Source organism: Petromyzon marinus, chromosome 4 (genome assembly GCF_048934315.1).
Source record: "Petromyzon marinus isolate PM22_M1 ecotype Great Lakes invasive population chromosome 4, UKy_Petmar_22M1.pri1.0, whole genome shotgun sequence".
Lineage (NCBI taxonomy): Eukaryota > Metazoa > Chordata > Hyperoartia > Petromyzontiformes > Petromyzontidae > Petromyzon > Petromyzon marinus.
Genome location: NC_133670.1, coordinates 24551142 through 24695320, shown reverse-complemented (window position 1 = coordinate 24695320; position 144179 = coordinate 24551142). Strand labels below are relative to the sequence as shown.

General features: G+C 52.1%; 3 protein-coding genes and 2 long non-coding RNA genes across 13 annotated transcripts in view; 3 read left to right on the top strand and 2 right to left on the bottom strand.

Moving 5' to 3' along the window:
• The window catches only part of LOC116937599 (uncharacterized), a 3673-nt gene extending 1015 nt beyond the window's left edge, over positions 1–2658 (top strand). For both annotated transcript variants that reach the window (XR_012933447.1, XR_004402020.2), the window contains 2 exons: positions 1–1834; positions 2429–2658. The exon at positions 1–1834 is cut by the window's left edge. This is a non-coding gene — a long non-coding RNA (uncharacterized LOC116937599). The remainder of the gene's footprint in view (positions 1835–2428) is intronic.
• Positions 2659–26346: 23688 nt separating this feature from the next.
• Positions 26347–72488, bottom strand: PCGF2 (polycomb group ring finger 2). 4 transcript variants are annotated; one of them, XM_076060307.1, is made up of 11 exons: positions 71298–72488; positions 45242–45423; positions 42269–42454; positions 39135–39231; positions 38848–38903; positions 37820–37870; positions 37225–37339; positions 36724–36760; positions 36305–36403; positions 35708–35788; positions 26347–35115 (listed from the first exon to the last, which is right to left on the bottom strand). In XM_076060307.1, the coding sequence occupies exons 3-11, from the start codon at positions 42378–42380 to the stop codon at positions 34084–34086; spliced, it is 1680 nt and encodes a 559-aa protein (XP_075916422.1). In that variant the 5' UTR covers positions 42381–42454; positions 45242–45423; positions 71298–72488; the 3' UTR covers positions 26347–34083. The 4 variants fall into 4 exon arrangements, with proteins under 4 accessions (XP_075916422.1, XP_075916423.1, XP_075916424.1 ...); XM_076060308.1 differs by lacking the exon at positions 45242–45423 and having other exon boundaries at positions 71298–72487; XM_076060309.1 differs by lacking the exon at positions 71298–72488 and having other exon boundaries at positions 26347–35112; positions 45242–45747.
• Positions 72489–88116: 15628 nt separating this feature from the next.
• PSMB3 (proteasome 20S subunit beta 3) lies at positions 88117–93590 on the top strand. Its single transcript, XM_032944785.2, has 6 exons — positions 88117–88453; positions 90205–90389; positions 90769–90876; positions 91785–91962; positions 92601–92695; positions 93392–93590. The coding sequence occupies exons 1-6, from the start codon at positions 88451–88453 to the stop codon at positions 93438–93440; spliced, it is 618 nt and encodes a 205-aa protein (XP_032800676.1). The 5' UTR covers positions 88117–88450; the 3' UTR covers positions 93441–93590.
• A 465-nt stretch (positions 93591–94055) lies between these two features.
• On the bottom strand, positions 94056–137591 carry LOC116937616 (phosphatidylinositol 5-phosphate 4-kinase type-2 beta). Its single transcript, XM_032944773.2, has 10 exons — positions 137454–137591; positions 133615–133712; positions 115861–115957; positions 106761–106913; positions 105434–105580; positions 101251–101289; positions 99664–99777; positions 97475–97847; positions 96897–97000; positions 94056–95960 (listed from the first exon to the last, which is right to left on the bottom strand). The coding sequence occupies exons 1-10, from the start codon at positions 137589–137591 to the stop codon at positions 95883–95885; spliced, it is 1341 nt and encodes a 446-aa protein (XP_032800664.1). The 3' UTR covers positions 94056–95882.
• Positions 137530–138565, top strand: LOC142911286 (uncharacterized). 5 transcript variants are annotated; one of them, XR_012933400.1, is made up of 6 exons: positions 137530–137652; positions 137803–138023; positions 138070–138196; positions 138261–138323; positions 138384–138406; positions 138487–138565. It is a non-coding gene; the product is annotated as an uncharacterized LOC142911286 (long non-coding RNA). The 5 variants fall into 5 exon arrangements; XR_012933382.1 differs by lacking the exon at positions 138487–138565 and having other exon boundaries at positions 138384–138469; XR_012933388.1 differs by lacking the exons at positions 138261–138323; positions 138384–138406; positions 138487–138565 and having other exon boundaries at positions 137803–137914; positions 137961–138023; positions 138070–138150.
• Positions 138566–144179: the final 5614 nt, after the last annotated feature.

Below are 144179 nucleotides of genomic sequence, written 5' to 3'. Positions count from 1 at the left end.
AGGGCAGGTTAGCGGACAGGTGAGATGACAGGTGAGAGGGTAGATGATGAGAGGGCACGTTAGTGGACAGGTGAGATGACAGGTGAGAGGGTAGATGATGAGAGGGCAGGTTAGCGGACAGGTGAGATGACAGGTGAGAGGGTAGATGATGAGAGGGCACGTTAGCGGACAGGTGAGATGACAGGTGAGAGGGTAGATGATGAGAGGGCAGGTTAGCGGACAGGTGAGATGACAGGTGAGAGGGTAGATGATGAGAGGGCAGGTTAGCGGACAGGTGAGATGACAGGTGAGAGGGTAGATGATGAGAGGGCACGTTAGCGGACAGGTGAGATGACAGGTGAGAGGGTAGATGATGAGAGGGCTGGTTAGCGGACAGGTGAGATGACAGGTGAGAGGGTAGATGATGAGAGGGCTGGTTAGCGGACAGGTGAGATGACAGGTGAGAGGGTAGATGATGAGAGGGCACGTTAGCGGACAGGTGAGATGACAGGTGAGAGGGTAGATGATGAGAGGGCTGGTTAGCGGACAGGTGAGATGACAGGTGAGAGGGTAGATGATGAGAGGGCAGGTTAGCGGACAGGTGAGATGACAGGTGAGAGGGTAGATGATGAGAGGGCACGTTAGCGGACAGGTGAGAGGGTAGATGATGAGAGGGCAGGTTAGCGGACAGGTGAGATGACAGGTGAGATGGTAGATGATGAGAGGGCAGGTTAGCGGACAGGTGAGATGACAGGTGAGAGGGTAGATGATGAGAGGGCGGGTACCATTATCTCCTGGGATTCACAGAGCGGTGTCATGGGTGTCCAGGTCTCCCCCCGCTCCCACAGCTCTTCCCCCCTCCACCTTCCCCCACTGCCCCCCCTCCCCCGCGCCCCCCCCCCCCCCTCCACCTCGCGTGTCGTCGCTGTGGTCCTAGGAGCGGAGTGCGGGAGACAAAGACGACTCAGAGCGCAGAGGGAGTGCGGGGGGGGGGGTGAATTTGGTGCGGGGAGGAGTAGGGGGGGAGGGAGGGATGGAGGTGGGGGAGGGATGAGGCGTGGAGGAAGTGACGATGATGATGATGATGATGACGACGATGATAATGATGCTGATGATGACGACGACGATGGTGGTGCTGATGATGACGATGGTGCTGATGATGACGATGGTGCTGATGATGATGATGACGATGGTGCTGATGACGACAATGGTGCTGATGATGATAATGACGACGATGTGCTGATGATGATGATGACGATGGTGCTGATGATGATGACGACGATGGTGCTGATGATGATGACGATGGTGCTGATGATGATGATGACGATAGTGCTGCTGATGATGATGACGATGGTGCTGATGATGATAATGACGATGGTGCTGATGATGATGGTGCTGATGATAACGATGGTGCTGATGATTATGATGAGAAAGAGGATGAGCGTGGGGAGGAGGAAAACAATTATGGTGATGGGGCTGAAGATGATGAGTGGCGGAATGACGATGCATCGACTGATTATGATTCTGTTGTTGCTGACGATGATGAGGAGGAAGAAGAAGAGTTAACGATGTAACTGAAGATGATGCCTGCAGCTCGAATGGCTTCTGATGATGATGTTGTTGCTGCTGATGCGTAATATGATTATGACGATAATAAACATGCTTATGATTTTGCTGCAGATGCTGCTGATGATGGTGAATAAGTGGATGATGCTGACGACGACGAGGAGGACGAGGACGAGGAACAGGGGGCAGGGAGTGGGGGGCTGGATGGTCGAGGGGGCTCGGTCCCGCTCCGCTGCTCGCGTTGCCGTGGTGACGAGGAGAGCGAGGAGTTTGGGTGGACGAGAAGAGGGTGAGGGGGGGTGGGGTGAGGGGGTAGGGGTGAGGGGGCGAGGGGGTGAGGGTGGGCGAGGGGGAGAGGGGGGAGGGGGGGAGGGAGCAGCTGTTTGGCTGCACGGCGGGTGGCGATGATGGACGGGAGAGGTTAATTTGTGAATACACTTTTTGTCCATTTTCATTTTGCAATGGGTAATGCAATGACCACGTGTGTGTGTGGAAGTGTGTGTGTGTCAGTGTGTATCCGTGTGTGTGTGTGTGTCAGTGTGTGTGTGTCAGTGTGTGTCAGTGTGTGTCAGTGGGGAGCGGTATTGTAGTGGTGAGCGCGCTGCGCTCTGAAACCGGCGAACCAAGTTGGATTTCCGCTCACGGCCAACACCAGTGACGATTATTTGAACCGTTTCTGGGTCTCCCCTAGATCGACTCAGCCTCAAATGAGTACCTGGTACAGTGTGTAAACATCGCCACTGGGGAGACAAAGGCGACCCAGCGTGGTGCTGGCCACCCACCCCCTCGTGTGACGTGCCGGCCTTCATAGATGCTCGCTAACAGCACTTGCCCCAACAGTCTGTTAAGGCTATACGGGGGATCTCTGTGTGTGTGTTTCCAGGTATGTGGGCGAGCGGTGGTACAGTGGTTAGCGCACTGCACTAAAACCCCGGCGACGAGAGTTCAGTTTCCGGCGACCTCTCACGTCAGTGGTGAATGACATCTAAACCTGTTCTGGGCTTCTCTTTGGTCAACTCAGCCTTAAACCGGTACAGGTGTGGTTGGGTTAGGCCTTCAACCAACTGTCCATGAACAAACATTGCTCTGAATAAAATACACAAAAAAAATGTATTAAGCGTCAACGTATCCATCATTATTATCAGCCAAGTCCAATCCACTGCTGGATGAATGCCCTTCCCCCCAAGTGCGCCGTCACGTCTCAAGACCCCTGCGATGTAACAATCCACCCCGGCACCTCGTGCACACGAACAGAGCTGCATGGCTCCATCTCCACGTGCGGACGCGCCTCTCGGAACGCGTTCCGCTCCTCGTCCCGTTCACGGAGTGCTGCTGCAGAGCGACGAGGAGAGGGAGGCGGAGGAGGAGGAGGTTTTGTAGACGTCATCGGAGTCAGTCACGTAGCGATGGGACGGGGGTTTCCCGCATTCGGTAGGCCGGGGATGTCGGTGTGGCTGAAAACTTTTGAACGGGAGCGAGCAATCGACCACAAATTAAAAAAAAAGGAATCGATTTTCACGTCAAAATTATTTAACTTAATATATCTCTTTTTTAATTTATCAGGTAAGGCCCCACTGAGCTGTACAGCTATTTTTCAAAAGCGACCTGGCGAACACAAACGATAGCTCAACAAAGTGGCTTATCATGATGTGGACATTTATCGCAGCCAAATGCTCTAAACGCGTAATGACGTTGATTATAAATGTGGAGGGGAAAACCGAAGGACCCGGAGAAAAATCCACGCGACCACGAAGGCTTGTAATTAGTGCCGAAACGTCGTACCCGAATTGTAAATGTTGCGGGTTTACGCTTCAACACACCGGTGTGCTGTACTCGTAACGAATTGCCACGTTTGGTTTACGTGACAAACCTTACTAACTCGCGTTTTGCCCGTCCAAGGACGGGTGTGTTGCAGTAAATGTGAAACTTGCAAGCGACAAGCAGACCGCGACGTGATATTCATTGCGTACATTCGCGTGTGCAATTTGTAAGGGCGCGGTGACACGGACCTGTTCCATTTACAGGTAATCTAATGCCTTGTTCATCACGACGTCCATAGCGTTACGGAGATCACGTGACGTGAGGGTTCTTTGTAGTGAGGGTTGTGAGTTGACGCCGACGAGGGGGGAGGAGGCGCCTCGCCCCCCCTATGTGGAGTGACGTCAGCCGATAATTATTATTAATGGAGGGGGAGGGTGTCCATGTGGAGGACGTCACCTTATAGTGATTATTAATGAGGGGGGCTGTTCGATGTGGAGTTGTCAGCTGCTCATGATTATTAATTAGGGGGAGGGTGCTCCATGTGGAGTGACGTCACCTGCTCATGATTATTAATTAGGGGAGCTGTTCGATGTGGAGTGACGTCACTTGCTCATGATTATTAGTGAGTGGGGGGGGGGTCCATTTAGAGGACGTCACCTGCTCATGAATATTAATGAGGGGGCTGGTCTATGTGGAGTGACGTCACCTGCTCATGAATATTAATGAGGGGGCTGGTCGATGTGGAGTGACTTCACGAGCGTTAAGGATAGACATTGCTGGGTGATTATAGTACGTATTCGCTGTGTCGGGTGGTGGCGGGTTTCACGACACATTTATATTGACGCCATCTAACCCAAACACACCTCTAGCATGGACGCAAACCCCAAATGTATAACAGAAATCAGGGTAGGGATCGAACCCACGAATCCCCTGTATACCAGGCAAGCTCGTTAACAATGAATACGACGATTATAATTAATCAACTCATCGTTGTCTTAGTTCGAACCAGCGTCCCCAGCCATCCTGGACACCGCGCCCTCCATCGCCGCGCCCCTCGCTTCTTCTTCTTATCTGATCGCGAGACCACAGATGCCTTCATTTATTAAAGGAGCCTCCCCCCGACCGCCACCCGCACCGAACAAGGGCCTCGTGGACCCAGGCCGCCCCCCTCTGTGGAGGGCCTCCCAGGCCACTGGGCCCCCATCCCCCCAACCCCTCCCCCCAGCAATTTGTGGAGCGGGTTTCCATTGCGCGGTGTCGCACTGCCGCGCGCGTTTTGTTCGGCGCGATGTCCGACGTTTCGAGGCATGCAGCACGACCGCCGAAATCCTACGCACGTCGAGTTAGTGTCCTAACCCTGCGCGTGATCGCTGGTTTATTATCAACATCATCATCATCAACAGCAGCAGCAGCCACGGTCAATCCACTGCTGGATGAAGGAACTCCTCCCCAGGAAGAAAACACCGCCGCCTCTCGCGATCCTGGGATGCACCAATCCACGCGGCTGTGAATTCGCGGCTCCATCTCCGCGGGCCACGCGCTCCCTCGGTCGCGATCCGTTGCTCGGTATTCAGAGACACGCCGCGCCGCCTCTCGCCACCCTCTGAAATGGCTGGGTGTAATTAGAGCCTCTTCACGTCTCCCCCAACGATCTCAGTACACCTCCGTGAACACTTCTACCGCGCCCTCTCATCCGTACGACCTGCAGCCCCATCGCAAGCGGTAAACATGCCAAGCCGGGCGTGTGGTTGTGGAACCGTCGCACCAACGTTACACCAACGTTGGTGTAACGTTGGCGAGTGGTTGCTGGGTGCTTTCAACTCTGTCACCTGTTGAGCAGGAAAAAACCAATCGAAAGTTATTTCCCGTTCAAATAAGCGCCGAGGCGGTGGAAATTCCACGTTTCTATGGCGGGGAAGAGTTGACGATGCAGCGATCTTGCTGGGACTGTTCCACCTGAAGACCGAAGCGTGTGTTGTCTCCGAAACGTCGTGATTTAATTGTTTTATCTTATTGTTATTTTACCTACGTGACTTTACCGAAAAAAACAAAGAGTATGAATCCTTGCAGTCACGAAAGCTTCAAATCTCGAAAGAGTTGACGAGTTTATCCCAACGGAAAACCACTGACGACTTTCCTACAAAGTGTTACCTATTTTAGCGACTTCACACTCTTCCCGCTCTGCCCACTCTTCCCACTCTGCCCACTCTGCCCGCTCTGTCCACTCTGTCCGCTCTGCCCGCTCTGTCCACTCTGCCCACTCTGCCCGCCCTACCCACTCTGTCCACTCTGTCCGCCCTGCGTCCCCCCGAGTCGCCCCACGTCGCCGTAGGATCCTCCGCTGCCGTGGTTAAGAGCCCCAATTAAGGCGGCTGCCGCATAAGGAACTCATTGACCTCTTCCTCCCCGTGACCTCTTGACCTGGGACCGAGTTTAGGGGCTGCGGAGCCACGCTCCGGGGTCAGGGAAGCGAGGGACGAGGGCAGCCCCCCCCCCATCCACTCCCCCCCCATCACGCTCCGTGCTGTTTAAGATGATTTTCAATTGCTTTATATTTAAATTGCTTTATATTTTAATTGCTTTATACTTCGACCGTGTTTCTTGGGCGGGGGGGACGGTGGCACAGTGATTAGGACACTGCAACTACAAACCCGTGGTAGAAGTGTTCAGTGCATCATGGAGTCCTCTATGACAATGTGGCTGTGTGTCGCGGGGTGTGGTGTGTAGAGTGGTGTGTAGAGTGGTGTGTAGACTGGTGTTAGTGTGTATATAGGTGTAGACTGGTGTTGTGTGTATATAGTGCGCGGTGTGCTGTTCCTGCTGCTAGCCACGTTAATGAACACACTGCGAGTGGCTCCGTCACGCCACCACCACCACCTCCACCCCACCTCCACCTGCCCCGCGTCCCGAGCGATGGGAACTCGGCCCGTGCGTGCCACGAGGCCGCCCCTCGCTGATTCCCAACGCGGAGACCCCCGGGAGGGTTCGGTCAGTCCGCCCGCAGGTCGCCGCGCCAACGCAAAATCCGTCTGCTCACCCACCCACCCTCTCACTCACCCGCTCGCCACTCACCCACCCACCCTCTCACTCACCCGCTCGCCACTCACCCACCCACCCTCTCACTCACCTCCCTCGCCTCCTCACCCACCCACCCTCTCACCCGCTCGCCTACTCACCCACCCTCTCACTCACCCGCTCGCCACTCACCCACCCTCTCACTCACCCCCTCGCCTCCTCACCCACCCTCTCACTCACCCGCTCGCCTACTCACCCACCCCCCTCTCACTCACCCGCCCTCTCACTCACCTCCTCGCCTCCTCACCCACCCTCTCACTCACCCCCTCGCCTCCTCACCCACCCTCTCACTCACCCGCTCGCCTACTCACCCACCCACTCTCTCACTCACCCAACCTCCTGTTCACGGAACGTCGCTGACGGCACTGCGCTCGGTAAAATTGACATCGCGGTGGTTACACAAAACCTAACCGAGACGACATCGCACAGACGGTGACGGAATGGCAGCCAACGCAGCGATCCGTGCGCCCGAGAGGACGCCCGCCGCGGAGATGGAGCCCACGAGGTTCGGCCTCGCGTGCCATCGCGGGACCTGTCGGTCGGGCGGTCGGGCGGGCGCTGTGCGGGGCGAGGCTTTCATGCAACAGTGGATAGAACCCGGCGGATGAGTTCGATGATGATCATGATGATAGTTGTGGACGTGATCTCCGATCTATCGGCCTGGCTGGAATTTCGGTGACGAACAAGAACGAGAGAGAGTGGGGCCAGCACCACTCCCGACCGCCTTTGTCTTCCCAGTGGGTGCTCACTTTGAGGCTGAGTCGACCTAGCAGAGACACGCACGCACGCGCGCGTGCCGATCGTTGTGCCCGTGAATCGTGGTGCGACCGTGGTCTCAGCTGCGCTGCGAAGCCCACGGAACGGCTGATGAGTGGTATAATGATGTTGATGATCAACAACACTGATGATGATGTGATTATATGATGATGATTGTTATAATGATGTTGATGACCAACAACACTGATGATGATGTGATTATATGATGATGATTGTTATAATGATGTTGATGATCAACAACACTGATGATGATGATGTGATTATATGATGATGAGTGTTATAATGATGTTGAAGATCAACAACACTGATGATGATGTGATTATATGATGATGTTGATGATCAACAACACTGATGATGATGAGTGTTATAATGATGTTGATGATCAACATCACTGATGATGATGATGTGATTATATGATGATGAGTGTTATAATGATGTTGATGATCAACATCACTGATGATGATGATGTGATTATATGATGATGAGTGGTATAATGATGTTGATGATCAACAACACTGATGATGATGATGATGTGATTATATGATGATGAGTGTTATAATGATGTTGATGATCAACATCACTGATGATGATGTGATTATATGATGATGAGTGATATGATGATGATGAGTGTTATAATGATGTTGATGATCAACAACACTGATGATGATGATGTGATTATATGATGATGATGAGTGCTATAATGATGTTGATGATCAACAACACTGATGATGATGTGATTATATGATGATGAGTGTTATAATGATGTTGATGATCAACATCACTGATGATGATGATGTGATTATATGATGATGATGAGTATTATAATGATGTTGATGATCAACAACACTGATGATGATGATGTGATTATATGATGATGAGTGTTATAATGATATTGATGATCAACATCACTGATGATGATGTGATTATATGATGATGTTGATGATCAACAACACTGATGATGATGAGTGTTATAATGATGTTGATGATCAACAACACTGATGATGATGTGATTATATGATGATGAGTGTTATAATGATGTTGATGATCAACTTCACTGATGATGATGATGATGTGATTATATGATGATGATGAGTGTTATAATGATGTTGATGATCAACAACACTGATGATGATGTGATTATATGATGATGAGTGTTATAATGATGTTGATGATCAACAACACTGATGATGATGTGATTATATGATGATGAGTGTTATGATGTTGATGATCAACATCACTGATGATGATGTGATTATATGATGATGATGAGTGTTATAATGATGTTGATGATCAACATCACTGATGATGATGATGTGATTATATGATGATGAGTGTTATAATGATGTTGATGATCAACAACACTGATGATGATGTGATTATATGATGATGAATGTTATAATGATGTTGATGATCAACATCACTGATGATGATGTGATTATATGATGATGAGTGTTATGATGTTGATGATCAACAACACTGATGATGATGTGATTATATGATGATGATGAGTGTTATAATGATGTTGATTATCAACAACACTGATGATGATGTGATTATATGATGATGAGTGATATGATGATGATGAGTGTTATAATGATGTTGATGATCAACAACACTGATGATGATGATGATGTGATTATATGATGATGAGTTTTTGCTTTTCCGCGCTTCAACGTGTTCCGACTTGAGCTATTTCCCCATTGTCACAGAGCCTCGTTACAAACAACAACAACAATAACAACAACAGCAGCAGCAGCAGGTCACCCCGCAAGTCAGCAAGAGTGCACAGCCGGGAGATCAGATTATTTCAGTACCGTGTGTGTTGAACTTCTTTCGCGCCGTACGTAGTCAACCGCGCTCATCGGAACGACATGAAACCGAACAGAATAGGAAGTTAGAACGAGTACCGTGCAGCGGTGTTTGTCGCTATACACCTGATGATGGACGCTGGTGTTGCGCCCGAAACGTCGGGATTCATGTTATTTTCTACCCACGTGACTTTACCGAAAGAACCCAAGAGTATGGATTCCTGCAGTCACGAAAGCTTCAGAGCAAGATATTTACATACCCATTAAGACAAACACGCTTAATTATTGGTAATATATTATATAGCGGCAACGCGATGAGCGTATAAGTTTAATTATTGACGGTATATTACAGAGGAATTAATAATAAATCATTAAATTAAAAAAATAGCAACAAATATCGTGCCTAAGGCATGACATTTGTTTTATATAGTGTGTCTTATATTCGAAAATATATACTGTAATAAACTTACTTAGTACTGTATATCGCCTACATATTAAATAACTGATATAATGTACCCTCAATTATCGATAAGACATGCAATCATAAAATCAAGAGGTATTAAAGATGCTCAACGAAGTAAATGTGTTCTCCGGCTCTAGCCGATTGAGTGGACCGAAAAAAACCCCAAAGAGTATGATTCCTTGCAGTCACGAAAGCTTTAAATCTAGAAAGAGTTGACTCTCCCACCGCGGATTCCACCAAATCCGCCGAGTGGCCCCGCGTGGCGCCTCGACCATTCGCGGTTGACCGCGAGGTTCCTGCCCTGCGCGCATCGTCAATGAGAAACCGCACGGGGCTCCTCGAACTGCACTGCTCGTAACGACGATGATGATGATGATGACGACGATAATAATGATGGTGACGATGGTGATGATGCCACGGACGAGCAACACGCGCTCCGCCTTTGTCTCCACCTGGTCTCCCACGTGGGTCACGGCGTTCGTCCCGTGTCACGTGCTGTTGCTCCCAGACTCCAGTGAGGCCGAGGTTTATATTTCTCTTGTCTCTTTCCATTCTATACATTTCTTTTTTTTTTACCGAACGCGTTATCTATTTAACGCCGTCGGAAAGATGAATCATATAGTTAACGTTCAAACAATACTTCCCTTTCCGTGTTTGTGTTAACGTGCCGTGACGTTAAACACAAGCAGAGGTGGGAGTCGTTTTGACGGAGCGGGAACAAATCCTCGTTTCCCCCATTCCCCGTTCGAGTTTGACGGATCGCCGATTTGCCGACTGCGGTTTATTTTCAAGAACGTGACCCCTCCGCGATGGACAAGGGTCCGGTGTACAATATTTAACAAATGCAGTTATAATTAATCCACGTTCGCTTGTGTTTCGAAAGCGCGTGCCATCGATTGCTCTGGTCTGGCGCGCGCAGACCACGTGCAAGCTGCGCAATGCATCTCGCTGCTGTGTTTGATTAGCTATCTGTGTAATACTATATATTTGGTATCAATTATCGACATTGTTTCTAAAGGTTAATTTATATTTCGCCGACATTTGAGGATGTACCGCGCTAAATACGAGTATTAAAAAAAAATGCATTGTCAAAAGCCTCGTTGTCACTTCTTGGCATAACTTTTGTTGAGCAACAGAGATGTACAAACAAAGCGTATTTCGTCACAAACACGGCACAAGATGTCTTTGAACACGATAGACGCAGGGATCGCGGCATGCTTTGCATGGCAAGATGACATGCCCCGATGAAAATGCAAAGCATCTCTCGAAAGGTCATTTTCTGTCCGAACAAAATGTACGAACGCTCTTCATTCAGAACCGTACGCGTTTTACGATGCTGATCATGACGACGACGACGACGATGATGATACTGTGTGCAGAGGCGTGCCAGGGCGCTTCACATCTGGCATCGCATCTCAATGCATTGGAAAGGGTACCCCCAGTGGCAGCTCTCCCTGTGTGACACCAAGGCGACTCAATTTTGGAATGTAGCAAATTGGGACCCTGGCGGCCGGCACACGATACATCCTGCTCTTGCGAATGCCGTCACTGGATCTTGAACGTCCTCTGTGAAGCAGACGGCGCGCGTGGGATTTGCACGGTTCACACCACGCTACCACCGCAGTATTAATCGGGGCGGCCGCTCGATTTGAACCGTGAAAGTCTGCAACAAGGGACGAATGCCCCACCGCCAGGCCACGTCATTGCCCAATCATCACCATCATTATATAATCACATCATCATAGTGTTGTAGATCACCATCATCATTATCTAATCACATCATCATAGTGTTGTAGATCACCATCATTATTATATAATCACATCATCATCATAGTGTTGTAGAGCATCATCATCATATAATCATATCATTATCGGTGTTGTTGATAATCAACATCATCATTATATAATCACATCATCGTTGTAGAATCACATCATCATCAGTGTTCATCTTCTTGGTTCTTTCGGTGAAGTCACGTAGAAGGGAAATAATAAAATTAAAATAAAACTGTTTTATTTGTATTACGTTATTATTTCCCTTCTACGTGACTTTACCGAGAGAACCAAGAAGATGAATCCCTGCAGTAACGAAAACTTTAAATCGAAAGCAAAAAATCATCAGTGTTGTTGATAATCATCACCATCATAATCATTATATAATCACATCATCACCACCGTCATCATAATCTCTAGCCAGGTGAGTACCCTCGGAATGTCATCTGACTCACTCATGGGATTGTGGGATCCCAGTGGCGAGGTTTGAACTTAGGACCTTGCGGTCCGCAAACCAAACACTCATCTCCTCATCCATTCATCCATCTGGCTGGGTCACAATTAAAAATGTAATCCCTTAATTCAAGGGTCAGGTGAATAATTAACTCCCGAGTTAATCATTGCGGGGGTTTAGAGAAAATGTGGGTCGCTGTCCGAGTCTTTCCGCAACACGCAAAGGCAAAGATCGCCCGTGTAGCCTTAACAGTCTGTTGGGGGCAAGAGCTGTTCGCGAGTTGCAGCACCAATGCAGGCCGGCGCGGCGCACGTGGGGGTGGGTGGCCAGAAGCACCGCCCGACCGCCTTTGTCTCACTCGTGGCAATGTTTATACACCGCACCAGGCACCCATTGAAGGCTGAATCGATATCGTGGGTGTCCGTGACAGGCACGGATATTCACGAATTATTTCATTTTGTTCGTCGTCAGTGCGAATCGAGCTCGGGTCGTCGCCAGGTTCGTCGTGGTGCAGTGCGCTCAGCACTGCGCCACCGCTCCCCACTGCAACGCACAGGCGCGCGACAAGTCATGCGTGCATACGTCTGTGTGTGTGTGAGAGAGAGAGGTGTTCTCGCTAACAGCCCTTTTCCCAACAGGCTGAGAAGGCTATACGCAAAAGGGATCTTTGTCTTTGTATTAAGCGGTCGTTTGGCCGTCAGCGCATTTCCATACGAACCCGGCATTCCCGGTTCGATTCCGGGCTACGGATAACAAAAGTGGAGAGGGGATATATTGACCAGTTCTGGGCTCCTTTTAGTTCGGCTCGGCCTTAAACATTAGCGCTTGTTGCGGTGGATCAGCGTTGCGACGAGAGAGACAAAGGCGGCCCGGCGGGGTGCTGCCCACCCACCCAATCCGTCCCCCCCCCCCCTCGTGCCGCTACTCGCTCGCAGCACTCGCCCCAAAAATAAAGAGTGTTTCAAGGCTATACGGGCGATCTTTGTCTTTGTTGTTTGTACTCAGATGTGCGTGTTGTTCCTGTGTGGTTTACAGCCCTAATGAACTTGTGCTCAATGTAATGGCTCGGGGGGTAAGGGGCCATGTGGTATCACACTTAATGGTGGCAAATGCTGGCAATGTGGTTGTAAATTTGACTTCGGTGGGAAGCTTCGGTTTAGAGGGGGGAGGGTGCGGAGGCGAATGTGTGAGCGTGTGTGGGAGAGTGTGTGTGTGTGTGGGAGAGTGTGTGTGTGTGGGAGAGTGTGTGTATGTGTGGGAGAGTGAGTGTGTGTGTGAGAGTGCGTGTGTGTGTGTGTGTGGGATAGTGTGTGTGTGTGTGGGAGAGTGAGTGTGTGTATCTGTTTGGGAGAGTGCGTGTTTGTGTCTGTGTGGGAGAGTGCGTGTGTGGCAGAGTGTGTGTGTGTGTGGGAGAGTGTGTGTGGGAGAGTGAGTGTGTGTGTGGGAGAGTGTGTGTGTGTGGGAGAGTGAGTGTGTGGGAGAGTGCGTGTGTGTGTGTGGGAGAGTGTGTGTGTGTGTGTGAGAGTGCGTGTGTGTGTGTGGGAGAGTGAGTGTGTGTGGGAGAGTGCGTGTGTGTGGGAGAGTGTGTGTGTGGGAGAGTGTGTGTGTGTGGGAAAGTATGTGTGTGTGTGGGAGAGTGCGTGTGTGTGTGTGGGAGTGTGTGTGTGTGTGTGGGAGAGTGTGTGTGTGTGGGAGAGTATGTGTGTGTGTGTGGGAGAGTGCGTGTGTGTGTCTGTGTGTGTGGGAGAGTGCGTGTGTGTGTGTGTGTGTGGGAGAGTGTATGTGTGTGTGGGAGAGTGTATGTGTGGGAGAGTGTGTGTGTGTGGGAGTGTGTGTGGGAGAGTGAGTGTGGGAGAGTGAGTGTGTGTGTGTGGGAGAGTGCGTGTGTGTGTGTGGGAGAGTGTATGTGTGTGTGGGAGAGTGTATGTGTGGGAGAGTGTGTGTGTGTGGGAGTGTGTGTGTGTGTGTGGAAGAGTGAGTGTATGTGTGTGGGAGAGTGAGTGTGTGTGTGTGGGAGAGTGCGTGTGTGTGTGTGTAAGAGTGTGTGTGGGAGAGTGCGTGTGTGGGAGAGTGAGTGTGTGTGTGTGGGAGAGTGTATGTGTGGGAGAGTGTGTGTGTGTGGGATAGTGTGTGTGAGAGAGCGGTGGTACAGCGGTTAGCGCGCCGCGCCACGTATCTGGCAACCCGAGAACGATTCCTGCTCACGGCCACCAACACCGCCAGTGACGATTGTGAACCGGTCCTGGGCCTCCCCGAGGTCGACTCAGCATCAAATGAGTACCTGGTGCGGTGTGTAAACATCGCCACTGGGCCGACAAAGGCGGCCGGGCGTGGTGCTGGCCACCCACCCCGTCGTGTGCCGTGCCGGCCTTCATAGTTGCTGCTCGCTAACAGCACTTGCACCCACATTCTGTTAAAGGCTACACGGGGAAATCTTTGTCTTTTAGTTTTTTTTTGTGTGCGTGTGTGTCGGTGCACGCGTGCGACAGCGTGCGTCTCCGCGTGGACACAAACCCGGTGCCACGGTGCGCTGTGCAGTGCACGGTGAACTCCCTTCGCGCCCTGCGACCGGCGCAGTCGGATCGCACCGGGCGCCTCTTTGCGGGCAGCTGAGTCGTGCCACGGCATCACGGAAGGGGAGGCCCAAGGCCGCGAGAGCGGCGGTGGCACGCGCGGCACGAGTGGTGCCCAGAGCGCGCTCACGTGGCCGGGAGTGGTTGCCAGAGGGGGTGAGGTGGGGGGGGGTGGGGGCAAACGGGGGTTCAAAGGTCACCTCGGAGTAACCTCACGTGGGCTCACGACCGCTCCGTCGTAACCTCGCGGTGGCCTCGCGGTGACCCCGACGGCGCTGACCGCTCCCCCCCGCCGAATGCCCTGCCCCCATCAAACGACCCCATTTGCCACCTCCAGCTCTGACCCCCGTCTGCTTGATTGACGCCCGACCCCGACGACGCTCGTCAGATCTTCTATTTATAGAGAGGCAGCGGCAGCGGCGATGCCATCCATCACACGCACGGCCTCGGCCCGGGGTGCGAGATGTTAACTACCTCTCCTGGTATACAGGAGGGCGTGGGTTCGATCCCGACCCAGATAACACCTGCTGCTGGCGAATTGCCCGATGATGCTGGATGTATTTACCAGCGAAACGTCGTACTCAAACTGTAAATGTGGATTCACTCTTCAACACACCGGTGGGCTAAAGTAGTGAATTGTCTTTTGTCAACGTGACACTTTTTTGCTGATTGGCCGTGTCGGGTGGTGGAGGGTTACGACACATTTATAAATAAACGCGATCTAACCCAAAAACCTTTATTATGAATGTATATTTGGAGTTTGCGTGGCTCTCTCTCATCATCATCACGGTGGCTAGGAGATGTTAACTGCCTCGCCTGATATACAGGAGGTCGTGGGTTCGATCCCGACCCAGATGACGCCTGCTGCTGTATATTTGGAGTTTGCGTGTCTCTCTCTCATCACCATCACTATGGCTAGGAGATGTTAACTACCTCGCCTGGTATACAGGAGGTCGTGGGTTCGATCTCGACCCTGATGACGCCTGCTGCTGCTGCTGTATATTTGGAGTTTGCGGTGTCTCTCTCACCCCGTGGTCGCGTGGATGTTTTTTCTGGGTCGTGCGGGCTTTTCCCCTTCACATTTAGAATCGTGTGTCCAGAGTATCTGGCTTGCTCTACGTTTCCACACGACGATGATAAGCCACTTCTTTGAGCTATCATTTGTGGCCAGGTCGCTTCTGAAAAAGAGCTACTTAGCTGAGTGGGCCTTACCTAGTAAAATAAACAAATTAGTTTATAGTTCAAATAAAGTGGATGGGATCAGTCATCAACGTCATCGTCGTCGTCGTGATTATTACGAGTGTCCTCGTCATCATCAGAGCGATATTTGCCACTGTGATAATTGTGACGGGCAATTCTTATAATCGTCAGCATTGTCATTGCCATGTGTGCTGATGATGATAATCATGATCATCATCCGCAGCAGCAGCAGCGCTACGTTTCATGTCGTACGCTTTAAGACCAACGTTTCCCATGAGTCAGAGGCTTTATTTGTACGTTTAACTTCTTTCGCACCGTACTAGCTACCCGTGCTCATCGGAGGTGCGTTCAAATGAAGGCCATCTGTGCGTCCTCGTCATAATCATCATTGCCATCGTGATCATCGTCGTCGCAATCAGCACTACTATTACCATCAATGTCATCATTGTCATTGTTTTGGTTTAACACGTAGTATGCTTTCGCGACCAATGTCATCCATACTTCAAGTTTTTTGGGGTTAGATCGCGTAAATATAAATGTGTCGTTAAACCCGCCACCACCCGACACAGCCAATTAGTAAGGGTTGTCACGTAAACAGAACATGACAATTCGTTACTAGTTCAGCACGCCGGTGTGTTGGAGAGAGAATCCTCAGATTGTAAATGTCACGAAGTCGACTTGTGACGCTGCGCCAAAGTCGCACAATGTTCACTCATCACTCTCGGAGAGAGAGGACGACTCGGAGAGAGAGAGGACGACTCGGAGAGAGAGGACGACTCGGAGAGAGAGGACGACTCAGAGAAAGAGAGAGGACGACTCAGAAAGAGAGAGAGGGGACGACTAGGAGAGAGAGAGAGAGGACGACTCAGAGAGAGAGGACGACTAAGAGAGAGAGAGGACGACTCGATGAGAGAGAGAGGACGTCTCGGAGAGAGAGGGCGACTCAGAGAGAGAGGGCGACTCAGAGAGAGAGGACGACTCGGAGAGAGAGAGGACGTCTCGGAGAGAGAGGGCGACTCAGAGAGAGGGCGACTCAGAGAGAGAGGACGACTCAGAGAGAGAGGACGACTCAGAGAGAGAGGACGACTCAGAGAGAGAGGACGACTCAGAGAGAGAGAGGACGACTCAGAGAGAGAGGACGACTCAGAGAGAGAGGACGACTAGGAGAGAGAGGACGACTCAGAGAGAGAGGACGACTCAGAGAGAGAGGACGACTAGGAGAGAGAGAGGACGACTCTGAGAGAGAGGGCGACTAAGAGAGAGAGGACGACTCGGAGAGAGAGAGGACGTCTCGGAGAGAGAGGGCGACTCAGAGAGAGAGGGCGACTCAGAGAGAGAGGACGACTCAGAGAAAGAGGACGACTCAGAGAGAGAGGACGACTCAGAGAAAGAGAGAGGACGACTCAGAGAGAGAGGACGACTCAGAGAGAGTGGACGACTCAGAGAGAGAGGACGACTAGGAGAGAGAGGACGACTCTGAGAGAGAGGGCGACTAAGAGAGAGAGGACGACTCGGAGAGAGAGGACGTCTCGGAGAGAGAGGGCGACTCAGAGAGAGAGAGGGCGACTCAGAGAGAGAGGACGACTCAGAGAGAGAGGACGACTCAGAGAGAGAGAGGACGACTCAGAGAGAGAGGACGACTCAGAGAAAGAGAGAGGACGACTCAGAGAGAGAGGACGACTCAGAGAGAGTGGACGACTCAGAGAGAGAGGACGACTCAGAGAGAAAGGACGACTCAGAGAGAGAGGGCGACCCAGAGAGAGAGGACGACTCAGAGAGAGAGGGGACAACTCAGAGAGAGAGGACGACTCAGAGAGAGAGAGGACGACTCAGAGAGAGAGGACGACTCAGAGAAAGAGGACGACTCAGAGAGAGAGGACGACTCAGAGAGAGTGGACGACTCAGAGAGAGAGGACGACTCAGAGAGAAAGGACGACTCAGAGAGAGAAAGGGCGACTCAGAGAGAGAGGACGACTCAGAGAGAGAGGGGACGACTCAGAGAGAGGGGACGACTCAGAGAGAGAGGACGACTCAGAGAGAGAGGACGACTCGGAGTGAGAGGGGACGACTCACAGAGAGAGGACGACTCAGAGAGAGAGGACGACTCAGAAAGAGATTGAGGACGACTCATAGATAAAGAGAAGACGACTCAGAGATAAAGAGAGAGGACGACTCAGAGAGAGACAGAAGACGACTCTGAGAGAGAGGACGACTCAGAGAGAGAGGACGACTCAGAGAGAGAGGACGACTCAGAGAGAGAGGACAACTCAGAGAGAGAGGGCGACTCAGAGAGAGGACGACTCAGAGAGAGAGAGAGGACGACTCAGAGAGAGAGGGCGACTCAGAGAGAGAGGACGACTCAGAGAGAGAAGGCGACACAGAGAGAGAGAGGACGACTCGGAGTGAGAGGGCGACTCAGAGAGAGAGAGGACGACTCAGAGAGAGAGAACGACTCGGAGTGAGAGGGCGACTCAGAGAGAGAGAGAGAGGACGACTCAGAGAGAGAGGACGACTCGGAGTGAGAGGGCAACTCAGAGAGAGAGGACGACTCGGAGAGAGAGAGGACGACTCAGGGGCGTTAGGAAGCAGAGAGGCAGCCAGAGAAGGGAGTTCTACAACAACATCTGTGTGTGTGCGGTGTTCCACCAACCCTCGCTGCTGCTGCTGCTGGAGAAAGACGAGGCCGAAACGGATCAAACTCGGGGCGTGGGAATCTCGAAGCAACAAATTGCACGATGGTGATCGCCGAGTGGCGCTGCAGGATCGCCTCTCGCGCCGCCTCCAAGGGAATCGTCCGCGCGAGAGGACGACTTTAGTCTCGCGAGAGGACGACTTTAGTCTCGCGTGAGGACGACTTTAGTCTCGCGAGAGGACGACTTTAGTCTCGCGAGAGGACGACTTTAGTCCCTTGCGAACCTTCACAGCGCCCTTCGTGTGTTGCGTGGCCGAGTGGCGTTGTCTGGGACCTGCGTCCTTGCAGCTGCGGTGATTTCAGAATAGGTAGCGAATGAGGCAGAGCTAAGGTGGCGAGTTTTTATTTGGTTTTAATTTTCGCTCTTTAAGTTTGTTTTATTCACAAAAGAGTCCAGCAGCTGATAGCCCCCCCAATCCCCCACATGCCCCCTGTAGCCCCCCGCCCGCCCCATTCCCTCGACCCCCCTTCCCACCCCAGCCCTCTCCACAACCCACACGCCACGTCATTGTCAGCGCTGTCAGGGCACCTCAGTCACCTGCGTACCGTGGGGAGCGGTGGAGCAACGGTTAGCGCGCTGCGCTACGGACCCGGCGACCCGAGTTGCACTCCCGCTCACGAACAATAACAGTGGCGAACATCTGAACCGGTCCTGGACCTCCCCTAGGTCGACTCGGCCTCAAATGAGTGACTGGTGCGGTGTAGTAAACATCGCCACTCGGGAGACAAAGGCGACCGGGCGTGGTGCTGGCCACCCACCCCCTCCTGTGCCCTGCCGGCCTTAACATCAACGGTGATACTCGCTAACAGCACTTGCCCCAATAGCCTGTGGACGGCTATACGGGGGATCTTTGTCTCTGCTTGGTGTCGGCCACAGCACCACGTGGCTGAGTGATGTGGACCCGGGGTCTCGCGCTCAGCTGGGGGGCTGTTTGCGTTGATGAGAATTAAACGGGGGGCTGGCGTATAGGGGATGGGGGGGGGTTACTTTGACCCAAATGCGCGGCTAATCAAGGGAGGCCTCTGCTCTCCGAGAGAGAGAGAGGAGAGAATGCGGGGGGCGACTTTCAGTGGGGTGTGGTGAGTCCCCGCGTCGCGTTGTGGGGAGGAGCGGTGACTGTCGCGGCCAGCGAGCCGCCCTACGAACCCCGATGATCCCCGAGTTCGATTCCCGCTCGCGGCCACCAACAACGACGCTGACGATTATCTGAACCGGCCACCGTCACGAGCGGCGTACGACCCCCGTTGAACATTCGCCACGCGGTGCCGGCACTGAAGTCGACCGCGTCGACTGTCAGCGTCCGCCCGGGATGGACGCCGTCAGTAACCACGCAACGCGGGGAGACGCCACGTGGTCGCCCTGCTGCACGTGGACCTTCTGTCGCCACGTGACCGCCCTGCTGCACGTGGACCTTCTGTCGCCACGTGACCGCCCTGCTGCACGTGGACCTTCTGTCGCCACGTGACCGCCCTGCTGCACGTGGACCTTCTGTCGCCACGTGACCGCCCTGCTGCACGTGGACCTTCTGTCGCCACGTGACCGCCCTGCTGCACGTGGACCTTCTGTCGCCACGTGGTCGCCCTGCTGCACGTGGACCTTCTGTCGCCACGTGACCGCCCTGCTGCACGTGGACCTTCTGTCGCCACGTGACCGCCGAACTGTCACCACTGAAGACGCATCTCCACACCTCGCAAGCATCGTGGATACAGCCTTTATTGACGCTCCTCGACGCGTGTGCGCTGGTCGACGTTCGGCGACGCATCCACGGAGCGTGAAGTGGAGCGCGAAGCGACGACGCATCGACAGAGCGACGACGCATCGACAGAGCGTGAAGTGACGACGCATCGACAGAGCGACGACGCATCGACAGAGCGTGAAGTGACGACGCATCGACATAGCGACGACGCATCGACATAGCAACGACGCATCGACAGAGCGTGAAGTGACGACGCATCGACATAGCGACGACGCACCGACATAGCGACGACGCATCGACAGAGCGTGAAGTGACGACAGAGCGTGAAAGGAGCGTGGCCACGATCGGGCTGTACCCTCTCAGCACGTCCATCTCCGCCGTTTACGTTCTCGCGAGCGGCGGCGGCGGCGGCGGCGGTGACATCCGCCATCAATCATCGTCGCCCGCGTCGCGCGAAGAGCCATCGGAGTCGCGAGAGGCACTCTCCGGGCCATTCGCGGGGCCACTCGCGAGGGGCCCAGGGGCGGAGGCCTCCCGCGCCGCGACGCGCTCCACTCCACCGCTACAAACAACAACGTCCCCCCAACCACCCTGTGCTCATACACTTTGATATTTGTGTTTTGTAAGGCCTATTGGTTGTGGTATATATATAAACTGATTGGATAGAAAGCGTGATCTTTATATTGAAATACTTTGGAAAGTGTTCTTACGGTGTCTCGCACGTGTGTGTGTGTCTCAGCCTCAAATGAGTAGCTGGTGCGATGTGTAACATCGTCACTGGGAAGACAAAGGCGACCGGGCGTGGTGATGGCCACCAACCCCCTCGTGTACCGTGCCGGCCCTCCATAGGTGCTGCTCCGAACCTCCACGGCTATACGTGGGGTATGTTTGTATTTGTGGAGTGATCGTGTAGTGGTGGTTAGCGTGCTACGCTACGAACCCGGCGAGCACCACGCATCGCCATACATCTGGAACTCACAGACAGCTCACCTGCCCGTCCAGATCACTCTCTCTGTCTCTCGCTCTCTCTGTCTCTCGCTCTCTCTGTCTCTCGCACTCTCTGTCTCTCGCTCTCTCTGTCTCTCGCTATCTCTGTCTCTCGCTCTCTCTGTCTCTCGCTCTGTCTCTGTCTCTCGCTCTATCTGTCTCTCGCTCTCTCTGTCTCTCGCTCTCTCTGTCTCTCGCTCTCTCTGTCTCTCGCTCTCTCTGTCTCTCACTCTCTGTCTCTCGCTCTCTCTGTCTTTCGCTCTCTCTGTCTCTTGCTCTCTCTGTCTCTCGCTCTCTCTGTCTCTCTCTGTCTCTCGCTCTCTCTGTCTCTCGCTCTCTCTGTCTCTCGCTCTCTCTGTCTCTCGCTCTCAACATCAACAACAACACCAACAACACTAACACCAACAACAACACCAACAACACTAACAACACCAATAACACTTACAACACCAACAACACCAGCACCAACATCAACAACACCAACAACACCACCACCACAACAACACCAACAACAACAACACTAACACCAACAACACCAACAACAGTAACACCAACAACCGGCCACCACCACCGCCACCACCACCAACCACCTCCGTCCACCTCAAAACCCCGCACCTCGGATTAGCACGGTTGCCTACGTACGGTGCGAAAGAAATTCAACATACATGCACACACATACTTACAACCTCCCACTCCAAATACAATCAGTAACGTCATCAGTATCAGCACCACCAAATTACACCACTCCAGCCACCACTATCGCCACTGCCACCATCACAACGATAATTACAACCATCATCATCACCAGCATCACAACAATTAACCCCATCACAGCCACCACCACAACAATTACCTCCATCACGTCATGGGACCTCCTTTGCCAGTACCAAAATTATTATTTTTTACCTCCATCACAGCCACGACCACAACAATTACCACCATCACAGCCACCACCATCGCAAAAATTACGACCATCACAACAATAATCACAACCATCACCACCATCGCAATCACCACCACCACAACAATCACCACCATCACCACCATCGCCACCCTCGCCACCATCGCAATCAACACCAGAACAATCACCACCATCATCACCATCACCACCATCACCACCATCACCATCACCACCATCACCATCATCACCATCACCACCATCATCACCATCACCACCACCATCGCCACCATCACCACCATCACCATCACCACCATCACCACCATCACCACCATCATCACCATCACCACCATCATCACCATCATCACCATCATCACCATCATCACCACCACCATCACCACCATCATCACCATCACCACCATCATCATCACCATCACCACCATCACCATCACCACCATCATCACCATCATCACCATCACCACCATCAACACCACCACCACCATCATCACCATCACCACCATCATCATCACCATCACCACCACCATCACCACCATCATCACCACCACCATCACCACCATCACCACCACCACCACCATCACCACCACCACCATCACCACCATCACCATCATCACCACCATCACCACCATCACCACCACCATCACCATCACCACCATCACCACCATCACTATCATCACCACCACCACCATCATCACCATCATCACCATCACCACCATCACCACCACCATCACCACCATCACCATCACCACCATCACCATCATCACCACCATCACCACCATCACCACCACCATCACCACCACCATCACCATCAACACCATCATCACCATCATCACCACCACCATCATCATCAACACCACCATCACCATCACCACCATCACCATCACCACCACCATCACCATCACCACCACCATCATCATCAACACCATCATCATCACCATCATCACCACCATCATCACCACCACCATCACCATCATCACCACCATCACCATCACCACCACCATCACCACCATCACCATCACCACCACCATCACCATCACCACCATCACCACCATCATCACCATCAGCATCAACACCATCATCACCATCACCACCACCATCATCACCATCACCACCATCACCACCATCACCACCATCGCCAGTGCCTCCGCTGTGGCCCAGGGGCACCGCCGTCGCTGAGGAATTCAAACGAGGGGGGGGGGTGTGGAATGCGCGGGGGGCCCCGGGGGCGATTCGGTGGAATGGGGGGGGGGGGTGATGGAGGGTAGGGAGAGGATTCAGTGCCGCTAATTGATTAATCAATTAAAACTGAGTATTATACATGAATCGAATGTTGGGGTGCGATAATCGATTGTGTACTGTTTGAGATTTTTTCGTTAAATAACATTTACTAGAATGAGTACAACTATACAAGCAATACAGACAAACGCGAAACAATACAACGAATTTAAAAAATACAAACGATAAACAATAGAAATGAGACGAAATAAAGCATAAACAATGCAAACGATATGTAATACAAACGAAAATTAATACAAAGGATAAACAATACAAACGAGAAACAATACACACGAGAAACAATATAAATGATGAACAAAATACAATATGAACGAGAAACATGGCAAATGAGAAACAATACAAATGAAAACAATAGAAACTAGAAGCAATACAGAAGGAGAAACAATAGAAACGAGAAACAATACAAACGATAAACAATAGAAACGAAAATCAAGACAAACGAGAAACAATGTAAATGAGAAACAATACGAACGAGAAACAATACAAACGAGAAACAATACGAACGAGAAATAACACAAAAGAGAAATGCAAACGAGAAACAGTTCAAGCAATCGTCATCAGATGGTTCTCCCACCTGTTGACGATTGCTTGTGCTGCGATCGAAGCGTAGTGATCTTTTATTATTTATTCTACCCACGTGACTTTACCGAAAGAACCAAAGAGTATGGATTCCTGCAGTCACGAAAGCTTCAAATCAAGATTCGTCAATCTAGATGATGATGATGACGATTGTAAAAATGCGTACCTGCAGTGGCTTCCTAATATCGAAATGAAGAGCGTTCCAGACGGCCGCGGAAGCAGCGTCATCATGGGCCGTTAGCTCAAACAATTTAAAAGTTCCGTGCCCTACGTTGAGCTCGCTCACCGAGCGCCCTCCTCATCGATTCTCGATGATCATTCATTAATGAAGCCGTCTTACGTTCTGTATGCCAATCACTCACAACTGCCCGACATCCTCCACAGCAGCACGTGAGCGAGAGCATTCTGGGTAATTAAGGGCCGCAACCACGCAGCGCTATGAAGGTTAACATTGATAAAGGATAATTCATTCATTATTTTTTTATTGTTGATGTCTATGATAACGAATGGGTGGGAGTGGTGGGGAGGGAGGAGAGTGGTGAGAGAGGGGGGGAGGTAAGGGGGGGTTGGGGAATCACAGCGGGAGTCTCCGCTACTTAACAACTGTTTGGGAAAAATGCAAATAGCCCGGGTCACGTGGCCATTAATCAGGGGATTAGGGGACCCGCGTGGAACCCGATATAGCGACGTAGAGACAAAAGATCCCCGCGTAGCCTTTCGGGGCAAGTGCTGTTAGCGAGTCGCACCACCTATGAAGGCCGGCATGGCACAGGGAGTGGGTGGCCAGAACCACGCCCGGCCGCCTTTGTCTCCCCAGCGCTGATGATCACTGTTACATTGTTTTTATGGCTTTATTTTGGTGATTTTGAAAACGTTTTGGTTTAGCCATGTTTGTTTGTTGTAGTACAGAGTTAGCCTGATAACTTTAATCTACATCGTCTTATGGTTGTTATTGTTTGACTTGCATCCCACCGGGATTTTTGCACGCAGCGTTGAAATGCGGTGGGTTTTTTCAGGAAGACTTTGCTGTTTTTTCCCAGGATTTTTCTGTTGCGTGTAGTCACTTTAAAATGTTTCTGGTTCATGTTTGCACCCGAGTCAAGAGCCGCATGGCTCACAGGGTTATACCTAGTAAATGAAACTGATATTCACACTCCGCCCCAGCTACTAACGTCAGGCTTAGGTGACCCACGCACACACACAGACACACACAGACACACACAGACACACACACAGACACACACCCCCAGATATGTGTACACCCCAGTACGCCCTGGCCGCGTGGACAATGAATTGGGTTGTGCAAGGGGATGGGGGAGGGGTGAAGGGATTAGCGTGGGGGGTGGGTGGGGGTGACAGGGATTCCTTTTCTCGTGAGTGTACACGCGTGTGTGAGTGTACACGTGAGTGTACACGTGTGTGAGTGTACACGCGTGTGTGAGTGTACACGTGTGAGTGTATACGTGCGTGAGATTGGTAGGGAGTGGTAGTGTAGTCGTTAGCGCGCTGCGCTACGAACCCAACGACCCGAGTTCGATTCCTGCTCACCGCCAGCACCAAGGAACGATTATCTGAACCGGTCCTTGGCTTCATCCCCTAGGTCGACTCAGCCTAAAATGAGTACCTGGTGCGGTGTGTAAACATCACTTGGTGAGACAAAGGCGACCGAGCGTGGTGCTGGCCACTCACACCCTCGTGTGCCGTTCCGACCTTCGAAGGTGAAACTCGCTATGACAGCACTTGCCCAGTCTATTTTAGGCTACACGGGTGATCTTTGTCTTTGTATTGTGCGAGTAAATGTAATCACAGCAGCCTTGCCTGCGCTTTCGCCTGGAGGAGGAGCAGCATCAGTCGATTTCAGTCCGGCGAAATGTCAACAACCCCCTCTCGAGCATCGGGGAGCCGCGCGTCTCGACCGCTCTACGACCCGGTGCCAGCGGTGGGAATTCCGCGTTCCAGTGGCAGGGAATGCTCACCTGGTGAATTGATAGTTGAGTTGATGTTGGGTTGAGTTGATGTTGAGTTGATGTTGGGTTGAGTTGATGTTGGGTTGAGTTGATGTTGGGTTGAGTTGATGATGGGTTGAGTTGATGGTTGAGTTGATGTTGGGTTGAGTTGATGGTTGAATTGATCTTGGGTTGAGTTGATGTTGACTTGATGGATTGAATCATCCTGTTCGGTCTCAGCATCCTTCCGAACCTCGAAATATAAACTTTTATATCCCCAGGTAAAACATCTTTAAATATATTGCGGCCCACACGCCCACCCCTCCCCTCGCAAATTTGGGGCGGCCCAAATTTAAAATATTCGGTTTTTTTATAATCAAGCCCCGGCTGTATCTGTGCCTATTCCAGATTCATAGCCACTCTAGAACACTATTCCAATTCATCGACGGGACCTTTTTTGGCAGAATCAAAATGATAATTCAGACTTGATACCTTGCAACAACAAAAAAAGTATAATCCGTTTGGTGTTTGAACATCTTAACACCTACCTGTTTTATTGCCAGAAAGTGTAAAACCTCGATTCTTTATCCGTTTCACGATGCGAATTCACCAAAAGACCGGCACCAACTCCCGCCGCGAAGCCCTCTGCCGTGGCGGCCAGCAAACCCCGACGTTGGCTCTCAGTGGCCCCCTGAGCGTCTTGCCATCATGCGCCGCCAACCAGAAGTACAGTGAGGGAAAAAAAGTATTTTATCCCCTGCTGATTTTGTACGTTTGCCCACTGACAAAGAAATGATCAGTCTATAATTTTAATGGTAGGTTTATTTGAACAGTGAGAGACAGAATAACAACAAATACAATCCAGAAAAACGCATGTCAAAAATGTTATAAATTGATTTGCATTTAAATGAGGGAAATAAGTATTTGACCCCTCTGAAAAACATGACTTAGTACTTGGTGGCAAAACCCTTGTTGGCAATCACAGAGGTCAGACGTTTCTTGTAGTTGGCCACCAGGTTTGCACACATCTCAGGAGGGATTTTGTCCCACTCCTCTTTGCAGATCTTCTCCAAGTCATTACGGTTTCGAGGCTGACGTTTGGCAACTCGAACCTTCAGCTCCCTCCACAGATTTTCTATGGGATTAAGGTCTGGAGACTGGCTAGGCCACTCCAGGACCTTAATGTGCTTCTTCTTGAGCTACTCCTTTGTTTCCTTGCCGTGTGTTTTGGGTTATTGTCATGCTGTAATACCCATCAACGACCCATTTTCAATGCCCTCGCTGAGGGAAGGAGGTTCTCACCCAAGATTTGACGGTACATGGCCCCGTCCATCGTCCCTTCGATGCGGTGAAGTTGTCCTGTCCCCTTAGCAGAAAAACACCCCCAAAGCATAATGTTTCCACCTCCATGTTTGACGGTGGGGATGGTGTTCTTGGGGTCATAGGCAGCATTCCTCCTCCTCCAAACACGGCGAGTTGAGTTGATGCCAAAGAGCTCCATTTTGGTCTCATCTTACCACAACACTTTCACCCAGTTGTCCTCTGAATCATTTAGATGTTCATTGGCAAACTTCAGACGGGCATGTATATGTGCTTTCTTGAGCAGGGGGACCTTGCGGGCGCTGCAGGATTTCAGTCCTTCACGGCGTAGTGTGTTACCAATTGTTTTCTTGATGAATATGGTCCCAGCTGCCTTGAGATCATTGACAAGATCCTCCCGTGTAGTTCTGGGCTGATTCCTCACCGTTCTCATGATCATTGCAACTCCACGAAGTGAGATCTTGCATGGAGCCCCAGGCCGAGGGAGATTGACAGTTCTTTTGTGTTTCTTCCATTTGCGAATAATCGCACCAACTGTTGTCACCTTCTCACCAAGCTGCTTGGCAATGGTCTTGTAGCCCATTCCAACCTTGTGTAGGTCTACAATCTTGTCCCTGACATCCTTGGAGAGCTCTTTGGTCTTGGCAATGGCGGAGAGTTGGGAATCTGATTGTTTCTGTGGACAGGTGTCTTTTATACAGGTAACAAGCTGAGATTAGGAGCACTCCCTTTAAGAGTGTGCTCCTAATCTCAGCTTGTTACCTGTATAAAAGACACCTGGGAGCCAGAAATCTTTCTGATTGAGAGGGGGTCAAATACTTATTTTCCTCATTAAAATGCAAATCAATTTATAACATTGACATGCGTTTTTCTGGATTTTTTTTGTTATTCTGTCTCTCACTGTTCAAATAAACCTAGCATTAAAATTATAGACTGATAATTTCTTTGTCAGTGGGCAAACGTACAAAATCAGCAGGGGATCACATATTTTTTTCCCTCACTGTAGGTAGGGGGCTGACGCCTTCTCGCCTGTAACAAGTCGCATCTTTAGATTTGGGATTCGAGACACTTTGGAATGCCGAAACCGGCCCAGGGGTTTTCCTTACGTGGAACCAACGCGTCCAGAGGACCGCGTGGCTGATGGGATGCGATAAAAAAAAAACTGACGTATTTTGTTTACGTCCGGAGACATTCATGCGAAGGAGGCGAATTGTCCACTTATGTTACCGACAGCACAATAGTCATTCTCGCTTCGTTGTGGAGAATATAAGTAACACAATATATCCGGATGTGTCATTCACATATCCGTCTGTCCCAGAAGGCCGTGTGGGGCCAATGGGTTGCGCAACAACTCCGCTCGTCATCCTCGCAGCAGCGGCGGCTTCCGGCTCAGCCGTCGAGCAAAGACGGCGGCCATCGAATCGTCGCGCGGCGCTTTCAGATGACGCTGCTTCTGCGGCCGTCTGGAACGCGCTCTTCCCTTCCGATATTAGGAAGCCACTGGAGCTATGGCGCTTTTAAATAATCATCTCGATTGAAAATTAATTTATTTAGAACTGCTTGTTGTGCTCAGCTTGTTGTCCCCGCCCCCGCACCTCCAATTAGCACGGTTGGCCACGTACGGTGCGAAAGAAGTTCAACGTACGTACGTCGAACACGACATGATCCATATTTGCTTTCTTTTTGTAGTCTGGCTACGTGGTAGTTTTATGATAAAACATTGTCGTCGACCCTCCACCACCCGACAAGATTGCTATATATAAAACATTTTATATATAAAACATTGTCTGCTTATATATAATATAACATTGTCGTCGACCCTCCACCACCCGACGAGATTGTTATTATATAAAACATGGTCCGCTTCTCTTCTAACGGCCGAGGCCATTCCCTGCATTCTGCTGCCACCTGGCGGCACCACGTGGCACCATATCCGTCGCGCGTCATTGCCGCCCGTGTGACGTCACAGCACACAGTAAAGGTCCCGCCCCCCCTCCGTATAGTCCTTGGACAAAGCTCTTGGGGCAAAGTGCCCTGAGCGAGCGGCACCAATGGGACGCCAGCATGGGTCCAAGAGGCCGCGGTGGACATAAACTCCACCCGTCCGCCTTCGTCTCCCTTACGGTTCCGTTTACACAAGGCAGCAGGTATTTGCTAGGCTGAGTGGACCTAGGGGAGGCCCGGAACTTTGGTTCTGATATTACCTGCCACTGACGTTAGCCGTGGATGGGAACCGAACTCGGGTCACAGAGTTCGTAGTGCAGTACGTGAACCAACTGTAATCGTAAGACAAAGATCCCCCGTATAGCCCCGAGACTGTTGGGGCAAGTGCTTTTAGCGAGCACCTATTAAGGTCCGCACGCCACGTGAGGGGGTGGGCAGCCAGCACTACGCCCGGCCGCCTTTGTCTACCCAGTGGCGAAGTTCCACACCCGGTACCAGGATGTTCATTTGAAGCCGAGTCGACCTAGGCGAGGCCCACGACTGTGGCGGGCGGCGGGGTGAAGTTTCAGACCGTGGGAGCAGCAGAGAGAAGGAGCGCGACCCACCTTTTGGTAGCGTCATCCATATCGCAAGAACCACGGGACCGCTGTGTTATTGACGGCGACGTGGACACCACCTCTCTATGCGTACGGGCAGGGGGGGGGGGGTCTTCATCCAGCAGCGGAGTGGTCAATTTGACCCCAGCATATGAGCCCAATGGCAAGGGGCGGTATAGTGACGCCTGGCGGACAGAGCGGGGTCATTGCACCCAATGGAAGCCGTGGCGTGGGGAAGCGAGCGAGGCGTTTGACGCGTGTGGGCAGGACGTGTCAATGTGAATGCGCCGTTAAACCCGGCCACCACCACCGGGACCTCAGCCGCTAATCGGCACGGGTTTGTCGCGTGACCAAAACGTGTCAATTCGTTGCTAGTTCGACACACCGGGTGTGTTGTAAAGTAAACCCACAATAGAGAACGACGTTTAGCTGGCGTATTACAACCAGCCCCATCGCCTGTATACATAGGGAAAAAAGTGCTTGATCCCCTGCTGATTTTGTACGTTTGCCCACTGACAAAGAAATGATCAGTATATAATTTTAATGGTAGGTTTATTTGAACAATGAGAGACAGAATAACAACAAAATCCAGAAAAACGCATGTCAAAAATGTTATAAATTGATTTGCATTTTAATGAGGGAAATAAGTATTTGATCCCTCTGTAAAACATGACTTAGTACTTGGTGACAAAACCCTTGTTGGCAATCACAAAGGTCAGACGTTTCTTGTAGTAGGCTGACGTTTGGCAACTCGAACCTTCAGCTCCCTCCACAGATTTTCTATGGGATTAAGGTCTGGAGACTGGCTAGGCCACTCCAGGACCTTAATGTGCTTCTTGAGCCACTCCTTTGTTGCCTTGGCCGTGTGTTTTGGGTCATTGTCATGCTGGAATACCCATCCACGACCCATTTTCAATGCCCTGGCTGAGGGAAGGAGGTTCTCACCCATGATTTGACGGTACATGGCCCCGACCATCGTCCCTTTGATGCGGTGAAGTTGTCCTGTCCCCTTAGCAGAAAAACACCCCCAAAGCATAATGTTTCCACCTCCATGTTTGACGGTGGGGATGGTGTTCTTGGGGTCATAGGCAGCATTCCTCCTCCTCCAAACACGGCGAGTTGAGTTGATGCCAAAGAGCTCCATTTTGGTCTCATCTGACCATAACACTTTCACCCAGTTGTCCTCTGAATCATTTAGATGTTCATTGGCAAACTTCGGACGGGCATGTATATGTGCTTTCTTGAGCAGGGGGACCTTGCGGGCGCTGCAGGATTTCAGTCCTTCACGGCGTAGTGTGTTACCAATTGTTTTCTTGGTGAATATGGTCCCAGCTGCCTTGAGATCATTGACAAGATCCTCCCGTGTAGTTCTGGGCTGATCCCTCACCGTTCTCATGATCATTGCAACTCCACAAGGTGAGATCTTGCATGGAGCCCCAGGCCGAGGGAGATTGACAGTTCTTTTGTGTTTCTTCCATTTGCGAATAATCGCACCAACTGTTGTCACCTTCTCACCAAGCTGCTTGGCAATGGTCTTGTAGCCCATTCCAGCCTTGTGTAGGTCTACAGTCTTGTCCCCGACATCTTTGGAGAGCTCTTTGGTCTTGGCCATGGTGGAGAGTTGGGAATCTGATTGTTTCTGTGGACAGGTGTCTTTTATACAGGTAACAAGCTGAGATTAGCACTCCCTTTAAGAGTGTGCTACTAATCTCAGCTCGTTACCTGTATAAAAGACACCTGGGAGCCAGAAATCTTTCCGATTGAGAGGGGGTCAAATACTTATTTCCCTCATTAAAATGCAAATCAATTTATAAATTTTTGACATGCGTTTTTCTGGATTTTTGTTGTTGTTATTCTGTCTCTCACTGTTCAAATAAACCTACCATTAAAATTATAGACTGATCATTTCTTTGTCAGTGGGCAAACGTACAAAATCAGCAGGGGATCAAATACTTTTTTCCCTCACTGTATATGTAAATGCTGTGGGTTTACTCCCCAACAAACTGGTGTGCTGAAAGTGTAACCAATTTGGCACGTTTTGTTTACGTGACAAACCTTACTCATTGGCTGCGGTCGGGTGGTGGTGCCGGGTTCAACGACACACTTTATATTAACGCGATCTAACCCAACACAATAAAAAAAACCTTCGTTACGGACTACGGAGGCGTTCACAACCACTCGCGGAGCGCGGCGGCTTCGACCGATGTCGCCCTGGGAAAAAGGTGCGGCGCCCCGAAGCCACGATAACAATGTCACTCGCAACGGGTCTCAGGAGTAGTTCTGCGATATCTGCTTCCCACCCCCAGGTCGTTCTCGGTCTCGCGCGGGGGGGAGGGGGCGGCGAGTGATGGCACGCAGATTTCAGAATTTTCCGTTTTCCTGCCGTGCCAAAAGCGTCTGTGCAGCAGCAGCGGCACGTGGCTCTGGGTGAAACGCAGCGGACTGCTGTGTGAATCTCGCCACAGTGGGGCTCCGCGGTGGCGAGATGTTAACTACCTCGCCTGGTGTACAGGAGGCTACGTGGGTTCGATCCCCGACGCCTGTTGTATATTTGGAGTTTGCGCGTTCTCACTGTGGCCGCGTGGAGGTTTCCCCGGGTCCTCTGGGTGTTTTACCTCCACATTTATAGTTGGCCATGTCCACGTGATGATAAGCCACTTCGTTGGGCTATCATTCGCGATAGCCAGGTCAAGTCAGAACAAGAGTTCCATAGCTCAGTGGGGGGCCTTACCTTATCCAATTTAAAGTTGATTAATTTAGAATGCAAGCTCACGTCTGCGACTTCTACTTCTATGGACCATACTCTCCCCGTCTGCCGCTCTCATGGGGGTTAAAAAACGGGGGGGGGGGGGGGGGGGTAACATTTTCAAATTGGGAAGAAAAAAAAATCTCGTGTCCAAACACGGAGCGAGCGAAAGAGCAGCGGGAGGGAAGGACGACCACGGGGAGAGCGGCGCGCGGTTCTCTTCGTTCTCTCCCCGCGATTCCGGGGTGCAGGCACGCCGGGACGCCGGGGAATCCGTGGCACCGGGACACTTGGAGACACCCGGACGCCGTGGGCACCGGGGCACCATGGCGCCGAGGTGCCGGGACGCCGTGGGCACCGAGGCGACAGATGCCGGCTCCCGCGCACCACACCGGCCACAAGGGCTGGGGGTCCCTGGACACCGATATGGCGCGCGCCATCGCGTTTGACATTTGCGATTTCCTTCGACTCCGCGACCGTACTTCGCCAGCCAGATGCCGGCGCACCCGGCGATTAGCGCCGGACCCCGGCGCTAGATAAAAACGGTGGCCTGCCACAACAAAAACACCGACGCAGAGCGAGGTCAGGAGACGACTGCCGGGAAGCCGCGTTTGGGAACGCAGTTTGTGTTCCTTTTGTCTTTGCGTGGGGGTTTTTTTTTCTGTTTAATAGCAACGTCAACGAACGAAAGCTTGACAGCGACGGAGCAACCGCTCCACTTAAAGAGACGAGGGGGATGGGGAGAGCCTAAGGCTGATGAACGTGGGGATAGGGAGGCACGGAGGGACAGGGAGAGAGTGGTGGCGGGGGAGGAGGAATGGCGTAAAGGGGGGGGGGGGGCAAGCATGGGAGGAATTGGGGGGAGCCAGGGAGGGAGCCAGGGAGGGAGCCAGGGAGGGAGATGAGAGGAGTGGCGACCGCACACCGTGGGAGCGAGCGACCGCACACCTGCGTTTGCGACAGAGGCGAAGCGGCGGCTATGGGTGCGCAGCGCGGTTCCTTTCCGCGCGAACCCCCCCAAACCCCGCAGACCCCGCAGACCCCAGAGACTACACAAATCCCACAGACCCCACAGACCCCAGAGACCACACATACCACACAAATCCCACAGACCCCAGAGATTCTACAGACCCCAGATACCCCAGAGACCACACATACCACACAAATCCCACAGACCCTACAGACTGCACAAACCACGGCTGTGGTGGCGCTGCCGGTCGTCTCGCTCTGTGTAGATCCCATCACCGTCGCGGGTCCGGTGATGACAATGACGACAATGATAACAATGATAACGACCATGATAACGACCATGATAACGACCATGATAATGACGACGACGACGATGATTGTGTGCTCGCGAAGACGAGCATCGCCCAGCATCGAGTGTGTATAGTCACGTCGTGCTAGTGACTGAGCGAGTGAGTGACTGAGCGAGCGAGCAAGCGACTGAGAAAGCGAGTGACTAAGTGAGGAACCGAGACAGCGACTGAGCGAGTGACTGAGCGAGTGACTGAGTGACTGAGCGAGTGATTGACTGAGTGAGTGAGCGAGCGAGCGTGTCCCGACAACTGAAGAAGCGTGAAGCGATCGCGCCGAAATGCGCTCCTCCGTCGCGACCTTTCGCGACCTCCCGTGACCTGCCGCAACCTCGGAGAAACCGAACACGGCAGTTCGTCGAGAAAGGTAGCGGTCTGCTCCGCGCGAAGCAATGCCCTGGACGCTGTGCACGAGTGTCCACCTTCACCCTCTCCAGCACTGCGTCTTCTCAGTTACACAACTTTTTTTTGTAATAAATCGGACGGAACCTCTCTGGGGTTTCCGACAAAACAGCGTCCCCCGCTCCGCCCCTCCACTTCCCCCCTCCGCTCCCTCCCCCATCCCAAACACCGCCCCCCCCCCCACCCGACCCCTCTCCTTTAATCAGGGGTCACGGAAACTTCACGACGACGCCCCCACGGCCCCCCCTCCTCCTCCACCGCCGCCGCTCCCGCCGCCGCTCCCGCCGCCGCCGGCCGCCTTGGCTTTGTGTCCGGCGAGCGCGGGCGAGCGGGACGTGGGCGAGGAGGCCGAGGACGACGAGGAGGAGGACGACGACGACGACGAGGTCGGAGACGACGAAGACGACGAAGAGGAGGACGAGGACGAGGACGAGGGAGAAGTGGGCGCCGACCCCGGCTGCTTGCGATCCACCAGGCGTGCCGTGATGAGCGCCAGCGGCTGAGACGGCGGCGGCGCCGGCGGCGGCGGCGAGAGGGCGCCGGTGGCCGGAGCCGCGGCCGTGGCGGGAGACGCGTGGTCACGCGTCGTCGACTGGGGGCTCGTGCGGGGGGACGAGGGGGGGCCCACTCGGGGGGACGAGGGGGGGCCCACTCGGGGGGACGAGGGGGGGCCCACTCGGGGGGACGAGGGGGGGCCCACTCGGGGGGACGAGGGGGGGGCGACTCGGGGGGACGAGGGGGGGGCGACTCGGGGGGACGAGGGGGGGGCGACTCGGGGGGACGAGGGGGGGGCGGCACGGGGGTTCATCCGGGAGTCGCTCCCGGAGTTGCCCTCCTCTTCCTCGGCACCCCGCAGGCGATCGCAGCCGCTGCCGTGGTGGCTGTGTCGACGGCGCTGCTGCTGCTGCTGCTGCTGATGTTGGCGACGGTGCTGCTGCTGCTGCTGCTGCTGCTCAGCGCTCCGTCCGAGCTTCTGCCCGTTGGCTTTGCCGTTGCGGCGGGCGCTTCCCGTCGCCGCCTCCGACCCGTTGCGGTGAATAGCAGGGCGCTCGCCGCCGCCGCCGCCGCTGCTGCCCAACGAGCCATTTGATTGGCCGCTGGAGCACGGCTGCTGCTGCTGCTGCTGCTGCCGCTGCGATTGGCCGGTTTCGCGAGGAGCCAATCCCGACGCGTGGGGGGCCATCGCGTGGCTGAGCTTGAGCCTCTTGTAGCACGGGTGCACGCGGTAGCGCAGTGGCAGGGGCCCGCTCTGCTGGGATCGGGGAGCGTGGGGCGGGGGCGGGGGGGTGGACAATCCGGGGGGCGAGTCCGGACGGGAGACGTGAAACGAGTAAGTAAAATTCCCGCGACGGTCGAGCAACACAGCCCACATGGTGGACACTGGCGACGGTGCGGTTGGCTACGTACGGTGCGAAAGTAATTCGACGACAAGAAGAGCAACAGCCGCCATTCACCGCTAAGTGGCGGTGACGTCACCACGGCGCCTGTGCCAGGCTGGGTGCACGTGAAGGCCACACGCCCACTGGCAGTTCACCGGACAGACCCAGATGCCATGGGTTAACGGACCGAAATAACTGGTGGATCCACCACCTGTGCCCACTACATAATACATATTTACACATACAGAGAGGCTGCAGCTGCTGACTGTCATTGTTGAATAAAATGGTTGACAAATGCAATAACTTGGGCACGTGGTGATGGTGGCTGCCAATGATGGTTGATAATGGTTGAATATAAAGGTTGATGACCGTGTGTGTCGACCGTGTGTGTCGACCGTGTGTGTCGACCGTGTGTGTCGACCGTGGTGCATAAGCGCGGTGGTGGACCGTGGGCTGTAGGCGTACCCGTCGCCAGGCGTAGATGTAGGCGATGTCCATGAGGGTGTAGTAATCCTTGAGGCTCTCCTCCTCGTGCAGAACCTCAATCTGTGCAGGAGTGGAGGGATGGAAGCGGGGGGGGGGAAGACCTTAGGTGCTCACTAACAGCCCTCACCCAAACAGTCTGTTCAGGCCATAGGAGAATCTTTGCCCTTCCACGTGTGTATATGTAATCGCATATATGTATGCGTATGTACGTGCACGTATGCATGTGTATGTACGTATATGTACGTACGTACATATATGTACAGTGGTGAGCAGTGGTACAGCGTGCTGCGATACCGAACCCATCGATCCGAGTTCGGTTCCCGCTCACGGCCAACACCAGTGACCATTATCTGAACCGGTCCTGGGTCTCCCCTAGGTCGACTCAACCTCAAATGAGTACCTGGTTTCGGTGTGTAATCGCCGCTACTCAGGCGGCAGGGCGTGGTGTTGGCCACTCACCCCCTTTGTGTGCCGTGCCGGCCTTCGTAGGTCCTACTCGCTAACAGCACTTGCCCCAGCAGTCTGTCAAGGCTACACGGGGGATCCTTGTCTTGTGCGTGTAAAAGCGTTACTCGCCTGGTAGCTGTGTGGGATCTCCATTTTGTTTCGCAGGAACTTCTGCAGGTGCATAACCGTCATGGCTGCCGGGCAGCGCAGGTAGCGCTTGCGGAGTTCCTGCGCAGCGCAAACACACAAACAACACGTGACCACGCACACAGGTGCACATGTAGCACACGAGCAGCACGTCACTTGGATGACAGCTCGTGTGGCACGTGCGCAGCGTTTTGTGAATCTGCTGGATGGAGGCCTGCCGACACTTCGACCATACTTCACCGCACGCTGATCACGAGTTGGCGATCGTGGGTGGGGGAGGGTTTGCCGAGGAGCAGTGCTACGGATGTTACCTGTGGCCGTGGCTAGGAACGGAACTTCGAGCCACAGGGATAAACGTCACGGAACTTTAATTTTAAAAAGAACGAGTGCGACGACGTCACCTCTCCGTTTTGCTTCACTTCGCTTCTGCCCTTGTCGCTGTTGAGAGAATGAAAGGGAGAGAGAGGGAGGAAGAGAGAGGGAGGGAGGGAGGGATAGGACAGAGGGAGAGAGAAGGAGAACGGGGGAGAGAAACGAGTGTCAGCATCTTTTTAATTCTCGTTGTCCCATCTCTCTCTCACCGTTCCCGCTCTCCAACTCTGCGTCGCCGATTTCCCCGCGGGACGTGGACGGCTACGGCACACATTCCCGTGTCGCGTTGTGTTGCGTTCGACGAGTAGCTGGACGTTTGTGAATGTGTCCTATTGTGCCGTGTTGCTTGACGTTGTGAAAGCGTCGTATCGCGTCGATGGGTGTCACCGGACGCTGTGAATGTGTCGTTACCGCACTGTGTCACGTTGCCGTGTCGCGTAGCGTCGCTGGACATTATAAGTTGTATTGCGTCGTCCCGTAGTGTCTCACGTCGCTGGACGCTGCAAATGCGTCGTCGTTGTGTTGCGTACCTGGGCGGCCCCTCCGTGTACTCGATGGAGAGGCTGATGATCTCGTCGTCGGCGATGTTCTGCTTGTCCTCGTCCGCCACCTCGCCCCGCGCCTCGCTCGACTCCCCCGCCCCTTCTACGGGCACACAAAGACAAAGGATCCCCCCCCCGTGTAGCCTTAACAGACTGTTGGGGCAAGCGCTGTTAGCGAGCAGCACCTATGAAGGCCGGCACGGGACACGAGGGGGTGGGTGGCCAGCACCACGCCCGGCCGCCTTTGTCTCCCCAGTGGCGATGTTTAACACACCGCACACCAGGTACTCATTTGAGACTGGGTCGACCTAGAGGAGACCCAGGACCAGTTCAGATGATCGTCACCGGTGTTGGCCACGAGCGGGAATCGAACTTGGCTCGCCGGGATCGTAATGCAGTGTACTAACCGCTGCACTGCCGCTCCCCCACACACACACAAATATCCCCCTTACAGCCTTTACAAACACGTGCACACGTGCCCCCCCCCCCCCCGCACACTGTGGGTAGTTAGCGAGCGCCTATTAAGGCCGACACGGCGGTCGCCGGAGTGCGCAGGCAACGCTCGCGGATCGGAGCCACTCACCGTCTCCCTCCGGGTGCTCCGCGTAGAAGTCTCTCCGCCTCTTCATCTCATCTGTTGGTGCGCAAAATTACACGCGCACGTCAGACGTGACAGCAGTGTGTGCGCGTGTGTGTGCGTGTAGGGGAACGGTAGTGCAGCGGTCAGCGCGCTGCGCTACGAAAACCCGATACCCGCTCACAGCCACAAGTAACAGTGACGATCATCTGAATCAGCCCTGGGCCTCCCCCTAGGTCGACTCAGCCTCAATAAGCGGTGTAGAGTAAACATCGCCACTGGAGAGACAAAGGCAGCCGGGTGTTGTGCTAGCTACCCACCCCTTCGTGCCCCGTGCCAGCCTTAATAGGTGCTCGCTAACAGCACTTGCTCGCCAACAGCACTGTGAAGGCTATACGGGGGATCTTTGTTTTTGTCTTGTGGCCTCAAAATGCACATAGTGTACGTGTATGTCCAGCCCAACCACCGCATGCCCAAGCAGGTTCTGCCTGGCCGGAGAGAGGGGGCTAAACGGGGACGGCATGAGGTGGAGGACAGACGGAGCTGACGCGGTCCAGGAGCGGTGTAGGAGCTGAGTGGAATTGCCGATGACCGGTACCGGCGGTGTCAAGATCGGCTCGATCCCTGGCCCGGCCGCAATGTTGCTTATGTAATGTGTACTTATATACTTGTTATTTTTCCTATACTTTGCACGACTATCCGTTTTTTTTTTTATGTTGTTTGTTGTTGAAACTTTCTGACCCGCCCCTACTGGACATCTGCGAGGAGAAAAAAAAAAAAAGAGCTTCATAGCTCATCGCATTTTTCCTCCAGTCTAAATAAAGATTCCGAATCTGTGTCGCTCTCTCTCCCGTCTCTCCCGTGGGCCTCGTCCCACCCCCCGACCCACCTCCCCCCACCTCCCCCCCACCATCAAGACTCCCGTCGTATTTTGCAAAATCGTCGCGAGTTGCGGTTGCGTCCAAGACGCCGCACGCGCTCAACGCAGCCGCCGCCATTGTTGTCGCCGTCGCTGCTGCTACTGCAGGCGTTACCTTTGAAGAGACCGGGCACCAACTTGTAAACGATGTCCTGCAGAGTCTTGTCGGACCTGGCCAGAGAGGAGCGAGGGTCGGCACGGAGAGAGATAGTGATGCGGCAAATCAAGGGAGGGCGCCAGCCAGCTGATGACAGCACGGCAACAGATTCTTGAACGTATCTGCAGAGTTAACGTCCCCCACTCCACCGTACAAATCCACTTCGGCACGCGGTGCGGTGCGGCCACTCCGGCTACGTCTCGTCGCTCCCCCGCGGTGCACACTCGCGGTGGTGCACTGCTCACCGGAGGTTGAGGAGTGGCCGGGTCTTGTGCACCTGGACATCGCACACCGGGCAGAACTTGCTGGACTCCAGGTAGCGCACGATGCACGTCTTGCAGACTGCACCACACGGAGAGAGGAAGGGGAGGTCAGGGGTCAAGTGTTAAAGGTTAAGAGAGACGGTTGCCATGGTTATATCTATGGGACCTTTCGTGACGGTATCAAAAATCAAAGCATGTTTGTTTGCATGTTTTACCACGCGTACGTGTGGTTAATGCAGACTTGATGCCTTGCAAAATGTATCCATTTGGTGTTTGAACATCTTAACACCTCTGTATTATTGCCAGAAAGGGTACAACCGGTTGCCCTGGTTACTGACAGTGTTTTGTCGTTGCCCCTCAAGTTTCTCAACAAAGACTTAAAATTGTTTAACAATTACTCGTTTGCTTATTTATCTTCACGAGACCACACCCCGAATGTAAGCGCCCGGCAGCTACTTCACTCGTCAGGTGCCGAGGAAGACAGAAAATAGGAGTTCGGGTTCAGGGCATTTAGGTTTATGGGATAAGGTTAGGGTTACGGTAAGGGTTAGTGTTAGGGAATGGGTTAGTGTTAGGGTCAGATTCTTGGTAGTTTCGGTAAAGTCACGTAGATAGAAAACAAAAATCGAAATTAAAAGCAAAAAACCCACGACGTTTCGATCGCAACACAAGCGGTCTTCACAAGCGGTCTTCTTCTGAAGAAGGCCGCTTGTGTTGCGGCCTTCTTCTGAAGAAGGCCACTTGTGTTACGGCCTTCTTCTGAAGAAGGCCGCTTGTGTTGCGATCGAAACGTCGTGGGTTTTTTGCTTTTAATTTAGATTTTAGTTTTCTATCTACGTGACTTTACCGAAAGAACCAAGAATCTGACCCTAACACTAAGAATATGAATTCCTGCAGTCACGAAAGTTTTAAGTCTGTTAGGGTCAGAGTTAGGGTCAGGGGGTCCAGGCTAGGGGATGGGGTTTTAGTCAGCATCAGAATTAGTCCACTGTGAATGGCTTTCACCAGGGCATCACCATTAGGATCAGGCTTAGTATCTGGATTAAGGTCAGGGTTAGTTGAGGTCAGGGTTAGGATAAGGCTTAGTATCTGGGTTAAGGGTCAGAGTTAGTTGAGGTCAGGGTTAGGATCAGGCTTAGTATCAGGGTTAAGGTCAGGGTTAGTTGAGGTCAGGGTGAGGATCAGGCTTAGTATCTGGGTTAAGGGTCAGGGTTAGTTGAGGTCAGGGTTAGGATCAGGCTTAGCATCAGTGTTAAGGTCAGGGTTAGTTGAGGTCATGGTAAGGATCAGGCTTAGTATCAGGGTTAAGGTCAGGGTTAGTTGAGGTCAGGGTTAGGATCAGGCTTAGTATCTGGGTTAAGGGTCAGGGTTAGTTGAGCTTCCGGTGCGTTGAAGTTAGGGTTAGTTAAGGTCAGGGTTAGCGTCAACGTTGGGAATTGACATAGAGGTCACAGTTTTGCTTCGCAATCGCCGAGGCGGTCAGCTGGCCCGTCACGTGACCTGGCCGGTTCGCGTCAGATCAAAGGCCGCCTTCCCGCTCCAGCTGACGAGCTACGGACCACGCTCGACACAAAACAACGTACGGCGTGGACGGCCGCTCGTGAGACTGTTACAGTGCACGCCATGCGCTGCTTTGCTATGTTCTTAAGAGATTACCCCCCCTGCACATATTTAAACAAAGTTTCGCTTATCCTTCATCGATCAAGTTCACCCGAACGTGGTTTACCAATGCAACCACATTTTCAATAGCGGCCACATTTCTGCACGAATGGAACACTTACAAAAGTAAAGATCCCCCATGTAGTCTACACAGACTGTCGGGGGCAAGAGCTGTAAGCGAGTAGCACCTACGAAGGTGGGCACGGCACACGAGGGGGCATTAAGGGCAGCGCCATGACCGTCCGCCTTTAACTCCCATGTGGCGATGTTTATTACGCACTGCACCAAGTATTCATTTGAGGCCGAGTCGACCTAGTGGAGGCCTAGGACAAGCTCAGATAGTCGTCGCCGCTGTTGGTCGTAAGCGGGAATCAAACTTGGGTCGCCGAGTTCGTAGCGCGGCGAGGTAACCGCTACACCACCGCTCCCCGACATCCGCATACATACGCAAGCACGCGCACACACGCATGCTCACATCAACGTATGCATACCCCAACAGTCTGTAAGGCTATACGGGGGAACTTTGTCTTTGTATGCGGGTGTCTACGTGGATGTGTGCGTGCTAGTGTAGGTACGTGGATGTGTGCGTGCTAGTGTAGGTACGTGGATGTGTGCGTGCTTGTGTGTGCATGAGGATGCGCGTGGGTGTGGTTGTGTCTGTACGTAGATGTGCGCGAGCGTGTGCATGTGGACGTGCGCGTGTACATGGATGTGTGCGTGCGTGTGTACGTGGATGTGCGTGTGTACGTGGATGTGCGTGTGTACGTGGATGTGCGTGTGTACGTGGATGTGCGTATGTACGTGGATGTGCGTATGTACGTGGATGTGCGTATGTACGTGAACGTGCGTATGTACGTGGACGTGCGTATGTACGTGGACGTGCGTGTGTACGTGGATGTGCGTATGTACGTGGATGTGCGTATGTACGTGGACGTGCGTATGTACGTGAATGTGCGTATGTACGTGGACGTGCGTATGTACGTGGACGTGCGTATGTACGTGGACGTGCGTATGTACGTGGACGTGCGTATGTACGTGGATGTGCGTATGTACGTGGATGTGCGTATGTACGTGGATGTGCGTGTGTACGTGGATGTGCGTGTGTACGTGGATGTGCGTATGTACGTGGATGTGCGTGTGTACGTGGATGTGCGTGTGTACGTGGATGTGCGTATGTACGTGGATGTGCGTATGTACGTGGACGTGCGTATGTACGTGGACGTGCGTATGTACGTGGATGTGCGTATGTACGTGGATGTGCGTATGTACGTGGATGTGCGTATGTACGTGGATGTGCGTGTGTACGTGGATGTGCGTGTGTACGTGGATGTGCGCAAGCGTTTACGTGGATGTGCGTGTGTACGTGCGCGTGTACGTGGATGCGTGTGTGCTTGTCTGCGTACGTGGACATGTGGGTGCGTGTGCATGCGCGCGTGAACGCGCGCGCGCGTGCGTACACGAGTGGAGGCACTCGGTGATGGAGGTGGCGTCGATGAAGTAGCCGCCGCACAGCACGCAGATGAGGTGCGGGTTCAGCTCCGTCATCCTGATGTGCGTCGTGCGATGCATGCTGCCGCGACACGCCACACTCTCCGCCGCCGCCGCCGCCGCCGCCGCCGCTCGCCACGCCACCCCGTCTCGTCCTGCGCCGGGGACAAAGGGAAACGAGACCGGTTCGATCGTCGCGCGACAAACACGTCTCGTAGGGCGGTGTAGCCAGTGTGGCGACCCTTGCTCCTCGCTGCAAGAAGTCGCGCGTGGGGGTTTGATTCCCGACTGGGGGTGCCTTTCTGCGTGGAGTTTGTACGCTCTCCCCCGTTCTCGATGGGTTTCCTCACGTTGCTGCCCGTATTTAACTGTAACTGGTATTGGCCAAATCATCCCAATGATGAAAAAGGTTACCCACAAACGACACAACTGGGATGACAGAGACAGGAGCGGCATCGTCCGGCGACTGTCGAGACTTAACAGGACCCTCCAAAATAAAAATAGTCCTGAAGCTCAGGGAGGCTTTCCTGGATAAACAAGCGAAATCGCTACAAATAACAAAATCAATAAAAAAATTTAAATTTTATTTTACCAGGTAAGGCCCACTCAGCTATGTAGCTCTTTTTCATAAGCGCCCTGGCCACAAATGATAGCTCAATAAAGTGCGTTATCATGTGGAATTGTTTTTAGTAGCCATATACTCTGAATGCGTGGTGTTGATTCTAAATGTGTATATGGTGACGGTGAGAGGGAGACGGTGAGAGGGTGACGGTGAGAGGGTGACGGTGAGAGGGTGACAGTGAGAGGGTGACGGTGAGAGGGTGACGGTGAGAGGGAGACGGTGAGAGGGTGATGGTGAGAGGGAGATTATGAGAGGGTGACGGTGAGAGGGTGACTGTGAGAGGGTGATGGTGAGAGGGTGATGGTGAGAGGGTGACGGTGAGAGGGTGACGGTGAGAGGGAGATGAGAGGGTGAGAGGGTGACGGTGAGAGGGTGACGATGAGAGGGAGATGATGAGAGGGTGATGGTGAGAGGGTGATGGTGATGAGATGGGAGTGTGGAGTGGGGGCGAAGCGAGCGCCAGTGAGATGCACAAAGCAGCGTCTGTTTTCAAAGGGGGTGGATAAAGGGGCGGAGTTCAGAGTGGGGGTGGCAACAGGTAAATCACGTGATTTAACGGAGGCTTGAGCTGATTTAGACATAGACACTATTTCCGATGTTATTGCTTTCAAAACAAGTATGTTCTTGATCGATCATCCCACCGAGGAGTTTTCCTACTTATCGATAACACTTCCAGGTTTTATTTATCTGACATTGCAATGCACGCACGAGGCAGCTCGGACAGGTGTGAGCGCGTGGAATTGTCGAGAAGATATTGAGTCGCGCGGAGAACGTGCAAGTTAAGAGCATCATCACATCGACCGTGACACGATACAGATGGTGATAATGGTGATGGTGATACTCAACATTGTGTCATCCGGTGGTCGAGACTAAAAGTGAACTGGCAATCCAAGGAGGGAGCGTGCCCAAGAGAGAGAAATGAAATCTACCGCCACCGTGAAGACGCAGCGATGTGATCGGCACACGGTGCAGTCCCCGCTCGAAGGTGATCGTCATCCAGCAGCGGAATATTATTTCCACACGATATCAAATGTAATTATTGCGTTCTTAATGGGAGCTCTCTGTCTCTCTCGGCGAGACATTATCGGGACGAGTGGATTAATTCCCGATTATGATTGAACGTCTCACTGTGACCCGAGACGGAGCGGAGGAGGATATAATTACGAATTAATCACCGATCAATAATTGTCAATCGAGGGTGGAATAGTTATCGAGTAGTCGCCGCCCAACTCGGCCACCTGGGCATCTCCCAGAGTGGACTCGGCCTCGAACGAATGCCTGGCGCGTGGTTCTGTTCGCACCACCACCCCCAGTACAGTGACTGCCTACACACAGAGACAGATGTGGCGATGTTATCAGACCGTAGGGGGCAAGGCGCTGTGAGCGAGCGGCACCTTGAGAAGGGCGACACTGTTGGCACACGAAGGGCTGGGTGGCCAGCACCACGCCCGGCCGCCTTTGTCTCCCCAGTGGCGATGGTGTTTAACACCACCGCACCAGGTACTCGTTTCGAGGCCGAGTCGACCTAGGGGAGGTCCAGGACCGGTTCGGATATCGGCCACCGATGCGGGTCGCGAGCGCGAATCGGCCTCAGGCCGCCGGGATCGTAGCGCAGTGCGCTAACCACTGCGCCACCGCTCCCCGTATACATTACGGCACACAGACACGCGTGGACACGTAAACACGCCGCGGGCGAGCAGTCACGTACTGTACACACAAAGGCACAGATCCCCCGTGTAGCCTCGAATACACTTCGGGGGCAAGTGCTGTTCGCGAGCGCCGATATGCGGCGTGCGGCACGGGGTGGTAAAAGAACCAGGCACATCAACAAAGATGCCCCGCACAGCATCGGCAGACTGTTGGGGCAAGTGCTGCTCGCGAGCATCCCTTGAAGGCGGTGACCAACAACCACGCCCGGGCCGCCTTTGTCTCCCTCGCGAACGATGTTTTACCACGCACCGCAGCCGGTGGTCGTTTGAGGGCCGAGTCGACCTAGGGGAGGAGGTTCCACGGGACCGGCTTCAGGTAACAACAATAATAATAATAGTCGTCGTCGTGCCGTGAGCGGGAATCGAACTCGGCTCGCCGTGTCCCGGGCGGGCGGCAGTGCCGAGGCGATCCGACACGAGGCCTCGCTCGCTCGCTCGCTACGCCTCGAGACCCCAGTCGCTCCTCTCTCTCCTCTCTCTCTCATCTCTCCTCTCTCTCCACGTAGAATCTCTCTCCTCTCTCTCTCCACGTAGAATCTCTCTCCCCCAGGTGTCTCTCCCCCCGCCCGTCCGCTTCTCCCTGTTGTGCCCCCACCAGCCGCGTCTCTTACCGCCAGACAACGCGGAACGAACCCGGAGTGCCAGCCGCCGTCGTGTCTCGTATCTTCGGGTCAGACTCTCTCCTCCGTCTCTCTTCTCTCTCCTCCGTCTCTCTCCTCTCTCTCTCTCGTGTCTCCGCGTGGCGTCCGTGTGTCCCTCACACGAGACTTCGCATCTAACACACACGCTGCGCCTACATCACACACACGCGCGTGCGTACTGTATAGACTGCAGTACACACACACGTGCGTGTGTCTAGTGTGGGCTATAGTACACACACGCACGCGTGTGTGTACTGTGTAGACTATAGTACACACACGTAGTACACACGCACACACGTGTGTACTACAGTGTAAACTATAGTAAACACGTGCGTGTACTGTGTAGACTACAGTAGACTATAGTACACACGCGTGCGTACTGTGTGGACTGTAGTCTCGCCGTGCGTGTGTGGATCCGAGTCCTGCCGACTCTCCTCTAACCCCCTCCCCCATCTCCTCTCCCTCTCTCTCTTCACACTCTCCCGCCCACCGCACTCTCCCTCCTCCCTTCATTCCCACCCCATCTCCCGTCTCCTCCTCTCCCTCCCACCCACACGACTCGCCCTTCCTCCCGCTTCCACTTTCCCTTCCTCTCCATCCCCCTCTCCCTCTCCATCTCCCTCCCCCTCACATCCACTACCTCGCTCTCCCCTTCCCCCTCTTCCGCCTCCCCCCACCTCTCCACTCTCCCACACCTCCCTTATCGCTCCCTCCCCCTTCTCTCTTATCTCCCTCCTCGCCCTCCCTCCCTCTCTCTCCCCTTCCCCCCTCTCCCTCCCTCTCTCTGCCTCGCCGTCTCTCGCCCTCCCCTTCCCCCCTCTTCCTCTGCCTCTCCCTCCCCTTCCCCCCTCTGCCTCTCTCTCCCTCTGCCTCTCCCGCCCTCTCTCTCCCTCTCTCTCCCTCGCCGTCTCCCTCCCCTCTCCCTCCCTCTCGGCTGCCAAAACCTCCGCGCGCTCCTCTCCCCGTCTCCTTGGCAACAGCAATTATAGCTGGCTCGCCTCCAGTGGGGAGAGCGGCGTGGGGAGAGCGGCGTGGGGAGAGAGCGAGGGGAGAGCGAGGGGGGAGAGAGCGAGGGGAGAGCGGCGGGGAGAGAGCGTAGGGAGAGCGCGGCGTGGGGAGAGCGAGGGGGGAGAGAGCGAGGGGGGGAGATCGAGGGGAGTGCGAGGAGAGAGCGGCGTGGGGAGAGCGAGGGGGGGAGAGTGCGAGGGGAGAGCGGCGTGGGGAGAGCGGCGTGGGGAGAGCGAGGGGGGGAGAGAGCGAGGGGGGGAGAGAGCGAGGGGGGGAGAGAGCGAGGGGAGAGCGGCGTGGGGAGGGCGGCGTGGGGAGAGCGAGGGGGGAGAGCGAGGGGAGAGCGGCGGGGAGAGAGCGAGGGGGGAGAGCGAGGGGGGAGAGCGAGGGGAGAGCGGCGTGGGGAGAGCGGCGGGGAGAGCGCGAGGGGGGAGAGCGGCGTGGGGAGAGCGAGGGGGGGGGCTCTGTGCTGGTCCTGGGGCTCACGCTTTTAGTTGGGGTTAAGATTGGGTGAGGAGTGGATTAGGACTGGGTTAGAAATAGGACTGCGTTAGGGTTCGGACTGAGTTATGGTTAGAAATAGAACTGCGTTAGGGTTAGGACTGCGTTAGGGTTAGGACTGGGTTAGAATTAGAGCTGGGTTAGGACTGGGTTCTATGTAGGGCTGGGTTAGGGTTAGGACTGGGTTAGGGCTGGGTTAGGACTGGGTTAGGGTTAGGGCTGGGTTAGGGTCCGGTTTAGTGTTGGGTTGAGTCAGCTCTGTGACTTCTCACTATCGCTGCAATTACTGCTACAGTAGCAATGCTGATACGACCACTGTATGTTTTTTGCACACATATACATTTGCATTTATGTAAATATAGGTCAATATTTTATAAGACGAGGCTGCAGTAATCATATACTGTACAGTCAAATAATTTAATCGCTTGTGGAAATGCAATTGTTAGCATATTAGTGGCGAAACAGTCATCATTCGTAACCCATTTAATACTTGCAGCAATAACAGTGCGGTGTAGTTGCAATAGTAATAATTGTAGTAAGCAACTGTAGCTGCTAATTGTACGGTGCGAAAGAAGTTCAACAAACATGAAGTGCCGGCAAGGCACACGCGGTGGGGGGGGGGGGGCAAAATTACGCCCGGCCGCCTTTGTCTCCCTCGCAGCGATGTTTACCACATTGCACCAGGCACTCATTTGACGCTGAGTCGATCTAGGGGTAACCCAGAACCGGTTCAGATATTCGCAGTCACTGTGATCATTGGTCTCGAGCTGGAATGTAACTCGTTTCTCCAGAGTGCGCTCACCGCTTGCACGACCGCTTCACACACGTGTGATGTGTGCGTGTACACACGCACACATCACACGTGTGATGTGTGCGTGTACACACGCGCACACACACACGTGTGATGTGTGCGTGTACACACGCGCACACACACGTGTGATGTGTGCGTGTACACACGCGCACACACACGTGTGATGTGTGCGTGTACACACGCGCACACACACGTGTGATGTGTGCGTGTACACACGCGCACACACACGTGTGTCTGCGCGTGTACATACACGCGCAGACACACGTGTGATGTGTGCGTGTACATACACGCGCAGACACACGTGTGATGTGTGCGTGTACACACGCGCACACGTGTGGTCTGTGTGTGTGCGCACGTGTGTTGTGTGTGTACACACGCGCACACGTGTGGTGTGTGTGTGTGTGCGCGCGCGTGTGTATGTTTACACACGCGCGCGCACACACATTCAACCATGCAGTGTTGTCGTTGTTGCAGTAGTGTGTTGTTAGCGAGCACCTATTATGCTTGGTCCACCCCAGTGAGAGAGAAGCCCAATGCACCACCGTCCTATTATCGCCGTGCTTGGGACTCGAACCCAGGTTTCACAGCGCGGAGCGTCAAAGGGACCAACCGTGCCAAGCGACACCCCCCCTCTCCCACGCACGAAATTCACAATCTCACAAAGACAAAGATCCCCCGCGTAGCCTCGCCGACCTGTTTGGGCAAGGAATGCGAGCACGCGCCCAGAGAAGGCCGAGACGGCACACGAGCGTCATGGGGTTTGGTCGTGGCCGAACAAAACAAAAAAAACGTGCCAGCCGCCTTTCTCTCCCCCAGTACTCACGGTAACACACCACACAAGAGACTTATTTAAGGCTGAGCTGACCTAGCGGCGAGGCCCTGTGCATGTTTATATTCCAATCGCCACCGTTGTTGGCCGACGTCGGAATGCGATCTTGGTTTGGGTCTCCGCGTTCGGAACGCAGCGCGCAGACAACTGCGCCACCGCTCCCGACACGCACAAAGACAAAGATCCCCGCGTACAGCCTCGACAGACTTTCGGGGCAAGTGCTGTAAGCGAGCATCTGTGAAGCCCGGCACGACACGCGAGAGGGGAGGGGGGAGGTGGGTGGGCAGCAACACGCCCGACCGCCTTTGTCTCCCGATTGTAGGGTTTTTACGCACCGCACCAGGTACTCGTACGTACAGATATATATACTGTACACATCCCACACACGTACGATCATCGCGTCTTAACGCACAAAGAAGCACAGACGAACACATCCCACTACAGTCTATCTGGACTGTTGGAGGTTAGTGTCGTTCGTGAATAGCTGTGAAAGGCCGGTGACGGCGCACCTAACACGAGGTGGGGTGGTGTGGGCAGCGCTATCCCAGCCGCCTTTGTCTCTCGCGGTGCCCATACGCAGCAGTAACACGCATGCTACTACGCTCGCGTTAACGCAAGCGCGCGCGACCGTGTCTTTTTAATCCGTGTCGACTGTCGAGAGGACGTGGCGTGAGTTAGCTTCCGCTATATTTTTTCGAATTGTATTTGAACGCAGAACACGGCTATGCCGTGTCCTGCGAAGAAGGAATTATGTGGCCCATGGTCAAGAATAATAACGGAATAGCAGCCAAGCAAACGGAGGGCGTCGAAGCATTTCGTACGTTCAGCATACGCCTAACAACCCCTTTGTCATTCCACTGCTGGATGAAGACGCACGCGCTGCCATGGCGGTCATCGCAGCTATGCACGTCCATACTTCACCACGGTGGCCAATGCGGGTTTGGGAAGGCAGTGAGTGTGGTTAGGGGTTGAGGGCGGAGTGGGCAGGGAGCCAAACCCGTTTCAGATATCACTTGCCACGGATGTCAGCCGTGGCCTGGAGTTGAACTCAGGAGCGCCACCACGTTTATCTCACGGCGCGTGGACCACACCACCACGATAGATAGACACACACACGCACACACGGGGCTGCGGAAAGATTCATTATGCTGCATATACATCGGTGGAAACTGGCGTGCCCGGCTATATTTGAGAGAGAGAAAAAAACGGGCCCGAATGAGTGGAAAATCACGTCCATTTAGACCGAATGTTTCCGCCAAACGTCAAGCAAGGCGGTTGAGATACACCGATCGTGCCGCGCGTGTCTCTTAGCCGCGACTCTGCGGCTTCAACACAGCCTAGGAGTGGGAGGGGGGCGGCAAACGGACGGGCTATTGCAGGGGCTGCGCCTCTGCCTCTTAACTTCGGCTTTAAATACACGGGCGGCAGCTGACGGCGGCCACGTGTTTCTGTACCACATCTAACACTTGGCGACTATGCCGGATATTTATCGCTGCACGCGAGTTTGCTTCGCGGGCACGGCCACGACTCACATCAGTGGCGAATTATTTCCGAACCGGTTCTGTGCCTGGGGCTCCCACCGCCCTGCCCCCACCACCCCACACCCTCACTGAGCAGCGACCTGGAACAGCGACTTCGATTCCCGCCCGCGACTTAAACACGGGTGGCGAGTTATAATTTGAACAAGCGTGAAGTATGGTCAAACACTCCCTCTCCCCCCCCCCACACCACCACCTCCGCCGTGACCGACGCGGCGTGCTTTAGGCCTTCGTCAAGCAGTGGACCGTATGTACGCAAGCCTGCTAGGTAATAACACTGCCTTAACAGATACATAATAAACGCCGTCTGTATATGTAATATATCTTTCCCCCATTTCAGGCAACCGTGTGATTGAGTTGTTGTTTGTGCTTGTGTACCAATGGCAACTCAACAGCAGCATCGTCGTCGTCGTCGTCAACAGCTAATGTGGATAACGAACACGGACATTGACGAAGAACATCGAACGGAGGTTGAAAAGTGTGCAGAGACGAATGGGAGAGGTACATGCCGGAACCACACCGACAGAGACCACGCCAATATGATACATCACGTTCACCATTTGAACTGTTCAGCAAAAGTACCGTAACCATGCTTGGGCAGGACGCGGTAATGGTTCGAAGGGGGAATGATGATGATGATGATGACTACGACGATGCTGATGACAGGCGATGGATAAGACCGGTTACAGATTGGCAGCCTGGGGGAAAGAAGAGAAGGCGCCCGAGAGCACGACCGCCACGGAGATGGAGCGAGGATGTCGGCGCGCGTGCAGAAACCAGATGAACTGTGGCATCGCCTGGCCTGTCCGAGATGGCCGAGGAGGTCTTCATCCATCAGTGGATAGACCATTGCTGCTGATGAAGTGTAGAAAAGCCTTCGTGCAGCAGTGGATGGACCATGGCTGATGATGATGATGATGTCAGTGTGGGGATGCCTTCATGCAGCAGTGGATAGACTATGCCGGCGACGATGACACTGAATGTACATCCAGTAATCCCCTCGGGGGCGTGGCGTGTGGCTCGCAGCGTAGCGCCGCGCTACGAACCCGGCGACCCGAGTTCGATTCCCGCTCACGGCCAACACCGGTGAACGACGATTATATTATCTGAATCGCGGTCCCGGGGTCGACTCAGCCTTAAGCGAGTACATTGTGCGGTGTGTAACAACAAAATCATCAGCACGAGGTATATAAAAGACGGCCGGACGTGGTGTCTACCCCTCGTGTGAGGTTCGGGGCAAGTGCTCGCTAACCAGCACTTTCCCCAAACGTCTGTTAAGGCTATAGGAGGAGGGGGGAGATAGCTGTCTTTGTGATGGTGGCTGGTGACGTTGGCACGTGGCGATGGCGGTGCACGGTGCGCTGCGCAGGCTGCGTCGTTCGCTCGCTCGCGAGAATCGTGACGAGCAAGTTAATGCTGCGCGCGCCGCTGTTGCGAATGAGTTCGTGTGGTTAAGTATTGGGCGAGTGCTCTTCTCTTTAATTGACAGCACTTCACACGTATCTATAAAGTGTTATTGATGGCCGCGAGTGCGCACAGAGAGAGAGAGATGCGTCACATGCGCGTGGGTGTGTGTAATGATAGTGGGGAGCGGTGGCGCAGTGGTTAGCGCACTGCGCTAAGAACTCGATTCAGACTCGTAGCCAACATCAGTGACGACTAAGACTCAAATGAGTAGTGCCTGGTGCGGTGTGTAAACATCGCCACCGGGGGAGACAAAGGCGGCCGGACGTAGTGTTGGTCTGCCGTGTCGGCCATAATAGGTACACGCGAACAGCACTTGCCCAAACAATCCGTTGAGGCTATACGGGTGATATTTGTCTTTGTGTAATGATAAACCGTAATGTCTCTGTTTGCTTTTACACAAAAGTTGAGGGTCCATGACTTTGTTTACACAGTGGGCACAGGTTTGGGCGTGCGTCCTACTTTCAGGTGCGTCTTATAATCCGACGAAATGCGGCCATTGTTAACTGTGACGTTCAATCGATGAGCTCTATTCATTCACGAAACTTTTAGTGACTCGCGTGGGTACGAATCTGACTTACACATTGTAATGCGAATTAATCAATAATGTTACTTAACGCATGTTATGAATGTACGATCAATATTAGGTATGTTGTGTATGTTTGTGATATGCGTTTTATTGTATAAGTTTGTGTTTAGCATGTGTGTGCTATATATGGGAATGTATATGTTGCACAATATGTATATTAAGTATTAGCTGTTTAAAGTTAGATATATACACGTGTATGGTGTACTTTGTAACTATGCAATCGTCATGTGTATGTGTACTGTGGGGAGCGGTAGTGCAGCCGTCAGGACGCTGCGCTACGAACTCCGCGATCCGAGTTCGATTCCGGGCTCAGGGACAACAGCAGTGACGATTATCTGATCCGGTCCTGGGTCGCCCCTAGGTGTACTCAGCCTAAAATCAGCACCTGGGGAGACAAAGGCGGCCGGGGGTGGCGATGGCCATAATTCCATTTCATGTGCCGTGCCGGCATTCATAGCTGCAACTCGCTAACAGCACTTTCCCCAAAAGTCTGTTCAGGCTATACGGGGGGATCTTTGTCGTTTGTGTATGTGCTGTGTGTGTTGTGTATTATGTATGTACGCATGTGCATGAGGTATGTGATGTGTGTGTGTGTTAAGCATAGAGCCATACAGAGGACATTGCTCTTATTCAGAGAGCTGCTGTATTACGTATTAGTTACAACAGCGACCACACGATGTAGCAGAGCCGACGGAACACGGCAGAACACATCAGCGGGCACAGCAAACGTACACACAGATACGGCACTCATCACATCGATCATGGGACGCGGCAGACAGATCAACAGAGGTGACACCACAGATTACAGAGACACACATCGGAGAGAACTACACACAGCAGGCATACCAATTCAGGGTCGCATACACATCAGACATATCGTAGACGGCAAAGCTCCCTCTTGAAAGAGACAAAGATCTTCCTCCGAGCCTTCACAGACTGTCGGGGACAAGTGCTGCAAGCGAGCACCTATTGAGGCTTTTTTTCTATTTCGTTTGTTGTCCTTCCCCCACACTTCCGATTAGTAATTACGTACGAAATGATACATACAAAGCCGGAACAGCACACGGCACCACACCCCAACGCCTTTGTCTCCCGAGTGACGATGTTTACACATTTGAGGCTGTGTCGACCTCGGAAGAGGCCCAGGACCGGTTCAGACAATCCTCACCGGCGTTGACCGTGAGCGGGAATCGAACTCGAGACGCCCGGGGTTCGTAGCGCAACGCGTTTACCACCGCGCCACCGCTCCCCACACATCATGAGACAGCACTGCGCGCACACACGCGTGCACACACACACGCGTGCACACACACACACGCGCGCACATACGCGTGCGCACGCACACACACACGCGCGCTCACACACACACATCGACCAGCAGACACGGCCAAGAGCTCTGAGGATATCGGGAAAAAAAAAAACCTGATATGTTGGGACACATGCAGCCACACGCAGTCTTAACCAGCAGCAGTTGCAGCAGCACATCGATCCTGCTGCGTAGCAGGCACAGCAGCAGCAGCAGACGCACGCATCGCCGCCGAGTCTCACCTCACGTAACCCCCCCACCACCACCACGACCACCCCCACCACTCCCAGAGCGCGCTGCTAACGGCAGCAGCAGCAGCACGGATTTACTATCGAATAGTATAGGTAGCGATCTCACTATATATCCATCTAATATATTCATCTATCCGTACTCTCGCATATAACCTCTGAGTTGTCTGACTTAACCATCTGTGGTGTGATTCGTGCAGTTATCTATCTAGCTACTTGTATGCCTGGCGATCCATCTCTATCCAGATAGCAGTCGAGCTAGATTTAAAGCTTTCGTGACTGCAAGGATCCATACTCTTTGGTTCTATTCGGTAAAGTCACGTAGGTAAATAATAAAACAACAATAATCACGACGTTTCGGCCACAACACAAGCGGCCTTCATCCGGCCGCTTGTGTTGTGGCCGAAACGTCGTGATTATTGTTGTTTTATTATTTACCTACGTGACTTTACCGAATAGAACCAAAGAGTATAGCAGTCGAGCTGTCCGTACATTGGGCGCGTTTGTTACAGAGATTCACGGTTAAGAGGGGGCCAACGGCCGCCCTGGTTAATGCTGCGGGTGCAATAACCATAGCACGGCTATGCGTCGTCTGCTTCACTCGCGGTGGCATGTTAAAGACCCCGTGACGCCATTCGCAAGAGGAAGGAGGCCACTGCGTGCCGACGTCATGGTCCAACTTTTTCCAAGTTGCGAAGATTATCCGTAAATTACTCAATTGAGATGACACACACCGATCATCGTCCACTCCTGCCAGACGAATGCCCCAATGAGACTCTTCTGGTCTCTGTGAGTATTGTCAAAACTTATCACGTACCTGCAAAGGTACACACAGTATGCGTGTACGGTGGGGGGGGGGGGGAGCGGTGGCGCAGTGGTTAGCGCACTTTGCTGCGAACCCGTCTACCCAAGTTCGATTTTGGGCCACAGCTTTATACATGTAACCCTTATGATCTATAACAGCTAAGCACACGTGGGGGGCATTGTGTCAGTGTGCGTGGGTATGTGCGTGCGTGTGACTACGTTTGTCTGATGTAGTAAAGAAAACAACGGCACTGGGGAAACAAAAGCGGCCGGGAGCGATGTTGGCCACACAGCACCCACTAACCGCACTTGCCCGAACAATCGGTGTGGGCTATCCGGGGATTCTTTGTCGTTGAGTGTTCACGCGCGTGTACGCGTGCGCGTCTATCGGTGTGTGTGTGTGTGTCACCCCCTCATGTGCCCTTCCGATCCTCAGGTGCTCGCTAACAGCGCTTGCTCAAACAGCCTGTTGAAGGCTATAGAGACGATCTTTGTCTTTGTGTTGAATGCATGATGGGTGAGTGATATCTTTGTGTTGAATGCATGATGGGTGAGTGATATCTTTGTCTTTGTGTTGAATGCATGATGGGTGAGTAATATATTTGTCTTTGTGTTGAATGCATGATGGGTGAGTGATATCTTTGTCTTTGTGTTGAATGCATGATGGGTGAGTGATATCTTTGTGTTGAATGCATGATGGGTGAGTGATATCTTTGTGTTGAATGCATGATGGGTGAGTGATATCTTTGTCTTTGTGTTGAATGCATGATGGGTGAGTGATATCTTTGTCTTTATGTTGAATGCATGATGGGTGAGTGATATCTTTGTCTTTGTGTTGAATGCATGATGGGTGAGTGATGTCTTTGTGTTGAATGCATGATGGGTGAGTGATGTCTTTGTGTTGAATGCATGATGGGTGAGTGATATCTTTGTCTTTGTGTTGAATGCATGATGGGTGAGTGATATCTTTGTCTTTGTGTTAAATGCATGATGGATGAGTGATATCTTTGTGTTGAATGCATGATGGGTGAGTGATATCTTTGTCTTTGTGTTGAATGCATGATGGTTGAGTGATATCTTTGTCTTTGTGTTGAATGCATGATGGGTGAGTTATATCTTTGTCATTGTGTTGAATGCATGATGGGTGAGTGATGTCTTTGTGTTGAATGCATGATGATGAGTGATATCTTTGTGTTGAATGCATGATGGGTGAGTGATATCTTTGTCTCTGTGTTGAATGCATGATGGGTGAGTAATATCTTTGTCTTTGTGTTGAATGCATGATGGGTGAGTGATATCTTTGTCTTTGTGTTGAATGCATGATGGGTGAGTAATATCTTTGTCTTTGTGTTGAATGCATGATGGGTGAGTGATATCTTTGTGTTGAATGCATGATGGGTGAGTGATATCTTTGTCTTTGTGTTGAATGCATGATGGGTGAGTGATATCTTTGTATTTGTGTTGAATGCATGATGGGTGAGTGATGCCTTTGTGTTGAATGCATGATGGGTGAGTGATATCTTTGTCTTTGTTTTGAATGCATGATGGGTGAGTGATATCTTTGTCTTTGTGTTGAATGCATGATGGATGAGTGATATCTTTGTCTTTGTGTTGAATGCATGATGGGTGAGTGATATCTTTGTCTTTGTGTTGAATGCATGATGGGTGAGTGATATATTTGTGTTGAATGCATGATGGGTGAGTGATATCTATGTCTTTGTGTTGAATGCATGATGGGTGAGTGATATCTTTGTGTTGAATGCATGATGGGTGAGTGATATCTTTGTCTCTGTGTTGAATGCATGATGGATGAGTGATATCTATGTCTTTGTGTTGAATGCATGATGGGTGAGTGATATCTTTGTGTTGAATGCATGATGGGTGAGTGATATCTTTGTCTCTGTGTTGAATGCATGATGGATGAGTGATATATTTATCTCTGTGTTGAATGCATGATGTGTGAGTGATATATTTGTGTTGAATGCATGATGGGTGAGTGATATCTTTGTCTTTGTGTTGAATGCATGATGGGTGAGTGATATCTTTGTCTTTGTGTTAAATGCATGATGGGTGAGTGATATCTTTGTCTTTGTGTTGAATGCATGATGGGTGAGTGATATATTTGTCTTGAATGCATGATGGGTGAGTGATGTCTTTGTGACATCTGAACCGGTTCTGGGCTTCCCCTACATCGATTCAGCCTAAAATGAGTAGACGATCGCGGCGTGCTAAAACATCAACACCGGGGAGACAAAGGCGGCCGCGCATATCGCTGGCTACACTTCCTCCACGTGTTGGAAGTTCCGTGTTTGAGGAATATTTTTGTTTGCGAGAAAATTGGGCTTAAAATAAGCATGTCCGGTACAGTATTTTAAAAGGCAGCTGTATAATGACGTAAACAGTTGGTGTAATTAAGACGCTCTATGCTCTGCTAATTGCCGGGTTGTTTAACAAACACTTTGCGATAATGCCGAACTTGGGTTTGCAATGTAGAACAAGTTAATTGGTGACATCAATTGCCACGTGTTCAATGGAAGCCGGGCATGATGAGGCTTACGGCATCACGGAGGGGTGACGGGCAATTCGATTTTATTGTGAAAGTGCATGGTTTGGAAAGAGTCGCCGAGTGATTTCTATCGGGCACGCCGAGGTTAAATAATAATCTACAACGCGATGATGGGGTTTTTATGCATGTACTTTGTTGAACTTCTCACACTCGGTAAGTAGCCAACCGTGCTAATCGCTGGTGCGGGGAAGGACAACAGACACTCAACAGGCAGATCGGCTTATAGCCTCCAAGTTAATTTCTATATAACATCATCCTACACAAGGTGCTGGGATTCACGCCTCCTACTAGCACCGTTGGCTACGCACGGTGCGAAAGAAGTTAAACGCACATGCAAAAAAAGAAACCAGTTTTGCTGGCTGGCTGGATGCCTAACGAGCGAGCGCGCGCGCGCGGCGCTGGTTTGCAAAATGCTGACGTCACCGCGCACGTTTGCGTGATGACGTCAGCCGCATCCCAACAACGCTGAGCCGGCTTCGTACGTGCTGACGTCACGCCTCCATCCACCCTCCACCATGTATCCCACTCTCGTACTCGATAGATAATAATCGGAAATGTGATGCCTGGTTAGAGGGAGGGAGAGACGGACGGTACGTCCAAAGGACGTGCGGACTGCTATTAGCTGCGATATATATTTTTTATGTTATAAATGCCGTGTTCTCCGGATTATAAGACGCTCCGGAAAGTCGGATGCACCCTCCAAAAAACGCGTGTGTCCCATGCCAATGAAGTTATACAAACCTGACCACACACACACGCAGGCGCCTATCGGATAATAAGACGCACTCCCAACTTTTATTTAAATCCCAGGGGGGTGGTGGGGGGTGGGCAAAAGTGCGTCTTATAATCCGAAGAATGCGCAAAAACACCGACTGTACCGCATGCATTGAGAATCTTTCGTATGAAAGTGGTAAATCCCAGCGACGTTCCAGAGGTCTCGAAAGTTGAACTTTGGCACAACGCACAATCGTAGTTTATCCTCGTGTAGCAGGAGGCCCATCTCTGATCGATTGATTTATTTGTGTTGATTGGGTTCACCCACAGCGGCAAGGTCATCCCAAAGTCCCGCGCTGATCACAGACGACGCCCATCAGTGGACCGAGTAATTTGCCTCCCGTTGAGTGTGACCCTAAAGCCGATGGAAAGCGGGCAAATCCCGCGAACCGGTTTCTACGGACGCATAAATGTAACGCACTGTTCATAAAGAGTTCGTCTGTCTGTCAGCTTAATGGCTGTAAGTCTCCCCCGTGCGGGGGGGAGGGTAGGTGTGTGACCATACTTCACCGCGCTGGTTTGTAACGCGCGTTTAGAAGGGATCACTCACAGCCGTGGTGCCCGATTCGAAACCCGCGCGTTCGCGCGTAACCACTGCAACGCCGCTCCGAATGTCTGCCGACAATCTCCAGTTAATTAGTTACGTATCGAGAGAGAGAGAGAGGAGAGCGAGCCGTAGGCGATTCGGCCATAAATGAGTAGCACCCAGACCGTGGTGTGTAAAAATAACAGCGCCGTGGGTATTTATTTTTATCCAGCGGCCCAGCCTCTCGCGCCTGCGTTGTTCCTCAATAGGCGCTCGCTAACTACGGCAGCACGCACGTGTTGTCGAGCGGGACGCAGTGGCGCGCGCGAACTTTGAACGGCCCATCGGGGCGACTTCGCAGAGAAGCGCGTTGGGGCTATGGTAGTGTACAAAGACTAGGATCGCTCGTGTATGTACAGCCTTTAGCAGAATGCTGGGGGGAGGGGGTACGGTTAGCGAGTCGCAACCGACGAAGGCCTGTTCAGATCATCGTCGCTGGTGTCGTCGACCGTGAGCGGGAATCGAACCTGGGAAGCCGGGTTCGGAGCGCAGCGCGCTAACCGCTGCACTACCGCTCCCCACAAATACACGACCGCTGTATAAGCGTAGTAAAGACAAATACCCCCCGTATAGCCTTTCACATACTGTTAGGGCAAGTGCTGTTAGCGAGCACCTACGAAGGCCGAGGGGGGGATGGGTGGTCAGCACCACGCCCGACCGCCTTCGTCTCCCTAGTGGCTAGGTTCACACACCGCACCGGGTACTAATTTGAGGCTGAGTCAACCTAGGGGCCCAGTTCAAGATAATCGTCGCTGGTGTCGACCGTGAGCGGGAATCGAACTCGGTTCGCGGGGTTCGTAGCGCAGCGCGCATCCACTGCATCACCGTGCGTGTATGTGTGCTATTAGTGCTATTAGTATAGCACACACACACACGCAGACACGCTATAGGGTGGCTATGTGTATACTGTATGCTATACTGTCTGTGTACACACGATGGTCAACGCGATGCGCTACGAACCCGACTGTCTGAGTTCGATTCCCGGCCACGGCTAACATCAGTGGCGAGTGATTTCTGAACCGTTTTTTCCCGGCCGACCCCCCATTGTACCAGCCCGCAATGACCATCGTGGTGAAGTATGGTTAAAAAAAATAAACCCCTACGACCGAGACGGCATGGGAATGGCCCTCGATGGACTGAGCGTGGTCGCGGTGCGATGACCGGTGGCTGTACCACCACCGCTCATCGTTCTGAATCACTATTATGATTAACACAGGAACTGCACTGGTGTACCCAGGAAAACTTCACCGAGGAAAACTTCACCGAAGCCTCGTGACTCATTCTCAAGAGGGTTCCTGCCAAGTTTTCGCAGTCGGCGTTGCGACGATTGCTCAACGTAGAATCGCCCCAATCGAGTACCATCTGCACGTGCTGGGCGGCTCGCACGGCTCTGAACGAGCAACCCCCTCGGGAGCGCCGGGGGAATCGTCGGGACACTCGGACCGAACTAACGCGCACGAGCATTGCCAATGGAGTTCAAGTTGCCGAAGCATCCCAACCCAACACGTGGATCATTATTATTATTCCGCCGCCGCCGCGGACGAATGCAATGATCTATCTACTGCTGCATTGTTGCCCTGCACATCTTCACATCTGCCACGCGTAAAGAGCGGCTGGCCGCTGCGTTGCATTGCAGACCGCAGCGTGGCGGGGAGCGGTGGCGCAGTGATCAGCGCGCTGCGTTACGAACCCAACGAGACGAACGTTTGATTGCAGGCCACGGCTAACGTCAGTGGCGAGTGATGGTTTGCGGCGGTCCTGCCCTGCCACGTTATTCCCCAACCCGCACTGGCCATCGTGGTGAAGTATGGTTGGAAGAAGAAGAAGAAGAGAAAACACCCCAAGACCAACGCAGCGTAAGGGGTTACCTTCAATCGGCAGTGGACTCGTAAAGTGTTCTCAATTATTTTCTCCGCACGTACTTTTTAATATTAATTACACAGGCTCAATATATGACGTGTTGACAGAAACGAATAGGTCAAATACAGCACAGCAGAGTCCTCCTGCAAGTTAGGTCTTGAGGCTTAGCCAGGCTTTCCTGGGTAAATAAATGTGTCGAGTTTGTGGTCCGTATCGCGCACCTCCGATTAGCACGGCTGGCTAAGCACGGTGCGAAAAAAAGTTCAACGTACATCCTGTACACGTGGAACGCACCAGTGCATACCTCTTGTGTGTGTTCATGCACGCGCATTGTACTTAGCAGGTGCACGCGCATTGTACACAGCAGTCGAGTATAACCAGAACGAGCAAAGTCGTATCGTATTGTATGACGCTACGGAAAGACGAAACCCAGCAATAACTTGCGTGCTGAAGTGTCAATAGAATTATACAAATTTGATCACGCAGGCACGCACCTACTGGATTATAAGACGCAGCCACACTTTCTTTTTGCTTTAAAATACAGGGGGGGTAGGGGTGGTGCGTCTTATAATCCGGATAATATGGTAAATACTTAAATTTAAGTGAGCTACGTCCGTGCGTGTGTGTGTACATAAGTGGGGAGCGGTAGTGTAGCGGTTATCGCTATGCTGCGCTACGAAACAGGCGACCCGAGATCGATTCCCACTGACAGCCAACACCGGTGACGATTATCTGAACCGGTCCTGGGCCTCCCCTAGGTCGACTCAGCCTCAAATGAGTACCTGGTGCAATGTGCTGGCCACCCACCCCCTCGTATGCCGTGCCGGCCTTCATAGGTGCTGCTCGCTAACAGAACTTGACCCAACACTCTGTTAATGCTATACGGGAGATATTTGTCTTTGTACGTGCATCACCATCTCTCGTTACACACCCCGAAAGGATTACCGGCGTAACGATGCATCGAATAATTGATTAATAACGATTACTAAGCCTCACGATAGTTGCTTAGGATCTCGCGCGTGCACGCACTGGTCGATTATTTTCTACGATTTATGCGAATCAAACGCAAATTGCAAGGAACATGAACGGCACCAAGGAATAACAGAAGCGCACAGCAAAACGCACAAATGTGACGGTGAAATTAAACACACCGAGATAAGAAATATAATAATCGATTATTGACTCGAAACGCGACCCAAGAATAGAGACAAAGAATCCAATCACCAGGGTGGAGGCGGTGTGTGGGGGGAGGGTGGTATCGCTTTGTGCTAATTACGAAAAAGGGCTATACACGAGCGAGGGGCATTGTCCGAAACGTCGCTGATTATATATTTTTCCTCTTAGGCCCGCAGCGTGATTGACGAATGTATTGAGTTTTTGTTTATTTTAGAACTTAAGTAGAATATGTATTATTCACCCATACATTCACACGAATAAAAGAGCTACACTGAGACTTCATTTTAGAAAGAAAAAAAACATTTGTGATAAGAAACGACCAGAATAATCACTGCGTGTGTATTCTCCCTGTCGTGCCGCACGTATACGCCGAAGAAGCTCGTGGAGCGAAACGTCGGACACCGTGCCGGGCAGCCGCACGGTGAACACGCTCAGGCGGAGGGTGACCTGACCGAATGAACGGTGAGGCTCTCTCCCCATAGTGACTACTGCCATTGTTATAATAATAATTGACATGTCTTTGTAAGGACCCTTGCACTGACGTCTCAAGGCGCCTTGTAAGAGACGGAGAGGCTGAATGGAATAAACTTAACTTAAGAAGATACGGATTTTAAGACGATACTTTAAAGTATCCACACTATCGGATGAACGAAATTTCCAACTGGAGAGGAAGTTTAACACGTAGCAGGCTTTCGAGACCAATATCATCAGTAATACAGTTTTTTTTTTGGGGGGGGTTAGATCGCGTAAATATGTAAATGTGTGTCGTTAAACCCGCCACCACCCGACACAGCCAACTAGTAAGGTTTATAACGTAAACAGAACGTGCCCATTCGTCACTAGTACAGCACACCGGTGTGTTGGAGAGCTAAGCCACAACATTTACAATCCGAGTACGACGTTTCGCCAGTAATTACAACTAGCTTAATCAGGCGACAGCCACGTGGTCGCTCGCCCCAGACACGCAGCTGGGAACGAGGTTACTCACAGAAGGTGGCGTGGAGCCTGCAGTTCTTAACGACCTTGAGGGGCAGTACGGATGAATTAACTCGTGAAATTGTCGAGTGTCAATATCAAGTTTGGTTTTACTTTAGCCAGAGCCCGAGAGACAAAGGTGACGAGACGAATTCGCAGGAGCGACCCGGGGCATTTAGTTTGCCGGTAGGGGGCGATGGTTGTAGCTGCTGTGTGTGTATGTGTGTGTGTATGTGTGTACTCCCAATACGAGTAATCTGCCGGGTTGTTATTTCAAATTGGGAAAATTGTAACCCTGACCCTGGAATATGATTGGAGATGCACTGGCTGAGATGCCGTTGATGATGATGATCGTGATTCTGATGAATACGGTAATTATGATTATGATCATCTAGATTATGATAATTTCGTTTCTGATGACAATGGTTATAACGACTATATTAGTGATTCTTATGATTCGGGAGATGATGATCTTATGTATTTACGATTCCTGATGACAATGATGATTATCATAGAGACGAGCATGAGAACGGTGATTCTTATGATGGTGATGATCATCATCATGATAATGGCGATGACGTCGTTCACAAAGTCTCGTGGCAAGCGGCGAAACTACGCACCTATTCAGCTATCTCAAACGCGCATACCGTAACATCATAGACACAGATCCCCCCCACAACCCCCATAGGCTCGACAAGACTGCTGGTGCAAGTTGATGTAAGCGAGAACGCGTTACGGCCGGAACATTGTAGACAACACACACACGTACGCAATACTGTATGTGTGCATAATTCAGACACACATGCACAATGCACACACACAGAGTACGTGACATCTATACCTTTAAAACACATCACGTAAGTAGATGCTCTTACAAAGTATATAAGCGCAACTCAAGCAGGCACAATAAGTACTTAAAAGGGAAGTGGGAGCGGTGGCGCAGCGGTTAGCACGTGGCACTATAAACCTGGAGGCACCCCCCCCCCCCCCCCGATTCAATTCCTGACCACGGCAAACATCAGAAACGGCCATGCGGTCCCGCCAGACCCCCCAATGACCGGCGTGGTGAAGTATGGTCGACAGACTGTTGGGGCAAGTGCTGTTAGCGAGCACCTACAGCGGATGGCACGGCACACGAGGGTGGACGTGGGAGAGGCTGGGCCACTACGCAGGGCCGCCTTTGTCTCCCCAGTGCTGACGTGTACACACCGCAGCAGATATTCATTTGAGGCCGAGTCGACCGAGCGAACGCCCAGGACCGGTTCAGATCGATCGTCACTTGGTGTTGCCCGTGAGGAAGGAGCGAGAATCGCACTGCGAATGGCCGCTCACAGCAACCCTCACGATCGTGAACGGGCGTGGTGGTGATGGGGGTGGGGGGGGCATCATCCAGCAGTGGAGTGATCAAGGGGGCTGGCTGTAGGTGTGAGGAGAAGGGTGCGGGCTTGTAGACACACGCACACGTGTATTCGCAAATTGTTAGTTGTTCGCGGAAACGCAGTCCGTGCACACGGCCGCACAGATAATTCATCACGGCTGTGAAAACAACGCACGCGCACGTACACACGAGCTTACATAGCAATGCATTCATACATCACAGACAATAAGTATATACACACACACACACACGGTCGCCTGTGTAGGAGGGTTAGGACTGCTGTTGCGGGGCAATTGCTGTCAGTAGCGAGCACGTCTTTGTCTTCTGCAGTTCGGATGTCGATGCTCGCAGCGTACTGCTCATTTAAGGCTGTGTCGACCTAGGAGAGGCTCGGGACCGGTTCGCAGCACTGCGCCACCGCCGCTGCGCCTGACACATAGCCTCCTCTCCGTTTCGTGTTTCTATCTTTAAATAGCAAAGACAAAGACCCCCCGTGTAGCCTTAACAGACTGTCGGGGAGAGCACCCGTGAAGGTCGGCACGGCACACGAGGCGGTGGGTGGGATGGTGGCCAGCACCACGCCCGACCGCCTTTGTCTCCCCCGTGGCGATGTTTACTACGCACCGCACCAGATACTCATTTGAAGCTGAGTCGACCTCACGGGTGTTGGTCGTGAGCGGGAATCGAACACGGGTCCCCGGGTTCGTTGCGCAGCGTAGCGCTAACCGTTGCACCACCGCTCCCCACACACATGCACACACACACACACATTCATTCACACACACATGCACACACACACACAACGACGCATGTGTTAGGGGCCCGGTGGCGACATGAGTTCAATTCCAGGCCAGGGCTAAAACATCAGGTGGTGAGTGGCATCTCAACTGGTCCCGCGGGGACATTCGCCATGCACCACCACTTCGCCAAGCCGCGAGACACAACGTGTTGTCCTGTGTTGTGTGAACTGTGTGTGCTGTGTATGAGTTGTGTGCTGTGTGCATTGTGTGTTGTATGTGATGTGTGTTGTATGAGCGGTGTGTGTGCTGTTATATGAGTTCTGCGTTGGATGTGATGTATGCATTGTGTGTTGCATGCGTTGTTTGTGCTGTGTATGTGGTGTGTGTGTGTTGTATTTTGAATGAGCTGTGTGCTGTGTATGAGTTGTGTTGTATGTGCTGTGTGTATTTTGTGTTGCATGAGTTGTGTGTGTGCTGTGTATGTGTTCTGTGTTGTATGTGCTGTGTGTATTGTGTGTTGCATGAGTTGTGTGTGTGCTGTGTATGAGTTGTGTTATATGTGCTGTGTGTATTTTGTGTTGCATGAGTTATGTGTGTGCTGTGTACGTGTTCTGTGTTGTATGTATTTTGTGTTGCATGAGTTATGTGTGTGCTGTGTATGTGTTCTGTGGTGTATGTGCTGTGTGTATTATGTGTTGCATGAGTTGTGTGTTTGCTGTGTATGTGTTCTGTGTTGTATGTGCTGTGTGTATTGTGTGTTGCATGAGTTGTGTGTGTGCTGTGTATGAGTTGTGTTATATGTGCTGTGTGTATTTTGTGTTGCATGAGTTATGTGTGTGCTGTGTACGTGTTCTGTGTTGTATGTATTTTGTGTTGCATGAGTTATGTGTGTGCTGTGTATGTGTTCTGTGTTGTATGTGCTGTGTGCATTGTGTGTTGCATGAGTTGTGTGTGTGCTGTGTATGTGTTCTGTGTTGTATGTGCTGTGTGTATTGTGTGTTGCATGAGTTGTATGTGTGCTGTGTATATGTTGTGTTGTATGTGCTGTGTGTATTGTGTTGCATGAGTTGTGTGTGTGCTGTGTATGTGTTCTGTGTTGTATGTGCTGTGTGTATTGTGTGTTAAATGAGTTGTGTGTGTGCTGTGTATGTGTTCTGTGTTGTATGTGCTGTGTGTATTGTGTGTTGCATGAATTGTGCGTGTGCTGTGTGTTGCGTGCGTTTTGTTTGTGTTTTTGTATGTTTGATTATGTTCTGCTGTGTATGTCGATGACTACATTGTGTTTGTGTGTAAATCGGGTATTCATGTATACACACATGTACATACGGATTGTGCATATATACACACAGACACACACTGGGTCGACCCAGCCTAGTGCGGTGTGCAAACAGTATGGGGTGGGGATACAAAGGCGGCCGGGGCTGGGGTGTGGTGGGCTTGCCATGCACCACCATCCCGTGCATAGTAGCAGCCTTTCATACCTTGCCCCGACAGCTATCCGGGGATTCTTTGTCTGTATATACACACACACGCGCTGCGCCCTGCACAAGTATACTCACTGCACAAAGTACCACTCTCCCAAGATTCTCTACTGCTACACTGCAACCATTCCATGCTGGTATGAAGATCACACACACACAAACACACGGGCGCGCGCGCATCTCGCATTACAACACTTACACGGGGAGCATCTCTCTCTCTGTAAACATACAAAAGGGCAGCGTTATATACTTTACTCCATAATTATAATAATGTAGAACTCCCACCGTGTGGCAATCATAATAATGTAGAACTCCCACCGTGTGGCAATCAATCCACGTCTTTGCGACGTCGTGTCGGTCGTGGATGAGGTTTGCGTGACCTTACTTCGTGACCTTACTTCGTGACCTTACTTCGTGACCTTACTTCGTGACCATACTTCGCCACGCTGGGTAAGTATCCGACGAGTACGTTGGTGCACATGGCTAGAAGAGTACAGCGAAGGGGACATTCAAGTCCACAGGCACCTTCCGAAGCGATGTTCCCAGCAGGGATTGTGGATTGTGGTTTGCAGAGTGGAAGCTCTGAATAGGTTTTGACTTGATGCGAGAGTCTCGTCAGCAGCACTTGATGCACACACATCGATGATGAAGACCTCTCCGGCAGTGTGCCGAGAACTGTGGCCACCAACCGGCCAAGAGCAGAGACCATGAGACTTGTAGCAACGACTCGAGTGACCGATTCACGAACGTCGTCAGCATCACGGCGACGATTCACCACTCCGCTAACCCGCAATCAACATCCGCGGAACGGCTCGCCAACGTTGTTGCAGATGCACTTGCATGGGTAAATTACAAAATAAAAATTGTAATAACGGTAGTAGTAGTAGTAATACTTAGCAAACCTTAACTTTATCCGGCAAAGCCACGCTGAAGAGGGTTCCTGCCTTAGTGTCCGTTTAGCCAACTCTGTATCCGACGTGAAAGCGCAGTGGACTGGCTCTTTGCGGCGTTGTAAATATGAATACGATCTGTTGGCGATTATATATTTGTTTTAAACACCCGGTTATACGCAGCTGCTATTGTCGTACTGTGTATTTGTCGCGATCGCGATACCATCATACTTTATCGCCCATTTAAGACTGATTTTCCCTGCTGCAGTAATTGAATGGCCGATCGTGCGGGGTAACAGCGTGCAGTCATCGTCCCAACGCGTCGCACGAGGCCGCTTCAAAATAAAGCGCTGATATTGACATCGATTTGACTGGTTTACTGGTAACTACAAGAGCAGTGTTATCATTATTGATGGTAATTATTGATGATGGTGGCAGTGGTGGCGGTGGTATTTGGTGGTGATGCCAGACGTGATGATGGCGCTCCGTTCACAAGCCCCTTCGCCTCCTCCATGAACAAAGGGAAAACCGGACCCAGTGATGCGCCAATGTCTCTCTCTCTCTCCACCTCGCTCCGTCTCCACTGAACTCTCCCTTCACCTCTCTCTCCCCCGACTTCGTCGTTCGATTAACTACTCTTCTGCACATGCATATACCGCATGTGTATATACCCAGACGATACGTGACGCTAATAACGCGCAAGGATACCCAATAATGACAAAAACAAGCACAGAGCACCCTCTGATAATGCCGATGCTGTGTGTAGAGAGGGTGGCAAATGCACTACACGCGGTATTTAATTTCACATCCATAGCCAATCAGCATCGTCATTGTTGGTGTGTGTGTGTGCTGTTGATGTTTGTTGTGCTCTTGTTGATGTTTTGATTGGCGTGTTGTTATTGTTGACGAGGTCACGCTGCCGGTCCGACTTATGAGGTCCCGAGCCGACCCAAGGGGGATAGACACGAGGGAGTATTTTCATTTTATATTTCTCCAGCACACTTTCTGAGCACACACGAATCTCAAATTTGCGACGTCACAGCGGCCAGCGACAAACAGCACGGCATCAAAGTTGCAATACGTATACGAGTGTAACGCGTCTACTTGAAATTGAAGCGACCTTATTCGGGCTCTCAAGAGCTTGGCGGACGACAGGCGATGGCAATCGTGCAGAAGCGGCAGCAGCAGATGGAGAGGTTAGGTGAGCTGCAGATAGAGTGGGGCTGGGTGAGTGGGGTGGAGTGAGCTGTGTTGTCAGCGGTAGTGTAAACTGTGAGCTGCACTGCAAGCCCAGGCGAGCCGGGTTCGATTCCCGCTCACGGTCAACGCCAGTGGCGATTATCTGAGCCCTCCCCTACGTCGACTCGGCCTCAAATGAGTACCTGGTGAGGTGTACAAACATGCCGACTGGGGGAGACAAAGTCGACCGGGCGTGGTGCTGACCATCCACTCATCTCGTGGTGCAGTGCCACGGATCTTCATATAGGTTTGTTTACTCGCTCACCAGCATTTGCTCGAAACGTCGATTCGGGATCTTTGTGTTGTGACCTTGCAAGTTGAACACAGAGTGGAGGAACCGCGGCGCATGAAGTTCACGGCAACCACTAAGATGTGCCGGACTCTCAGGACCGATGATTATGATAACCCCACAACCCGATCCGATCCGTTATCGGGACCAGTGTCCGCCTCTCACCCGGCCTGACCCGACCCTTAACAAATGACTGTCCATGAAAACAAACGCATCCGGTAATTACATGAACACTGTTTTAAGTGTTGAAGTTTTGCACGTGTGTGTGTGTGTTCGTGAAACAGCACTTGCCCCAGCAGTCTGTTAAGGCTATAGGGGGATCTTTGTCTTTGTTTGGGGAACGGTAGCGTAGCGGTTAGCGCGCTGCGCTCCGAACCCGGCGACCCGAGTTCGACTTCCGCTCACGACCAACACCGGTGACGATTATCTGAACCGTTGCTGGGCCTCGCCTAGATCGACTCAGCCACAAATGAGTACCCGGTGCGATGTGTAGTAAACAACTGGAGAGACAAAGGCGGCCGGACGTGGTGCTGGTCACCCACCACTCACCCCGTCGTGTGCCGTGCCACGGCCTTCATAGGTGCTCATCGCTAACAGCACTTGCCCCAACAGTCTGTTAAGGCTACACGGGTGATCTTTGTCTTTATGTGTACACGCGAATGCATGATCCTCATCCACTCGTGATTCGCAACAACAGGAGTTGAGTTTTGGAGGGGGATGGGGGGCACGTGAATTAATTTATGTCTGGGGGGAGATGTAATTAAAGCAAACCGATGAGGATAGTGCATAACATACAAAGACAAAGATCCCCCGTATAGCCTTAATAGACTATAGGAGCAAGTGCTGTTTGCGAGCACCTATGAAGGCCGGCACAGCACACGAGGGGTGAGTGGTGGGTGACCAGCACCACGCCCGACCGCACACCGACACACACACACCAACACACACACACACCGACACACACCAACAGACACACACACCGACACACACATAACGACACACACCGACACACACACACACATCGACACACACACCGACACACACACCGACACACACATAACGACACACATCAACAGACACACACACACCGACACACACCAACAGACACACACACCGACACACACACACCGACATACACACACCGACATACACACACCGACATACACACACCGACACACACACACCGACACACACACCGACACACACACACCAACACACACACGTAGACACACACACACCGACACACACCGACACACACCGACACGCACACACCGACACACACACTGACATACACACACAGACATACACACCGACACACACACACAGAGACACACACCGACACACAGAGACACACACACCGACACACACAGACACACACACCGACACACACACACCGACACACACACACGTGTCTTAAACCCCCCCCCCCCCCCTCTGTATGGTTGTATGCCAAGCAGCCATTTTGAATGAGCGAGACCAGCCTGAGGGAGACGCGGGGGGGGGAGAGGGAGACACGCGGGGTGACACGCACGTGGTGTGTGTGTGTAGCGCACACACACACACGTGGTGTGACACACACACGCGGGGTGACACACACGTGGTGTGACACACACACGTGGTGTGACACGCACGTGGTGTGACACACACGTGGTGTGACACACACACGCGTGGTGTGACACACACACGTGGTGTTACACACACGCGGGGTGACACGCACGTGGTGTGACACGCACGTGGTGTGACACACACGCGTGGTGTGACACACACGCGTGGTGTGACACACACGCGTGGTGTGACACACACGCGTGGTGTGACACACGCGCGTGGTGTGACACACACACGCGCGTGGGGTGACACACACACGCGCGTGGGGTGACACACACACGCGTGGGGTGACACACACACGCGCGTGGGGTGACACACACACGCGCGTGGGGTGACACACACACGCGCGTGGGGTGACACACGCGCGTGGGGTGACACACACACGCGCGTGGGGTGACACACACACACGGGGGTTAGGGGTGGGACACACACGGGCACACGCAGGGGGGACACACGGGGGGAGACGTGGGGGGCGCGGTGGGGTCACGGCGTGAGGATTAACACCCCGAGCGAGGCCACGGGGGTAACGACGAGCTGCTGGTGCCACCACACCACGCGTGGTGGCACCAGCAGCACCACACCACGCGTGGTGTGGTGTGGTGCTGCTGGTGCTACTGGTGCCACCACGCGTGGTGTGGTGGCACCAGCAGCACCACACCACGCGTGGTGTGGTGCTGCTGGTGCTGCTGGCCGTGTATGTGCAGCACGCGTGCACGTCGTGTGCCGTACACGTGTGTGTGCTCGTGTGCACGAAGGTGCACGTGTGTGGACGTATGTGTGTATCTTTCATGCGTGTTCATGCATGTAGGCCTCTGGATGCTCGCTCACAATACTTGCCCTCCAAATGTCTGTTAATGCTATACGGGGAACAGATATGTGTCTTTGTGTGTTGCATGTCGACTCCACACTAAACAAGCGCCTGACGCGCGGGTAAGGTGCACATCACTACCGGGGAGACAAAGGCGGCCGGGCCGAGTTGCCAGGCACACACAACCCTTGTGTGCCGCGCTGTGGGTTCCTCGCTAGCTGCACTTGCCCCAACAGTTCTGAGTAGTCTACACGGGGGAGCTTTGTCTGTGTAGCTGTTAGCGCTACGCTGCCCTGTGAACCTGGCGACCCGGGTTCGATTCCCTCTCACACGATTATCTGAACCGACCTCCCCTAGGTCGACTAAGCCTCAAATGAGTACCTTGTGCGGTGTGTAAACATCGCCACTGGGGAGACAAAGGCGGTCGGGCGTGGTGCTGGCCACCCACCCCCTCGTGTACCGTGCCGGCCTTCATAGGTGCTCGCTAACAGCACTTGCCCCTACAGTCTGCTACAGGCTACACGGGGGATCTTTGTCTTTATCTTTGTGTGTGACACGTACCGCGCTGTGATGGTGATGATGCACGTGGGGGTGGTGGTGGTGGCTCCGTGTCCTCGCGCGCACCGCCTCGATCTCTGCGCGTCTCTCTACGCCTTTGTCGACTGTCTCTCTGCCTTGTGCGTCTCTCTGCCTGTCCCCCTATGTCTCTGTGCCTCTAGGTACGTGTCAATATGTCCCTGTGTCTGTATGTATATGTGCCCGTGTGTATCCGTCCTGTTTGTGACTCTGCCTTTGTATCTGTATGTCGCTGTGCCTGTCTGTATGTGTCTGTATGTCTCTGTGCCTGTGTGTCTGTCTGTATGTGTCTGTATGTCTCTGGGTCTGTATGTGTGTGCCTATATGTGTGTGTATGTATCTGTGTCTCTGTATGTATCTGTGCCTGTGTGTCTGTATGTGTCTGTATGTCTCTGTGCTTGTGTGTCTGTATGTATGTCTATGTGTCTGTGTGTCTGTATGTGTCTGTATGTCTCTGTGCTTGTCTGTATGTGTCTGTATGTCTGTGTCTGTATGTCTCTGTCTGTAAGTCTCTGTGTCTGTGTGTCTGTATGTGTGTGTCTGTATGTCTCTGTGCGTGTGTGTCTGTCTGTATGTATCTGTGCCTGCGTGTCTGTATGTGTCTGTATCTGTGCCTGTGTGTCTATGTCAGTGTATGTATCCTAATATTTATACTGGAGGAAACGTATATACTGGAGGAAACGTATGAGCGATGTTTCTCTGTCAGTGTGTCTGTCTGCGTAGCTGTGTCTCTCGCTGCGTCTCTATCTCAGGCCGTCCCGTCTCTGGGCGTGTCTCTGGATGTCTCGGTGTCTCCGTCTTCTCCGTCTGTATGTCTCCGTGTGTCGTGAGTCGAGGTTATACGACTTGTGGGTCTCTGAATTGGTCGTAGGTGTCTCCGCGAACTCACGGCACGTGTGTCTCTGTGTCTCCCGGTACGCGTCTAACAGTATATGTGTCTCCGTGTCTCCCGGCACGCGTGTCTCCGTGTCTCCCGGTATGTCTCTGTGTCTCCTGGTATGTCTCTGTGTCTCCGCGTCTCCCGGTATGTCTCTGTGTCTCCCCGTGGTATACAGTGCTGGTTTATCGTGGCTACAGTGAACGCGGAGAGAGCGCCGCGTCTCCCTCTCGCTCCATCTCCCCCCTCCTCCTCCACCACCTCTCTCGCTCCCTCGCGCAAAATGGCCCAGCGAGGGAGGGGAGAGCGTGAGGGGGAGAGGGAGGGGAGAGGGGGAGGGGGAGAGGAGAGCGTGAGGGGGAGAGGGAGGGGAGAGGGAGGGGAGAGCGTGAGGGGGAGAGGGTGGGGAGAGCGTGAGGGGGAGAGGGTGGGGAGAGCGTGAAGGGGAGAGGGTGGGGAGAGCGTGAAGGGGAGAGCGTGAGGGGGAGAGGGAGGGGAGAGCGTGAGGGGGAGAGGGAGGGGAGAGCGTGAGGGGGAGAGGGTGGAGAGAGGGAGGGGAGAGCGTGAGGGGGAGAGGGAGGGGAGAGCGTGAGGGGGAGAGGGAGGGGAGAGCGTGAGGGGGAGAGGGTGGGGAGAGCGTGAGGGGGAGAGGGAGGGGAGAGCGTGAGGGGGAGAGGGTGGAGAGAGGGAGGGGAGAGCGTGAGGGGGAGAGGGAGGGGAGAGCGTGAGGGGGAGAGGGAGGGGAGAGCGTGAGGGGGAGAGGGAGGGGAGAGCGTGAGGGGAGAGCGTGATGGGGAGAGGGAGGGGAGAGCGTGAGGGGGAGAGGGAGGGGAGAGCGTGAGGGGGAGAGGGAGGGGAGAGCGTGAGGGGGAGAGGGTGGAGAGAGGGTGAAGGGGAGAGGGAGAGAGGGTGGGGAGAGCGTGAGGGGGAGAGGGAGGGGAGAGGGAGGGGAGAGCGTGAGGGGGAGAGGGAGGGGAGAGCGTGAGGGGGAGAGGGTGGGGAGAGCGTGAGGGGGAGAGGGAGGGGAGAGCGTGAGGGGGAGAGGGAGGGGAGAGCGTGAGGGGGAGAGGGTGGAGAGAGGGTGAAGGGGAGAGCGTGAGGGAGAGAGGGTGAGGGGGAGAGGGAGGGGAGAGCGTGAAGGGGAGAGGGAGGGGGAGAGGGAGGGGAGAGCGCGAGGGGGAGAGGAGAGAGAGAGGAGAGAGTACAAGCGAGAGGGTGAGAGGGAGCGAGGGAGTGCTAACACGAGAGAGAGGAGAGAGAGAGACGCCTTCCAATTGTCACGTCTCCCCCGTCCTCCTCTGCGAGTCTCACGAGCGTGAGAGGCGGGAGACTCGGTTCACACACAACAATCAGACGGATTCACGTGCACAGCCACACAACAACCAGACGGGTTCACGTGCACAGCCACACAACAACCAGACGGGTTCACGTGTACAGCCACACAACAACCAGACGGGTTCACGCGGGCAGCCACACAACAACCAGACGGGTTCACCTGCACAGCCACACAACAACCAGACGGGTTCACGCGCACAGCCACACAACAACCAGACGGGTTCACGTGCACAGCCACACGACGACCAGACGGGTTCACGTGCACAGCCACACAACGACCAGACGGGTTCACGTGCACAGCCACACAACGACCAGACGGGTTCACGCACACAGCCACACAACAACCAGACGGGTTCACGTGCACAGCCACACAACAACCAGACGGGTTCACGCACACAGCCACACAACAACCAGACAGGTTCACGGGCACAGCCACAACAACCAGACGGGTTCACGTGCACAGCCACACAACAACCAGACAGGTTCACGTGCACAGCCACACAACAACCAGACGGGTTCACGTGCACAGCCACACAACAACCAGACAGGTTCACGTGCACAGCCACACGACGACCAGACGGGGTCACGTGCACAGCCACACAACAACCAGACGGGTTCACGTGCACAGCCACACAACAACCAGACAGGTTCACGTGCACAGCCACACAACAACCAGACGGGATCACGTGCACAGCCACACAACAACCAGACGGGTTCACGTGCACAGCCACACGACAACCAGACAGGTTCACGTGCACAGCCACACAACAACCAGACGGGATCACGTGCACAGCCACACAACAACCAGACAGGTTCACGTGCACAGCCACACAACAACCAGACGGGATCACGTGCACAGCCACACAACAACCAGACGGGTTCACGTGCACAGCCACACGACGACCAGACAGGTTCACGTGCACAGCCACACAACAACCAGACAGGTTCACGTGCACAGCCACACAACAACCAGACGGGTTCACGTGCACAGCCACACAACAACCAGACGGGTTCACGTGCACAGCCATACAACCAGACGGGTTCACGTGCACAGCCACACAACAACCAGACAGGTTCACGTGCACAGCCACACAACAACCAGACGGGTTCACGTGCACAGCCACACGACGACCAGACGGGTTCACGCGCACAGCCACGTAACCAGATTGATTAATACCGATAACCAGATGGGTTAATATCGATAACGATTTAACCAGAAGAATGCACATCGATCAGCACGTAACCAGATGGAATGCAATAATCAGATAGACGTGTAACCAGGTATACCAATATCCAGATAGACACACAGCTAGTTGGATATACCAATACCTGTACTGTATATCTAAACAAATGTAATTATTGACAAATCATCCCAAATGCTAAAAATTTACCCGCAAATGACTCAACTTGGATTACGCAGCAGCAGCAGCATCGCCCCGACTGCGACAACTTTGGCAGGACCCTCCCGAGTCAAAGTCTCGAAACTCGGCGAGGTTTTGATGCCGATACAAAGACAAAGGTCCCCCGTATCGCCTTCACCGACTGCTGGGGCAAATGCTGTGAGCGAGCAGCACCTGTCAAGGCACACGTGCTGGCCTTGACAGGTGGTGATGTTGACACACCGCACCAGGCTGACGTTTGAGGCTAAGTCGACCTAGGGGGAGGAGGGGGGCATGTCCGGTTCAGATAATCGTCACTGGTATTGGCCGTGAGCGGGAATCGAACACGAGTCGCCAGGTTAGTTGAGCAGCGCGCTAACCGTTGCGCCACCGCTCCCCGCCATACCGATACAGTATACACACGTGCAGATAGCCTGCGATCCAGATACATGGCCATATAATTAGTCAACTCGACAGACTGATATCTGTTTAGCCGGTTAGGGGACCACATCCCATTATAGATAACCGGATAGCAATATGGGTAAAGATAGCAAGCCAGATAGACAAATAGCCATACAGGTAGATAGCCAGACATGTACATACAGTATAATATACAACATATACAAATAGCCAGATATAAATACGCACAGAGAGCTAGTTCGTCTTACAGATAAACAGACAACCATATAATTATTCAAGTAGGCAGTGTGCCATTAGCTGGTTCGCCACTCATCATAAGATAGACGGTACAATAACTATATATAGACGGATAGCAAGTTAATCAGACAGCTAGGTAGACATATATACATATGTAAGACTAGCCAGACAGACGTATCAGTTAGCCAGATAGTTGGGCAGATAGCAACACATATCCAGATAACCTACGAGCCAATGTACAAACCATATAGCGAGCCACCTGCCCAACTACCGTAGTTATTCCGTCAACTAGCCGCATACTCAACCCAATAGCTGTAGCCATATAGCTTCTCAGCAAGCCAGCCAGTCGAATGGAGTAGTAAGCTAGCTGGTAGCCAGCTGCCACCACGCTCCCCTATACCAAAACCCCGTGTCAGTGTGCGTGTCAGTGTGGGGAGCGGTGGCGTAGCGATTAGCGCTACGCTGCGCTACGAACCTGGCGACCCGGGTTCGATTCCCGCTCACGGCCAACACCGGTGACGATTATCTGAACCGGTTGCTGGGTCTCTTCTAGGTCGACTCAGCCTCAAAATGAGTACCTGGTGCGGTGTGTAAACATCGCCACTGGGGAGACAAAGGCGGTCGGGCGTGGTGCTGGCCACACACCCCCTCGTGTACCGTGCCTTCATAGGTGCTCGCTAACAGCACTTGCCCCAACAGTCTTTTAAGGCTGTACGGGGGATCTTTGTCAGTGAGTGTGTCAGTGTGTGAGTGTGTCAGTGTGTGAGTGTGTGAGTGTGTCAGTGCGTGAGTGTGTGTCAGTGGGGAGCGGTCGTGCGGGGGTTAGCGCGCTGCTCCGCGAACCCGTCGACCTCAGTTCCATTCCCGGCCACGGCTAACATCAGTGGTGAATATCTGAACCGGTCCTGGGCCTCCACCTAGGTCGAATCAGCCTCAAATGTGTACCTTGTGTGATGTGTAAACATTAGCACCGGGAGAGACAAAGGCGGCCGGGCGTGGTGCTGGCCACTCACCCTCTCGTGTGCCGTGTGGGCCTTAGTAAGTGCTCGCTAACAGCACTTGCCCCAACAGTCTTCGAGGTTATACGGGGGATCTTTGTCTCTGCGCGCCTATGTCCGTGTGCGTCGTACATGTTTGTATGTCATGTGGCTCGGGTTTGTGTGTCAGTATGTGTCAGTGTGTATCAACAATGTGTGATGTTTGGTATGTGGGGGGGTGGTACGCGAGGGATGGGGGAGTATTTGAGGGTAGGGTAAGGAATAGTGCGATACAGTATTTCAATGTCAGATGCAGGATACGGAATGCAGTGCGCGCTTGATCATACAGTATACATACGGATGTACGTGCGTGTATACTGTTGCGGGTTTCGTTATCATAGAGCGCGTGAATGGACCCAAGAACAACCGCACACACACAAACCTACAAAGACAACTCATCCTCCGCACAGCCGACATAGGCTGTTGAGGCAAGTGCAGTTTGCGAGCACCTATTAAGAGGAACTCCCACAGGTGGATGGCCAGCACCGTCTTTTGTCTTCCAAGTACCGACGTTTACACACCGCACCAAACACTAACTTAAGGCCGAGCCGACCTAGGGGAGGCCCAGCACCGGTGCAGATGTTCGTCACCGATGTTCGCCGTGAGCGGAAATCGAACTCGGGTTTGCCGGGTTCGTGGCGCAGTACGCTAACCGATGCGCCACCGCTCCCCAACGAACGCCACACAACGACACATCGACACGCGCGCACCACAGACAAATATCCCCAGTGGTGTCGGCCACGTCGTCTGTTGGGGCAAGTTCGGTCAGCGAGCACCAATTCGTAGTCGCAACACCGACACACATAAACGCACAAGCGACAAAGATCCCCCGTACTGCATTAACATAATTTTGTTGTGAGCGAGCAGCAACTAAACACAGCTACATGCAAAGACAAAGGTCCCCCGAATAGCCTGAACAGACTGTTGGGGCAAAGCGCTGTTAGCGAGCACCTATGAAGGCCGGCACGGCACACGAGGGGGTGGGTGGCCAACACCACGCCCGGCCGTCTTTGTCTCCCCAGTGGCGATGTTTATTTACACACCGCACCAGGTACTCATTTGAGGCTGAGTCGACCTAGGGGAGTACCGGAACCGGTTCAGATAATCGTCACTGGTGTTGGCCGTGAGCGGGAATCCAACTCGGTTGGCCAGGTTGGTAGCGCAGCGTGCTAACCGCTCCACTACCACTCCCACCTACACACACACACAAAGTCTCACACACACCTCCACACCTGCACACGCGTGCACAGCGATACACAAATACAGTCATTGATATGCGCGAGCGAACATAGAGTCACGCGCAGACACAGTCACACAAACTCTTACGAACAGTCACACACGTAAACACTTGCATGCACACTGTGTGTGTATACACTGTGTGTATGCATGTGTATATACACACACTGTGTATATACACATGCAGATTTGGGGCACGTGCACACAGTGTGTGAGACAAAGATCTCCCGTATAGCCTTAATAGACTGTTGGGGCAAGTGCTGTTATCGAGTATCTATGAAGACCGGGCATGACACACGAAGTGGTGGGTGGCCAGCAACCACGCCCGGCCGCCTTTGTATCCCTAGCAGCGATGTTTACACACCGCACCGAGTACAGTACTCATTTTTTTAAAGGTTGAGTCGACCTAGGGGAGGCCCGGGACCTGTTCAGATAATCGTCACTGACGTTAGCCGTGAGCGGGCTCGCCGGATTCGTTGCGCCGCGCGCGAACCGCTATAAATGATGCTCCCCACACAGAAGACGCACAGGTGCACACTCGTAACACACAACAAGTACCCCCACGTACATTAAGGTGACACGCGCGCACAATGCGCACACTCCCTACCATAATGCCCGCACAAAGACCCCCCCCACACACACAACGTAGCCTCTTCAGGCGCTTAGCGAGCACCTTTGAAGACCGGCACAAAATAAAAAAAGACAAAAGTTAAATATTCCCCGTATAGCCTTTAACAGAGTGTTCGGGCAAGTGCTGTTAGCGAGCTCCTATGAAGGTCGGGACGACACGCGAGGGGGCAGGGTGGCCACCACCACGCCCGGCCGCCTTTGTCTCCCCAGTGGCGAATATACAATGTATATATATACAGTACCTGGACACGTGGGGTGGCCGTGTGGCTTAGAGGTCAAGGTGCTGGCTGATCCGGGAAGCGCTGAGAGCCTGGGTTCGAATCTGAGTTTTAGCCACTGCCCACGATTGAAACGGATTCTTCCAAGTGTAGCGAGTTGGTTATCTCAGCACCGTCACCGTGACCTACACAGAGACCCATAGACTCACACAGAGACCCGTAACGTCACATAGAGACCCATAGACTGGCATTAAAACGCTTTCTCTCAAGTGTAGCGAATTTAATGGTCTCATTCCGCACAACCAACAACGCGCGCGCAACAACAAAAAAACCCGTCGTATTAAATAAGATCTTTTCATACACTGTAACGTGGCAAAATTCCAGCCTCTGAGAATGAAAATACATTTCTCAGCGTGATAGTCATGTGACGAGCGCTACTGAGCACACGAGGGAGGTGCAACGGCTAAGCTTCGATGTGAGGCGACGTTTCGGGCGACGTCTCTTGTGAATCTCCCGTTTGCTACGAAGAATGGTCAAAAATGGCGCATATATTTTTTTAGCGTATATACCATACATATATATTATTTTAGGACTGTGTTTAGTTTTCGTGATTTCTATTGCGGCACGTTTTAATAATTAATAGTTACAATAAGCCTTCATCCAGCAATGGATTGATTGACAAGAGGGCAAAGGGCCGGTGTTTGGGAACGCGCGGTTCTGTCTCGTGAGCGATGTGCCCGTGGTTTAAGGCGGGGGGGGGGGGGGGGTTAGTGGTGGAGTTCCAGTGACAATGCCATAGTCGTTGTAAGTTGTGTTAAATCCACTCAGACTCGCAGCGTGGTGTGATCTTGTTTCAGTGGGGCAAACGGAAGCAGCCATCCGCGCACAGAACACAAATATTACCGTATATTCTGGATGATAAGACGTTCCGAAGAGTAAGACCCCCCCCCGCCTTCCTCAAACTTGTGCCCCGTATCAATAAAGTTACACGGATGTGGTCTACAACACAGACACAGCTACCGGATTATAAGACGCACCCCTCACTTTTGCGTTAAAATACAGAAGGCGGGGGGGGGGGGGGTCGTAGTGCGTCTTATAATCGGTAGAATACGGTAATAGGGCAAATGTAGAAACGACCAAAAGCATTCAGAAGGAAGGAAACGCGACAATGCAGATCGCACGCAGAGAGCAGCGAAATGGAACTCGGGGCGGAGTGGTGAGCCAGACCCGAGGAGATGGATTCTCTCTCGCAACAAGACTCGTTCGTACGTTCAGAGTACTGTACCCGAGGGGAAGAGAAATGTAAGATTAAATACAGAAAACGGATGGAGCGGTGGTGCAGTGGTTAGCGGCGCTGCGTCATCAACCGAATGCCGGGCGCCTGTTTTCGATTTCCCGGCCACGGATAAAATATCCGTAGTGAGTGTTATGTGAACCGGTACTGACACTTTACCTGCTACCCCCACCAGCGTGGTGAAGTATGGTCAAACAACCGTCAGAATCAACAAGGCATACGGGAGAATACATCGTGAACAGCGGCCGGACAAAGGGCTATACATGAATATAATTATTATTAGCAGCAGTATGCTATTCGAAAATGAGTATATTACCCATCTCAAAGTTGTTGACAGACATTACAACAACGAATGTAAAATAACACAACCTTAAAAATGGAAACATATAGTAGGCAGACGTTTAAGGCAATGACCCTTCTCTGTGGTAGAGAGATCGACCGATTTGCAGACGGATGCTCATCGCGGTGTCTTAATCAGCAAAAGCATGTTTTTTGTTGTAACTGGCACGTGGACACTTCCGTCATGACACGTGAATACAATTAACTCTAATAATGAATAACTTATTAAATTAAGAACCCTTTTCTTTCATTCCACATCTCCGCATGAAAATACAACTATATAATCTTAGCCTGTGTTCAATAAGTTTCCAGCTTGTAGGCTGCGTGTGTGTTTTACGGAAATCTAAGTTCACGGAAATATGTTCACAGCAATCGGATCGGTGAGGTTCAGTTCACCAACTGAGAAATGAACCGTGCCTCCCATGAGCAGCCAGGGGTGGGCGATTACTTACGCGTGAACAGCGTGGTTTCGTTGCACGGTTAACACGTTACCTCTCAACGCGTTAGTTTGGCTACGTACGGTGCGAAAAGTTCAACATACATTCAGATCTGTCCCCTCTGTAGGGGGAAAATGGGGCAAGACGATAATTGTAATTATAATTCGAAATCAACGAATTTTAGTGCAAAGTTGTGGTGTTGCTATTTAATGACGTTCCCCTTTATTAGAAAAATATCGGCCACATTAATCAACAGGGTCGGCCAAAACTTTGGCGATGTCAAAAAAAATCCGGCACTAAAGGGTGAGAGAGCGGTGGCGTTCATTGCATCGTCTGGTCGTGCGGCTTGGAAAGTGACGCCACTTTCGCTCGTGCAGAATCAGAATATTTATCGGTGCTGCGTATGGGCGCTTGCATTGTATTGCTCGCTTTTACTGCAAAAATATATCAAACCCGAACATATTCGTGAATCACACTGTGCGTGGCCTTATAATTAATATACATCTAATAGGTGACGTTTCGGCCAATGATCCTTCTTCGAAGTAACTCGTTGTTATCTTCCGTCACTGACAAGGCCAGTCCCTTACATTTTAAACGTTGAATTGTAAACTTCGCTTTGCTGTATATAGCTGATGATGAGAAATCCTCTCTCGCACGATTTGCTTACCGTATGCACGCCTCTCTCCGTGCACGCGCGCGTGTGTGCGCGTGCGTGCGTGTGCGCGCGTGTGTGTGTTTATCCCAGCCTCAAACGAGTACCCCGTGCGGGGCGTAGTAAACATCAGCACTGGGGAGACAAAGGCGGTCGCGCTGTTTGTTGGTCACCCACCCCCATCGTGTGCCGTCCCGGCCTTCATAGGTACTACTCGCTAACGGCACTTGCCCCAGCAGACTGCTAAGGCTACACGGGGGAAATATTTATATTTGTGCATTTGTCAGCGATGCATCGCTGCGCTACAAAGCAGGGCAAACTTAAGTTCGATTCCCGCCCGTGGTTAGGGTCAGCCGTGAATGTGTTCTGAAAACCGGTCCGGGTGTGCCTTGACTCGCTGTACGTTGACTCAGCCTTAAATAAAATCGGCAGTGCCCGATGCTGAGAGTAATAAACCATAATACAGGTTTTCTTGGGGGTTAGATCGCGTAAATATATAAATGTGTCGTTAAACCCGCCACCACCCGACACAGCCTATTAGTAAGGGTTGTCACGTAAACAGAACGTGCCAATTCGTTACTGGTACAGCACACCGGTGTGTTGGAGAGCCAAGCCACAACATTTGTGTTGTGGCTTGTTCTGTTTACGTGACAAACCTTACTAATTGGTTGTGTCGGGTGGTGGCGGGTTTAACGACACATTTATATATTTACGCGATCTAACCCCCCCCCCCCCAAAAAAACAACCTGTATTATGGATGATATTGGTCTCGAAAGCCTGCTACGCGTTAAACAGAGTAATAAACGTGAGAACGGGTTAAACAAATGCGGCCTGGCGTGGTTACGGCTTGTTCCACCCTTGCACTCGTTCGCCGCGCCGACATTCAAAGGTTCTGGACGGACAGCGTTCGTCCCCAACTGTCTGCTGGGGCGCGTGAACGCGTGTAGTGTTCACGGGCGTGCGTTACGTTCATGTGATGGGTTCGCGCAATGCGCTACGAACCCTGGCGACTCGAGTTCGATTCCCGCTCACGGCGATCACCGGCGACTCAAGTCTCAAATGAGTACCTGGTGTGATCTGTAAACATCGACGCTCGGGAGACAAAGGCGGCCGGGCGTGGTGGTGGCCACCCACCCCCCTCATGTACCGTTCCGGCCTTCATAGGTGATCGCTAACAGCACTTGCCCCCCCAACAGTCTGTTAAGGCTATACGGGTGATCTTTGCCTTTGTGTGCGAGTTTGAGTGTGTACCCTATGCGTGTACGTGCTCGTGTGTGTGTGTGCATGCTATTATACGATATGTGTGCGCATTTGTTTGACAGAGGCGTGTGTATGTTGTGTTTAGTTGTGCGTGCCCGAGCCTGCGTAATGTATTTGTGTGCACGTCTGTGGGTGTTTGTGTGTCTTTGTCTTTTGTGGGAGTGGCGCAGTGGTGAGCGCGCTGCGCTACGAAACCAGCGACCCGAGTTTGATTCCTGCTTTTGGTCATCACCGGTGACGAGCCGGTGCTGGGCCTCCCCTATGTCTACTCAACCGTAAAACATTAGTACATGGTGCGGTGTGTAAACATCAGCACTGGAGAAACAAAGGCGGTCGGGCACGGTGCTGGACATCCACCCCCTCGTTCCGGCCTTCAACAGTCTATTAAAGGTCATACGGTGCAATCTTTGTCTTTGTGGGGGTGGCGCAGTGGTTAGCGCGTTGCACTACAAACCCAGCGACCTGAGTTTGATTCCCGCTCATGGAAATAATCGGAGATGACCCCGTTCTGGGCCTCCCCTTGGTCGACTCGACCTTAAAAACGAGTACATGGTGCGGTCTGTTGAAGATCTTTGTCTTGTTTTTGTTTTGTATATCCCAGAGTGCGCGTGTGAGTTTGAATTCCACGAGCGAATGCTTGATCTACAGGTAACCTTAACGCAACGTACCAACAACATTTGATATAGCTAAATTCTAAATTCTATGCTAATTCCTTTGTCAAGGGGTGCCTTTGCGGATGTGTATGCTTTAACTTTAACTTAGCTATTTCTGTGACCAGTCACAAGCTAATCACTCAGCCATTTCAATGCTACATTATATGCTAATTCCTTTGTCAAGGCGCTTTGTTTCTTCTCACACAGCTTAAGGTCGTGATCTGAGCGTGGCTTTTTCACTCCAGCGCTGTCCTCCAGACAGTCTCGTCCCTTCACCTGATGAAGGCCGCTTGTGTTGTGGCCGAAACGTCGTGAGAATATTATTGTGTTATTTTATTTTATCAATTTATTATTTTATTCTCATTCTACGTGACTTTACCGAAAGAACCAAAGAAGATGAATCCCTGCAGTCACGAAAGCTTTAAATCGAAATTTACTTACGACTTTATGCAGGAATACATTATTGATTGTTGAAGGGAATACCTGTCACTCAATCCACCAACAGGCAACGATGCGTATGCTAATGTGTACCTGTTCAACAGAAAATATGTTTTTAATTTAATTATCACCAGTCCCCATGGTGTTTCAGTTAGTTTATTTTTTTATTTTTAGTTAGTTTATTTATTTTGGTATAGCCTTGTGAGCCATTCGGCTCTTGAATCGGGTGCAACCACAACAAAAAACAAAAACACGAACAGACTGCTTATTTAAAGTGCAGTCTCCAAGTCTAATCCACGCGATCTCTCTGGCCTCTTTGTTTATGTGCTACGAAGAAGGGCCATTGCCCGAAACGTCGCCTATTAAATATTTATGCATACAGGTGAGAGTCGAATGAAAGTGGGTGGGTCACGGCTATTGTACCACGTGTCTCCGGCAGGTGGCAGCAGAAGGCACATGACCCCACTGAACCTTATTAAATAAAAACGTGATTTGGTAATGCTGCTGCTTCGTTGGCAGTGGTGCAAACGCACAAATAACACATATCATCATTAGACCTCCTTTGCCAGTACCAAAATGTAATAATAGGGTTTTTCCCCTTTTTTCTGGCAACAAAACTGAAACCTTTTTACAAGGATTCATGTCTGCATTGACCACAATACCTGCAGTCAAAATGCAAACAAAAAACATACTATGATAATATACGCATCGTCCTTGAAACTGATTGGTCCACACCAAGGGACGTCTTTCTTTTGAGCCTCGACCCAATTGGTGCTCGACCCAATTTGGCGTCATCTGGTCGAGATGTTTTTGGTACTGGCAAAGGAGGTCTAATGATGTAGATGCTCACCCCGAGCCCTCATTACTTTGATAGTGCATTGTATTTGAGCTGTACGCCTTTTGGCGTCATCTGGTCGAGCACCAATTGGGTCGAGGCTCAAAAGAAAGCCGTCCCTTGGTGTGGACCAATCAGTTGCAAGGACAATGCATATATTATCATAGTAGGTTTTTTGTTTGCATTTTCACTGCAGGTATTGTGGTTAATGCAGACATGAATCCTTGTAAAAAGGTTTCAGTTTTGTTGTCAGAAAAAAGGGGAAAAACCCTATTATTAAATAACATACTCAATACATTCGTCAACAATACTGCGGATTTATTTGTAATTTATACTGTATATTTATAATTGGTGACGTTTTGGGCAATGTCCCTTCTTCATATCACATATATAGAGAGGTCAGAGAAATCAAGTGGATAATACGACGTACCAAGGGCATGATGAGAATTCTAACTTTAAGATGCTTCCTGATGAACAGTGTTTAAATTGCCTTCTGAACACTTACTTATGATTAACAATTTCCAGAAACGCCGCCTATCAATATTTTCCTTTAAAAGGCCGCAGTGTTATTTACGAGTGTGTAAAGTAATTTTAAATAAGCAGTCTGCTTCCCATATCTGTCTGTGCACATACAAAAAAATCTACGATATATTTGGTTTGAGACGAAGCAGGCTTTTGCGACTAATATCATCCATAATATAGTCTTTGTTGGGTTAGATCGTGTAAATATAAAAATGTGTCGTTAAAACCCGCCACCATCCGACACAGCCAACTAGTAAGGATTGTCACGTAAACAAAACGTGGCCAATTCGTCATATCGGTGTGTTGGAGAGCCAAGCCAAAACATTTGTAAATGTTGTGGCTTGGCCACAACACGTGATGCTGGCCACCCATCCCTCGTGTGCCGTGCCGGCCTTCATAGGTGCTCGCTAACAGCACTTGCCCCTACAGTCTGTTACAGGCTATATGGGTGATCTTTGTCTTTGTGCATGCTATTATCTGATGAAAGTTGCAAGCGAGAATTTCATCATCGCCTGCGGCCGGAATTGGCATCGTCCCCCACTCCTCCTGATGTGTTCAGGATGGTTGAGAAAAAGCGACATGCCCACTGTCATCGGCTACAGAATCCCACGTCAGAGAATGAGGAGGCTTACCGCAGCCTTCGCTCGGAGGTTCGGAGAACCGTGAGGCGCTGCAAGGATGGGTGGTGGTCGCGGGTTGCTGAGGAGATGGAGTCTGCCTCAGTGGCCCGCGATCACAAATCTCTATTTAACTCCATCAAAAAAGTAACCTGCAGCGCCACACCTATTACCATCATTAGGGGAAAAACGGTGATCCAATCTCCGACCCCCAGGAACAGGTTTTCAGATTTGCTGAGCATTTCTGTGAGGTTCTGAGAGAGGGAAAATCCCTCAGCCAGGAAAACATCGTGGCACAAAGTGAGGATGACCCTGCTGAGGCTGCGGTGCCTCAAATATTGGAAGAAGTCACCCCCTGTGAGTGGCTGAAGTACCATCTGTTGAGGAAGTACTGAAGGCGATCCGGAGTCTGAGACCAGAAAAGGCAGCGGGCAGAGATGATCTCCCAAGCGAAATGCTGAGGGAGGGTGGCGTTTGTGCACAGACTGCCCTATATGACATCATAACAACAGTCTGGACCACTGGACGGGTTCCGCAGGATTGGAAGGATGCCCTGGTGGTTCCCCTCTTTAAGAAGGGGGACCGCACAGACTGTAACAACTACAGGGGCATCTCACTCCTCAGTGTGCCGGGAAAGGTCCTGGCAAGGATTATTCAACATCGCCTTGCCAGGCACGCTGAGGAGAGGCTTGTGGAGCCATAATGCGGTTTCAGGAAAGGGCGGTCCTGCACAGATGCCATATTTTCTGTCCGTCTGCTATAGAAGAGGTGTAGGGAATTCCAACAAGACCTACATCTCTGCTTTATTCACCTGGCCAAGGCCTATGATACCATCAGTAGGCCTGGGCTCTGGGTTGTTCTTCGTGCTTTTGGAGTACCTGACCCTCTGCTCACGATCATTAAGGACCTTCATGATTGTGAGCGGGCTCGGGTAAAACTACGTGGCCAGGAGTCAGAGCCATTCCTTGTACACCTTGGGGTGCGACAGGGATGTCCTCTGGCTCCCACATTATTTAACATCTATTTTGACCACGTAGTTCGTGAAGCCTTCAATAGTTGTACCGGGGGAATAAACATTTGGTACATATATAATGGGAGGCTGATGGATGCCCGGGTGCGGTCAAGGGATGGCTCCCTATTGCTCAACCACGTTATGTATGCCGATGATTGGTAATAGCTGCTCATTCTGAGGAGGAGTTGGAGACGCTGCTGCTGAGACTGGAGCGTGCCACTAGGAGATGGGGCCTTACCATCAGCCCCACCAAAACTAAGCACCTGCCTGGGTATTTTGTACCATCGGACACTCCACCCCCACAACTCCCAATCGGTGATGGGGCAGTTGTGGAGCGAGTGGAGAGTTTCCCATACCTGGGCAGCGTGCTTATGACCGGCTCCAGTTTAAGAGCAGAGGTCTCACTCCGAATCAGTCGAGCGGCAATATCTTTTAATGGGTTGCGTAACGCTGTGTGGAAGCTACCTGGTCTGTTGCTCCGCACTAAGCTTCAGGTCTTCTCGGCCACGGTCATTCCCTCCCTTCTCTACGCTTGCGAAACGTGAACCCCCCTAATGGGACATCTTCGCCGGTTAGAAACATTTAGGCTGGCCTGCCTACGATCCATCCTGGGTTTAACTAGGCTGGATTGTGTGAGGAGCTCACAAATCCTTGAAAGATCTGGGCAAGGTGAGCTCCTCCGGCGGGGAAGGCTGCGATGGCTGGGTCATGTAGCCCGCATGCCCAGCCACCGCATGCCGAAACAGCTTTTGTTCGGCCGGATCGAGGGGGCTAAACGGGCGCGGCACGGGCTAGAGAAGAGATGGAGTGATGTGGTACAGGAGGACGTGGAGCTGAGTGGACTTGTCGATGACTGGTATCAGCGGGAGGAGCGACGCTCACAACAACGAGCGGAGCGCCGGGTGGCTAAAGCACAGCAGGTTGGCACAGTAGGGGGCACAGGTGGTGCATCAGCCAGTCGTCTCAGTCAGTCGACCCGTGGCACCTGGGTCTGCCCCGTGACCTCCTGCCAGCGGGCGTTCGACACTCCACGTGGCCTCAAGGTGCACATGGCCTGGCACATGTGCACCCTGGCGACCCGGGTTCGATTCCCGCTCACGGCCAACACCAGTGACGATTATCTGAACCGGTCTCGGGCCTCCCCTAGGTCGACTCAGCCTCAAATGAGTACCTGGTGCGGTGTGTAGTAAACATCGCCACTGGGGAGACAAAGGCGGTCGGGCGTGGTGCTGGCCACCCACCCCCCCTCGTGTACCGTTCCGGCCTTCATAGATGCTGCTCGCTAACAGCACTTGCCCCTACAGTCTGTTAAGGCTACACGGGGGGGGGGGGATCTTTTATCTTTGTTTGTGTGTTCATCTCCCCACGAGCCTCCTCCACAGAGGCCGGCACGGTTGGTCCCACAAGTCCGCTTCAGCTCCGCGTGCTCCCCGTAACTTCACTGTACAGGAACCTTCGTCCTTTGCGGGAGTCGTGAGAACGACGGGGCCCACGACCACCACCATCATCAGCGGCAGCGGCGGCGATTAAACGATCCGCGCCCGTGCCTCCTCCCCTAGGTGGACTCGGACTGAAATCCCCGCGAGAAACCCAAGAAACCCGCCAAGTCTCCCACAACCGCCCGCGCGACGCGCAGTCACCGCTCGGTCCGGCTTGCAGTCGTCTTGAGTTTAAATCTAAACGTATGATTTAAAACCAAACTCGGCCAACATGGTAAGTTGTTCCTCGCCTACTGTAAAGCATTGTCGGAGTAACGCAAAAAGAAATGTTTTGTTTGAACAAGCTCTTGATGCGGTGCGAGGCCTCAAGCGGCCGTTGCTTGAGCCTGCCTTGCCTGATTGCCCTGCCCGGGGAACCTCGCTCCTAACCCGGCGGCCACACAAAGCACCGCGGCGGCTTAGGCCTCCTAACCGAGGTGACGCGGATCAAAACAAATTTAACTCGCGATGTTTAACTTTATAACAAAGGTTTTGTCGTTATTTTTAGTTTCGCGCGCTGCATTGGTAACTGGGCTTGCGAGGGGGGTGCTCGTGGAGAGTAGGGCCGATGCGCTTGCATGATGCTGAGTGATAATTGGTGTTTGCATTGTCATTGTACGCCGAGCCCGGATGACTGTACGGAGATGACATTCCCCAATTAGAAATTGTTTATTTTTAATGAAAAATTAATATGTGTTGTTTAGTCGTACCATTTTATGCATAGATACACACCTTGAAAAACTATTTTGTGTACCGAACCTTCGAACCTGTGGTCTGGAATCGGACAATGCATGCCCATCCGTTTTTGCTAGATATATAATAAAGTATTTGGATTAATGGGCTGAGTATTTGGGTTTAAAAATAATATCGGTACTTTAAACGTGTGCATAAAAGCTGTACGTATGAGTTTACCTCTGGTCTGCCAGTATATGCCTGTTCATAGCTTAAGAGATAACAAAAATACACGTGGTGATGCACATCTAGACCTGGCAGATTAAAATGCCCGACTTACCCAAAAATTAAAGGTACCAGAAGATTGTGTAGAGAAACCAAACATTTAGAGTTTGAACCTCTGCGATGGGAGAAACTGATTAATTTCCGGTGTTGTATGTATGTTGAACTTCTTTCGCACCGTACGTAACCAAGCGTGCTAATCGGAGGTGCGGGATCTAGGTGCTAATCTTGACCACTTGTTCCTTATAGCGATGGGTCCCTGCCCAAAGCCCTCTTTACGTTTCTTAACAGTCAATATATCGATATGTAAGTGTGCAGAACAACAATCTCGAGACTGACGGATGACAGGACCGTCGAGATGTCCAAGACTGACCACAGTCGGGAAGGAACACCCAGCCTCAGGAGTTAAATCGAGGGTCGCGACATTGCTCGGCTCACAGCCATTTCGAGTGTCGAGAAGTCCTCACACGGCCACTGGGCCCAAACACAGGGCCTCGTGAGTTAGTTTTGGCTCGGTGTGACAAAGCCACAGGCTGACATCCAGGACGTCAGTCACTGACACGTCCATTGAGCTCCGTGATACACCCAGACTAACATGGGCAGCATCTAAATGACTTTCAATTTAAATATAATTTCATTACATTTGCAAATGGTATCCAAATTATTTTAAAATCACACGAGATGTTATTATTTGGAAATGTGTATCTGTTACATTCCTCCAATAAGTTGTAATTTGAATGTAATTTTCCCAGCTCTGAGTAACCCCACTGCCTCCCAGCTACTGTAAAACTTGCAGTTTTATTCGGAAGCCACTGGAGCTGTGGACTTTTAAATCTCGATTGAAAACTAATTTCTGCAGAACTGCTTATTGTGTTTAGTTTGTTGTCCTTCCCCCGCACCTCCTATGAGCACAGTTGGCTTCGTACGGTGCTAAAGATGTTCAAAATACATGCAAGTGAAATCGCCGATTAATATGCCATCGGGCTTGCTCTCTGACCCCGCCGTGGCCCGTGTGTTTCTACGTCACCGCAGTCGATCATGTCCTACAATGGCGGCGCGGTGGTGGCCATGGCCGGCAAGGACTGCGTGGCCATCGCGTGCGACCTGCGCTTCGGCGTGCAGGCCCAGATGGTGTCGAACACCTTCGAGAAAGTGTTCCCCATGAACGAGCGCCTCTACATCGGCCTGGCTGGGCTCGCCACCGACGTGCAGACCGTGTGAGTGAACACCGCAGCGGCGCGTTAAAAACCCACACACGGAATAAAACATTAAGAATTTTTAATGTGAAGGTTTGCGTTTCGTTCTCGGAGAGAAAGTAATTCGGAGGCGAGGGAAACCACATCCAGAATCGGCACCAACAGTTCCGATATTTGGATAACAAGAAGCAGACCATTTTTCCTTCACATATCCATCTCTCTGCATAATGCAATACTTGATTCTGTTCAAGTTCTTTGAATAATAGACCTTATAGTGCCTTTAGGGTTTCAAGTGGCTCTCGGGTTTACATGAACCAGTCATACTACGACGCACCATTCTAAAATAATTGATTATAATGTATCATTTTATTTTTCTACCGTAAAAAAACTGCGCGTGCAGGTCTGAACGGTTGCGTTTCCGTGTGAACCTGTACGAGCTGCGGGAATGCCGCCCCATCAAACCCAAGACCTTCATGAGCATGGTGTCGAACCTCCTGTACGAGCGCAGGTGAGGCTGCCCGCACACGCAGATAAAGATCCCCCCTGTAGCATCAACAGACTGTTGGAGCAAGTGCTATTAGCAAACAGCGCCTATGAAGGCTGGCACAGCACACGATTGAGACGAGTGACCAGCACCACACCCGGCTGCTACCCACACACACACAGCCACACCCTCATCCAGCTTTAAGAGGAATTCACTTCTATTGGTTCGCGCACTGCGCTACAAATTTGGCGACCTGAGCTCGACTGCCTGCACGGCAAAACCATTTACGTACCATGAAGCGATATTCGTGTCGACACCGAAGGGATTGTGGGCTGTGTCGTACTCTTCCGGCCAACTTTGCAACTCCGCTGTCTGGGCCGTGCATTGTATCGGCTACTAACATCAAGGCACCCTGAGACGATGATACATCTCGTTCATGAGATTTGATGAAATCGGCCCACCGCTAATGCTGCCTCAATAAACAATTGCTGTTTGGAAACATGGATCTTAAACAACCCCGTAGACAAATAAATTAAATGATATGATACATTGCTGATGAAACAAACCTGGCGGTGGCGAGATGTTAACTACCTCGCCTGTTACACAAGAAGGTGGTGAGTTCGATCCCGACCCTGGCGCCTGTATATTGGATATTGTCTCTCCCTGTGGTGGTGGTGGTGGTGGTGTAGATTTTTCTCCGGGTCCTCCGGTTTTCTCCTCCACATTTAGAGTCAACATGCGTTCAAGAGTATTCAGTTGCTATAAATGTGCACATGATGAGCCGCTCTGTATCATTTGTGTGCAGGAAGGTTCTGAAAAAATAGCTATACAGCTCAGTGGGCCTTACCTGGTGAGGTGCTCGTGTGGTAAGAGCAATGAGGTTTGGTACACTGGCCATGTTATTTATATATTGGTGTTTCCGTGCGCTGCAGGTTCGGACCGTACTTTGTGGACCCGGTGATTGCGGGTCTCGACCCCGTCACACTGGCACCGTTCATCTGCTCGCTCGACCTTATCGGCTGCCCCATGGTGACGGAAGACTTCGTGGTGAGCGGCACGTGCTCCGAGCAGCTCTACGGCATGTGCGAGTCGCTGTGGGAGCCCAACATGGTGAGCCGCTACCCCCACCCCCCCCCACGGAAACACGAGCGCGTGCGTCATCGAACACTCGTGAAATTCTGCGTGGGGCGTTATCGAAAAACGCATGAACACCACCCATGAACACCACCCACGAACGGCGGTGAATGAACACCAGCGTTATCGTACAGGCGCATAGTCGTACATTCGCATGTACGAGCATGGAACATATGTACGGTGTAAATTACACTTGTGTTCCAAAAACACACAGCCTGTGCAAATGTCTGAAAATGCACGCACACATCAACCACATGCATCCAACGTATTCATGCATATAGCCTTAACAGACTGTCTGGACAAGTGCTGTTAGCAAGCACCTATGAAGGCTGGCACAGCACACGAGGGGGTGGGTGGCCAACACCACACCAGGTACTCATTTGAGGCCGAGTCGACATAGAGGTGCCCCAAGACTGGTTTAGATAACCGTCACTGGTGTTGGCCGTGAGCCGGAATCAAACTCTGGTGGCCGGATTTGTAGTGCAGCGTGCCAACCGCTAGACTTCCGCTCCCCATTCATGCTACAAGCACGCCCACACACCACAAACGCACTTGGACAAATGCTGTCGCCTTTGACCATGGTTTGCTGCTGCTGTCGATTGTGCTGTGACCAGGAGGCGGACGACCTGTTTGAGACGATCTCGCAGGCCATGCTCAACGCGGCCGACAGGGACGCACTCTCCGGATCTGGCATCCTCGTGCACATCATGTACGTACCGCGTGCACATGTCCATACACCCCATGTACAATGTTTCCAAATAGCAATTGTCCATTAAGGCAGCATTGGTGGGTGGGATGATTTTTATTTCACCGAATCTTATCGGCGAGGTGTGTCCTACACCGTTGCCTCAGGGTACCTTGATGTTAGTGGCCGATACGACGGACAGCCCAAGTAGCGGAGTTGCAAAGTTGGCCAGTAGAGTTCGAGAGAGGCCGTAGCGCCCCTTCTGTGTCCATGGCATTAACATTGCTTCTTGTTGCCTTGATTTGTAGTGCACCTCCGATTAGCACGATTGGCTACGTACGGTACGAAATAAGTTCTACATTACATGCTGCGTGCACATCATGTATGTACCGGGCCCGGCCAGGGGATCTACATAGCGAGGACAGGGGAGGCTGGGATTTCATCCCTTCAATCTTTACGAGTGGAGCGATAAAATCAGGTTATGTGCAGGGAAGATGGACTGTTGCTTTGCGAGAAAGAGATGGGCGGGGGCTTTGTCCTGCAGTGGACAGAACGTGGACGATACAATGACTTACAACGGATGTCATACAGGATCTTTAACGTTTCCTTTGCGGTGGTAATCGTAACTTGAAACGCCGTCTTTTTGTGTAAATCGACTCAGTTTGGCGTGGTTTTGACTGCCCCACGGCCGTGTTAAAAGTCACACGTCATGTTTTACAGAGAGAAGGACAAGGTGACGACTCGCAAGCTGAGGACTCGTCTGGACTAACTGACCAACCCCCGCCGCCGGGGTGACGGGATCTCGCCGCAGTGTCAGCGAGACTCTCAAACGGATGCGTTTCCATTTTTATTTACAAATCTGCGGCAAAAAGAAAAGACGGAGGTGTTGAATAAAGCCAATTGTGTTACAAACAGTCTACTGCTGCTGTCCCCCGCGTCTCTGTGTACAAGACATTGATTGTGGTAACTGTTCCAGAAATGTGTTTTTTTTGAATGGCGAATGTAGCACCTCCAGTGGCTGCTGGGGTCTTATATGTTGAACTTCTTTCGCACTGTACATAGCCCACCGTGCTAATCGGAGGGGTGTGTCAATGTGTGCCAATGTGTGCATGTGGGGAGCGGTGATGTATTGGTTAGCGCGCTGTGCTACGAACCCGGTGACCCAAGTTCAATTCACGCTCATCAGCTTTGCTAATTATCTGACCCGAATGTTGGACTGCAATAGGTCTACTCGGCCTTAAATGAGTGTTGCGCTGGGGAGGTGCCGGGGAAGGACTTGCAAACCACGAATCGAAAAACATCCATTCACGTGTGCACGATTCCACCGATGTAGGAATTATTACGAATCAACATTACCATTTGCCCAAAAAGAGTAGGGACAACATTCGGATTTTTAAAACTATATTTACAACATAAAACGTATAAATACAATAAAATTGCCACTTTGGGGTGGCAGCAGATATTCAAGAAAAAAAGCGTGTGGGGGGGGGGGTTAAGTCAGTGTAACAGCAGCAAGAATACTTGATGGCATGAAAACACGAGAGAGTAGTTTACACCTTGCAGTTGTGAGATGCGCTTTGGGAGGACTGCAGAAGCGGAGCGGCAAGAGAGCCCAGGGTGAGCCCAGGGTGAGCCCAGGGTGAGCCCAGGGTGAGCCAAGGGTGAGCCCAGGGTGAGCCCAGGGTGAGCCCAGGGTGAGCCCAGGGTGAGCCAAGGGTGAGCCCAGGGTGAGCCCAGGACGCCCCGTAGTCGCTTGCGCCGGTGAGTCTCTTCACGAACAAGGGGTAAACGCAATGGCGCCGCTTGTGTTGTCAGTGCAAGTCACCAAAAACTTTCGGTAACCCACCATGGATGACCTCCAGCGGGAACGCTCGCACGACGACAACGACGACAAACCCCTTGGCAGCCTCCGGCTTGGGAGAGCCGCTCCCGCCCGGTGACTGCAGCGAGCACAAGCGTGTGCAGTATTTTAAAAAATATATATGTAACCACGAGCGGTAAACTTGCAACAAATGGCACGTATGACCACGGAATCGGGACGCCACGAACACGCCACGGGGACGCCACGAACACCACGAGGCGGCGTTGCGTTTGCGCGCGTGCGGACAAAGGTGCTCTTCCCCCCCCCCCCCCAACAACCTCGTCGACTGGTTACCGGAGTAGGCCGTGAATGATGGGCAGGGGTGTTGAGATGTATACTGGTAGGATAGCAATGTTCGATATCCGAGCTGATGAGATGCACGGGTAAGACAACCGAGAGAGTACGTTTACACGGCGCGTAGCGTTATGCGTGCTCCGATGCGTTTTCGGGTTCAACCGCGTGATGTCCGGCGCGATGTTCGGCACGATGTCCGACGTTTTCGGTCCGTTGGCTGGACGAGAAACGGAATTCGTTTCGCAAAGAAGCTCCCAGCAAGTGACGCGCAAACCGTTTGACAGCGTGCCGCACGAAACGCGGTATGACGAGCCGAAAACACCCATCGGAGAGCCATGTCGCGAAAAACCGTGGAAACGTACACAGTCGTAGAATTACCCACAACACCCACCCTGGGGGACTCTCCCAGCACCCCAGCACCCCCCCCCCCCCCCCGAGTGCTTGATAGGCACTCATTCTACTGCAGCCACAGGAGGCTTTGAGCCATCCCCTTGTCCCAAATCAAACCACCAGGTGTCCTCGCAGAGACGCGGGACAGATTGAGAAATGCATGCAATAATAATCGTCTAATCACGGGGTATCGCCCCGCTCACCGGGGCTTGCTTTTTGAAAAGCAACGCTGTGAAATGTCGAGGTCATGTCGGTGCCCAAGCGGTAAACCGAGATCGTTAATTCCTAAGCATTGCGGTTCCACCATCTCTTTAAGCAGCACCAAGGTGTTGCTATTCTTTATATTTAAAAGCACTTTTTGGGGATCGGTGACGCTGGTCAGCGGCGTAGCTGGCAAATGTGCAGGCGGTGCAATTGCACCAGGGCCCAGAAGAAGAGGGGGGGGGAGGCCTCACTTAATCCCTGGTACCAGGGCCCATGTCAAGCCACCGACGGTTGTTATCACGATACCCGCAGGTTTATCCAAATCCCCCCACTCGTCAGGACTTCTATGTCTCAACATTCTCCCACAAGCATCATCACCAGAGGCAGACCACAAGCCTCTTCTCCCCCCCCCCCCACCCCGCTGGGGGCTATTGGCACTCTGCAACGCCGACGCTCCGGTGCTCACTCCAGGATGCTGTCCATGAAGTCCAGGAAGCGCTTCGAGTACTGCTCCGGGTTGACGGTGGAGACGGCTCCGGCCTGCACACACGCACACAGGGCACAGCGGGCACAGCGGGCACGGCTCACGAAACGGCCACCGCGGTTTGGCCTTCGCAGACCGCTGGAGCGAGTTCTGTTGGCGAGCGCCGATAAAGGCTGGAGCGGCACAAGGATGTGGCTGGCGGTGTGGCCAAAAGCCTTGCACCAGACCGCCTTCGTCTCCCCAAGTGTTCCCCTGCTTACACGCTGCACTCGGCAACAAGACGTGATATCGTCACTGGTCACTGTGGTGGTGTGCACGGCCAGGAATGAATACAGTGCGCGCAAACACATCCGCACATACGTGTAAAAATTCGCAGTCGCACAAATAAACGAGACATGAAAGATCCCCCTTTATAGCTTTAGGAGACTGTTGGGGCGAGTGCTGTTAGTGAACACCTATGAAGGTCGGCACGGCACACGAGGGGGTGAGTGGCCAACACCACGCCCGGCCACCTTTGTCTCCCTAGTGGCGATGTTTACACACTGCCCCAGCCATTCATTTGAGGCTCAGTCGACCTAGAGGATTCCCAGGATCGGTTCAGATAATCACCGATTGTTGGCCGTGAGCGGAAATTGAGCTCGGGTCGCCGGATTCGTCGCACAGTGCGCTTAGCGCAACACTACCGCTCCAAAGACAAAGATCCGCCGTGATATCCTTTACAGGCCGTTGGGGCAAGCGCTGTTCGTGAGCACCTACGAGGACTGGCACGGCACACGAGGGGGTGGTGGGTGGCCAACACCGTGCCCAGCCACCTTTGTCTCCCCAGTGGCGGTTTACCCACTGCCCCAGGTACTCATTTGAGGCCGAGTCGACCGAGGGGAATCCCAGGACCAGTTGAGATAATCGTCACCGGTGTTGTTGGTGGTCGTCAGAATCGAACTGGGGTCGCCGGGTTCGTCGCGCAGGCAAAGGTGGCCAGCTCTCGGCCTCACCCTGTTCTTGACGGTCTTGGCTGCGTGCGCCGCCTTCCTCTTGGCATCGTAGTGGGTGAGGATGTCGATGATGCCCATGTAGTAGACTTCCTTGCGGCCGGCACCTGTGAGCGAGAGACCGGCTTTAGGCACCGGCTGTGATCGGGAACCGAACCCGGGTCGCCAGGGGTTCGTAGCGCAGCGTGGCGCTAACTGCTACGCCACCACGCACGCGCGCACACAAAACAAAGATCCCCCGTGTAGCCTTAACAGACTGTAGGGGCAAGTGCTGTTCGCGAGCACCTATGAAGGCTGGAACGGCAGACGGTGATGTGGGTGGCCAGCACCACGCCCGACCGCCTTTGTCTCCCTAGTGGCAATGTTTATACATTGCACCAGGTACTCATTTGAGGCTGAGTCGACCTAGGGGAGGCCCGGGACCGGTTCAGATAATCGTCACCGGTGTTGGCCGTGAGCGGGAATCGAACCCGGGTCCGCCAGGTTCATAGCGCAGCGTAGCGCTAACCGCTACACTACCGCTCCCCACACACACACACACCTACACACACACACAGTGACACACACGCAGACGGCCGTACTCTCGTGTGCGACGATGGCGTAGATCCTGGCAGTGCCCGAGGGAGCGGCGCCGCCGGCCGCGGCGCCGGAAGAGCCGGCGACGGCGCCCCCCCCGCCGCCCTCCGGCGAGGCGGCCCCCCCCGCTCCCCCGCGTGCCGCGGTGCCATTGGCGGCGTCCACGCTGCCGCGGCCGACCCTGCTCCCCTTGCGCCAACCGCGGCGCCGCCGCTCCTCCTCCTCCTGCTCCGCCTCCGCCTCCTTGGTCTCCTCCTCCTCCTCGTCGTCCTCGTAGTCGTCGTCCGCCTCGTCGTCCTCCTCGTCCTGGTCGCCCGCCTCCACGTCGTAGATGCCCACCAGGAGGCTGTAGCCCATCATCTTGAGCTGCACCAGAAACTGAGCGCACGCGACGGACGGGCGTCGAGGCGCAGCCCCTGCAAGCGCCCGCTCACTCCTGCCGCCTGCGGGGGGTGGGGCCGCTGTGGCTTGGCCTGCTCTTCCACGTTGCATGGAAGAGGTGGAGGAGTGCCCACGGTTGACCTCGCCACCAGAGACCCACTGATCGGCTACGGTGCACCAATTTACACTGCTGAGTGGATACCGGTGGTGGTGGGGGGGGGAGGGGTAGGGGAGACGTATAAAACCGGCCTAATTTTCTCAATTGCCACGCCGGGAGGGGTCAAGCCAGCCACCCCCCCAGGTGCATGCCCAGTGTGCAAGCCCTAACACCGCGGCCGGGGCAGCAGTAGCAGTGCAGCAGCAGTGGTTGAGATTTCACTCGCCACTAACATTTAACCACGGCCGGCAATCCAACTCAGGTAGCCGGCTCACAGTGCAGCGTGTGCCAACCACTGCGCCACCGCTCGATCTCCACCACCGCCCCCCCCCTCTCTCCCCCACGTGCGCTCAAGAGCGACGATTTGCGAGGAGCAGGAGGAGGCTCCGGCAGGTGGCACAGCTGCACCACTCCAGCCAGTAGCGTAACACGAACCAGCATGACGTGACAGCTGCCGCCACCACGTGTTTTCAGGCCAGCCTCGGGGTCGACACCTGCCCGAGTTTGACCCGGAACAAGTCCGGGAGTTGACATTGGCTGTGTTCGTGCGGCAGGAATCGAACCGAGTTCCGGTACCGGTATTGTGCGGAAGTTTATTACGGGCTACCGCACCGTTTTTCATATTGAACCCAGGGATGACCGGGAATATCTCAGCCACTAGAGGCTGCTACGTTCATAACCACGTTAAGAACGGTTGCCTATTGAATTTCCAGATCGGGCAATCGGTGCTTGGTCGAAATCTCTCGCCGAACAGTGCAACCCTCCGTGTTCGGACGACGACGGCCCACGGAAGCAGATATCACGGAGCTACCTCTGAGGTCCCTTCAAGTGACCACTTATCCACAGTAGGGGGCCGGCAGGGGGTGCGGGGTGCGGGGGGGGGCAGCACTTTCCCACCTGCTCTGCGTACGAGAGAGTCAATGGCCGTTGCACACGCGATTAGCGCGCATGGGGCTGTTGGAGGGCACGCCTAACACACAGGCACGCACGCACCCACGCACCCGTCAGCGCACGCATCTGGGTGCGGAGTCAGGCGGTTCGCACGGCGGCTAAATCACCGCGCGGCTCTCGGCCCGCGCTAAGAAGGCGCGGGCGCCAGACGGATAAAAATACCCCTCCCCCCCCCCCCAAAAAAAAGTGTCCCCCGCCACCGCCGGCATCTTGGAGCTCACCCCAAGCCAACGGTGCTGGCGCGTGCCGGCCACCCAGCTAAGCAAGCACAGGCTTAGCGTCCCCAAGCAGCTCGAAGGCCCTCCCCCCTCCACCCCCGACCGCCCCTCTCGGATTCGTGGTAAATATAGGCGTCCAACTCAGATACCTCTGTATATAACAAAAGCAGAAAGCTCGTCGTTTAAATAAGGAGATTAAACTGGTTGCAATTGTGATTAGTCTGTTAACTTCATTATCTCACACAACCATGATAGAGTTAAGGGGCGCAGCTTGTCCACTGCATAATGAGCGTCATAGTCGTCAATCATAATCATCCAGATTTTTTTTCAGCGTAGTTTATGCAAGCTGGGTGGGTAGGTGAGTGATTGAGTGGGTGGGTGATTGAGTGGGTGGGTGAGTGATTGAGTGGGTAGGTGAGTGATTGAGTGGGTGGGTGAGTGATTGAGTGGGTGGGTGAGTGGGTGGATGGATGAGTGGCACCATCACCTCCACATCCCTCCTGAGCTTCTCCAGGAAGGCCTTCTTGTCCTCCTCACCGATGACAATCTTCTGCTTCTCGTTGATGAAGTCGTTGTCCTTGAATGTTGGAAGGTCCTTGGCCTGTGTGGCCACGGGCAAGAGAGACACACAGAGAGACAGAGGAGACATGGAGAGAGAGAGAGACACAAATAGAGAGAAGGTGTGAAAAGCAAGAAATCCTGCCATGTAAATACTCCACCTGGCACCCGCTGCACCTCAACTGATTTAATCGCTCCATCTCCTCGGAGGACGTAAGTCTCGGATGCGATTGTGTTGATTGGATACGAAAGACATCCGTTATGTAACATTTTTGTTTTTAGTTTCGTAATGCAAGGCTGGCTTATGGGGGGTGGCAGGGGCGAGGGGGCTACGGCGTGTAATACAAAAGGTATATATTGAACTACGTGTACAACGAACGTGATGTTGAATCAAGTTTGCACACAATTCAGCCAAGACCGGCGTACAAAAATTCTTTTTTTTTTAACAAACACGATCCACCATCACTCCCTCACCCACTCACCCGCCAACTCACACAACCGCTCGCTAACACCTTCACTGTACGTATGTTGATCTTCCGCACCGTACGTAACCAACCGTGCTCATCGGAGGTCTCGGTGAAGGACAGCAAACTAAACACAAAAAGCAGTTCTAAAGAAATACGTTTTCAATCTAAATTATTTAAAAGGGCATAGCTCCCAGTGGCTTCTGAATATCGGATGAAAGAACGCTCCAGACGGCCACAGAAGCGCATCTGACAGCGCGCGATGCGGTGACCACCGTCTTTGTTCGACCACCCACCGACTCGCTCGCCCCGTCACTCCCTCGCTCACCGACTCGCTCGCCCCGTCACTCCCTCGCTCACCGACTCGCTCGCCCCTTCACTCCCTCGCTCACCGACTCGCTCACCCCTTCACTCCCTCGCTCACTGACTCGCTCGCCCCTTCACTCCCTCGCTCACTGACTCGCTCACCCTTCACTCCCTCGCCCACCGACTCGCTCGCCCCGTCACTCCCTCGCTCACCGACTCGCTCGCCCCGTCACTCCCTCGCTCACCGACTCGCTCACCCTTCACTCCCTCGCTCACCGACTCGCTCGCCCCTTCACTCCCTCGCTCACCGACTCGCTCGCCCCTTCACTCCCTCGCCCACCGACTCGCTCGCCCCTTCACTCCCTCGCCCACCGACTCGCTCACCCCGTCACTCCCTCGCCCACCGACTCGCTCGCCCCTTCACTCCCTCGCTCACCGACTCGCTCGCCCCTTCACTCCCTCGCCCACCGACTCGCTCACCCTTCACTCCCTCGCTCACCGACTCGCTCGCCCCTTCACTCCCTCGCTCACTGACTCGCTCGCCCCTTCACTCCCTCGGCCACCGACTCGCTCGCCCCTTCACTCCCTCGCTCACTGACTCGCTCGCCCCGTCACTCCCTCGCTCACCGACTCGCTCGCCCCTTCACTCCCTCGCCCACCGACTCGCTCGCCCCTTCACTCCCTCGCTCACTGACTCGCTCGCCCCATCACTCCCTCGGCCACCGACTCGCTGGCAAAACACTCACCTTCTCCTTCTCGCTGGCTTCTCGAGACACCGTGCAGCCCTACAGGAGACAGACGGAGCCACGCGGAGACACACGGAGACACACGGAGACAGACAGAGACAGACGGAGCCACACGGAGACACACGGAGACACACGGAGACACAGACAAGAGAGGCACATGGAAGAGAGTTATCGACGAGCGCCTATTAAGGTCACAAGTGGGCGGTGTGGTCGGCAACACTCCTGGCCACCTTTGTCTCCCCAGTGCTGATGTTCACACGCCGCACCAGCTCCTCATTGAAAGCCGACTCGACCTCAGGGAGGCCCAATACCGGTCCAGATATCGCTCGTCATGGGTCTTTCTAGCCCTGGCTGGGAATCCAACTCAGGTGGCCGGGTTCGTAGCGCAGTGCGCTTACACCACTAGGCCACTGTTTCCCAGCCATACAATACGTGCACACGCACACACACGCAAAATCACAGGGCTGGCTTTCACCACTAAGATAATATCAACCATCGCAGATCAACGAAATGCAAACAGCGCGTCGTTTGCAGTGTAATCTAATCACAACGCTGCCAGCCCCACTCATTGGTAGACAGCAGCAGCTGCAGCAGCAGCAACAGCGACGAGAGCCGCAGATGCGATTAGTGATCACAGAGGCATCGGCCACTGTTCGGCACATTTACAAACAGTCCTCCCCTTTTGCTACGAGCCTTTCGGATCAGAATCATTACTTGGACCGGACGAGTTCGACGAGCTCTGAAGCTCTCTTTCGCAGAAGTCCAGTCGGGGGTGGGTCAGCAAGTTATAACGACGAATAATACAATGAATATTTATCTTTTTTAAGAGCCAATGCTGAGCCGCTCACTCACGCATGCGGAGGGGGGTGGTGGAGACCTTGGGGAGTGACCGAGAGGTTTGAGCGTGACCCGAGAAGCCGCGTTGGGGGCCAAGCAGCGAATACTGCGCTAGACGTGTCTGGGGCCCTACGTTGGCCAGGAGATGTTAACTACCTCGCCTAGTATACAGGAGGTCGTGGGTTCAATCCCGACCCTGATGACGCCTGCTGCTGTATATATGCAGTTTGCGTGTCTCTCTCTCATCACCATCACGGTGGCTAGGAGATGTTAACTACCTCGCCTGGTATACAGGAAGTCGTGGGTTCGATCCCGACCCTGATGACGCCTGCTGCTGTATATTTGGAGTTTGAATGTTCTCCCCGTGGTCGTGTGGATTTTTCTCCAGGTCCTCCAGGTTTTCCCTCCGCATTGAGAATCAACATAACGCGTTTAGAGTATTTGGCTGCTACACATTTCCACGTGATGAGCCACTTTGTTGGGCTATCATTTGCAGCCAGGCCACTTCTGTAAAAGAGCTACGTAGCTCAGTGGGCCTTACCTGGTCAACATTATTTATAGTTTAGTTTAGACCCCACAGCCACCTGGTCACCTCACGCAACACGGCAGTAACCTCACGATCTTTCCGACTTGCAAGGCACACGCTCACGTCACCGCCCGCCTGGTTCATGTTTGGTATTATCCGGTTGCATTTGTCTGGTAAACAAAGCAAGCTGGGACCGGTTTCTACTTCGGTGAGGCTCATCGGCAAGGCACGGGGCCCCCGTTACGGGCAGCAGCACCAATCGGTAACGAGGAGTTTAAGTTGATTTTGTTCAGCCAGGTGAGAACTCATAAATAAGTCTCATTTGCAAGAGCGACCCTGGGTCACCAAAAACAATTATGCGGGTTGCAACCCGTCCTGGTTTTACCCAGGATTGTCCTCTTGTTGAGCGGGCAGCTGCTGTCCCCCGTGCAATGTGCGAGTCTTCCCGGCACAGTAGAAGTCCCGGCTTTTGTCAGCCGTGTAATGACGATGATGACAACAACGATGCTCATGCACCGATCAAGGCAGTGCACTGGAAGACGACAGCTCTCTTTCGCCGTCTTCTAACATCGTCAGATTTTCATCCTCTTTCCCGCTCCCCCCCCCCCCCCCCCACGGTGCCCCCGGAACGTTTTGTACCGCAGAAGTTGGCGCCACCCCGCCTCGGCCGACAGCGATGGATTACCGGGGACTCGCGCTTCATTTCGGAGATTTGGGGCAAATCGTCTCGGACGCTAGATTTATGTTGATGCGTCGTGTGGGACCATCTGTGCCCCATTTAACAAACAAACATGCTATGAATACCCCATCTCTCTCTTTCAGCAGAGAGGTTTAGTAAAACAATTTGTTTTATTATCACCGTCTGCGTGATCACTGCAGCCCACTAGATTGGATAAAAAAAAGAACATTGTTGTACTGTACATCTCCGCTCCCACGTGCATCCTCCAGAGTGGCGAGGTATGGTCAAACAATCCCCCCTCAACCCGCGTGGAACACGAAGGCCATCGTCCAGCAGTGGACAGACAGACAGACTGTGTCTATCCACCTACCTGTCTAACCACCCGTGTATCCACCTCTATGTATGTCTAACTTCTTTCGCACCGTACGTAGCCAACCGTGCGAATCGGAGGTACGGGGGTGGGGGGTTTGTTCTCGAGACGTTGCCACACACGCGGACACACGCACGGAGCATGCAGCAGCAGCAGCAGCAGCAGGACGAGTCTTCCCCGTCGTGACGTCAGAGCCACGGGCAGCGCTGCGGGCACCGCGGTGGGGGTGGTGGTCGTGAGGCAGGGCGGGGGGGGGGGGCACAGGAATGCGGCGAGGACGCCGCTGACGCCGCGCCGACGGCACTCCTCCGCGTGGCGGCCGCCGCTCGCGGTGGCGCAGCACGATGGGGGCCCAGCGCCGGCGCGGTTAGCCGCCTGCTGTTGTTGCCGAGGTTCCCGGTTCGAATCCGGCGCGGCCGCCCAGGTTAACACTGCGAGCGTGCTAACGATGGAAATGAATAAAAGTAATTTATATCGCGGGCGTCGTCCGCTTGCTTTTAGCGGTGGGCGTCGCGAGAGCCTCGGCGCCTTCGCGTGTGCCGGCGCCAAAGCTCGAAAATTTGCCGCGCTTGAAAAGCTACGCCGCAAGTTACTCGACTGGGTTCATACGCGGCACGTCCCTGCTACTCCGAGAGCACCAGAGCTTGGGCAACTGTTGGTGGCCGCCGGTTTTCTGGCTGCCTTCCGGCTCGTTGGCGAACGGTCCCCCCCTTCCCCATCGTGACCTCTCTGAATGTTCTGAGATCGGGGCACCTGTAGAATAATTTACCCTGTGGCACATAGCAGGGGCGTCTTATATGACTGGGATCTGTGCCCCTAACAATTTGCTGGTGTTGCAGTGGTGGTGGGTTAAACGTCAGCGTTGGGGAGTGTGTGTGCGCGTGGGTGTGTGCACGCACGGCTGTCTGCAAGGATACGTAATTACGCGTTCTATGTCTTTGTCTCTGTGTATGTGTGAATGTATGCGATCATGTTTATGTGCGGTTACGAATGTGTACACTGGACAATGTATACATATACACACACACACACGACCATACATAAGCACACAAGACACGTAAATATACGCACACAGACATATCATGCAAACAGTGTCGAGTGTACACACACAAACACGCCCCGTGGTATTTAAAGGTTTCCCGATGACATTTGCTTCCTATTTGGAGCTCACGTCCCAGACCGGTCCTACGGGTCCTCCTGGGCGCCACGAGGAGGCGCGGCCGCCGCTCTGCGAGAGGGCCGCCCGGAGCCTCTCCACACCGGCCGGGAGGGCAGCCACGCGGTGGGGACCACCGGCGTCAGGGACGGACGCTGGCCGGGCTGTTTCCAGCATTGTCCCCTTGCGCCGTCCGAGACCGGCACTCCGATTTGCGTGGGAGAGCTCGCGGGACACTTTAAACTATTTACTAAAATTAAACTATATATGTAACTGGTTAAGGCCCACTGAGCTGCGAAATAGCTCTTTTTCAGAAGCGACCTGGCTATCACAAGCGATAGCTCAACGAAGTGGCTCATCAAGTTGAAATGTATTGCAGCCAAACACTCTAAACGCACTTCGATTCCAATTGTGGAGGGAAAAACCGGGAAGACCCGGAGAAAAATCCACGAGGCCACGGGGAGACACGAAAACTCAAAAATACACAACAGGCGTCAGGCTCGGGATTCGAACCCACGACCTCCCGCATACCGGGCGAGGTAGTTAACATCTCGCCACCACGGCGCCCTCTGTTAAGGCTAAACGGTGTTGGGGGCGGGGGGGGGGGCGTCTCACCTTGAGGTCGTACTTGCAGTGCACGCTCAGGTGGGGGCTGAACACGTTGCGCGTCACCACCAGGTAGGTGTCGGCGCCGTCCACGCCCAGCCGGTACATCCCCAGAAACTGCGGCAGCAGCGTGTTCCCGTGGCACTCCACCACGTACTGTGGGCAGAGTCGCCACGCGCAGCGCTCGTCAGCACTGCGAGAGCCACGCGGGCTCACGCACGCGCACACACACACACACAGTGCTGCTATACTTCGGCGGTATCCACGGTAAAGTGCTGTCCGCTTCACAGCGGTCATTATAAGAGCCCCTGACATCATTGGCAAGAGTAGGCCATTGTCTCCAAATGTGCTAAAATTCGAACAAAAATTACCCGCTGATAATTACTCAATATGGATTAAACACAGCAATCATCGCCACCCCTACTGCCAAAATATTGCTCGTTTGCAGGCCAGGAGTTGAGTCGCCTGTGTGCCCGCAGGAACAGCTGCCACTGGGGGTGCCCTTTCAAATGTGTTGATGCGATGCAAAGTAGCCCGAGACGCCCCGGCGTGGCGGGAGGGAGCTCAATCTCTACGTGTCAACCGACTCAAGCCTCCCGTGAACCACGTGGGGCTTGTGTGTGGCCACCCCCCACTGCGAACCCCCTCTCCCAGTCGCCGCCCACTGTGAAAAAAGACATCGCTCCTACGTGCAGTAGCAGCAGCAGCGTAGAGGCCCTGATGCAGCCTCATCATCCCCATCCTCACCTCTCCAGATTCCCTTTTGCTCCCGTTTTTCCTTCCCATTCCCGTTCTTTTCCCATTATTTATCTTCTCCCTTCATCCGATGATGATCATGATGATGATGATAACAAGTGCCAATAAGATATTGGCACTCGAAATGTACTGCTGCAGAAGGATGCTGCATCTGGGCCCGCAGAGTGACCAAGGTAAAAGTAATAAAAAGATTGCACAGAGAAGAAGACGACGACCTGATGCTCCAGGCAGCGACGAGAAGGAAACTTGCAACGATTTGGACACGTACGTACGATGGACAAGAGGAAAATTAAAAGTGCGTTGTTTGGATAAATGGAAGGAGCTTGAAAGAGAGGAAGACCTAACGGCGAATGGCTTGACGACGACGACGACGACGACAGAGATCGGTGCCGGAAAGATGTGGCCAAGACGTTGAGCACGAGACAGAGACAGGAAAGTGTAAACAAATCACAAGGTGTGCAGTGGACACCTCCTCCGGGGCTATCCGCCCCATGGATCGTGACGATGACGACGATCGTCATGATCGCCGTCGCGGTTACCGTGGTGCGCGCGCAAGCGCAAACCCCCTCTCCGCGCGCACCTGGTGGTATTTCATGAGGATCGTGTGCATGTCGGCCACGTCTTCCCCCACGATGGTCTTCACCACGAACCGGCGGTCGTACGTAGTGAAGACGCGCGCGCCGCTGCGGCCTCGCGCGTCGCTGTTCACCGGGGCGCGGCTCGTCAGCGAGACCTGCGCCGGCGCAGACGGGGCGACACGTCACGGGCCGGCAGCGGCGTCGGTATCGTCGTCGTTGGCGTCGTCGTGAGAAGCGGCGGCATCGTCGTTAATCGTAGCGGCAGGGGCACAGCGATCAGCAGCGGCGGCATTGCCATCATCAGCGGCACCACGATTACCGTCCTTTCTTATCATCGGCATTCGTGTGGCAGCGATGGCATCGGCATCATCAGCAGCAGCGTCGGTAACAGGGAGCAGCTTCGCTGCGATCGCCATCGCCGCCATCGTCGTGACGATCATCATCAGCAGCATCATCATAAGTAGCAGCAGCAGCAGCATCATGATCATAAACTAAAACTATTTTTTTAGTTTAGCAGGTAACGCCCACTGAGCTGTATAGCTCGTTCTCAGAAGCGACCTAGCGACAAATGGTCGCTCATTTGGAAGTTTATAGCAACCAAATATTCTAAACGCATGTTTCGAAATGTCGAGGGAAAACCCGGAGGATCCGGAGAAAAATCCACACGTCCACGGGGAAAGAGAACATGCAAACTCCTGCAGGAGTTAACGTCTCGCCACCGTGGCGCCCTACCACCATCATCATCATCATCCACATTAATACAACAACACAGATAATACATCTCCTTCATATATCCGTCCGTCCACGTAAAAAAGATAAAAGTACTTTTAACACTTCCCATCAACCACACGGCCTGGGAGCTAATTACTAATTATCACTTCCCATCAACCACACGGCCTGGGAGCTAATTACTAATTAACACTTCCCATAAACCACACGGTCTGGGAGCTAATTACTAATTAACACTTCCCATCAACTACACGGCCTGGGAGCTAATTACTAATTATCACTACCCATCAACCACACGGCCTGGGAGCTAATTACTAATTATCACTACCCATCAACCACACGGCCTGGGAGCTAATTACTAATTATCACTTCCCATCAACCACACGGCCTGGGAGCTAATTACTAATTAACACTTCCCATAAACCACACGGCCTGGGAGCTAATTACTAATTATCACTTCCCATAAACCACACGGTCTGGGAGCTAATTACTAATTATCACTACCCATCAACCACACGGCCTGGGAGCTAATTACTAATTATCACTACCCATCAACCACACGGCCTGGGAGCTAATTACTAATTATCACTTCCCATCAACCACACGGTCTGGGAGCTAATTACTAATTAACACTTCCCATCAACTACACGGCCTGGGAGCTAATTACTAATTAACACTTCCCATCAACTACACGGCCTGGGAGCTAATTACTAATTATCACTACCCATCAACCACACGGCCTGGGAGCTAATTACTAATTATCACTTCCCATCAACCACACGGTCTGGGAGCTAATTACTAATTAACACTTCCCATCAACTACACGGCCTGGGAGCTAATTACTAATTATCACTACCCATCAACCACACGGCCTGGGAGCTAATTACTAATTATCACTACCCATCAACCACACGGCCTGGGAGCTAATTACTAATTAACACTTCCCATCAACCACACGGCCTGGGAGCTAATTACTAATTATCACTTCCCATCAACCACACGGCCTGGGAGCTAATTACTAATTATCACTTCCCATCAACCACAGGGCCTGGGAGCTAATTACTAATTATCACTTCCCATCAACCACACGGCCTGGGAGCTAATTACTAATTAACACTTCCCATGAACCACACGGTCTGGGAGCTAATTACTAATTAACACTTCCCATCAACCACACGGCCTGGGAGCTAATTACTAATTATCACTACCCATCAACCACACGGCCTGGGAGCTAATTACTAATTAACACTTCCCATCAACCACACGGCCTGGGAGCTAATTACTAATTATCACTTCCCATCAACCACACGGCCTGGGAGCTAATTACTAATTATCACTTCCCATCAACCACAGGGCCTGGGAGCTAATTACTAATTATCACTTCCCATCAACCACAGGGCCTGGGAGCTAATTACTAATTATCACTTCCCATCAACCACACGGCCTGGGAGCTAATTACTAATTAACACTTCCCATCAACTACACGGCCTGGGAGCTAATTACTAATTATCACTTCCCATCAACCACACGGCCTGGGAGCTAATTACTAATTAACATTTCCCATAAACCACACGGCCTGGGAGCTAATTACTAATTATCCACAGCAACGCCAATGCTCAGTTTGCGTTACACATTTGGGCGGCACTCTTTCCAGACGACTCACGAAGAGTGCACACGTACAGTGAGGGACAAAAAGTACAGTGAGGGACAAAAAGTATTTGATCCCCTGCTGATTTTGTACGTTTGCCCACCGACAAATAAATTATCAGCCTATAATTTTAATGGTAGGTTTATTTGAACAGTGAGAGACAGAATAACAACAACAAAACTCCAGAAAAACGCATGTCAAAAATGTTATAAATTAATTTGCATTTTAATGAGGGAAATAAGTATTTGACCCCCTCTGCAAAACATGACTTAGTACTTGGTGGCAAAACCCTTGTTGGCAATCACAGAGGTCAAACGTTTCTTGGAGTTGGACACCAGGTTTGCACACATCTCAGGAGGGATTTTGTCCCACTCCTCTTTGCAGATCTTCTCCAAGTCATTAAGGTTTCGAGGCTGACGTTTGGCAACTCGAACCTTCAGCTCCCTCCACAGATTTTCTATGGGATTAAGGTCTGGAGACTGGCTAGGCCACTCCAGGACCTTAATGTGCTTCTTCTTGAGCCACTCCTTTGTTGCCTTAGCCGTGTGTTTTGGGTCATTATCATGCTGGAATACCCATCCACGACCCATTTTCAATGCCCTGGCTGAGGGAAGGAGGTTCTCGCCCAAAATTGACGGTACATGGCCCCGTCCATCGTCCCTTTGATGCGATGAAGTTGTCCTGTCCCCTTAGCAGAAAAACACCCCCAAAGCATAATGTTTCCACCTCTATGTGTGACAATGGGGATGGTGTTCTTGGGGTCATAGGCAGCATTCCTCCTCCTCCAAACACAGCGAGTTGAGTTGATGCCAAAGAGCTCCGTTTTGGTCTCATCTGACCACAACACTTTCATCCAGTTGTCCTCTGAATCATTCAGATGTTCATTGGCAAACTTCAGATGGGCATGTATATGTGCTTTCTTGAGCAGGCGGACCTTGCGGGCGCTGAAGGATTTCAGTCCTTCACGGCGTAGTGTGTTACCAATTGTTTTCTTGGTGACTGTGGTCCCAGCTGCCTTGAGATCATTGACAAGATCCTCCCGTGTAGTTCTGGGCTGATTCCTCACCGTTCTCATGATCATTGCAACTCCACGAGGTGAGATCTTGCATGGAGCCCCAGGCCGAGTGAGATTGACAGTTCTTTTGTGTTTCTTCCATTTGTGAATAATCGCACCAACTGTTGTCACCTTCTCACCAAGCTGCTTGGCAATGGTCTTGTAGCCCATTCCAGCCTTGTGTAGGTCTACAATCTTGACCCTGACATCCTTGGAGACCTCTTTGATCTTGGCCATGGTGGAGCGTTTGGAATCTGATTGTTTGATTGCTTCTGTGGACAGGTGTCTTTTATACATGTAACAAGCTGAGATTAGGAGCACTCCCTTTAAGAGTGTGTTCCTAATCTCAGCTCGTTACCTGTATAAAAGACACCTGGGAGCCAGAAATCTTTATGATTGAGAGGGGGTTAAATACTTATTTCCCTCATTAAAATGCAAATCAATTTATAACATTTTTGACATGCGTTTTTCTGGATTTTTTTGTTGTTATTCTGTCTCACTGTTCAAATAAACCTACCATTAAAATTATAGACTGATAATTTCTTTGTCAGTGGGCAAACATACAAAAATCAGCAGGTGATCAAATACTTTTTTTCCCTCACTGTAGGCCGTTCGCGAGCGCCTATCAAAAAGCCTGACGTGTTGCCCATGCGGGGTGGGCAATTGCGTTCGTGCCACACGACCCTGACCACCACCTTTGCCTCTCTCCGCCTGACAACAGACACGAGGGTTTTCAAGCGGCAGAGGAGTTTGTTTTTCTTCTACTCCGTTCCGTTAGGCGCGACGCTCGGGTTGGTTTTTTTGTTGTTTGCGATTTGTAACGCCGCCCTCGGGAGCGCATTTGGCACCACGTGGCGATTTACTAAAACAAGCACGGATTTTGCCAGGTCAGCAGCACGGGGAAGTGTGCAGACGGCACACGCACAAGGACAGACTCACAGACACGCACGCACAGAATCATGGACACAAAACAACAGCCACAACCGCCGTTCCCCACTAAGTGGCATGTGACGTCACCACGGCTCCTGTGCCAGGCCAGGTGCACTTCGAGGCCTCGTCAAGTGTCGAAGGCTGATAGGTCACGGAACAGAGCCAGCAGGTGCCATGGGTTGGCCACCTGGCGCTACGCTCGTTGTTGTGAGCATCGCTCCATTGCCCTGTTGGAGGGCAACTGGCTCCAATCAGCTCCACATCCTTCTGTACCACATCAGCCCATCTCTTTTCTAGCTCGTGCCATGTCCGTTTAGCCCACCCTATCCAGCCAAACAGAAGCTACTTTGGAATGTGGTGACTGGGAATCCGTGCTACGTAACCCAGCCAACACAGCCTCGTCTGCCGAAAGAGCTCACGGATGGCACTGTGTCCAAGTCTTTCAAGGATGTGCAAGTTCCTCACACAATCCAGTCTGGTTGAAGCCAAGATGGATTGTAGGCAGGCCAGCCTGAATGTTTCAAACCGGCGCAGATATTCCTTTAAGAGGGCTCCACGTTTTGTAAGCATATCATGCGTGCACACACACAAAAGACAAAGATCCCCCATATAGCCTTAACAGACTGTAGGGGCAAGTGCTGTTAGCGAGCACCTATGAAGGCCGGAACGGTACACGAGGGGGTGGGTGGCCAGCACCACGCCCGACCGCCTTTGTCTCCCTCGTGGCAATGTTTACACACCACACCAGGTACTCATTTGAGGCTGAGTCGACCTAGGAGAGGCCCGGGACCGGTTCAGATAATCGTCACTGGTGTTGGCCGTGAGCGGGAATCGAACCCGGGTCGCCAGGTTCATAGCGCAGCGCGCTAACCGCTACACTATCGCTCCCTAGCACACACACTCGCACACACGTGCACGTGTATGTGTTAGAGGGTGCACGCATGTGCATGTGTATGTGTGTGTGCTAGAGGGTGCACGCATGTGCATGTGTGTGCTAGAGTGCGCGTGTGTGTGTGTGTGTGCTAGAGGGTGCACACGTGTGTGTGTGTGTATGCTAGAGGGTGCGCACGTGTGTGTGTGCTAGAGTGCGCGCGCGTGTGTGTGCTAGAGGGTGCCCACGCGTGTGTGTATGTATGTGTGCGTGCTAGAGGGTGCGCACGCGCGTGTGAAGGTTATTTTGGGCGCGTGTATTTATGTGGCGTGAAGGTTACCGAGGGTCGGTGCTAAGAGCTCGGAGCTGCGGCCTCCTCAACATGCAGGGGGGTAATCCGGGTGTCACGGTGCAGGGGGATCAGGTACACGCACAACCAGCTATGGCTCCTGGCACAGTTGTATGTGTCACACACACGTTACTAGTTATGCTTGCCTAACGTGTGTGTGTGCATGCACGCGTGAGTGTGTTCGTGGGAGTGCAGTGGTGCTTGCTAACAGCACTTGCCCCAACATTCTTCCAGCGCTATACGGGCGGACCTTTGTCTTTGTAGCGGTCAGCGCGCTGAGCGATGAACCAGGCAGACCCAAGTTCGATTCCCGCTCACGGTCACCAACACCGGTGACGATAATCTGAACAGGTCCCGGGCCTCCCCCTAGGTGGACTCAACCTGAAATGAGTACCTGCTGCGCTGTGTAAACATCGCCACTGGTGAGTCCAAGGAGGCCGTGCCTGGTGCTGGCCACCAAACCTCCTCGTGCCCCGTGCCGGCCGTCATAAGTGCTCGCTAACAGCACTTGCCACAACAGTCTGTTAAGACTATACGGGGGATCTTTGTCTTCATGTAGCCATATCTGTTTGTGTGTACCTATGTATGTGTGCATGTAGTTGTGTGTGTGTGTGCATAGCTGTGTAAGCGTGCGTGTTCACGTACCTAGCTGTGTGTGTGAACAGGGGTTGCCCCAAAGGTCAATACACCCTATGTGAAATCACCTACTATAATCACCCAGAAATCTGTCCGTCCCGCCCGTGACGTCACTCAACATGAGGCCCACCCCCAATGACGTCACTCCACACGAGCCCCCCCCCCCTCATTAATATTCATGAGTGGGTGGATTTTTACAGGAGCGCAAAGATGAATTAACTAATTTATTATGCAAAATCGCTTCAAAAAATAAATTGACGCAGCATAGTGCTTCATCCGTGCGTGACGTCACTGCAAAAGAGCCCCCCCCCCTTCATTAATATTCAATTAATAATCATGAGATGAACAATTTTTCTATTGAATATTTCAGATTTACTGCAATATTCACCCGTCCATGGACGGGCAAAAAAGCTCGTAACCCCTATGTGTGTCCTGACTTGCGGGCCACCCTGTATGGCTGTCTGCACCTCGTGCAGAAACCACAACCCACCGCTAGCCCCCCCCTCCACCTTCCCTCTGGCAGGAAGCTTCGTCCGGAATCAATCTTTCGTCGACAAAACCGTTTCTGTTTTACTGCGAGCATTCATATTTCATGCGGTGTGCATTTACAAATATCTCTCCCCGTATGGCCTTCAGCTGCAGACTGTCGGCGCAAGCGCTGCTAGCGAGCAGGACCTACGCAGGCCAGGAATGGCACACGAGGAGGGCTGGTGTGCCCACGACCACGCCCGGCCGCCTTTGTCTCCCCAGTGCTGATGTTTACACACCGCACCAGGTACTCGCTTTCGGCCGAGTCGACCTAGGAGAGACCGAAGACCGGTGGGAATGTTTTCCACTGCTATGAGACCGTGAGCGGGAATCGAGATTCGGTGGCCGGGTTCGTAATGCAGTGCGCTAACCACAGAGTCACCGCTCCCCCCCCACACACATACACACCCCCTACACATACAATATACAGTACAGTATATACAGCGTATGGAGCAGCCCCCCAATAACACAACTGAGGGTAACACGGAGAGATAACGTGTTCGTGCGGTGTTACTGAGGCATCTGTTTCACGTTCTGTATTTCGTGTTTTGTACAGTGCCGCTTAAGGGAATCGCTTCATATTGTGTACGCTTGTGTTGTGCGTGACTAAGAGGCGTGTGTGCGTTCCGCTTTGCGTAGTTTTGCGGAAAGGAAGGAAATTGCTTCATATTGTGTACGAGTGTGCTTTGTGTTGTACTTGATTAACTTTGGGTATTTGAGAGTCGAATTCTTGGTTCTTTCGGTAAAGTCACGTAGAAGGGAAACAATAAAATAATAAAAAATATAAAAAAAATTCTCACGACGTTTCGACTGCAACACAAGCAATCATCATCAGGTGTTTTATATTATTGTTTTATATATTTTTTATTATTTTATTGTTTCCCTTCTACGTGACTTTACCGAAAGAACCAAGAATATGATTCCCTGCAGTCACGCAAGCTTTAAATCAACATTTATTAGAGAGTCATTTTCTTGTCATCGCAACGCGAGGCTGAAGCTCCCGTCGCACATTTCGACATTTGTCCTGCACGGTATCAATGCTGCAGCCTCCCTCCCTCTCTCTATCCCAACCCACGAGTTAACAGTGGCTGGTGTAGTACTCAATATCGTGCACTGAATAATGCATTCGTAATGCGTTTCCCTTGTGAAACTCTGTGGCATCGTGAATGAAACCAATCCTGTATTAACTAATTCATCACCTTCATTTGTGGTAAATTATTCACTCGTTCATCATTCGATCCTTAAGTGCAACAGAATCACGCGCAAAGACAAAGATCCCCCGCGTAGCCTTAAGACTGTCTGGGGGCAAGTGCTGTTAGCGAGTAGCAGCACCTATGAAGTCCGGCACGGCACACGAGGGGGTGGGTGGCCAGCACCACGTTCGGCCAACTTTGTCTCCCCAGTGGTGATGTTTCATTCACACCGCACCAGCTACTCCATGCCATTGTAATACATTATTACAATGGCATTGTAAATATTGTAATCCATTACGGATTACATACGGTATTTACAATTGTAGCCGATCTATAGCTCTGCCGTGATTGGTCTAAGAGCTAGATCGACCGCTTCCGATTGGCTGGCAAGGGACACTGCCCCCACTGAATTCGGAGCGAGAGCTTTTGGTTGAGAATTTTGCCAACAGGGACAAGCAACTCCTGAGCAACAGAGTTTCCGGCAATTCCGGGAACCTTTCACTGCACCCGATGTCTCTTGGAGCAAAGGCAGCCACAAGGAGTACCCTACAGGGTTGAGCCAAACACCAGCCTCGAGGGTCACAGCTTGTTTTGGGATTTTGGTTATTGTTTATTCGCTTCGCTGGTATCCATGCGGGTGCCTGTATGGGAGGGGGGGTGGTGAGGGCATCCGAGGACAGACGGAGAATATCACTGTGCTGTCAGAGCAGTGCGGTGCGTGTGGTGTGCGGTTCAGTGTGCGTGTGTGTGCGTGTGTGTGCGCGTGTTTGCTGAACTTCTTTCGCGCCGTACGTCGCCAACCGTGCTAATCGGAGGGGTTTGTCGACGCGTGCGCGCGGGGAGCGGTGGTGCAGCGGTTAGCGCGCTGCGCTACGAACCCGGCGACCCGAAGTCTATTCACGCTCACGGCCAACATCAGTCACGATTATCTGACCCGGGACGTGGGCCTCCACTAGGTCGACAAAGGCGGTCGGGCATGGTGCTGGCAACCCACCCCCTCATGTGCCGTTTCCGGCCTTCAGGAGGTATCGTCTTTGTGTGTGCGTCGTAGCGGCTCAGTGTGGGTTAGCGTGGTCCACCGTACAGTGGCTCAGCGGGGACCCAGTGCGATCCCGTACAGCTCGCTGCGACTCAACGTCGTAGCCAAATGCACCGTGCACGCACCAGGTACTCCTGCTCGCCGACACCAAACCTCTCGCGAAGGTTGCGGAACACCACAGGGCAGTACTCCTTGAACTTGAAGCGGCTGGGCATGTTCTCTCTGTGCCGACAGACACACGCCCGCAAGAGACAGGTGGGGAAGGTCAGGTGAGAGGGCAGAGGTCAAGGAAACTGCAGGTCACTCGCCCAGAGTGTGCAGCAGCAGTTGAATGATTGACCCCAACTCCACACCGCTCCGTGTCAACGCCCCTTGCCTCCGACTCGTAGGTAAACAAAAACTAAAGTTTTGTTAGACACGTTTAGGTGCATGACGAGTCACACCTGCACCTCCGATTAGCACGGTTGCCTACGTACGGTGCGAAAAAGGTTCAACACCGGTACATACAGTGGTGCAACAAAATCGTCAATTGTTGGGTTACAATTCGATTCAGGAATCTGTTTCCTTTCGTCTCGTTTCCACCGTCTTGTTTATGTCGTTAGGTTTTTTAAATCTCACACGCACGATTCGGCACGCATACCGCCAGCGTAAGAGCTTCTCCTGGAGGAGACGATGCATCGATACGTGCCCAGTTTACATTTTTTTTATCGAGAGGACTTTATGGAGACGATGTGAAATACCTTAACGCTCGCAGCTTGGCAAGGAGAGCGACTGAAATAACAACCGGCCATCATGTCACACCTAAATGAAGCTCCACATTTGCCGTTGAGCGAGGACACATGGTAGTGTTATGTATGTGTATGTTGAATTTCCTTAGCACCGTACGGAGCCAACGGTGTTCATCGGAGGTGCGGGGGAAGGACAACAAACTCGGGACAAAAAGCGGTTCCAAAATAAATTAATTTTCAATCTACATTTAAAAGTGTGCAGCTCCAGCGGCTCTCATATCGGAAGGAAGAGCGCGTTCAAAGTGGCCGCAGAAGCGCAACTGAAAGCGCGCGTTGCGGGAACTGTCTTTTGTTCGATGGCTCGCGAAAATTGTCGTTAAGCCTCCGACACCTGACGCGATTGCCACGTTTACAAAGACTTGTTTTTATTAAATACGCGCCACGGTCCTGAGCAATGAAGCTCATTCTCACCCATGGCGCGAGACTTTCCACGGCTGCATCCAACGTGACCAGGCGGCGAGGTTTTCGCTCAAACCAATTCGGGCTTCACCAGGGCTGGCGAGTTAAGGAAATTCAACACACATACATTTGAAATAAAATGTGATTCTAATCACGGCTATGGAAACCTCATTCGAGGCAAAACGCCGTGTCATTTACAGAAAACAAGTTCCAGAAAGTATGCCCAAATAACACATTTCTGTCTGATATTACAGACGCTTTACAGGACGTTTGCCCTCAAAAACAATGTATACGTGTAACAGGCGACGTTTCAGGCAATGGGGCCTTGCATAGGGCGGAGGACAGTGTTGTTGACAACTGTGTTGAGTTGTTGTTTGTGAATTTCATGCAGAGGCTTTCACACAACCAATATGATTCGTGAGAATATTTTTTTGGGTTAGACCGTGTAACCCAAAAAAATGTTTAATTACAAATAATTGCATTTGCGCTTTGTGCACCCACTGCCAATGCAGCATGGTAATCTGTAAGTGCCGACAGGACACAAATTATACTTCACAATGTTTTTTTTTATTTTACCAGGTAAGGCCCACTGAGCTATGTAGTTCTTATTCTTAGTTTTTTCGGTAAAGTCACGTTGAAGAGAAACAACAAAATAACAAAATATATATAAAACAATAAAAAAATTCTCACGACGTTTCGACCATAACTCAAACGGTCATCATCAGGTGTGTCGGTTTGCATAAATTTATTTTGAAAACGGCATATTTATTTATATATATAAAAATAACGTTTGCGTCACGCGCAACGATTGGCTGTTTGCCAGGACTAGTCCATCTATTTTTTGAAAAGAGGAGGGGGGAGACGAAATTTGTTTTTATGTATGCTGTCTGAAAGGCACTGTAAGCGTGAACAATCAATCAAGAACTGAAATGATTTATCAAATCTTTCCAATGATTGCTAAGATAGAATCCATCTTCTCGGTTGAAATTGTCTCTGTGTTTGTATATGTGGATAGCCTCATGAACGAATCTCTCATGGAAGCCAGATGGCTTACAAAGAACCTCCGTCTTGGAAAAGTCAATGGCATGTGAGCCTACTGAATTAGAACAATGATCTGCTACGGCCGAGGTGTTGGTCCTACCGTGTTTAAGGTCTGCTTTATGTTCACGAATGCGGTCCGAGATATGGCGTTTGGTTTCTCCAATGTAACTACTACCACAGAGGCAACTTAGTTTGTAGACACCAGGGTATTGTATGTCCGGAATCACATCTTTTACAGACGGAACCAGATCACGGATTTTATGTAATGTGTTGAAACGGACCTGGATCTTGTGTTTATTCAAGATTTTGGAGATCTTTTTTGTGATCCCAGCAATGTAGGGTAAAGTGATGGTTTTGAAAGGATCCTCAAGAGGGTTCTTCTTCATGGTTTGAGTGATAGCTTTGCGGATTGTATAGTCGGAGTAACCATTAGCCCTAAGAGCCTGGTGTACGTGCTTGAGTTCACTGCTTATGTGTTCCTGGTCGGATATGCATTGGGCTCTATGATACAGAGTCTTGATGAGAGAATTCTTCTGTGATGGATGGTGGTGGGAATCCGGTTTCAGATAAGCATCCGTATGGGTAGCTTTCCTGTAGACAGAGTGGCTCATTGAACCATCAGGTCTCTTTTTAATTAGGACATCCAAAAAAGGTATCTTGCCATCTATTTCGACTTCCATGGTAAATCTGATGGCTGGGTGTATGGAATTGATGTGGTCGAAGAATTGGTCTAGAGCAGGCCGGCCATGTGGCCAGATGACAAAAGTGTCATCCACGTACCTCTTCCACAAGGTTGGGCGTAGAGTGGCAGTCTGGATGGCGTCAGTCTCAAATTTCTCCATGAAAATGTTAGCTATAACTGGAGAAAGGGGGGAGCCCATTGGGGTGCCCTCAGTTTGTTTGTAGAAAGTTCCATTCCAAGTGAAGTATGTATTGGTTAAACAGTGTCTCACCAGGGGGGGTACCTCAGCGTTTAGTCCTTGATGAACCAAGTCTTCAATGATTGCAATGGTGTCAGGTACAGGAACCTTGGTGAACAAGGAAACTACATCAAAACTGACAAGCAGGTCGTCTGGGGACAGGGAAATACCCTTGATTGTTGATACCAGGTGAGTAGAATTTTGTACCGCAGAGGTGGTCTTTCCAGTGAAAGGACGCAGGATTTCAGACAAAAAACGAGCTAGTTTGTAGGTGGGGGAGCTGATAGTAGAGACTATGGGACGAAGAGGTGTATCAACTTTATGTATTTTTGGTAAGCCGTATAATCTTGGTGGCCTGGCAGCAGAAGGTTTCAACGAAAACCGTTTAGATTGATCAATTAATGCGGTTGAATCAGAAATTATTTTGTTGGTTTGTGTGACGAGGCTGTTGGTGGGATCTCTTTTTATTTTTGTATAACTACCATCGTCGAGTAATTCTTTAATTTTGTTGTTGTATTCTATTTTATCCATAATAACAGTAGCATTGCCTTTGTCAGCTGAGAGAACTACAATATCATTCCTCTTTTTTAATTTATATAATTCAAAACGCTCATCTTTGCTGAGGTTGCTAGCTGGCATCTTAGCGTTTTTGAGGGTTGCAGCGATTTCAGATCTTGCTACGTCTGCAGCGATGTGACCCAGGCCCCTGAGAGCAACGTCTACTTGGGCAATTATATCATTAACTGGTATGTGTTTAGGTGTGACTGCAAAGTTTAGACCTTTAGCTAAAACGGATTTCAGACCATCGGAAATAGAACTGTTACTGCGATTAATTACGACTTTATTAACGTCTAACTTTTTGGTGTGTGGGTCCGGTCTTTTGTTGAAAAGGAGGTTAAATTTGGAAATCAGGTTTTCCTTACATTTGGTCGACATAGTAGCAGCTGAAGAGGCAGTCATATTGTCTACATGTTCCCAATCCGATGTGGACATTATTGCCGTCAATGATAAGTGTGATTTGTAGAGTGTCTTGTCTAACTGATCTAGTTCTGTGCGTATAAGTCTGATTTTTTCTGAGATAAGAGCTAAGCTAGTTTTGAAAAGAATTCGTTTCGCATTAGAAGAAGTTACAGTAGCAGAGGTGAGTGTAAATGCGATTGGTATTACCCCAGAGTCGCGGCATCTCTTCAGGAAGGTGAGAGACTCGATCAGCTGAGCTTTCTTATCCCGGAGTTTGTTAAAGGATCTTAAAGTTATGTGAAAACCCTCCCCGTAGAGGCGATTAAATTTTGATTTAAAGCTTTCGTGACTGCAGTAATTCATATTCTTAGTTTTTTCGGTAAAGTCACGTCAACGGTAAAGTCACGTCAACGTGACTTTACCGAAAAAACTAAGAATATGAATTACTGCAGTCACGAAAGCTTTAAATCAAAATTTAATCGCCTCTACGGGGAGGGTTTTCACATAACTTTAAGATCCTTTAACAAACTCCGGGATAAGAAAGCTCAGCTGATCGAGTCTCTCACCTTCCTGAAGAGATGCCGCGACTCTGGGGTAATACCAATCGCATTTACACTCACCTCTGCTACTGTAACTTCTTCTAATGCGAAACGAATTCTTTTCAAAACTAGCTTAGCTCTTATCTCAGAAAAAATCAGACTTATACGCACAGAACTAGATCAGTTAGACAAGACACTCTACAAATCACACTTATCATTGACGGCAATAATGTCCACATCGGATTGGGAACATGTAGACAATATGACTGCCTCTTCAGCTGCTACTATGTCGACCAAATGTAAGGAAAACCTGATTTCCAAATTTAACCTCCTTTTCAACAAAAGACCGGACCCACACACCAAAAAGTTAGACGTTAATAAAGTCGTAATTAATCGCAGTAACAGTTCTATTTCCGATGGTCTGAAATCCGTTTTAGCTAAAGGTCTAAACTTTGCAGTCACACCTAAACACATACCAGTTAATGATATAATTGCCCAAGTAGACGTTGCTCTCAGGGGCCTGGGTCACATCGCTGCAGACGTAGCAAGATCTGAAATCGCTGCAACCCTCAAAAACGCTAAGATGCCAGCTAGCAACCTCAGCAAAGATGAGCGTTTTGAATTATATAAATTAAAAAAGAGGAATGATATTGTAGTTCTCTCAGCTGACAAAGGCAATGCTACTGTTATTATGGATAAAATAGAATACAACAACAAAATTAAAGAATTACTCGACGATGGTAGTTATACAAAAATAAAAAGAGATCCCACCAACAGCCTCGTCACACAAACCAACAAAATAATTTCTGATTCAACCGCATTAATTGATCAATCTAAACGGTTTTCGTTGAAACCTTCTGCTGCCAGGCCACCAAGATTATACGGCTTACCAAAAATACATAAAGTTGATACACCTCTTCGTCCCATAGTCTCTACTATCAGCTCCCCCACCTACAAACTAGCTCGTTTTTTGTCTGAAATCCTGCGTCCTTTCACTGGAAAGACCACCTCTGCGGTACAAAATTCTACTCACCTGGTATCAACAATCAAGGGTATTTCCCTGTCCCCAGACGACCTGCTTGTCAGTTTTGATGTAGTTTCCTTGTTCACCAAGGTTCCTGTACCTGACACCATTGCAATCATTGAAGACTTGGTTCATCAAGGACTAAACGCTGAGGTACCCCCCCTGGTGAGACACTGTTTAACCAATACATACTTCACTTGGAATGGAACTTTCTACAAACAAACTGAGGGCACCCCAATGGGCTCCCCCCTTTCTCCAGTTATAGCTAACATTTTCATGGAGAAATTTGAGACTGACGCCATCCAGACTGCCACTCTACGCCCAACCTTGTGGAAGAGGTACGTGGATGACACTTTTGTCATCTGGCCACATGGCCGGCCTGCTCTAGACCAATTCTTCGACCACATCAATTCCATACACCCAGCCATCAGATTTACCATGGAAGTCGAAATAGATGGCAAGATACCTTTTTTGGATGTCCTAATTAAAAAGAGACCTGATGGTTCAATGAGCCACTCTGTCTACAGGAAAGCTACCCATACGGATGCTTATCTGAAACCGGATTCCCACCACCATCCATCACAGAAGAATTCTCTCATCAAGACTCTGTATCATAGAGCCCAATGCATATCCGACCAGGAACACATAAGCAGTGAACTCAAGCACGTACACCAGGCTCTTAGGGCTAATGGTTACTCCGACTATACAATCCGCAAAGCTATCACTCAAACCATGAAGAAGAACCCTCTTGAGGATCCTTTCAAAACCATCACTTTACCCTACATTGCTGGGATCACAAAAAAGATCTCCAAAATCTTGAATAAACACAAGATCCAGGTCCGTTTCAACACATTACATAAAATCCGTGATCTGGTTCCGTCTGTAAAAGATGTGATTCCGGACATACAATACCCTGGTGTCTACAAACTAAGTTGCCTCTGTGGTAGTAGTTACATTGGAGAAACCAAACGCCATATCTCGGACCGCATTCGTGAACATAAAGCAGACCTTAAACACGGTAGGACCAACACCTCGGCCGTAGCAGATCATTGTTCTAATTCAGTAGGCTCACATGCCATTGACTTTTCCAAGACGAAGGTTCTTTGTAAGCCATCTGGCTTCCATGAGAGATTCGTTCATGAGGCTATCCACATATACAAACACAGAGACAATTTCAACCGAGAAGATGGATTCTATCTTAGCAATCATTGGAAAGATTTGATAAATCATTTCAGTTCTTGATTGATTGTTCACGCTTACAGTGCCTTTCAGACAGCATACATAAAAACAAATTTCGTCTCCCCCCTCCTCTTTTCAAAAAATAGATGGACTAGTCCTGGCAAACAGCCAATCGTTGCGCGTGACGCAAACGTTATTTTTATATATATAAATAAATATGCCGTTTTCAAAATAAATTTATGCAAACCGACACACCTGATGATGACCGTTTGAGTTATGGTCGAAACGTCGTGAGAATTTTTTATTGTTTTATATATATTTTGTTATTTTGTTGTTTCTCTTCAACGTGACTTTACCGAAAAAACTAAGAATATGAATTACTGCAGTCACGAAAGCTTTAAATCAAAATCTATGTAGTTCTTTTTAGAAGCGACCTGGGCTATCGCAATGGTAGCTCGGCTTAGTGGCTTAATCGCGTGGAAATTTATAGCAGCCAAATACTCTGAAAAGCACGTCGCTTCTAAATGTGGGGAGGAAAAACCGGAGGACCCCGAGACAATGTACAAACACAATGCAAGTATCAGAACACTTATAGCTTGGGCGGAGCTGCTATATCATGGGACCTTTTTTGCCAGTATCAAAATATGAAAAGAATAGGTTTTACCCTTTCTGGAAATAGCACGTGTGTTGTCAAGATGTTCAAACACCAAAGAAATACCTTTTGCAAGGAATCAAGCCTGCATTAACCACACGCCCTTGACACTGGCAAAAAATATCCTAATAATAAAACTGCTTGTCTGATGCAAACATTGCTGAGTGGCCAAGGGTACGAACAACCACTTCTTGAACGTGCTTAAAACTAAACGTTTTAAACTAAACTTTTTTATTTTACCAAGTAAGGCCCACTGAGCTATATAGCTCCTTTTCAGAAACGACCTGGCCACAAATCATAGCTCAACGAAGTGGCTTATCACATGGAAATATAAAGCAGGCAAATACTCTAAACGCGTGATATTAATTCTAAATGTGGAGGGAACAACCGGAGGACCTGGAGAAAAATCCACGCAACCAGGAGGTGAACTTGCAAACACTCCAAATATACAGCAGGCATCATCAGGGTCGGAATCGAACCCACGACCTCCTGTATACAAGGTCACCGCAGCGGCCCCTGCGGTGGCAAGATGTTATCAACTGTTATTTTACGTCATGTCTATAAATGAGAGGTGCCCCGGTAATAAAGTTGACAAGCCCGAAAATCTCACGGATCAAGAGGGCAGGCTTTCCCTTGCGATTAGCGTCACGCTAAGCGGACGAAAGTGGAGAATCGGTAAGTTCGATGCGTGGCAATCTGCGGGTGACATACAAAATAGAAATTATCAAACCTGGATTGTGAAGTGCTCCAAGGAAGTTAGCATGGATGTGCTTCTGCGACAAGTCTAGATTGAAAGCTCATTTCTTTAGAACTGGTGTTTGTTGTCCTTTTCCCCACACCTCCAATTAGCACGGTTGGCTACGTACGGTGTGAAAGGAGTTGAACATACATACGTACATTAAATAAACGATAAATATCAGGCATCTGATTAGGCACGTGGCATGTGCTGGGGTTCTATTATACATGCGCACGACAGCAACGGGGTTTCAGCAGCAGCAGCAGTGACTTCGCTTTGGCTTTCCAACGGTACCGACCGCACGCCGTGGGTTATCGAGTCTCTCCGGGACACACATGCCCCATCGCATTGACGAGAGACCGCTGTCCAGGTAGATTCACGCTGGGCCCACGGCAGTGCGCCAACTGAACGTGCCGCGCAGACTCGGGCTGACTGAACGCGCCACGTACACTCTTGATATTTACCGCACCCCCCCCCTCCTGCACCTCGAATGAGCACAGTTGGCTATGTACGGTGCAAATAAGTTCAACATACGTACGTACGTAGAGATTTAGCAGAAATTTCCACCCCACACTGCTCACCCCCCCCTCCATCCTTATTCATTCATTCACAAAGAAGACTGTAAATTTAAGTTCGGTGAAGGATTTTCTTTTTTCTATTCTCTGGCAGAGATGACGAGACAAGACTGACATTTTGGCAGGCCTGGCCTTTCATGCAATCACGCTCCCCCCCTCTTATTGACAATATAATACACCAGTTGTATTTATAGCAACCGAAACATTCCGTGAAAGGTAAAAGCGCAGCCCCGCGACTGCTCGCCCACGCCACCGCTGGCGGAAGTTCCCCCCACTCGGAGCGAGCTCTGCAGGACACCGTCTAGAGGGTTACTTGGTCTACTCTTCCACCGCTGGCCAGACGCCGTGTAAGACGTGGCAGTCGCCCACGTCTTACCCAACCACACGCCACCTGGCCATCGAGGGATCTGTGCCGTGTCCATTTGGACTGCTGGACGGACAGAGGCGAGTGGCGAGGGGAGGGTGGGGGGGCGATTTAAGGATCCTGCCCATTGCTTCAGCTGCCGCTCCGGGAGATCGTATCGAACCCGGCAAGCTCTGCAACTCGAGCGCGGTGTGCTGACCACCGTACACCAGGGCAGGCATCCCAACACGACTTTCCGTCATCACCCTTGCCCACTACGCACACCCTCCACTGCTCCAGCAGCACATGCGCGCGCACGTTCACAATCTCACGCTCGCATGTACCCGCGCGGTATGCGCAGGCAGGGCAGGCTCGCGCACAAAGCACCCGATAAGAGATTTCTAACGAGGTCGTTGCGGGATTTGTCGAGGCTGATAAGGGCCAGAGAGTCGGTGCCAAGCGGCCGGGCTCGAGAGCGCGTTTCGTCTGTTTCCGCGCGATAGCGCACTCCCTGGCCTGGGCCGCAGCGGACTGCGAGTGGCCACACAAAGCACGCGCGGGCAGAGGAGTAGCGACGTGGAGCCAACAAACGTGCTAGGGACAGAGAGACGCACGCGGGTGAGAGAGAGACATGGGCGGGAGAGACATGGGCAGGAGAGACACGTGTGCTAGATGAAGCTACACACGGGAGAGCCGCGGGTGGCAGAGAGAGAGAGAGACACGGGCAGGAGATAGGGACGTGTGGGAGGAACTCGTTTTTTATGTTCATAAATACACCGATCCATTCGTAGACACCCGACTAGAATAACAGGGAGCAAGGAGGCGAGCTTTGGGTTTTACGATTCGGATTTTTGAGGATAATTTCGGATGTCTTTTGAGAGTTTCAGGTCATTCGCATGACATGCCATGTGTGTCCAAGTTTTTTTTTCGTTTTTGTTCCTTTTTTGGTGACCCAGGACACCCGAGCCACCGGGACTCATGGCCCGGTGGTCTGTCGAGCCCTCTTGCTGGGTAAACGAAACAAACCTGAAACCCCCAAAAAACTGACGTCACCCTGCGCCACGTGACACCATTCTGGACGGGAAAAGCGTGGGGGTGATGTCATATTCGTCGTAAAGTTAAACTAAAACTAAACTTAACTTTTTATTTTATTTTACCAGGCAAGGCCCACCGAGATGCTAAGTAGCTCTTCTGTAGGAGCGACCTGGCCACAAACGATCGCTTGACGAAGAGGTTTTTCACGTGGAAATCTAGAGCAGCCAAATACTCGAAACGCATGGTTCTAAATGTGGAGGCGAAAACTGGAAGACCCGGAGAAAAATCCACGCGACCACAGGGAGGACATTCAACCTCCAACTCCACAGGCGTCGGGGTCGGAATCGACCCAACGACCTCCTGCAGACCAGGCAAAGGAGTTAACATCTCGTCACTGAGGCGCCCTTTTTACCTGAAGAACTCCCTTCTAGTAGAAGAAGCTCTTCTGCCAGCAGTGTCGTGAGCAAGCAATTTTAGGGCTCCACCTTTACCTTTGTTACCGGACGTAGCAGATGCCAACCGATCACAATTATGAACGTAACAACACGACTGTAAAAAAGACACACGCAAACACAACAGTAACAAGAACGCATCATAACTCGCAGCACACGCCACCAATGGTGGCTGTTACAGATGACACAGTCCGAAATTTGTTCCAACGGTAAAGTTGCTCAACTCAATCTGATAAAAACAAAAAACAAAACCCCCACCGCGATTTTGTAATCGATTAAGCCACGTCATCGGCAACCGACAGGGAGCGTTCTCTATCCACTGCTGGCTGCAGGATCATCGGGGGGGGGGGGGGGGGGGGGAGAGAGGCAATAACGTCGACGAGCAACCGTGCAGTTGGCGCACGTCCTTCATCAAGAGCGCAACAACAAAACAACGACCTCGCCTGGCGTGCAGGAGGTCGTGGGTTCGATCCCGACCCTTGACGCCTGCTGCTGCTGTATATTTGGAGTTTGCAGCGTCTCTCCCTCTCCCCCCGTGGTCGCGTGGATTTTTCTCCGGATCCTCCAGTTTTTCCCTCCACATTTAGAATCAACGTCACGCGTTCAGAGTATTCGGCTGCTGCTAGACATTTCCACGTGGTGATGACAATGAGCCACTTCGTTGAGCTGTCATTTGTGGTCGCGTCTGAAAAAGAGCTACGTAGCAGCCCAGTGGGCCTTACCTGCTAAAATAATAAAAACAGTTTAGTTTCATTTCAGTAAATATCTTAGATATACGATGCACTCCGATTCACACGGCCGCCCGGCCTCCTGCTGCCTCCGAGCGAAGGTGGAGTCCGTGAGAGGCGAAACACGGATGGACGATGATGATGACGACGATGGTGATGAATGGTGAGGATAATAACGTGTGATCTATCAGGAGGTCTGTGCGTGTGTGTAGGATGTGTGTGTGATTTATTGTGTGGGTTATCCGTGTGTAGCATGCGTGTTTGTGCGTGTAGGACGCGCCTGTGTATATGATCTATTTGGGGGTTGTGTTGTTTGTAGGGTGCGTCTGTGTGCGTGTGCTGTATGTGTGTAGGGTGCGTCTGTGTGCATGTGCTGTATGTGTGTAGGGTGCGTCTGTGTGCGTGTGCTGTATGTGTATAGGGTGCGTCCGTGTACGTGTGCTGTATGTGTGTAGGGTGCGTCTGTTTGTGCGTGTGCTGTTGACTGCCAGTGGGGAGCACAGTTGGTGCATCTCTCAGTCATCTCAGTCGGCTAACCCATGGCACCTGGGCCTGTCCCGTGACCTGCCAGCAGAACACCTTCCCTACACTTAGTGCGTTGGCCTCCAAGTGCAGCAAGCCTCGCACAAGCGCCGTGGTGACGTCGATGCCATGAAGTGACGGTCGTCGTCGTTGACTGGGTGTCGTACGCGTGTCGTTCAGGGGTCCGGCCGTGTGTCGGAGCGAGCGTTCCTCGACGCGGTTCGACCGCGGTCACGTCCGACAATTCCCCAAGAAGCTGCCAGCACGCGGACGGAGTGCGAGTGGCCACACAACGCGCATGACGCCGGCTCCGCGGGGTGCTCGGGGGGGAACCACTGGACGTTGTTGTTGTTGTTGTTTGTGGGTCTGCGTGCCCTCGCAGGGGTCGCCTGGCTATTTTAGCGACCCCTGCATCTATTGCGTTCTACTGTGGGTCAGCTGTGTGCGAGAGGCTCGCTCTCCGCACCCCTGGTTTTTTTTTAAGTTATTGGCTGTGACCCCGAGGCACTGCGTGCATGCTGCCGTTTGTCGTTTACAAAATCATCGTTGGCCGTCTGGGCGGGCCATGAGTAATTCGATATGAATTAAGGAAAGCAATTAAATAAGCCGACACATAACCAGCCCGACAGGGAAGCATTCATCTCATCGTCCAGATAAAATAACAGAGTCCTTTGCCCGAATAGGAGTTCTGCAGCAACGTTTTCCGCCAGCATTTGTTAAGCGCAACCAAAGCGTGCCCTGGTACGGTCTCGGCCTTCTGGGTCTCATCAGCAGGCTGTGCCGATGGCAATGACAATGATGGGTTATTCGATGGAACTCTTCTTGTACTTCAGTGCAGGCCCCCTCTCCGAGCGCTGGGTTTTATCCAGGTTCTGCCGTTTCCTTCCACAACAAGCAAAACATCCCCGATGCAGCAGGACCCTCCCGAATGGTAAGGCCCACTGAACTATACAGCTCTTTATCAGAAGTGACCTGGCTATCACAAATGATAGCCCAACGAAGGGGCTTATCGTCACGTGGAAATTTATAGCAGCCAAATACTATAAACGGGTGTTCATTATAAACGTGGAGGGAAAAACCCGGAGGACCGAGGCAAAAATCCACATGACCACGGGGAAAACACGCAAACTTCAAATATACAGGTGTCAGGGTTGAGATCGAACCCACAACCTCCTGTATACCGGGAGAGGTAGTTAACATCTCGCCACTGCAAAAGAGTCTTGAGACTCGGCGAGGCTTTCCTGGGCCAATGAAGGCTGACGTTTGAGCACTGGCTATAGGCCCCATTCAGCCCAGTCGTGATCATAATAACAATGGCAATTATTTACCCGCGAAAGCCTCACGAAACCTACAACACCTGGTAAGCCCCCCCGGTCATCACCCATCCGAGCATTATCCAGACGCACACCCTGCTTAGAGATCCGGTGAGATGGGGCGCATGTGCGGTGGTGATTCAGTCATAGGCTGGGTAGTGCAATTGTGCAGTTGTGTGTGCTGCGAGCGATGTGTAAGCATCGCTGCAAGGGAGACAAAGGCGGCCGGAGGTGGTGCTGGCCACCCACCCTCCCGTGTGCCGTGCCGGCCTTCATGAGGTGCTCGCTAACAGCACCTGCCCCAACAGCCTGCTCAGGCTATACGGGGAAAGTGTGTCGTGTTGTGCAAGAGGTTTGCCAGTTGTTGTGACCGGGTCGCGTTTAGGGGGTGCTGATCTGGCCTCCCCACCACCCCCCACAGCCACTGCTCCCATCCCTCACCCCGCCACCCCCAGGCAGCTGTGATGGCCGCATTCAGAAGCAACTTTCCCGCACCCGTGCTCTGACTCGTAAGCGGAGGAATTCCTGCCTGCCTGGTTCATCAACGGCTCACGCGCACAGACACGCGCACAGACACGCGCACGCGAGCGAGCCGCACTAACTTACGCACACTCGTGCACACACACACGCACGCAGGCGAGTACGCACAAATGCTGTTCGTGAGCAGCACCTATGAAGGCTGACACAGCACACGAGGGAGTGGGTGGCCAGCACCACGCCCGGCCGCCTTTGTCTCACTCGTGGCGGTGCTTACACACCGCGCCGGGTACTCATCTGAGCGCGAGTCGACCTACACAGACACACACACCGACAGCTGTGCAGCAACGCACCGAGGAATTAATACAAACACACCCACATACAGTGTAAAATAAATAACGAAGCCAACCAAATCGACGAAGTTGAGTAATGGGGCCCTTTATGCAACCCTTCCGCAGCGTGGTTGCAGCAGGGCGGCTGGATGTTCGCAATGCGCGGTCTGGCAAGCTCTGCTCTCAACCAGACCCACGCGGTGGGGGGGCGGGGGGGGGATGCGACCCACGGGAAGACTTATTCACAATTCATGGCTACTCGCCCAATGAAGAACGCTTGTTGCCGTCGTTGCCGCTGTTGTAGCCATCGCCGGCGGAACGTCACGGCACTCCAACTGTAGACGTTTGCGGGTTTTACACTTCAACACGCCGAAGCGAGTAACTGTTCGGCGCGTTTTGTGTTCGCGACAAACCCTTGCCGACATCGGCTGTGCTCGGGTGGCGGCGGGTTCACGACACGTTCGTTAAATCACGCGATTTAACCCAACAAAAAAACCATTTATTCTGAATAATATTGGTCGCGAAGAGCCGACTACCGCTGCTACTCCCGTGTTCGACTGGAGACATTCGAGCGGAATCCCTCCGAAGGCGATGCTGCGTGGGAGGTGGAGGCAGCCACCCCGTCTTGGATCGTGCTGCCCAAATACTCCCCCCCCAGCCGCTAATGACACGCTGCCAGGAATCGCACGGCGGCAGAACGAGAAAACTCCAGCCGAGCGACGACACGGCGTGGCGGTGTCTTTGGAACAGAGCTGCTGCCCGTCGTTAAAAAGTTTCTCGTCTAGAACCGCCCCCGTGGTTAATGGTGGGTTTAACATAAATAAATAACTTCACAAGTGTTCGGGGGGTGGAACACAAAGAGCTGACAAGCGGCAATAAGATGCAATTTCAAGCCGACACGTTCCATTCGGAACGGTCTTTTGTTTAGAACGCGCGCAATAAAACATAATTGCCCGTTTACTGAACTAATGGGTGTTGAAAATAACACCGAGTCTGAGTGCGTCGACAGTGATTATTACAATAAAGAGCGCGGCACGGCCGGACGAAGGTCTCCCTGTACCGTTTCGGTGGTCGTAAGGGGGGTGGGTTTGACCATACTTCACCACACTTGGGGGGCCCCAGGACCGGTTCAGCCGTGGCTGGGAATCGAACTCAGGTTGTTGGCTTCAGAGCGGTAGTGAGCTGGCTCATTGTGCCACATGGATGCCACGGTCACCGATAGGAGAGGATTTTGGGTGGGGGGGGGGCATCTGTAAATAATTCTGAGAGCGGTGATGCTAATGTGCTGAGAAGCGAAAACTGTTCGTTATCATTGTGCACACACACACACAGACACAGCCAAACATATAACAACACACACAGACACAAAGCCAAACATATACAACAACCGCCATTCGCCACTAAGAGGCGGTGACGTCACCACGACGCTTGTGCCAGGCTATGTGCACGTTGAGGCCACGTGAAGTGTCAAACGCCCGCTAGCACGAGGTCACGGGACAGACTCAGGTGCCACGGGTCGACTGACTGAGATGACTGAGATGACTGGCTGATGCACCACCTGTGCCCCCTACTGTGACAACTTGCTGTGTTTTAGCCACCCGGCGCTCCGCCCGTTGTTGTGAGCGTCGCTCCTCCGCCCTCCGTTTTTGTTGGAGGGCAACTGCCTCCAACTGCCCAGAAGCGGCGTCCTTCACGAGCTTCCTCTACAGAGGCCGATCTTGACACCGCTGGTACCAGTCATCGACAAAGTCCGCTCAGCTCCATATCCTCCTGTACCACATCACTCCATCTCTTCTGTAGCCCATGCCGCGCCCGTTTCGTCCCCTCGATCCGGCCAAACAAAAGCTGGTTAGGCATGCGGTGGCTGGGCATGCGGGCGACATGGCGCAACCAACGCAGCCTTGCCTGCCGGAGGAGCTCACTGAAGGGACTTTGTCCAGATCTTTCAAGGATTTGTGAGCTCCTCACACAATCCAGTCTGGTTAAATCCAGGATGGATCGTAGGCAGGCCAGCCTAACTGTTTGTAACCGGCGAAGATGTTCCTTTAGGGGGGGTCCACGTTTTGCAAGCGTAGAGAAGGGAGGGAATGGCCGTGGCCCAGAAGACCTGAAGCTTCGTGCGGAGCGACAGACCAGGTAGCTTCCACACAGCGTTACGCAACCGATGAAAAGATAATGCCGCTCGACTGATTTGGAGTGAGACCTCTGCTGTCAAACCGGAAACTCTCCACTCTCTCCACAACTGCCCCATCACCGATTGGGAGTTGTGGGGGTGGAGTGTCCGATGGTACAAACGGACACGGACGCGAGAGGGTGGTCACACCCAAACGAGCTCGCTCCACACCGACCCGTGGTTCACTCACACAAACCTGCTTGCTGTACTGCCACATGGCCACAAACGCCCAGCTGTCACGGCAGACCAAGCGTCAGCATCGACCCACCGCTGCTGTAATTAATTTTCCTCCCATAATCATCATCACCATCATCATCCTCCCGATTACCATATTCTCCGGTATGAGACTCCACGGAAAGTAAGACGTACCACAAAAACTTTGGCTTTAAAATACGGGGGGGAAGGGTGGGGGCTAGAAGGTGTTTCTTATAAACTGGAGAATACGGTATCATCATCCTGATTATGTCATCACAGCCACCACACCCTGTGTTGGCAAAGATGCCTAAAAGCACAAGAGATGGAAATGTAATACAATAACCGGGCAGGTCTGTAGGTATTAAATAAAGGTGCCATATCAAGGAGTTCATATCATATGAGAGTATTAGCTAATACACTTATAGATTTAAACCAACACTACACTGTTATCTGACCGGGGTGATGATTCAAGCATGGAACAATGCATCGATTTAAATAGATTCGTAAGGCTGCGATCATCATCAGCCATTGTTGATCTGCTGCTAGATGAAGGCATCCCCCATGCCGTGGACCATCGCTCGCGGTTCAAATGCGGCCACCGGTCCATCTCGCTATCCATCGGATCATGCGCGTAAGCATCGACCGCTCGCTACCCGTGCAAATCACGCGCGGTCGACTTCCTGCCGTTGCGTTTAGACCAACGGAGCAAGTGAAAAAAAAAATCGCACAAACAAAACAAGGGAAGTGAAAAACGAGACAAAGCGAGGACAGTAAAACATTTAGACGGACAAATAATCGATTCTTCCGGCAGCAGAGGAGAATAGGCGAGCGACCCCCACCCCCACGGAGCAGACATTGACTGGATGCTTCAAACAGAAAGCCTCGGGTTTCTGGAGCGGAGAATGAGTGGGACAGGAATAGAACATTCTGCGTGTGTGTGTCCGTCTCCGTGTGTGTCCGTCTCTGTCTAGCTCCGTGCCACTCTCTCTGTACCTCCTCTGTCTGTCCTTGCCCGTACCTCGCCGCCGCCTATCATCCCGTTCGTGTGGGGGGGGGGGGGGACAACCCCGCTCAGCCTTCTTCTTTCGTACGGCTGCTGATGTAGATGCAGAGCAACAGCTACGATTTCTCTCTCCGATCGAACATTGACATGCAAATGTCTCACTTTAACATCACTAGCCCTGCCCCACTTCGTTTATGACCCTTGGGCTACACCCATTTCAAACCTTTAAAACAGCCTGCCTCCTCAGCAGCTTTTCCACTCCTTTTTCTCCTGATGACGATTGCTTGTGTTGCGATCGAAACGTCGTGATTTTTTTATTATTTTGTCATTATTTTTTCTATCTACGTGACTTTACCGAAAGACCCAAAGAATACTACGATGTCACATTCAGACCCCTCTCAAGTGTTGAGATAGGACAAAACCCCCCCCCCACCACCCCCACGTATACCAAGCCCGCCCTCCCCCACCCCCCCCCAACCAAGGGTGGACTCACTTGTTGAAGAGGTGGTTGTCCACCTTGGTCTTGGTGTGCGCCTTGAAGTCGTCGGGCAGCAGCATGACGCGCGCGGGCACGTGTGCCAGCTCGTTGATCTGCCACAGACAACACAACGGGGGCGGGGTGGCGGCGTGCCGGTAAACTTCGCTGGGACATCACGCCGGGAGCTCCACCGCAGGGAGCGCGGTGCTCAATTTGAATACGTTACGGGGACTCCTCTACTTACGAACATTCGACTCACGAACTTTCAGAGAAACGAACAAACCTGTCCGTATGTCCAGTTGCCTGTTCGGACTGAGAATCGTAAGTTCAACCGCCGCGCGATATATGTTGGTGGTGGCATGTACATCTGCAGGACGCGAGGAACCAGTGGTATCTACATCTACCGGAGATGATACAACTTTTAAAGCCATCCCCCGTGTTTAGCGTCCATGCCGTACAACATGTTTGGAACCGACAGGAGTGACGTTAAACAAATCGACTTACGAACAGACCTCTGGAACCTAACTCGTTCATAAGTCGAGGAGTCTCTGCATTGTGATCTCAAGCACCAAATATACAGCAGGGGTCAGGGTCCGGGATTGAACCCACGACCTCCTGTATACCAAGCGAGGTAGTTAACATCTCGCCACCGATGCTGCTACCCCTTCTACGCTGGGCTGCAGCAGGTACACAAGCACAACTCAGTCTCAATACCACTGTGCGGCCTCGACAGGAAACACATCCTTTTTCATAGCACCGCGAAAAAGGGTTGTTGCCCGAAACGTCGCCTATTGGACCGCTTCCTTTCAAGCCCAGAGTGTTGTTGACTAATGCCCCGAGTTTTCTTTTTGGTTGCCGCTTTACATTCAGAGCAGCACTGTCAGCTGCAATCGCAACGACATTTGTCATTGAAATTCCTTACGCGTGACACAATTACAATAGTAATTAAGCACGCCCTCCCCTCCGGGTGTGACCTGGTGATATCCGCGCGCGCACAAAAATAAAAAAAGACTCGATCATCCTCACGTCAAGATACGCGATCATCCACGGGGAAATCGCGGGTGGTTTTTTGTGAGAAGGGTCGTAACCTTTACTTAATTTCAGCCGTAACATTCCGGAACGCCGCTCCGAGAGTTCCTTTGGCCACGCCGCATACATCACGACTTTATGTTATCCTGAAAATAATTAATACTTGGTGGTGGTGGTGGTGCCGATGCGTTGCCAGGTGGGGCAAAAGCACAAGCACGAAAAAACATTCGTCACCATTGTCAATAACACTGTGGCCTTAAAAAAGGAAAAATAATAGAAATATAATTAGGCGACGTTTTCGGCAGTGGCCTCTGCTTCACGTGCGACATTTTCTTGCAAGGCAATGGTATCGACGGATGTGCTGTCGAGGTGTTTCAGGTATTTAGCCTCTCCGAAACCCGTTCATCGTAGTGTGGGATAATATAGTACAATAATATAGGAATGTGGATAGGTGTAAGCTGTACTCCAGGTGGTAGTGTCTTACAATAATCCTTGCTCCAAGCCATATAACCGAGTGAGAGATGACGCCCTCGGTCCAACGACCCATCGCTTAACATTGATCCCCAAGCGTGGGATAACTTGATACTGTACGTGGCATGCAATTGGGTAATATACATGCTGCTCCATTCGTATGTGCGGCAATGGGTCACGTGACCTCCACATCCGCTAGTGGCCGCTACATTCAATTTTTTTTTTAAGTGGCCTCCCTTGCGTCCACTCAAGAACGTTACAACAATTCTGTCTTGGCCGAAAAAAATATTTCGCGCGATATTGTTTGGCAACCGAATTATATTGTTGAGTTTTTAACAAGTTATCTCCGTGTTGTAAACTCACGTGTAACTTTATCACCCCCCCCCCCCGCCAGTGTTGCTCCCAATGTTAAAAACGGACAACGGTAAAAGATAGGAGAGCTTCCGCTCAGAGATTGTTAAGTTCATTATTTTTTGTTCTTTCTAATAAAACAAACGGAATCTTTAAATCGAGCGCTTTTCCGTCAGTACGTCTTTAAATATGAGAAGTTGAATCAAAGTCGTCAACAATGAGGGTTTTTATGCGGAAAAATACACACATTTTTGGCAGTAGTTGTTAGTGTCTAACCGTAGATACAAATAGTTAAAAAAAATCTAATGAGGTTAATTATGACATCGATTGAAACACTTCTGCTTGGCGAAGACAGGCTGCATGAATAAGCTTTTCATACTTTGATGCTGCTAAAAATGTCCCATAGCAGTCGTGGAATTGTCAGATTGGCTGTAAGGAGGTAAAAGGCACAGCCATGGAAGTAGCTAGCTCACAGCACTGCTGGCAGAAGTGGCCTCCCACTGGCGGGGGCCCTAGAGAGCCTTCCTCTACAGGGGTATTTGGTCTACTCCTCGATGCTGGCCAATGTCGTTTTGGAAGAGATGGCGGTAAGAAACGCATTCCCAGCAACATAATCGCGGAAATTGTATTTAACATTTTTTAAAAACAATTTTTATTTTTCCAGAAAAGGCCCCAATGGGCTGGATAACTCTTTTTCAGAGGCGACCTGGCTATCACAAATGAAAGCTCAACGAAGTGGCTTGTCGCGTGGAAATGTACAGCAGCCAAATATTCTGAACGCACGTTTATGAATATTGAGGTGAAACCCGGAGGACCCGGAGAAAAATACACGTGGGCACAAGCAGAAAGACACCGCAAACTCCAAATATACAGCAGGCGTCAGAGTCGGGCTCGAACCCACGACCTCCTTGTATACCAGGCGAGGTATTTAACATCTCCTAGCCACCGTGGTGCCACACCTCCACCGTTCAACCTCGGCTTGAGGAACTGAAAGGGAGCCTATAACCACCCAGCAAACGCGGAACGTTGGGCCTACATTCCGTCTAACGGTGTTAACCACGTGTCAATGTTGGCCCCCACCGGGATGTCGGGCCCTGGCTACACGACTCACCGTGGCCACTACATAAACGACCGGCGAGCCATGTCCACGGCCATATTAGCCGCACCAACGGCTACTAGAGGGAAGTTCTGTATTTTAAACCGGGGAAGTGGTGAGTGAATGTGTCCGTGTGTGTGTTGGGGGAGCGGTAGTGTAGCGCGGTTAGCCAGCTGCACTATGAACCCGGCCACCAGTGATGATTATCTGAACCGGTCCTGGGCCTCCCCTAGGTCGACTCGGCCTCGAGTGAGTGCCTGGTTGCGGTGTGTAAACATCGCCACTGTGGAGACAAAGGCGGCCGGGCGTGGTGCTGGCCACCCACCTCCCTCATATGCCGTTCCGGCCTTCATAGGTGCTCTCTAACAACACTTGCCCCAACAGTCTGTTAATGCTATAGCAGGGGATATCTTTGTTTTTTGTTAATGTATGGGCCCGCCGAATGTACATGTACGGGCTTTTTGAAGTCCTATTTGGCCCTTGGATTAGGGGAAATTAGGTTAGTTTAACACGTAGTAGTAGTAGGAAATCGTGACAAATATTATCCATAAGAGGTTTTTTTTTGGGTTAGATCACGTAAATATAAATGTTGTGTCGTTAAACCCGCCACCACCCGACACAGCCAATTAGTAAGGTTTGTCACGTAAACAGAACGTGCCAATTCGTTCTTACGTCGGACTCAAGATTGTAAATGTTGTGGATTTACTCTCCAACACACCGGTGTGCTGTACGAGTGACTAATTGGCACGTTCTGTTTAAGTGGCAAACCTTACTAATTGGCCGTGTCGGGTGGTGGCGGGTTTAACGACACAACATTTATATATTTACGCGATCTAACCCAAAAACTCCTCTATAATGTAAATGAGGTTGTCCACCGCAGGTTAGCAGTGGAGCCAGGTACACCTACCGAGTGGTTGACACCCCACATGAGGACGCTGAAGAGGGGGTCACTCGCTCGGAAGAGCTTCATCTTCTGGGACACGAAGTGCTTCTTCCTCGACGTCGTCTTGTTCCTCCGTCCACCTCCTCCCGCGTTCGCTGCCATCGCTCTGTCCCGGCTACAGCAGCAACAGCAGGCGCCTGGAACTGCTTAGTAGGGCAGGCAGGTGTGTCCTCCTCCTCCTTCAGGCAGGTGTGTCCCCCTCCTCCTTCAGGCAGGTGTGTCCCCCTCCTCCTCCAGGCAGGTGTGTCCCCCTCCTCCTCCAGGCAGGTGTGTCCTCCTTCAGGCAGGTGTGTCCCCCTCCTCCTTCAGGCAGGTGTGTCCTCCTCCTCCAGGCAGGTGTGTCCTCCTTCAGGCAGGTGTGTCCCCCTCCTCCTTCAGGCAGGTGTGTCCTCCTCCTCCAGGCAGGTGTGTCCTCCTCCAGGCAGGTGTGTCCTCCTCCTCCAGGCAGGTGTGTCCTCCTCCTCCAGACAGGTGTGTCCTCCTTCAGGCAGGTGTGTCCTCCTTCAGGCAGGTGTGTCCTCCTCCTCCAGGCAGGTGTGTCCTCCTCCTCCAGGCAGGTGTGTCCTCCTCCTCCAGACAGGTGTGTCCTCCTCCAGGCAGGTGTGTCCTCCTCCTCCAGGCAGGTGTGTCCTCCTCCAGGCAGGTGTGTCCTCCTTCAGGCAGGTGTGTCCTCCTCTCCAGGCAGGTGTGTCCTCCTCTCCAGGCAGGTGTGTCCTCCTCTCCAGGCAGGTGTGTCCTCCTCTCCAGGCAGGTGTGTCCTCCTTCAGGCAGGTGTGTCCTCCTTCAGGCAGGTGTGTCCTCCTCCAGGCAGGTGTGTCCTCCTCCTCCAGGCAGGTGTGTCCTCCTTCAGGCAGGTGTGTCCTCCTCCAGGCAGGTGTGTCCTCCTTCAGGCAGGTGTGTCCTCCTCCTCCAGGCAGGTGTGTCCTCCTTCAGGCAGGTGTGTCCTCCTTCAGGCAGGTGTGTCGTCCTCCAGGCAGGTGTGTCCTCCTTCAGGCAGGTGTGTCCTCCTCCTCCAGGCAGGTGTGTCGTCCTCCAGGCAGGTGTGTCCTCCTCACAGCGGGCGGCCGGTGTCTCAGTGACCGGTGTCTCAGTGACCGGTGTCTCAGTGACCAGTGTCTCCTCCCAGTCACCGGTGCCTCTCAGTGACCGGTGTCTCAGTGACCGGTGTCTCCAAGTGACCGATGTCTCGGTGACCGGTGTCTCCAAGACCGGTGTCTCCTGCACCCAGCTTTAACACGAGAGAGACACACATGCAGTGTATTGTATACCGTGTGTGCATCGTAATGATACTGTATATTTACAATGTATGCTTAGTATTCGTATGTTAGGTTAAGTCGGTATGTATACTGTGTAAAGGATGCGGTGTCTATATTTTACTATATTGTACACGTATCGTACGCTTAGCATGTACCATTGTGTATGTACAGTATATGTATTATATGTATTTCGTGTTTAATGTGCGTACATTGTATATAACAGAACTGGTGTGTAGCATCACGTATATCGCACCGTATACACACACACGCAAAGATCCCCCGTGCAGCCTGTAGCAGACTGTAGGGGCAAGTGCTGTTAGCGAGCACCTATGAAGGCCGGCACTGTGGCACACGAGGGGGTGGGTGGCCAGCACCACGCCCGGCCGCCTTTGTCTCCCCAGTGGCGATGCTCACACACCGCACCAGGTACTCATTTTGAGGCTGAGTCGACCTAGGGGAGGCCCAGGACCGGTTCAGATAATCGTCACCGGCGTTGCTGACGCCGTGAGCGGCAATCGAACCCAGGTCGCCGGGTTCGTAGCGCAGCGCAGCGCTAACCGCTGCACCACCGCTCCCCACACCGACACACACACACAGCCCGATTCCACAAAACCCGCCACCCAACAACACACGACCCCACCACGATGGAATAAACTCACCACCAGAATCACTCCTCCACCACCACCAGCATCATCATCATCACCACCGGACAGCTCACGGCGTCTCCGCCTGCAAGCACGCGCGTCCTCCCGGCACCATCGCTGTCGCCACGCACAGCAGCAGCAGTAGCTACACTCCCTCTCTATACGACACCACCACCACCACTGAAACCCGCAGCAGCAGCAGCAGCGACAGCAGCGCGCATCGCACACAGCACATCGAGCGGCGTCTTCACGCCTCGTCTATCGATTCCATCGATTCTATCGACTTCTACTTGAAACGATTCCGGCGGCTGTTCGTTTCGATTCTCGGTTTTAATCCACCCCCTCGCCTCGCCCCCCTCGCCTCGCCCAACCCCCCCACGCCCCCCCCCTCGCCTCGCCCAACCCCCCCCCCTCGCCTCGCCCAACCCCCCACCATTCCCCCCCGCTTCCCCCTCCTCTCGCCCAACCCCCCCCCACCCCGCCCCTCTCGCCCTTTACATTGCGTCGCACGTGGAATGTGCCAGTGGCAGTGATGGTTATCGCAGACCGCACCTCGCCATCGCTTCCTTCCCTCTGCCAGATCCTGCACTTGCTTGTAACGTCGATAAGCCCTGACCTTGATCCAAGGTCAGGGCTTATCCGACACATGGCCCGTCCAACTTCATCCGCTCCATCCCTCTGGCCTCTCCACCTCATAGACATGGAACGTTGGGGCCCAACGTTGGCCCAACGTTGCACGTTCAATGGGTATTTATGTGCTGTGATGAAGAGCCATTGCTCTAAACATGCACCTATTGAATAATGCTCTGGCAGTGTTGTTGACGAATGCGTTGAGTTCCTGGTGACGTGACACGGCTATTTTTTCTCTCTCTCTCTCCATTCTATTCGCTTAATTTCTGTAAGGTGACGGAACTTGATTAGTTTTCAGTTTCAGTTGATTTATTTTGGTATAGCCCTGTGAGCCATTCGGCTCTTGAATCGGGTGCAACCACAACAAACAAAAAACACAAAAACACTTCTCTGTCACTTTGGTGACCCAGATCCAGGGGGTGCCTTGCCCACCCACCCACATCGCCTGGCGGCCAAGGCAACGACTTGGGGCCTCCCTTGACGACCACCATGATGAGATATATAGATTTATTTTAAACAACAACAGTGGTAAAGAACAACGAACACTGTTACGTTGCAATTATGGCTTTACTTTTTTGGTGATTTCGAAAAGTTTTTTGGTTTGGACATGTTTGTTTTGCTGTAGTACGGAGTTAGACTGATGGCCTTAATCTAAGTTTTCTTGTGGTTGTTGTTGTTTGACTTGCATCCCACTGGGATTTTTTTCACACAGCGTTGGTGTACACGGTGCTTTTTTCAGGAATATTTTGCTGTTTTTTTCATGGATTTTCTGTTTGCACAGTCAACACATAGTCACTTTAAGATGTTTTCTTGTTCGTGTTTTTGTTTTTTTTTGTTGTGGTTGCACCCGATTCAAGAGCCGAATGGCTCACAGAGCTATACCAAAATAAAGAAACTGAAACTGAAAATGTAGGGCAAGAAGAGGCGTGCTATAGAACAGCCTCTAGGTGCGACCTCGCGAGACAAAGCGAATATTGGGACACCCCCACCTCACCGATTGCCGGACCCCCTGAGCTGATGACGATGTCGTCATGACCCCACCGGCCAAATCACTTTGACACCAACGAGTGTCACCCTGGCTTCGCGAGTTCTCATCTGGTTCAACAAAATGCTCTCGAAACTTCCCTGGGAAACGCTTGTCGCAGCTCAGTCACGGTTCGAACTCCGGCTTCCGCCCCGGGAGAACGCTGCGGCGTGGTGTGTGTGGTGCCATTAACGGCCGTAAATATGCCGTCTGCGTCACGCGTGCGACGTTAAATATCCCGTGGCGACATTCGCAAGAGCCGGGTCACTGTCCGTGCCGGAGTCGCGGGCCCAAAAAAAAAATGTCACCGCAAATTTCCCCATTGGAATTCCACAAAGCACAATCATCGTCCCGCTACTGCATGGCTCGGCAACTTGCGGCTTCGGGGCGGCATGCGGTGGCTCTTGAAGGGATGCTGCCTCGCGAGTCGTTATTTAGTAAGGAACCATCCGCGTCTGACGTATTCACCACACAGTGCGTCGCGGCTCTTGGAATACCGTCTCGAGTTTGTTACTGGAATCGAACAAAGAAACAAACGAGAAAGGCTCTCATTGTTACGTTTGGTTGGCGAGCCCCTGCACTGGTGTGAACACGTGGCCAGGGCCTTCTAGAAAATAAGGTCACGAGACTCAGCGAAGCACTGCAGGGTCAACAAGGGAATGAATAAGTAAAGCGCTGGGTTGTGGCCAGGGGCCGTCCATAGGCGGTGGCTGCGGGGCCCCCGGGCACCCCCATAACGCATGACCCCCCCCCCCAACGCCTTCAAACTAAATCTGCAGTGATGAAAAATGAGAATAGGTTTTAACCTTTCTGTCAATAAAACAAGAGATGTTAAGATTCTCAAACGCTAAATAGACACCCTTGTCAAGGCATCAAGTCGGCATTAACCACACATGCTTGAGGCAAAATAGGCAGGCAAACACATGCTCTGATAAATAATATATCATATTGGATATTAGCAAAAAGGTCCCTAAGATACAAACCTGAAGAATGACATCTGACACTGACGGCGAAACGCGGGGTGGCCCGGAGCGGTCGCCCCAATCCGGCGTAGCCCGAGGGACGGCTGTGGTGTTTGTGTGCCCGCCATCCGGTGCGAGTGATCGGTGCAGGTTGGGGGAAGGCGAGGAACATAGGCTCACAGTACAACGCCGGGTTTTTGTTGTAATGCCCACTGTCGACACCTTCGGCCCGCAGCCTATAACACCTGGTTTATCCAAGTACTATTCAGGCTCAACCGTGCTCCAATAATCCATTCAGGGTGCAATAGTATAATAATGACAGGAAACACTTTAAACGTAAATAAAAACGGATCGATCAAAACGCGCACGATTCCATGAGGGCAATCGTAATTGTCTTTAGAAAATCGACAAATAGATTAACCATCACGTTATTATGCGCCATTGCCAAAGACCCCCCCCCCCCCCCCCCCCCCCCCCGTATAGGCTCGACAGACTGTTGAGACAAGTGCTGTTAGCGAGCACCAATGAAGATCAGCACGACACACGACGGGGTGGATGGCCAGCACCACGCCCGCCCGCCCGCCTTTGTCTCGATGTTTACACATCTCACCAGGTGCTCATTTGACGCCGAGTCGACCTAGGGGAGGCCTAGGATCGGTTCAAATAATCGTCACTGGCGTTGGCCGGGAGCGCGGGGATCGAACTCTGGTCGCCGGGTTCCTAGCGCAGTGCGCTAACCACTGCGCCACCGCTCCACACAGCTTCACTCACGCGCGCACATACGTGCGCGCACGGAATACAATTTTCGCCACATCCGTAACGAATTTTGAATGAGGTTGCGGAGGAGGGAGGGGGGGGGGCGAGGTGGGAAGTGTGGGTGGGGGGAGCGGTGGGGGGGGGGGTAATGGGGGATGGAGGAAGGGTGGGTGGGTGATGGAGGTGTGGGGGGGGGGATTGGAATGTGGTGGGTGGAGGCGCGTATGTGTGGAGGTATAGGAGGTGAGGGGAGGGTGCAAGTGGGAGCTGGGGGGGGGATAATTGGATTCTGGGTCTCAGGTGTGGGAATTACGGTAGCAATTGGCCATTAATTGTCACTAATACCATTACTCATCGTGGTCCTCGTCGTCATTGTCGTCATCGCTCGTTCAATTTCCTTGAATAAATAATTATCAGCGTCATCCCAAAGCCGCGAATGTTGGAATTGGCAATGTTAATTTGCTAATGTTCCACCAGTCATATTACCACCGTGCCTTGACAAATTGCACGGCTTTTTCAAATGTAAACATTGCCATGTGGATTTGAAAAGGGGTAGGGGAGGAAGGGGGCATTTTTTGGAACAAAACTCACAAAAATCATCAGCAGCAGCCATGGTTCATCCACTTCTAGATTAAGTGTCCTTTTTGCAATACGCTGTCACCTCCTCCAGCTCATTCCCTCTCCCTGTCACTATCACTGCAGGGACGAAGGTCTATCTATCTATCCAAGCAGTCGCCATCTCTCACGACCCTGCCATGTTACAATCCACCTCGCTGCACTTTACACAACGGGCTGCTTTCATCACAGCGCAGAACATTAAACGATTGTTTTGTTTGTTTTCTACTTCAGCACTTTGTCAAATGAAGGCCACCACTCGCCCACCGATGTTACCCGTGACCGTTCGTATCGCATATCACGCTGACAACTGCACCACCCACTCCTTTCCCAGCAACGGATTATTGGCGAGAGCAAAACGATCTCAATTTGCGATATAACGTAACCGCAGAGCGCCGCACCACCACATGGAGAATTTGTTTCTGACATTACAAACGCACGAATACGTCGTGAAAACAAACGCACGTGATGAAATAATTTCTTTGGCTGGATTGGGTGCATTGAGAGTGGCACTGTAATTGAACCGGGATGCTGGGACGTTACACTGAGCGGCTGGTGCCGATGATGATGAACGCTTAATTACTGCTCCTCGTGGTCGAATGAGGTTGGTGTGTCCGTCCACCCGTGACCAACAAGAAACGGGTTTAGTTGGCGGGCGGGGGGGGAGGGCAGTGATGTGACCAAGTGGACATTTTCCCAGTGCCCCAAACCTCCAGAGGGGGCCCACCGAAAACACGCATATATCACTTGGTTTCTTTTGCAATGAAGAAAGGTATTGCCCGTTTATTCACATTCTCGACCAC

Excerpts from the sequence above, each read along its gene's own strand:
- PSMB3 (XM_032944785.2), top strand. Across the intron at positions 90,390-90,768 it reads GCCACCGACGTGCAGACCGT|GTCTGAACGGTTGCGTTTCC; the intron begins GTGAGTGAACAC and ends CTGCGCGTGCAG. Across the intron at positions 90,877-91,784 it reads AACCTCCTGTACGAGCGCAG|GTTCGGACCGTACTTTGTGG; the intron begins GTGAGGCTGCCC and ends CGTGCGCTGCAG.
- PCGF2 (XM_076060307.1), bottom strand. The coding sequence starts at position 42,380 with ATGCATCGCACGACGCACATCAGGATGACGGAGCTGAACCCGCACCTC. Across the intron at positions 37,871-38,847 it reads GGTGCCCGGTCTCTTCAAAG|ATGAGATGAAGAGGCGGAGA; the intron begins GTAACGCCTGCA and ends GCGCACCAACAG. Across the intron at positions 35,789-36,304 it reads AGATCCCACACAGCTACCAG|ATTGAGGTTCTGCACGAGGA; the intron begins GCGAGTAACGCT and ends ACTCCTGCACAG.
- LOC116937616 (XM_032944773.2), bottom strand. The coding sequence starts at position 137,591 with ATGGCAGCGAACGCGGGAGGAGGTGGACGGAGGAACAAGACGACGTCG. Across the intron at positions 133,713-137,453 it reads TGTGGGGTGTCAACCACTCG|ATCAACGAGCTGGCACACGT; the intron begins GTAGGTGTACCT and ends TGTCTGTGGCAG. Across the intron at positions 106,914-115,860 it reads TCGGCGAGCAGGAGTACCTG|GTCTCGCTGACGAGCCGCGC; the intron begins GTGCGTGCACGG and ends GCGCCGGCGCAG.